General features: G+C 35.4%; 3 protein-coding genes across 6 annotated transcripts; 2 read left to right on the top strand and 1 right to left on the bottom strand.

Moving 5' to 3' along the window:
• The first annotated feature begins 286 nt into the window (after nucleotides 1-286).
• LOC134741388 (MORN repeat-containing protein 4 homolog) lies at nucleotides 287-3,939 on the top strand. 2 transcript variants are annotated; one of them, XM_063674154.1, is made up of 4 exons: nucleotides 287-313; nucleotides 749-944; nucleotides 2,816-2,925; nucleotides 3,250-3,938. In XM_063674154.1, the coding sequence occupies exons 1-4, from the start codon at nucleotides 304-306 to the stop codon at nucleotides 3,402-3,404; spliced, it is 471 nt and encodes a 156-aa protein (XP_063530224.1). In that variant the 5' UTR covers nucleotides 287-303; the 3' UTR covers nucleotides 3,405-3,938. The 2 variants fall into 2 exon arrangements, with proteins under 2 accessions (XP_063530224.1, XP_063530223.1); XM_063674153.1 differs by lacking the exon at nucleotides 287-313 and having other exon boundaries at nucleotides 736-944; nucleotides 3,250-3,939.
• A 5,436-nt stretch (nucleotides 3,940-9,375) lies between these two features.
• LOC134741383 (very long chain fatty acid elongase 4-like) lies at nucleotides 9,376-107,793 on the bottom strand. Of its 3 annotated transcripts, none has more exons than XM_063674147.1 (7): nucleotides 107,289-107,793; nucleotides 27,202-27,296; nucleotides 20,319-20,587; nucleotides 13,907-14,078; nucleotides 12,037-12,164; nucleotides 11,115-11,264; nucleotides 9,376-9,592 (listed from the first exon to the last, which is right to left on the bottom strand). In XM_063674147.1, exons 2-7 carry the CDS (start codon nucleotides 27,281-27,283, stop codon nucleotides 9,509-9,511), a joined length of 885 nt encoding a protein of 294 aa, XP_063530217.1. In that variant the 5' UTR covers nucleotides 27,284-27,296; nucleotides 107,289-107,793; the 3' UTR covers nucleotides 9,376-9,508. The 3 variants fall into 3 exon arrangements, with proteins under 3 accessions (XP_063530217.1, XP_063530215.1, XP_063530216.1); XM_063674145.1 differs by lacking the exon at nucleotides 107,289-107,793 and adding an exon at nucleotides 101,720-101,851; XM_063674146.1 differs by lacking the exon at nucleotides 107,289-107,793 and adding an exon at nucleotides 37,541-37,654.
• LOC134741378 (proton-coupled amino acid transporter-like protein pathetic) lies at nucleotides 77,646-102,125 on the top strand. Its single transcript, XM_063674140.1, has 10 exons — nucleotides 77,646-77,675; nucleotides 82,914-82,964; nucleotides 87,280-87,396; nucleotides 88,480-88,630; nucleotides 95,268-95,389; nucleotides 96,369-96,453; nucleotides 96,911-97,155; nucleotides 99,025-99,237; nucleotides 99,815-99,984; nucleotides 101,807-102,125. Exons 2-10 carry the CDS (start codon nucleotides 82,927-82,929, stop codon nucleotides 102,085-102,087), a joined length of 1,422 nt encoding a protein of 473 aa, XP_063530210.1. The 5' UTR covers nucleotides 77,646-77,675; nucleotides 82,914-82,926; the 3' UTR covers nucleotides 102,088-102,125.
• Nucleotides 107,794-109,216: the final 1,423 nt, after the last annotated feature.

Below are 109,216 nucleotides of genomic sequence, written 5' to 3' on the forward strand. Positions count from 1 at the left end.
AATGTTAGTTTGAATTGCCCCCTTGATCGCAGTGTAACGCGCTATGTAGGCAAACAACACGTGAACGCGAAGCGAAACGATGCGGCGCGGAGTGAATCAATCCTTTGATACCTATAGAAGTGTCCTACGTGGGCGATCTCGTTGCGAACGCGAACGCCGTGGGCCCGCCGCGCTGCGCCGCTTCGCTATGCGCTCGCGAGTTGTTCGCTTACGTAAGACGCTGCGTAACAAGATTACCCGTAAACCCTATTAGTGGAAGGACTGAAGCCCGAAGTTCAGTATTCAGCTGTTGCTAACCACAGAATGGTCGACGGTGAGTTTTATTATTATAATTAGTGTGCATAACGTAATATTATTCATATATTTTTTTATAATTATCATTTTTGATCGTGTTGTCGCATTTACCAAAAACTTTATGGGATTCGTTCTCAAATGGATACCCCAGGCTCCTATAAGCCGTGGCAAAAAACCCGTGCAACGCTAGGAAGATATATTATATAGTGTGGAAAAAAATGGGCTCTGGAGAGAAAGTGCCTTAAAACCTTGAGCTCATTTTACTTAAAGGATACATTATTACATTTTTAAAAATAAACAAAACTACATTCACTTTTTTTTTAATTCGCTTGAATCGCCTGGGGATCGAGCAGACTAAAAATTAAAACACATCTGTGAAAAACAAATCTACGGTCTCCGAGAAAAAACCAATGTTTGCACTAAAATGGGTCCACTAATACCATGTGTAATTTAGTCGTAGATCCCGGTGTGGTGAAGACAGGCGCTTACAAGTATGAAGACGGGACACGGTACGTCGGAGAGTGGAACTTGAAGGGCCAGAAGCATGGCATGGGCCACTTAGTGCTACCAGATGGTACGCGGTACGATGGCGCGCTGAGCGGTGGGCTCTGCTCTGGGCTGGGACTAATGGCCTTTCCTGATGGTGCCAAGTAAGTTACAAGATTTGTGCGGTAAGTATGAATTGTACACTATGCCATTGAGCAAAATTCGATTTTGAGTGAGACAAAACATCATTAAAGTGATATTAATATTTACATTCAAATGTCATGTCAACATGCGGAGCCAAATACAAATTAGAAATAAGTACTTGAATTTCATCTGCACTGTCTCTTTCACGTCGTTAAGTAAAAAGAAAAATAAAAACCGTACATTGAAAGTTCATAATAATAACTTGTAGTGTGGAATACTGCATGGCCATATATTTAAGTTTTATTTGTACTAACAACAATAATCTCAGTTGGTAAAAAATAAAATAATAATAAAGACCGACAAAAGTCAGAACGCATCGTTCAGAAACTCGTACGAGTATGAATTCGTTATAATAATAAATAAATATTTTTTTATTAAACATTTAAAATTTTACGTTTAAGTACAAGACAAGATGTACAAACAACAATATAGCGAAATCCTTTAACGAAACAATTTGTATGGGTGTCTTAACTTACAAGTACTTAGAGGAATTATCAAGGGACTGAATCTTACGACACTGTAATTAAGAAAAGTAATTAACGCAGTTATGACCAAATTATACATTCTAAGAACTTATATAACACTTTAACTCTCGCGTTTTCGTGATATGACTAGGTATATCGCGATATAATTTCATTATTTTGACCTTATTTCCCATGTTTCAGCTGGGTTGCACCAGTTGTGGTCACGGATAACTCAAACTAAGTTCTACGAACTTTATAAATTTTCTTTGGAGCCTTTCAATCCTATCAATATGGACAGCATGAAATGGGTACCAAACCCTTATGTGTTTATTATTTATGTGATATGACTGATAATCCTGTTATAAAGTATTTAAAAAACTGGCCAAGTGCGAGTCGGACTCGCGTTCCAAGGGTTCCGTACATAACACAATTTAAACAATGTATTTTTTTATGTAAAAAATAATAAATTTTTAATTTTTAACTGTTTATTTTTCATAAGGAACAAGAATTACAATATTCATATTTCAATAATCTTATATTTTTAAGAATATATGGGCTAAGGGATATGGGGATGCAACCCCTGCTTACATTATTATATTTTAATTAAATATTTTACATGCTAGTGAGTCTTTATACACTTATGTTTATCAGCGCTTTTTTAACAATAGCCTTAATATTACTAGGTTTCTTAATTATATCTTCAATTACATCTCTGGGAAAGCTGTTAAGAGCTTTTGGCACGTATGAGGACCAAGTCCTATTACCATATACATTATTATTCTTAGTAGTCATGAAATGTGAAACGTGAGCGAAATGTCTTTAAAAAAACCCGTAGGGGGCGGATCAAAAACTAAGTAATTAGATCCGACTCACGCTTGACTGCACACTTCTAATAGGTTTTGCTGTGATCTGTAGGTAAAGAGCAATATTGTGGATTTTTTTCAAAATTTTAGACCCAGTAGTTTCAGACACGGAATGGGGACACGGAGACACGGGGGGAATGGTAATTTTTGCCTATTTTCTTGAATAACTTCTAAACTGTTTTTCCAAAAATTATAAAAAATATATATCTGACATTCTCATAATGAGCTCTTTCATTTGATATTTTAACACAATATAGTTTAAAACATTATTTTTTAATTTTCTCATTTATCCCCCATAAACGGCCCCCGTGTTTAAAATTTATGTGTTTACGTTACATGTCCGTCTTTGGGTCACAAACTTACATATGTATACCAGATTTCAACTTAATTGGTCCAGTAGTTTCGGAGAAAATACGCTGTGACAGGCGGACAGACAGACGCACGAGTCATCCTATAAGGGTTCCGTTTTTTAACTGGTGCCGCTAATGAATGTTATCTTTCTAGGTACGAAGGCGAGTTCATGCAAGGCTGGTTCCACGGACATGGCGTGTTTTGGCGCGCCGACGGCATGAAGTTTGAAGGGGAGTTCAGAGGTGGACGCGTTTGGGGTCTCGGTTAGTAAACAAGATTGTAAAAAGATTTTTGTTTGATACACGCTTTTGTTTCTTTCAAATGGTTGGTTGTTTTTGACGGGTTTTCAATCACGGTGTAATGTTTCAAACTTCTCAGTCCTTCAATTTGGGTAGGGTCTCCACAGGAGAGACGTGAACTTAATTGCTGTGTATGACTTCGTCGCTAAATAAAAGCCGAAACGGTCATTCCACAGGTTTCTGCAGCAAATGCCCGCGAAAAATTGGAAAATATAAAAAGCTGTTGAATGAAAGCTTAATAATCGCTTCGTCCGCTTCATAATATCATACACCTAACTTTGTTCGCAGGGTTAGTGACTTTCAGCGATGGCAGCAATGGCTTCCCTCGCAATGAGGGATTCTTCCAAGATTGTAGACTGGTGCGCCGCAAGCGCTGCCCCGAGGTCGTGCAACGCGCGCAGAAGGTCGCGTACATGGCCCGAGCACAGTGCCAACAGATGTAATACTTTGTTACCTTGTGGTTGTCCTAACCCAGGAGGCCGATTCTGCTTCGTCAATACGATAATTTTGATACGATTTTGACTATATCTCACGCTGATTGGTCCGAGCAAAATATACTGCGTGTAATTAGATATCTCCCTCGCGCTTTGTGCGCGTAAGATTCACTGTCATTCGCGTCAATACACTCATAAATCTAAAATCAAGTAGTGCGCCTGGCTGGGACAATGTATCAACGAAATTTCTTAAATACGTTGCCGAGGAAATAGTCCCTATCATAACTCACCTAGTGAACCTTTGCTTTAATTTAGGAACCTTCCCGAAATCGCTTAAAATGTCTATTATTACTCCCGTGTACAAGAGTGGAAAGAGGGACGACATCAGTAACTACAGACCTATCTCAGTTTTGCCAGTGATTTCGAAAATTCTAGAAAAAATACTAAACAACAGATTACTAAAATATTTAACCAAATTTAATCTCTTATCTAAGTCACAGTTTGGATTCAGACACGGAAAATCAACTGAGGATGCAGTAATATCACTTACCTCGTCAGTTGTAGAAAACCTTGATAAAAACAGCAAGTGCCTAGGTGTCTTCCTAGATCTGAAGAAAGCTTTTGATACAGTCTCTCTTTCCATTCTTTTACAAAAGTTGGAGAGAAAAGGTATCAGAGGAACGCCACTATTACTTTTTAAAGATTATTTATATGGCCGAAAGCAACGCCTTAAATTGGGCGAATGTGTCAGCGATGACGAGGATGTCAAATATGGCGTACCGCAGGGAAGCGTTCTGGGTCCGACTCTATTTTTAGTTTATATCAACGATCTCTGCGATATGACCATTGCTGGCGCAAAAATCTTCTCTTATGCTGACGACACTGCTATCATTTTAGTGGCAAATCATGGGAAGAGGTAAGGGTCGTAGCTGAACTCGGAATGTCATACATATCAAAGTGGTTAAGGATGAACCTTCTAACATTAAACACAAGTAAGACAAAATATGTTTGTTTCAGCATCTCACAGCCGACTTCTCCTCTAATAGATTTAAAAATTCACTCTTGTCAGCAATCTAATTTTTGTACATGTAACTGTCCAACTATTGAAAAAGTCTCTGAAACAAAATATTTGGGTGTACAACTAGATGAGCATTTAAATTGGTATTCTCACCTTGACCAAGTAATCGGTAGAGTCAGAAAATTGCTTTGGATCTTTAAGTCGCTAAGGCACATTGCACCAGGTAAAACAAATCTTACAAAGCCTCGCAACATCTTAAACGAAATCTATATCTCCCTGGTACAATCTGTCTTATTGTACTGCATATCGGTCTGGGGTGGTGCAGCGAAAAGTCGCTTCATCTATCTGGAAAGAGCTCAACGTGCACTCATAAAAGTGATGTACTTCAAAAAAATATTATATCCTACTGAACTACTTTATCAAACCAGCGATCTTCTATCGGTAAGAAAATTATATGTTCTGCAAACAATATTAAAAAAACACAAATTGATACCCTACAACCCTAATTATAAAACCAAAAGAAAAATGATAAATGTAACTGCTTCTTTACGTACGAGAACTTACTTTGCAAGATCTCAGTTTAATTCAAAGTCGTCCTACCTTTATAATAAAATTAACAGAGAATTAGATATCCATTCAAAAACATATCACGAATGTAAATTATATCTCACTAAATGGCTTAAAGCTAAAACCTACGAAGAAACAGAGAAGCTGCTAAAATCAGAGTACTAGAATACACTCAATCTCTCTCTCTCACTCACACACACACACACACACACACGCACGCACACACACACACACACACACACACACACACACACACACACACCCGTCCCAGTTGATATTCACACCCCTGTCGTACACAAGCCTGTGTTATAATGCCTGTCCTAGAATTAAGTTAAAAGCCTATTAACTAGAAATTTTGTAAAAAAAAAAAAAAACTCGGATGTATAATCACCACTATTTCTTAGTTATTAGTTATGGTACCATTGGTACCTCAAGCTTATAAAAACTGTAAAAAAAAAAAATGTATTATTTATAAACCTAGGGAAGAGCGGTGCCTCCCAACACAAGCATTGTTTTGCTTACCGGGCGGCTCCATCCCCTGTATCACAAAAATGTAAATTATTATAAAATAAAGAATTTTGTATTTGTATTTGTATTTTGTAATACGGTATCATAACAAAATTAAAACCATAACAAAATGTTAAATCACAATCGGCCCGGTTTATTACACGACTGCCCAAAAGAAGGAGTGTATTGTATCAGGGTTCATGTTTGTATGTGAGTTTCTTTATTCCACCATAACTTCTAAATGCCTTAGCCGATTTAGGTGTATTATCCTCACTAGAATCCTTACGTCATCCCGGGTGACATAGGCTGTATGACGTCATAATAAAATCAACATGGCGGACGTAATACACAATACGCGCGACATTTGGAAAAAAAAAATTGCAATTTTATCGAATGTGGTATCAAAATGAAGAGCTTTGAGAGACGATTAAAATTCAGCAGTCGTGTTTTTAATTTATATTATTAACTTATCTAGTTAAATTGTTACAAAACTCCATCAATTTTTAGATTAAATCCGACGACAATGTCCATTTCTGATCAGACTGAGGATTGTTTCGGGTGTAAATAAACTAGGTTCATTAACGTTTCGGTTGTGGTACGATTTAACTGATGGTACAACGATGGTAACGGGTGGTATATGGATTATAGCAGACTTTCCACTAAGTCATTTCTATTGTATAGTTTTGGGGATGTTTATTAGAAATTATAAATTTAATATGTCCTTCTAGTCAAACATTTTACATAGGTATGCTCATTTGTCGACTTCGTTGACTTTTTTTAAAAAATTTATAAAAATAAAAATCATTTATTTTAACCGCTGTGGTTGTTTTTCTCCATTTTGTCTTCGGCATACGATTTGTAGGGCCAGCACCATACAAAAACAAGTCATTCTTCGTCGCGACCGTCGCGAGGAATTCATTTTTGAAAACCTGGAAATGAAAAACATAATGGATTTTTTACATCTGAACCCTTAAGGTAATTAAACGACTGGACTAATATTGAGACCCAAGTATAATTTTTAGGGTTCCGTACCCAAAGGGTAAAAACGGGACCCTATTACTAAGACTCCGCTGTCCGTCTGTCCGTCTGTCCGGCTGTCTGTCTGTCACCAGGCTGTATCTCATGAACCGTGATAGCTATACAGTTGAAATTTTCACAGTTGATGTATTTCTGTTGCCGCTATAACAACAAATACTAAAAAGTACGGAACCCTCGGTGCGCGAGACGCGATGACGTCAATCACAAAACACGCTTGAATCCATATTTTTAACACAGTACCTAGAAGAACTTACCTTAGTCATTAACACTCAACACTTTTCCAAAAACAACAACTTTTCACAGGTACACATAAAAGTTTGAAGAGCTCCGACACGTACAGTCGAAGGCAAAAATATCGATCCAGACAAATGGCTCAAAAATATGTGAACACGCCTTTATTGTCTAAGGTGTAAGAGCGTACATATATTTTTGAAACTTTGGGAATGTACATAATATATATTTATGCCCTTGACTGTACAAACACATTAACCACCTTTACCGCGATGTAATTTGCAACATGGCGTCGCAACTGTCCTGTTTCTTAGTCAAACTTGAACGTAATTGTCTATCAAAACACGTAAACGTTTTGTCCCCAGATAGAGTTAAGTTAAGAATAACTCATGATTAACTTTCTGTAGGTAATTGGATCATAGTTGCCCCTTAGGATTATAGTTGGGAGGTTTTACTTCCAGCGGACCTATTTTTCAATTATAGGGGTCGCAGAAATAATAAATAACTAACATGTATTTAAGGAATTTAATTTTCTACCTACTTAAGGTTTAATATCGTACAGCAAACTGTCACCATAAGACCTCTCTAGCTCACGTGCCTGTCCTTTTCGCTAACGCTTAAGACAGATGAAGTGTGCGAAAGGGAAGCCATCACGTAGGTCGTAGATGAACATCCCATTAGTGCGAAAGAGACAGACTACAAATGAGAAAACGTGACGTGAAGATGCACATGTTTAGCGATAAATTTGAACTACGTGCTTGATTTTTTTCCTGGGAAGTAGGAACCCACGTAAAGTCAGGATCAAATAGATAGTGGCATCCAAAGTGGCCAAATATATCGAGGCACAATTTTTTATGGTAACAAAGGTGTGTTAAAATATATTTTTCACTTTTCATGCTCGTAAAGTTCTCCTTTGTGCTAGATGTAGGCTGCACAAAATTCTATTTTTATGCTCTAGTGCACAAAGTAATTTTTTTTAAAGACAGTCAATCAAATTACTGCCATAGTAAACAATAAAACATAATCGGGTAATATTGTTATTCCACTTAATTTGGCCCGTTTTTTTAATAATCCGTGTTTTATATATTACTAAATCATTAAAATCTTACAATACAGCATAGTTATTATAGAAACAAACTACAAAATGTAGTTATAATTTGTCAGTATGAATAAAGACTTAAAGCCCCTCCACACGAATTGCGGCGCGAAGCCGTGAACGCGAGTGTGGACAGTTCGCTAATCAGCGAAATCGACACCACACTCGCGTTTGCAGCTTTGCGCCGTGATTCGCGCACGAGTGTGCAGTGGGCTTAAGGTAAATATGACGTGTTAAAAATTAAAAAAAAGAAAAACATTTTTTTTATTTGTTTGCCATTGTTTTATTTTACTCACAATCGAAGTGAAAAGCAGTGTGTATAACTCAGGCACAAACGCCTATTTTTATCCTCGTATGGGAATGAATCGCTTTGTGCCCTTGTTGTACAATCTACTATATCCACTTTGATCCTGACTGTACCCTCGATTATAAGTTTCATTATTTACTTATTTCCGTCCGCTCTAAAGGAAAATTAAAAAAGGCGCTAATAGGGTCCAATAATACTTGTATAACATTTTTATTTAAAATATTTAGATCAGTACGGTTTCACTCACTATTATTTTTAGTCGCTAGCAGTTAGTGAAACCGTACTGATCTAAATATTTTGAAATATGTCTCATGATAGGTTAATTTCCAACATTTTTATTTAGATAAAATAACGACATTTCAAAAAGTAGTCGATGAAGCAGTCAAACAACAAAAGATTATTAATATGTTGTAACATGACATTACTAGTTTTGATCGTGAATAGACAATTTACGCACACACTTGCATTTCACTTTTGAAGTTTGACAGTCGTTCTTGTTCATAAATAAATAATAAATAAATAAATATTATATGACATTCTTACACAGATTGACTAAGTCCCACGGTAAGACCAAGAAGGCTTGTGTTGTGGGTACTCAGACAACGATTATATAATTTATAAATACTTAAATACATAGAAAACACCTATGACTCAGAAACAAATATCTGTGCTCATCACACAAATAAATGCCCTTACCGGGATTCGAACCCAGGACCATCGGCTTCACAGGCAGGATCACTACCCACTATAGGCCAGACCGGTCGTCAAAACCTATCATCGTATCATCCTCTTTCTATGCTCTAGCTCTTGCATGACGTTACTTTCACATGGCACAATTTTCGACCTTAACGCATTGCGAATGTCTAACAACATTTCAGCGAAATGGGTAGGAAATGAAATTTCATGATTTAAGTGAGTCACATTACACAATAGTTTGGGAACCAGGGTCTCGAATGAAGATATGAAAAATGAACACATCATTAAGTCCAATTTATTCTGATTAAACAATTTTGATTTATGATAAGTAAATGCGGGCGAGATGCCTAATGACACGACTCCTCAGGGCATTTCGCGCGTACTAATCACCGCGAGCGATAATCAATGTGGTATCATAACAAGATCCAGACCTTAGCAAACTATTAAACAAGATACCTCCTACTCCTCCTAGCCCTCCTAGGGCAGCCCCAACAAGGGATATGGCTATAAATAAATAAAATGTAACAAACAAATTTATTTATATGTAATAAATTACCCTTAATATAACAATAACATAAAATAGTTTACGACCGCCAGAGAGCTATAATTTGTACCTATCTCGTAGATTAAGGATTTTGAATATATTATATTTTTTAATTTTGTTTAAGTTTCCTCTTTGCGATTGTTTCTTCATCGTCCAGGCACTCGCCATACCTCACCTCCATACATTTGCTTCCCTGTAAAGAATTAAAATAATAAATAATAATTATATTCACATTATTTACTTTGACATTTTAAAGGTAAACCAGTCTATACAAACTTTGGTTTAATTATTCCTTCTAATAATATTATAATGCGAAAGTTACTCTGTGTGCCTGTTACCTCTTAGCGCTTAAACTGCTCACTCGATTAAAATGAAATTTAGTTTAGAGATAGAACCGAAACACTTATATTGTTAATAACGGGTCACTCACGTATTTTAAGTCAAATAACGCTCGACATGTAAATACGTGAGTGACCCGTTATTAATATATTTATTATGTCTGTGTCTCACGGAAGTTTTGTTATTAAGATATTAGAACAAAATAAATTTATATGAACCGAAATAAATACAAATAATTGATAATTTTAAAGAAAATAACTTACATTTAAGGTATAATTTAACGCTAACAAAATTAATGGACAGAACCTATTTTAGAATTGAATGATAATATGTTTTCAGTGAAATGAAAAGGTAAACCTCTAAATTGCTTGTATTCAATAATATTCCCCAAGTCTCCCAATTCCCAAGGTCGTCCGTTTAAAATTAATACTCAGCCTGCAAATGCCCTATTGACAAATTAAAGAAATAGAATAGAAAGGACAAACCGTATTTCAAACAAAAACTATTTTAATCTTGCCCCAAAACATTACATAAAATTGAAAAGTCAATTGCGCAAGCGCGTTGTTCTTGCGTCACTTATGTAACTATAATTTCTTTTAAATTGACCACGAATAAATTGACCAACTTGAAATGTGAGTAAAAGTGCATTGAGAAACGAAAGTTCCGTTGTGAATCAACCAAGAATCAAGGTTATCGGTATGCTGCGTCGAGATCTAACGAATGCGCCGCAAGTTAGCGCGCACGAACCTATGTTTGCGTTTAGGTTGCGCTTCTAATTAGCGTAACTCATGCAAGACTCGCATAAAGCATGCAATCTATAGTAAAGTAATGTGGGCACTCATAAATCAAAACTTCGTTATAGTAAAACGCTTTTAAAAGTTGATATGGCAAATGGACAAGGGTTATATTAGCCTAGTAATTACTATTTTCTATATTTATTTCAAGTGACAGAGGTGGCAAACAGACTAACAACTGGAATTATTAAAAAAAATGGAATTAGCCTGTCAAACCTAGGACGTTTACATGTTTTCCGTAATACATGATTCACACGATAATGTGAAAGTACGATCCAAGATCCACTGAGATATTGTAGGCACACGTCTAGCAATTTACATAATAGGTACGTATATTATTATGCATTGTTTCCTATTAAGTAAATCCGTTTCGATTTTACAAGGAAATTGCTGTGACAAGTGTTATCAACTTATCAATTTGATACTAATTATGTAAATTTAAAGGTAACCTGCGGCATTAAGAGAACTATTTTATTCAAAAAATTCGCCATAGAAGTAGCTACTAAACCGTTGCAAAGGATTTCATTAAAGTCCTAACATTAAGTAAGGTAAAAGTAAAAAAATAGTAAATGTGAAAATTACCTTTGCTAGATAGGCTTTTATGTAGAAGTTTCCAAAGAGAACGATGAAGGAGATCATGTAGATGATAAGGACGTAGTGCATCCAAAGGGGGAACTCGCAGCCCATGCGGATGCCGTTAATACCTAAGACTAGCGCAGCTGTGAATTGGATCTGTAAAGTAAAAAATTACTTTAGTAATATTACATTAAATATACAATTACACACGCAAATATTTATATTTTGTAATATTAATTACAAACCACCACCGTACGTACCAGAGTACGTAGTGGGCAATTTATCGACTTGGTAAAAATAGAATGATTCGTCTTAATTTTTTTCTATACTTGAAATTTATTTCTTCCACAATAAATATATTTATGATGGCGGGGTCGAAAACAGATAGACTGTAGCAAACCTGTTGTATGATGTTTAGTAAAATTATGAGGAAGTATTATCTTCACCACAGGTGCATATTTGTATATTGCCCAGCAAAATTATAGTGAGTTATATTAAATGGAACTGAAAATATTTGGCCATTTTTCAGCCCATAGTATTCTTAGTCGTGCCTGAGGAAGGATTCCCAAAGAATCAGAAACATGTCGCCAAAAGCGACTAAAAATAATAGTGAGTAAAAACCGTACTGATAAATATTTTGAAATATGTCTCACGATAGTTTAAGTGCGATCATAGTAACTTCGATTAGAATGAATACCTCCTTACAGAAAACCGCAGCCAAATAACACTAGACCCGACTCGTAGTGTTGTCTTCCTGCCGGTGAGTACGGTTGCCAGAGCTCAACGAGGGTGAGGACTGTTAGGGTCGGTAACGTGCATAATACCTCTGGAGTTGCAGGCGTCCATAGACTACGGAGACTGCTTACCATCAGGCGGACCGTACGGTTGTTTGCCACCGATGTAGTATAAATAAAATATATTTCGTTACCAGTTGAAGGATTGTGAGATATTTCTTCCACCAAAGAAACTTGCTGACGGCGGGGCCGAACACCGAGAGTCCATAGTAGGTGTACATGAGAACGTGGATAGCGCTGTTCACCATGGCTGGCAGGAATGCTGGAATGAAGATGGATCATCATTTATTCAATATTATTTCACACGGTCACTCTACACTGCGCGATGTCATGAAACTTTATATAAAAAATTTCATAATTCCAATATTGTTATTGTTCGTAAGTTCGTATTATGTTGTCTTTCACCTTTTAGTGATTGTTCTTTTCGCATTTGTTCAAAGGTTAGCTGGAAGAGATCCCTTTGGTTCGCCTTTGTAGGTAAATATAATATTTTTTTTACTTTATTTTCTCTTTTTTGTTTACTTACACTTGTTAATGTGCAGTAAAGTGACATACATACATGAAATAAATATTAAAAGCAATATTTAGTAATAATGACGATGGTTTATTACGTAAACATAACGGTACTTTGTAACAAATACTAAACAGACTTATTGACTTAGGGCCACTTGCACCATTTACTAATCCGGGGTTAACCGGTTAAACCTGGAGTTACTATGGTTACCAGTACAATTTGACACTGGGTTAACGGTTAACCCCGGTTTAGTGGGATGGTGTAAGTGGTGCTTAATGCTTAAGTACGTCTAGGTTTTTGTTGAATAGACTTAATATATCCAAGCAACCCAACCAAAACCTTATATCTCATAAATGGGATCTGGATTAATCAAGTATTTTTTTATATTGTATATCGTTAGGCAATGAATGAAGTTACCGAAATCAATCGTTCATTTACAGAACAACATAATTATCATGTAGAATACATAACTAAGTAGGTACCTAATCACTAATATTTTTAGATTTATTTAATAATCATTTTCAAGTTATAATAAAATTACGGGAATGAAATTCAATCTCAAGTTTTTCCAATGTATACCTATGCTATAAACCTGCTAAATTATTGCAAGTGTCGAATTAAGAAAAGTTTTTAGTTTTTTTAGCAAAAAAGCCGTAGATATTTTTTTCATTAACAGCTGAAACATTGCCTGCATACTAATTTTGAGAACAACTGCCATAAAAACCTAGTTTCAAGTCTCAAACGCTAAAAATTCTCGGTTCCAATAAAAGGTTATTTGCGGCTTGAATATATAGTTTGTCAAAGGACTGTCTCATTTCAAACATAGACAGAGAGAATCATACTATCTTTGTCTTACACCAGTACTAGCAACAAGAAAAGGATGAGTATAGTTTTTTTGTTCTTATTTACTTCCAATTTGGTTTGACCAACTTATATATACGGCTATCGACGAAAACACGAGACCCAACGGTTTACTCGTACTTGGTAAGCCATTTAAAAATGAAGTAGGGGGCCGATTTTGCTTTATAAATTTGCTATGGTTTTCACCTTATTTTGATACGACCTATACGGCCACCACCAGTTTGACACTGACATTATTCGCTAGCGTGTGCGTAACTTACTTTCTATGCATTTCGCTCGTACGAGATGTATAGAAAGTAATAAGTTGATGCCCGATACGGCGCGGGTAAAATCAATCCTTTGATACCTATAGAAGTATCCTACGTGGGCGATCTCGTTGCGAACGCGAACGCCGTGGGCCCGCCGCGCCGCTTCGCTTTGCGTTCGCGAGTTGTTCGCTTAGGTACGCTACCTAGCTGCCAGTCGTCTGCACTGAGGCCCCGAAACCTGGCCCCGCTCAAACGGTTCACCAGGCTAGGGGTGGGATAACGGTCGGCAGGAATGCGGTCGAGACCCCTCACACCCTTGCAAAAGGGTGTCGAACGATCTACAAGCAAGTGTCAAGTTATTTGTTGTCCTTTTCAACTTACTTGATCCACTTGGCACCCACTTGATGCCGATCCACCAGAAGCTGAACATAGTGGAGTGATGGTAAACATGCAAGAAGGTGAGCTGCTCGTCCTTCTTCCGCAGAATGAAGAAGAATGTATCGCAGAATTCTAGAAGCTTCGAGAAGTAGTACCACCACACTGCATCTGCTATCTGAAAAAGTTAATTTGGTTTTATATCCAAATCCACAAGAAATTTTCGACCCCTTGCTGTTCCTAATGCTTCGCGTAACTACAGACAGAACAGTTTTTTGATACGTGCTAGTAAATGCCTAAATAAACATACGAGGGAGCAGGACATTGATATTTTCAACAGCAACATCCAAACTGTGCGGCGTATCCTGACGGAGGAGTTCTTTGGGTGAGCATGCCTTATTGAATTTTCATTGTGCTGTATTTTTTCTTTTTCTTTGTGTATCTTCTTCAGTTAATTTCGAATTATGAGTTTACTGTAGCTTTGGCGTGTAAATGTAGGAATCGTGCAATAGTGCTAACCACCAATTGTTTTTGTTAATATGTAGCTACTGGTGAGAAGCTGTAATTGGCTTTTTGTATCATATTTATAAAACCTATAGACATGTTAACAGCTGTTGGATCTCCGAATAATAATAAATAAATAAATAAATAAATATATTAGTCAAACGTTATTTATTTAAAATTAATAGTGATTAGTGAGTACAGTTTCCAACAGGTGGATGCTTAAAAATATCTGAACACGCACTCTAACGCCTTGACAGTAGACGCGTGTGCAGATATTTTTGAGCACCTTGGCCGCTCCGATATATTTGGTCACCAGAAGTGTGTGAGCACCAGTAGTAAGTGAAATATCGAGTTTACAATATTCTCACCCCCGGAGTTACACACAATGATTTTCATCACCCTTGCGAAGAAAAAACTTAATTTTAACCTCGTAAGGCCAAAGTCCTATTTTTAGGACAAAAATATTTAGTCATAACGCCCAAAAATCTGGTTTTTAAGGAAAATTTGACCTTACTTTTGAAATTGAGTTTAAAATAAATGTCCCATTTTTAGGACACTGGCTCCTTATTTCACTTGTCCTAAAATAGAATGGGCCTTAAATACGAGATTAAGCGTAACAATTCATAAATAAGGGACATTTCATACATTCGTCCGCCGTGTCGTCATTATTTGACAGGTGTGCATCGAAGGCACAGACCCATTACAGCATTCAGCCGCGATTGAAAATGGTGTAAAAATATTTTAAACCGCTATACAATTAATCTAATTAAATATTTTAAAACATAAAGAAAAATAAATAAATTATAAACGTCAGTCTTTTTTTTTCGAAATTCATAATACTCCCGTGGGAACAATATAGGCAAAAGACAAAGGTCCTTCAGTAGGTACACCCGCATAAAATAAGATTTTTTTCGAGCAAGTGTGATGAAATATTTAAATAGTAGATTGTGTCACAAGGGAGCAAAATGACATATTTACGGTGAGGGCGTAAAAAAAGCCCTAGGAACGGCTAGAACAGAAGAGTGCTACTTTGGTCCCTCCTAGCAGGGAAGAAAAGTGCCACAGTGATATGAAAATATAATTTTATGTCATAATATTCATAATTCTATTGTCGCATACATCTGCATGGAAAACAAACGCCAAGGAAAACAAAGAATCCTTTTTCCTTAAAGGTATTTTTTTAATATTCACATACCTTATTTATTTGCGTCCTGCAGTCTTTACAAAAGACATTCCATCCTTTGAATGATTCAGTGGGAGAGACAAAAAAATTCTAATATTAGTAACATCCAACAAATTTAAGAAAAGTGAGAAAATTGATTCTTTAATAACGCCCAAATGGGGTTGAATTTATTCGCCCCGCTGTACTTAACCCATGCACTTGTGCATGAAATAAACAAATATCTGTTTAAATTTGAATTTTAATAGCTGTCAATAGAGTTGAATATTATATACCTACGATATATGGCATTGTATGCGGTAATGTGTACGGGTTAAATGTGGTAATGGCGCTCAATAACGAGTAATCCATCACATCCTTCAGAAATGCTTACTAAAAGCCTTCTACGAAAACCTAGAGAACTTTGCCGGTGTTGATTGATACTAGGTTGATATACTGTATTGTATTGTATTTATTTATTGCATTTCACATGTACATTACAGGTTTTACAAGTACTTAAGAGTATAGGTAGGTACACAAATGACACATGAAACCCTGATGGGCGCAGCAATGTAGATAGAGAGCTAAACAATATTAATCGTTTCATTATACAATTAGGTACATTGTTATTATCGAACCGAGACACAGGTACACAAACAAATATGAGCAGATAAACTGGATGAGCTATATTTAGTATTTACTTACAAGTAGGTATTTAATTTAGTTGAAAATATACCTCTTGTGTGTGTTTAAAACCTGAAACCGATGGGAAAATATATTGTTGTATATTGTGTTGATAATATTATAATTGTGTTTCTGTTTATTTAACTGAGACACAAATGTTTATGGGGTTTCTAAGCCAGTATAAATAGCTAATGCTATGAGTAATAGCACATTATTGCAAGCCGGGAAAGGGCAATTCGTGGATGTTTCGATTTTGTCTGACGACGCGAAGCGGAGTCGACAAAGAAGACGAATCCATGAATTTATTCCTGCCGAGGCATATTATAAGTGCTTTTCACCAAATATGCGAGGAAATAAGGTAAAATAATAATTAAGCATCACTATTAAAATCGAACCTTCACATCAAGAAAGTCTAAAATATATATTTACCTAAGAAATTTTCTTTTAAATTATTTTTTTTATTTCTTAAAATATATATTATAACAAATCTAAAATTATTTCCCTCTAATTATTTTTTAAAAGTTAAAGGCCGAACTTGTTCTGCCATTCAGTACCATTTAATATTTGTTCATTCAATATTATTGTATAGTATAAAATCATAATTGGGCAATATAAGCTGTATGTGCACGCATGAGGTAATAACATATACTAATCTATGCGCAAGAGATCCTTAAAAAATATAAGCTATATAGTAGTCTTTGATTTTATTAAGCAGTCACACGATCATACACGACGGTCTTGTAAGAACGAGACAATATGAGTCTATCCTATAGCTTGAAATGATAGCTGACCGGGTCGTGTAGACGCAGCCCGCGGCTATAAAAGCCATAACACTACCGCAGCGCACCGAGACCTAAGAAATAGATATTTCTTTCTCGCTCACACTTATGGATGAACGTACCGTGACCTTGGTGCGGTGCGGTAGTGTGATACACACTTAATAATTGGCTGTTTGCATTTTTCTTGATTTAAAAAAATAAATAAAAAACAATACAGTAATGAACACTTCCCGTCCGCTAAAATAGGACCATTATTGAATTTTTTAAATTTAAGTTTGACCATAACGAAGAACTTCGCATACTATTTTTGATACAATAATGTGAACATTTCCGAGCATATTGGAGAAAATTACATTATTCCTTACACGAATTAATAAACTAGTGGATGTGAAATGACTCCTATTTAGTATGAAAACCAGTGTCGCTAAACTCACACATTCATAGCCACGTTAAAATACGTCACACACTTACAAAATTGCTCTGATTCGTAGCAACTTTCCATACCAAAAGGTTATTACCGGTGGACATTTCTCGAACGAATATCAACTTAGGCTACATGAGTGACGGTTTAAAATATAATGTCAAAGCTATATGACATACGACTCTTTCATTATCTCATTCATCTCACAAAAGCTCGCTCAACGTTCACCTAATACAACTACTCAACACCAGATGGCGTTATTTTATATAATTTTAAAATCATTTACTTATTACAGGCGAGAAAAGGGCTAAAAAACCAGTATAAGTAAGGTCTAATTACGCATGGTTTGTTACGGATCTCACGGTCACGTTACACTGGTGTTTTCGAGATCTCTACACGCCTGCGAGTAGCTAACCGTTGGAACTTCTTTCCATTCGACGATATAGGGAGGGGACAGTGTAATCGGAGTGTTTTATCGATATTTGTGTGTTCAGTTAGGTATTGATATTTAATTACCGTATGTTTTAACACATTTAGATGAAACTTTATTTATGATTATAATATAGGTAGTGATAATCGTGATTGTATGAAAAATAATATGTAGTACAGTACAACAAATGTCTAACTAGAAATTTGTTTCTTATTAATTGACCAACTAGGTTGTTAATGTGAACATTTAATATATCTTAAAGTCAAACAGATAAAATCATAGTTCTTTAAAGGTCTATTAACTCGGTATTGCTGTTATTTTGTAATCACAAATCTGTAATTACTTACTTAGGTAAGTATTCGTCTTTAACAATATATTTACTTGTAGCAGCATTTAAGGCCAATCTAGACGGGACAACCTGATTAAATTGTCAAATTAATTGTATGGTGTGAAAGCATACATGAAACTGGCTCATCGATCCCACTTGATTTGATTGTAAGATTGTGACCTATCAAATCAGGAAGGGGGGCGGCAAAATTCCAATATTTGACGCTAGTTTGCGTGGTACGGAACACTTTTTATTAATTTAGTGAGCCCGAATGTCACTAATAATTACTAAATTAGTAACTAAGTTTTAGGCGTGTGGACGCTAGATGAGATGTATGGCAAGTTTATCCCCAGAAATCTTTCTCTAAGAAATGCTCCTAGCAAACGGTGCTATATTTTTGCGGAAACTAATTTTCTTGCCGAGTAGCATTGATCCATTTATTTTTAATATCGGCATCTTGTAGTAACCTACAATAATTGATAATAAAGAAATAGAAAATATAAAACGTTTATTCATGGCACATTGCATGCATTGTACGCATAAGTGCATTAAGTACCTAGTCTAATTATATTAACGATGAAAATATGATGGGTGTAAAAAACAAAAACGTATGTAAAGGAATACGAAGGTTTGAAAGGTTGCCATGAAATGACCCCGACTTAACTTAGTGCTTGATGACCAGAGCTGCCATATTTACTAAGACATTGATTATCCCAAATAATAATTAGAAACGTGTCTAAAATAATAATTTATTACCGAACCAAACATCAACCTTGAAATATCGTAACTTTAACTTTATCGATATAAATATCGACATTGCGCAGCATCTGAGTAGCGAAGTTATTTGACATTTAGGATAGCGAATATTCCAGATAAACGTAAAGAATAGTGACAAAGGATTGTGAACTCTAAGTTCTAACTGATAAAATATAGATTTACTTAACGAACATTCGTAAATAATGCAGAATAAACAGATTTTTCGTATTTATCGGATTATATTTAAATAAATAACCACCGATGATAGGAAATACCTCCACGTGAAAGATTTTTTAAACCGCTGTGATTTCTGCAGCTTAATACTGCACAATACGGCATTTTAAATTTAATTATCAATTTTTGTTAGACGAGCGTACGTACGACGTGAATGTCATTCGAGCATGAAGTTTACACAACAACTGAGCATAGTCTGTGCATAAAGTGAGACGGTCGCTACTAACTGTCGGATAGACGGGAACGCCCACTTGCCATCTCCATCCTACTCCGTGATTCCTTAGTTCCTTACTCAATGTAATACAAATCAGCTTTATGAAGTTAAGCCTTCAATCAGTCCGTGGACTCCGTGGCTGACCATAGCAACTTCATCAACCGCCTTAGTTGAACGGTAGACCTATAGGTATGTAATACCTATTTAACGTTGAGAACACCTGCCCGTAATACAATACCATCATCAATCATCTCAACGCTAGTATTATGTAGACAATACATATGTGTAAGCCAAGTATGATAATAATATTTTCATATTATTTATTTGTATTGATCATACATTGTCATAGAATAGATGCGTAATTTATATATGTCAGAAATATATAATTAAAATTAGGTAGGTATCATTGTAAAAATTGGAATAATAACAGACGGTAAACTGTAATGGATGCGTGGGCCTATAATTTCTAAGAATTTACCTGTTTTTGCAAGTCTGTGCAGGTATTACTAGTACCTGCGTTCGTCTTGACGATTCACGCGTAGTAGAGGTGGAAAATGTTTCCTGCTCCGCCGGATTAGTTTTCCTGCCTCGAATATAAACGAGGGAACCGTTAGGAAAAAACGTAATTTAATAAAAAGATCTCTTGCCGGTCTCGTCGGGCGGTACTCGGACTCGGCACATAGACCGGACAACTTTTTTATTAATTATAAAAGGGCGATCACGGTCTACAGCAAAACCCCAAAGATCGATTCCATAGGAAAGATGGGAGTGAAAATAAGCGTAGTAGGCGGCTACCAGATTATTTTGGGACAGGAGCCTTTGAGTTTACTGCATAATAGACAGAGTTTAACCTAGCACAGAGGGAATCAATATGTTATATGCCCCTGCCACTGCAGTCTAGATACTTACTTGTAATTCATCAGGGTCATATTTTTGCCGGCATGGCTCGCATACATAACTATATCTTAATCGAAAAGATGCCGTGAGTAACCTTACGGCTATGTAAGCATTCAGACCAGCCATAGCCAGATTATAAGGCACTAATAACCAAGTCAATTGGAACGGTTGACGGTTCTTCATGAGTTTGGGTCCTGACCATACGATGAACAGATACAACATTGTGTAAAATACTGTTGGAGCTGGGGAGTCGACTAGCGGCCATCCTTTTGTTCTGTTATCTGAAACAAATGAAAAAAAAATCAGCAAGTAAAAAAGTGCTAATGGTAGATTAGATGCTTGTTTTGGTGGAGACTCCTGTCTTTTAAGTCCCGAGTCCAGTCCTTATAAATAAAGACTACGTCAACAGTTTTATAGGTTTAAGGATGACTCACGTTAGACCGGGCCGTGACCGGGCCGGAGCTTCCGGCGCTTCGTTTTCTATGGAAAGCATCACGTGATCACCTGTCATGTCATAGAAAAGTAAGCGCCGGAAGCTCCGGCCCGGTCACGGCCCGGTCTAACGTGAGTCATCCTTTAATCTAAATAACAGTAAAGAAAATAGACGATATTGTATGATTATTGTATCTTACACGTCAATGTTACATGAAGACCATTGCATTTTGAATTTTAGTTGTCAATAAATTGAGTTATTTGAAAGTTTCAACAAAAGATTCGCTTCTCTAATAAATTAAAAAGGACTCGAGCTTCGACTTCATTCAAGGGTCTGAGAAACTAAGTAGCTAGGTAATCTGAAAACAGAGGACTCAAATGACTAAAGTCTGAACTAACACTACTATGCCCATTCACGATGAAAAATTCAATCTCAATATTATTTTTTACTAGTCAGGTCAGGTACTTACACCGAAAACTTTATTGTTTAATATTACAAATACAAATCGGTCGTTCGCGTGAAGGTGACAGAAACTTTCATAAAAATAACAGAAATAAATAATGTAGTAAAAATATACGTCGGCCTGTATTTACTAAAAATAGATTTAACAAAGATAGTTTTCTATAACGAATATAGGGTTAAACTAAAAAAATATAACATAGAGCGATGAAGAAGTGACACTAGTTTTTAAAGTAGGTAATAAATTTTATGTATAATGCGAAGTCATACTTATTCATTAATTAATGTTAGGGAGAACCAGCAGCTTTAAACTTACAATAGGACAACAAAATTAAAACAGAAAGCCAATTACAGGAATACAAGGTATTCTTAATTAAACTAATGCTAGCACTTACGCCCACACATGCGTACAAAAAGAGAGAAGGAAAAAAGCATAATTGAAAACGAAAATAGAAGCCTTACAATAGAACCTAATTTTCGCCACATTAGACAAAAAACCGGCCAAGTGCGAGTCGGAGTCGCCCACCGAGGGTTCCGTACATATTTAATTTTTAGTATTTGTTGTTCTAGCGGCAACTACATCATCTGTGAACATTTCAACTGTCTAGCTATCACGGTTCATGAGATACAGCCTGGTGACAGACAGATGGACAGTAGTTTTAGAAATAGACGAGAGATTGGGTACGAAACCCTAAAAAACTATACCTCTATTGACACAAAACTTTAAAACAGAAAGTGGCATATGAACGTTAAAATTCTGTTTCAATTTGATATTAAATAGTGCGCCAATTTATAAATATAAATGCGCCTAAGATGCTGTGTACACAAAGTTCAGACTTTGAAAGTCAAAGCTCCAAGGTCGTAAAATCCGTCAAAGAAGTTAAAGCGAGTAAACATAAATAAAGCTTATAAATAAATGATCTTAACCGTCTGTTAAAAAATAAAGCTTAACTAGTTAGAAATAAATGAAATGTAGAAAAATTCACTGGTATTAAATCACATTTAGAAACGGGTCTATCGCGAAAGTTTTAAATGTTAAATTCACTGGTCTCGGGCGAGACTCGAACTCGCGACTGGATCGCTAGCTCATCGCAATATTTCCACCATATCATTCATATGCGCCTTAGGGAGGCGCCTGGTGACAATGGTGATAATACATCCACCGTACTTTACCTCTTTACCTAGCACTTAACCTTTCATAAACGGCTACCTAATACAAAATAAAATAGTATATTATTATATTAAGAATTCACCAGTAACGATGCGCCAACCCATACTAAATTAATTTTGTATTAAGCAAACTCAGAAATAAGCTTTGGGGTATCGTCTGCAGACGCTTCTGCTAAATACAAAATTAATTTATAACTTAAATGGTTTTCAATATTTTGGATTATTTATAAATCAAACTTTATTCTATAAGTTTGGCTGGAGCCTATTTTGTACAGATGTATTTCATACATTTATTTGAGCGTCCTCGGCTTGTAACTGAGCTGAAATTAAGGCACAGTCTAATGAGCGAGAAATAAAATGCATCAACCGATTAATCGCAATAATTGAAATCGCAAAAAGATGTGAACCATGTTTTTTTCGCGAATTGCCATATTGCTAATTAATTTATGTGAACAATTTATGAAATTAAATTAATTCGCTACCGCCACTTGGAAACAGTTAACTAAGTAGTTATGTAAGTTAAATATATTAAACTGGGTCACCCGCATTACGAGTATGTACGTTATGTTAGTTTTCGAGTAGGACTAAATAATAATTTCCTGAGGATGTGTCGGTGACTTCTGAAAACATTAAAGGTCCTACGGCCTGATTCGAACTTTAAGATACGTCAAATACTTCCTAAAGATACGACATGGATCGGATATGTCAGTGACAAAAGTGACGTTACGTTTCTTCAAACAAAACCGTCACTTTTGACACTGACATTTCCGATCCATATCGTATATTTAGCAATTTTTTTAACGTATCAAAGGAGTCTTCCGGTTCGAACGCCATCTTGATAGTAGCCTTGTGATTAATTCCTTTGTTTTTTGCTCATTAATATTGTTGAAAGTGTAATATCAATAGCTTTATTATACAGTAATCTAATGTGATAGTGTGCAGTGAATGGAGAACTAATCTCAAAGCGTGTTTAACCACCATTTTGGAGTCAACGGCCGGTAGTCCACGTGCTTCTCGTAAAATCCAGCTATCGGTTTTACGAGACAACTACAACAACCACCGAACAACGTCATGCTCTAAGAGCATTTGGTATTTCTACCTTTAACCCTGTTTGGTTAGAGCCCTAGAGGCCCATAATTTTATTGTTTACCGTACACTGGCTGAAGTTTTAATCAAGAACAAGAAACATTAATTCGATCCCACGTGGATCTCACGTTGACGTTGGCGAAATCATCGACAGTATCGATGGAGCCATACTACCTAAAGATTGATTGATTGAACGTATCAAAGTTAGTTAGTTACCTAATTTATTATCATCTTGTTGGAGTCGTAACTTCCGAGGACTGAATCTATCAAACTTTATTCCGGTTGCAAATGGGACTTAAGTCGATTTATATTCTAATTAATCATTTCAGGGCCAGATAGTTATGGTTTACAAATATACCTATATTCATTTTTTAACAGATTTAAAAAAGAAAATATTGTTTTTTCTTGCTTACATACAAAACCTGCATTCTCATTGTAAAAGCTTTATTAACTGTAGAATACAGTAGATAGATAATAGATAGTATGTTTCAAGGACAAATCGTGCCATAAGCTCCCTAGCCTATACCTATACCTCCTCCTCCTATGCCTCCGGCTCCCATACAAAAAACTGCCCTTTGAAATTTGAAATCAATAGTGAACGAAATATAGTTGAATTACTTTTTTTATATTGAACGAAACAAAAGAAAGGCACCTCTATTCCAATTGAAAATAGTTTAAAATTTCATTGAAGTAATAATAGGGATGGTGACAATTTTTTAGAACTGTTTTCATTTTATAGATAGACACGTAATTATTGCAAAAAATATTATTTATTCATTAATTATTAATAAAAAATCAACTTTAATTAATTTTTTTTTTATCCTTGGTACAATGCCTCAAGGGCCTATTTTAGATTTAAGCTAGTTATTAATTTCGTTTACGTAGTACCACTGTATATATCTTGTATGTAAATAAATGTTTTTTTGATATGGCAAAAAAAAAAATTAATTTAGTGTTTAAATTTCACGCAAAAATGCTGAAATCTGTCACGTGATCTTGATGACGTAACGATGTGATAAACAAACTGCTGTCAGTGCCAGAGGACCAGCAGGTTTGACAACTTGTCTGTGTCTGTGCGTGTTTCTCACACCGTGACGTCACGCGCTCCGATTTGCGTTTGCGGTCACGTGATGCTGGGCATTATTTTAAATACTTTTAATTAATTTATTACGCATATTTACACTTACAAAATATGATTTTCAGCATTCTAATATTCCCTGTTATGGTAAAAACATAACATTTTATATATTCGCGATTCGTGTCAACATCCCTATTATTAGATTACTACGGATAGGACCGTGGGTCTTACGAGGCTAAGTAATTTTTCATCACATTTGGTCGAAAAAATCTTATTTCATGCAGGTATACTGAAGGGTAAAGGCCTATATTGTCTCCGCGGGAGTAATGGATATGAAAAAAAAAGTTAGGTATAACTCCCTCGGGACCTCCCTACAAACCAAGTAGGTTGTAAGTAAAATACTTTGCTTAAAGTCAAGGTATAGGAGTTTTACTTTTAAAATACTGACGTTTATAATTTAATATTAATATTATTATTTAATATTTTTGTTTTTGTTTGTGTTAGCCGTAAATAGATGTCATATATTAAAGAAAAAGTGTCAATAAATGATAATATGGCGGACGAATGTTTGAAATGGCACCGTATTTATTAATAATTTTCTCTTAAAATTTAGTTTTTTCTTCCCAAGTGTGATAATTGTGTGTAACTCCGGGAGTAAGAATATTGTAAACTCGAGTCCTTAATTACAGACTTCATTGCAATATCTCGCTTAGCTCCCTCGTTGCACAATGTATTATAATGTACTACCGTAAAATGGGGTGAGTGGGTTTCGCGGGCAGAGTTGGGTTATGAATGGGGAGAGAAGGTTTGAAAGGGGGGTGAGATGGGTTTTTAGGGCTACTGCTACAAAAATAATGTATTCCAATTTAAATGGAGCTATAGTAATCCTTATAATAAAAAAAACGATCCAACAATCTTCCAAAATCACCTTTGTATGAAAAACCATCTCACCCCAATTACGAGGGACTACGGCGTGAGGTGGTTTTTCCTGTTTATCGTCAAAGTTAATGGAACTACCCAAAATAAAATAAAAACTAAAATACAACCGTCCGGAACACTTATTATATACACCATTCAGTTTGCATATGTAAAAATAAAATGCTATCGAGGTTTGAATGTCAGTTTAGCTCCTACTCACCCCATTTTACGGTACATATTATTTTAAACTACTAATACGCGCACTAAGCGCAGTTATGTCACATGAATTGGTTTAGTCATACATTTATATTACCTGGGCAAACGAATAACGCTGCGTAATACGCAGGCGAACACGCGTGGCGCGTGGTGAATCAATCCTTTGATACTTATAGAAGTGTCCTACGTGGGCGATCTCGCTGCAAACGCGAACGCCGTGGGCCCGCCGCTTCGCGCCGCGCCGATTCACGTTCGCGAGTTGTTCGCTTACGTAAGACGCAGCGTAAGTACTTACCACCAGTAACCAGTGTAGTGTGAAAAATCACAGCAAATAACTATAAATAAAATTTCCATTATCTCAATCGCACGTCAATTTGTTACGAGATGCAATTTTTTTATCCGGTCAATAGACCGTTTACATAAAAACGCAAATGTCAAAAACCGCAGACCATCAAGCGAGTTATATAAGACATCTTACTAAGATTCTACTATCAGAAGGGTGCTAAGTGCGCTTGTATTTCGTAATAATACGTCATTTTGGGTTTGCGGTTGCCAAGTGAAAGTGGTCATTAGACGCAGCTTCCGTTTGACGTAACAATCTCGAGAACTGGATATTCCCATCACAAAACATTATTTATGGATGTATCAAAATAATTATTATGTCAGAGTTTTGGTACATAGTTGCAGCGGTTCTCGAGGTCACCCGTTAACTAGTACCTGGGCGAATCAACTTTAAGACCGACATTTTTCACGTCGCTGGCGTTACCAAAAATGTCCCTGGAGTTACCAAGAAATCACGTTTCCAACTTAATATTTGTTGAAATTTTAGGCCTATTAGAGCAAATCGCTTGTTTTAACTTAAGTAATGTAGTTATAATGTATATGGGAAATTTTCGATTGAAGTTTAAAATAATGTCGTGGACAAATTAGTGTCGACCAGACAGGAACTGCTATAAGAAGCAATGTTATACAATAATTTGTCAATGTCGTAGGTTTTTTAAGGTTTTTTGATCATTAATGCTACTACTAGTAAGTATGATAGAGAAATAAGTATATAAGCTTATTAGAGTCACTCCATAAATAGGTAAAATATTATGTTTTAAGCGAGTTTTGCGAAAACTTATTTTTAATAAGATTTTAAGATTAATAAAGTATTATGTTTTAAACCATTTTAAAACTCATTGATAACAATATCTAGCATACCTCCCATACTACTTATTATATAGCCATGTACGGAGTGAGTATAAGGGACAGTCGCTTTTTGATAAAATTATTCAAAAAGTTTTATTGGGATATTTTACTTTTAACTATAAAATACAAAAAGTTGGTTCTATTTTCTGGTGCTACCTATCACGACCATACAAATGAGAGCATTTTGAAAGTTAATTATAAGAGAAAATATTTTTTTCTAATGATTTACCTATGGTACTTAAATTATTTTTACGGTAAATTTAATACCTACAGTTTATTTTTTACAGCAATGTTTAGCCATCGGATATGTGTATTTAAATAATGAATTAACTTACGAAACTTACCCGACAATGATAGTGTCCATAGGTAGTAATCGTAGGAGTCTTTCAAAACACTCTGCGTCGAATTTAATATTTGCGTCGTCATTTTGAAATGTGATCTGTAACAAACACAAAAAAAAATATTAAAAATAATAAAATAAAATTATACAATAAAACTATTTTCAAGCAATGATATACGCGAAAAAGCTACGCCGATGAAAAAATTGTTGTATTGTTTAACTAGCCTTTATGAACCGATTTTGCATGTACAACCCAGCCTTAAACTTTATACTTTATTATGGTACATTATTTTTGTATGTGGGTATTTTGGCACATTGTAGCCTTTTTTTCTTCATTCACTCGTTGACCACGAAGGCTGTAAAGGGTTCGAAAAGTCGGGATGTAGTATAAATTCAATATACCTACGCGATATAATCCGTTTACATAGTTTTATTTCATGAGTAACTATCGCGGTAACCGAAGACAGTATTCTTAAAAATAATATTTACTCGTCTTTAATCAACGGGAAAATACAGAATACAAGAAAATTACTTTCAGCGTTTTTAAAAATTCATCCCCCAAGGTGGTGAAAAAGGGGTTAAAAGGTTGTATGGAGATCAAAGTTTTTTGTGAGTGCGAGACTTGAATCTTTGTATATTATTAGAATACAAGAAAATTAATTTCAGCGTTTTTAAAAAATCATCCCTTAAAGGGGTAAAAAAGGGGTTGAAAGTTTGTATAGGGTTCTAATCTTATTTTAAGGTAGGAATTTAAAACTTCGTAAAAAGGTATTTCATTAAAAGGAAAGAAAACTAATTTCAGCGTTTTTGAAAATTCATCCCTTAAGGTGGTAAAAAAAGGAGGTGAAAGTTTGTATGGAGGTCAAACATTTTTTTGAGTGCAGAACTTGAATCTTTATATAATTATAATCGTTGTGCCTACGATGACTGGTCACCACAAAAGTACCCAATACCCTACTCAGAAGCCGAAGGGCTTCTCGCTGCAGAGGAAATACTGGGGCCGCCTCAACATAATCCGCTCAGGTCATGGCAGGTGCAATTATATGCGACACAAATGGCTATGGATAGAGAGCCCATTGTGACTGCTGCCTTGAAGAGCAAACTACCCAGCACATTGTTGAACGATGCCAAAAGAGACGTTTCCAAGGCAGCCCGGAGGACCTCTATATACCTACCAATCTGACACGACGCTATCGGTTGGCTGCGTTGGATGTCGACTTATAATAAGTTATAATATTAGCATATATACTGCCTACAATATTACGCCATACGCTTAAATAATTAAATATAAAGGCATATTATTAGAATAGTAGAAAAGTAATTTCAGCGTTTTTAAAAATTCATCCCCTAAAGTGGTTAAGGAAAAAAGGGGGAAAGGTGGGTTGAAAGTTTGTAGGGGTCCTAATTTCATTTTAAGCTAGGTACTTGAAACTTTGTAAAAATATATTTAATTGAAAGACAATAAAACTAATTTCAGTATTTTTGAAAATTCATCCCCCGGGTGGTAGGGTTAAAGTTTGTATGGAGATCTAACATTTTTATGGCATTTGTATGCTAGGAACTTGAAAATGAAAATGAAAAAAATGTAAAAGGGCATTACCTATATTAAAATAGACGATACTGATTTCCTCGTTTTTGAAAAGTTTGTATTAATAAAGTTTGCATCGGAAGCGAACATTTTTAGGGTTCCGTACCCGAAGGGTAAAAACGGGACCCTATTACTAAGACTCCGCTGTCCGTCTGTCCGTCTTTGATATTCGTCTGTGACGTCGAATGACATTGTAAAGATTGCTTCACAATGGTTACCTACCAGAACTCCAGTACCGATCATATAGGCTTTATCACTTTAAGGTGTTAAATAAACTAAATGTGAAACTTCTGTGCCGAAAGTAGGACACTACAATTGATATAAGTAGGTAGTTATATGCGCGTATTAGTTGCCTTCGTGAAGCAAGTTGCCGAAACTTCTTCTCCAAACAGGTTTTTATGTAATCTTTGATTAACTACTCATCCACAATGGATTGAAACGGCAAACATTGAAAAATCCAAGTTTGTCTACAGTCAGCATCAGAAGTTGCTAAGCGGGTCAGGTGTTCAAAATGATTTTGACGCGACTTTATTGTTACGAGAATAAGAGCGTGTCAAGGTAATTTTGAACACCTCACCCGCTTAGCAAGTTCTGCTGCTGACTGTACATTTCTATAGCTCTTGTTACGTTAAAATAATAGAGGTATAAATAATAATTAATCAACGAACTAGAAGAAGTCTGACTAGAGTTCAAAAACCGACCAAGTGCAAGTCGGACTCGCGCACGAAGGGGAACCCATTACGCAATAACGGCAAAAAAATCACGTTTGTTTTATGGGAGGCCCACTTAAATATTTATTTTATTTAGTATTTGCTGTTAAGCGGCAACAAAAATACACCATCTGCGAATATTTCAACTGTCTAGCTATTACGGTGACAGAGAGACAGACAGACGGACAGACGGACAGACGGACAGACGGACAGTGGAGTCTTAGTAATAGGGTCCGGTCCCGTGCTAACAGCGTTCTTAGGCGTACAGCGCACAGTTTGACAACGCCAATTATTGATATGTTTTTGTCAATAGTGAGAAATTGTGTATTCAAATCAGTGGACAAGGTATTTATGGAGAAGGGATAACTGACAGTGATATCTGTCAGATAAGTGTCAGTCATACGCGCCGTTTATCGAAGTCAAAAAATTATCGAGTTTCATCTATACAAAATTATATGGATCCCGTTGTTTGACATAATTATTGAAAGTCATAATGTAGCGATTGTCAGATTATCATTAATCATAATTCTGAAACCGTTAACATTTAAGGATTTTCGTAAGGTTCTCCTATTTTATGGTAATCCTGAAAAGTTACGCGTTTCTGAGATAACCAAAATTATAACTAACGAAAATTCGGACAACATACATTATGACTTAAAACTTTATGGGAAACAATAGAGACCCAATATTATATTCCGTCGCTGGATGTTGCGGATTGAAAATCGAAGTTAGGCCTGATGGGTTGCTAGAAATATCGAAATTTGAAAATTGTTTAACTGTGTCCCGTCACGTCAGTCGAATGATGCAAGTGGAAGACACGGTGTTTTTTATAAACTCCGTTAATTTCGGGGTATGGCTAAATACATTTAACAAAACTAAATGGCTTAGTTAATTTTCAATTTCTGGAGTTTAAAATATTATTTGCCTCCGACGCCTTAAATACCATCAACACTATTATGTTTAATATAAAACGGTCATCTATTGTACCGGCACTTCGTCTCTCGATGGTCATTCACAGAAGTGAAAGTGACAGCGAGACGAAAAATACATAGATACGTTTGTGTGAAAGAGAAAGCTTCTGTCCTATAACACGTACCGTTTCTTTGAGAAGAGTTTCCGTATTGAGCGTAAGCGTAGCCTTTCTGTAGCGTCAGCATTAAAATATTCTCATAAATTGTACATAGTCTTTTTTCTATGCTAGCTATATTTACTGGGTCGGTTTTTTTGTCTAGAAGTCTTCTAGAAATCGATTTATGACGACTATTATCCACACAAATATATGAGATAACAAGCGCGAAAGTGGTGGGGGTAGTTGCTGTGACGTCATAAAGTCGGCAGTATAAAGTTTTTTACTTTTTTCTTTTAAACACACCATGTGGGGTACCAAATGAAAGGGCTTTGTGAGTAGATCACAAATATATAACATACTGTAACAGTTTCACTACTTGGTCTAATAAATCATTAGCAAACCTTCAAAAATTTCACAATCCACAGTTGACTTTGAACTGCTCTAACTCGTTTAAAGTCATCTCATATATTTGTATTCAGGACAAGAATATGAATGTACTGATATCAAATATACCCATGTCCGAGACGGCATAAGCGAAAAGTAACCTAAGAAAGCCTATTCGGCCACCCTACTAATTTTGGGAGGTGAATGTATAGGTCATACTGAGCAACTTTTAATATAGTACCAACCCCGAAATCGCAAAATTAAATTTGGCTTATATTTATAAAGTTAAGATGTCGGTTTTCTATATTAGAAGAGCCAATATTTTTTTCGTATAATATACGATTACATTGGAAGCATAATTTACCCACACTGTGCTGTTTCAGTGGAATACCCTATTTGCTCCGGTTGTGGAATGCTTCCCTAGCTGTCTAGAGTGTCTAGGTTTCATTAATATAACATCTATATTATAGGGTTTCTCGGAACATGAACGTGCAGGTTTTCCAAAAGTTGGAAACGGCTGTGTTGGAAACTACTATAATAGCAAGGCCCATAGACGTCAGAAGAAGAGTTATTAGTCACCTACGCGGTATAAAAAACAATGCGCTTTTATCCGGAAATTTTATTTTTCTCTTTTTATCTCTCTTTGTGGGTTAGCACAACTGTAAAGAATGTGTAGGTAGGCATCTGCTTTCTCTCCAGTTCAATCAAACTAGGAAAAAGGTACTTTTTATGTTTAATTACTAAACGCAATAAAAATTAAACAAAATCCTAGATAAAATATTGGCCCAAGAAAATCTTACATATAAATATTTTTTTGCATACTGTACAATGATTTAACAGATATAGAAAGCAAAGAGTGACTTAAAATTGCATGCCTATATTGAATAAACCGTTATGTTTTTTGTGATCTCAACAGAACTATTCAAATGTGGCACAAATTTTAGAAACCAATTGTACCGTCACCCAAATCTAAAGTCAAAGGGCACTCAAAGACACACAAAGCCAACATGGAGCCACGAGCATATCAATTGACCAGTTTATCGAGCCTAACCCCCAACCCCCACCCTCTGTCCCCCACCCCGATCCCCCCACTTTACTTATCTTCATCCAACATTTACCGACCTCATATCCATTTAAATCCTGTAATTCCGACTGAAAATTATCCATTGACAGGCATGAGTAAACGTAAACGCTCTTACAAAATGGCAACACATCGTGACGTCACTGTGTCACTTTGCTTAAAAGCCGTTTCGATGTATGGAAAACAAGGAAATTGCGATTATGTCGTTGAAATGTTGCGTTTATGTATATTGTTGCAGTACAAAATATTTTTAAATAAAATGTAAGGAATCGAATGGTACCGTTATTTTTTTCCTATTTAAAATTAAAATTCGAAACAGGTTTGCATTTGTTTTATTATTCCCATATATTTTTTAAGTTCAATTTATTGTGATAAATTTGCTCATTTTCTATCTACTTAACTATATAGATTTAGTTATAAAATTCCCCCCTATTAGCTATGAATGGTTTGTCTTTATCTGTCATTTTGACTTATGTATTTGTATGAAAGGGATAAAACATAATTTTTAACTAATTCGGGCTCGTAAAGTTTTATGAATAGGGGGGTAATTGTGTTGGAAATGTTGCGTGTCTGCGAAAAGTACCATAGATAGTTTATTGATGATCAGCTCATGATTACCTTAAAAACAGGGGCCGAATATTCCCCGAATGGTTTTGAGAAAAGGCAGGCATTTTTTTTTTGTTTTGTTACTTTTGTTCGGCTGCCGTGCCCCCAGACAAGAAGTTATTAATGGAATCCATTACAATCTAATTATGTATGTACAATCTAGTTATGTATGTATATATCAGATGTTTCGCAGACTCATATTCTAGCTCCTCCCTCATCTACTTCAAAATTTTATAATAGCTCTTTTACCTTCCGGGCTCTTCGGCTGTGGAATGCTTTACCAGTAAAATTAAGATTAGCTAAATCTCTCCCCATTTAAAAATTGAAACTATCCTTTCTATCTCTGCCTTATGTTGCCATTTTATATATTTTATATATGTAAGTATAAATATATATTATATATATCTATATGTATTGTTTATTTATTTGTGTGTTAGGTTTTGTTTTAATACTTATATGTATAAGTAGTAATTGTAGTATGTGTGTTTGTGTTTAATAGTCTCCATATTAACCTCCTTGCACTACCTGTTGACTTCTGTATGAGTTCTACATTTCCTGCTACCCAAAGATTGTCTGGAAAAGATCGTGTTTTAGCCATAAGACCGCCTGATATTACCTGGTTCTATTTTTCTTTAAAAATTCTTTGTAGTTTTACATGTATGTAAATATTTTCATAACAATTTATATTTAATATGTATGTAAAATGTATAACTTTGGTGTAATAAAGAATATTTATGTAAACACTTTATTGTACATAGATAGATTACAAACACAATAAAAACAAAAATGAACCTAAAATGTACAAAGGCGAAAGGTCAATTATTTAGGGAATAATAGGTATTTATTTTTTGGGGAATCGTAAGATTTCAGCGGATTTTTTTATAGAGCTGTAATGAGATCCACTCTAGTCCTTTTGTCAATAATATTCTAGTAGTCTAGACTTTTGATATAGGCAATGATATTCATTAACAGATGAAAGAAACAAAAAGTACCTAATATTAGGACGGTTTTGTAAAAAACATTTATTGTACATTAAAATATATGTATTATATTTAAATATATATATATGTATTTGCGACTTAATGTCCACGTAATGTCTTCACTTTATTATACAGGGTGAAAATTTAAAATGGGGCACTGACGTTTTTTGATTCCAATTGCTTCCATTTCTATTCAGGATCAAAAACTTCTTAGAGACCAACCTAGGTTAGTATACTAAACAAGCCAGAACGTAAAAAATTATATTTTATATTAAAAATAAATAAATAAACTTTTCATCGCATTTATTCGTGATAAACTATAACATACAAAACTTAACTATAACATACTATAACATACAAACTTTTTTACTCCAGTTAGTCCAATGGTTGACTGGCAGATAATGCTTTAAGACATCAAGTCCGTCATTACTTTTCTTTTTTGTTAAATTGTGCAATAAAGTTCAAATAGATAAAAAAGATCTAAGTTAGCAGTAGTAAGAAATTAGGTTCGACAAAGTCGGTTTTGCGATGTTCTAAACACGTCTAATCTGAAAAATCTGCTCGATGCGTACACATCATGTCGCAGCAATATAATATATATGAGCTTTCGTCTTGTGATAAAAGTGAGTTTTATGACCCGCGTTGTTACGCGGTGTTGTGATCTTACAGCTAATTGGTAAGCACACAATATTTGAAAGAGTGTTACGTAGGTACAGATTAAGGTTTTAAACAAAATAAAATTCAGATTTATTACGCATATTATCTAATATCTCATATATCAGAAGCTAATTATAATAGACATCGGCATCACACGGCAAAGTGAAAGTTTATAAATTATTATTTTGATCACGGTTGTTCTTAAATGTTGCGAAATTAAGTAGAAAGTTTAGAAATTAATATTTTGATCACGGTTGTCCTTAAAAGTTCCGAGATTACGGAGTGTTATAAAGATAGATCATCATTCGCTTGCCCTTGTCCCATTCACTTGGAGTCGGCGCAGCATGTCTTTTTCTTCCATACATCTCTGTCACCCGTCATCTCATCATTCACTTGCGTTAGTTTCATATCATCTTTCACACAGTCCATCCACCTTTTCCTCGGTTTTCCTCTCCTCGTACTTCCCTCCACATTCATTCTTAATACCTTTCTCGTCACATGACTTTCATCCCTCCGCATCACATGCCCGTACCATGCTAGGCGATTTGCCCTTACTTTTTCTGTTATGGGTGCAACTTTCAGGCTTCAGGCTCAACCTTAACATTCTCATCTCCGCTACATGCAATCTCTTTTCATCCTTCACCTTTAGGGCCCAACACTGATCCATACATGACGATAAAGATAGATAATTTTAAGAAAAAAAACCGACTTCAATGGGGGATGCCGCTGAAAGTTCACTTATTGTTGATGGTGCACTCTTAGATTCCAGACAATGAAATAAAAAATACACCATATTTTGCCTAATTAATTAGAAAAGGAGGTAAAACCCACTTTTCTAGTAGCATTTCGTTTTTGTAAGGGTCGCAGTTCTAACCTAACCTACTTTTCTGATAGCATTTCTTTTCTGTAAGGGTCACAGCTCTAACCTAACCTACTTTTCTGATAGCAGTTCTGTTCTGAGAGAATCGCAGTTCAAAAAAACCTAACCCACTTTTCTAGTAGCATTTCCGGGTCCGACTCTGGGTCCGGATCCGAGTCCGGGTCCATGTTCGGCTGTCCGGGTCCAAGTTTGGGTCTGGGTCCATAAGGAAGAGAACAAATCGCCAAACGTGAACTATGTGTCATTGAAGAGTTCCATTCTGATCATCATCAGCAGTTCTACTTCATCAAATGTCATTTTTTTAATGTAAATGCTGGATTTGTTGATGAAAATACAAAAATCACTATATGTATGCCTTTCACATTTGAGGAGTTCCCTCGGTTCCTCGTGGGTCTCATCATCAGAACTGCTTTTTGACAAAAACGGGACCAATCTGTATGTACCTATATATACTTACAATCAAAAAAAGGAGTTTCAAGATCGGTCCAGAAATGACGGAGTTATGGAGTAACAAACATTAAAAAAAAACATGCAACCGAATTGAGAACCTCCTCCTTTGAAATCTTGAAATCGGTTAAAAATAGATCCTATTTTATAAAATTATCAATAATATCGTCGATTCTCCATATCTCCTAAGTAACATATCACTTAAGTGCTCCGGCCTACGTACTCGCTCCAAAAACACTCTCAATAATTTTTCAAAAATCGCTTTGTCATAAGAGCTTCTTCCACCCATAATATTATAATTATATTTTATAGCCATACTGACTGAATTTTCGTAGTGGTTAAATATGTAAATAAAGTTTCATTACTTCTATTTCATTTTGTGCATATTTTTACTCATAAGTCTTGGTATATTACTGGAAACTTCACTGGCTTATGATCCACATTGTAACCTTATGTATAAATAATGCTGTATGTTTTCCTTAATAATGAAAACAAAAAAAAAAAAAAAAGTCTATTGATAATAAACATAATGAAAATAAATTTGAATTTTGTATATTGGGCGTTGCTATAACTTTAAACAGTGAAAAAGTTGTTATGATTATGACTTAGGTCTTCTCAGACTTATATTGACCGGGATATAGACCGTGATTACCTTTTGTATTATTTGTGAGCTCCCGATATTTAATATAAGTCTAGTGAAACTAACCGTGAATCATTCAAAACTATAGGTCTTCTCAGTGACATACATGGGTCACCACCTACGGATGATCACTGACAAGGGCGACATGCATCGCAAATACCCTGTACTACCAAGGGCACGAGCCCTCCCTGAAAACGGACTACAGAGTCAGCATGTCCCAGGGATAATTGAGCTGTATTTTGGTTTAGTTATTTACATTGGTTCTGTCGCATAAACAAAATAAATTGATACGCGTAGCTAAAAAAAATATAGCCATAAAAATAATACTATGCGCATAAATAATAAAAAAATTCAGTGTTACCCGCTTATATACGAGAACCCTAAAAAATCGGCCAAGTGTGAGTCGGACTCACGTTCCAAGGGTTCCGTACATTACACAATTTAAACAATGTATGCTTTATGTGAAACATGAGTGAAATGTCTTTAAAAAACCCGTAGGGGTCAGATCAAAAACTAAGTAATTAAGTCCTATTTTAGACTTTTAGACCCATGTGTGGTCATTTTTTGCCTATTTTCTTGAATAACTTTTAAATTATTTATCCTAAAATTATAAAAAAAAAATATATTTGAGATTCACACAATGAGTTCTTTCATTTAATATATAACACGATATAGTTTGAAAAACTTTATTTTTTAATTTTCTCATTTACCCCCCCAAAAGTGGCCCCCATGTTTAAAATTCATTTGTTTACGTTACATGTCCGTCTTTGGGTCACAAACTTACATATGTATACCAAATTTTAACTTAATTGGTCCAGTAGTTTCAGAGAAAATAGGCTGTGACAGACGGACAGACAGACAGACAGACAGACGCACGAGTGATCTTACAAGGGTTCCGTTTTTTCCTTTTGAGGTACGGAACCCTAAAAAGTAAAGCCTTACACACAAATGTGACGTTTTCAACCAACAGGTACGACATTGTCACAAATTATATTAATTTGTGCTTTGGTCTAGCTAGTCTGTTTTTGCACTGATTAGTACTACCCACGATTTCTAGTATTTGCAAATATGTAAGCAAACCCATAAATCGTTTAGTCATATGGTTGATTAGTATAGAAGTCCGTTAATTATTCTGTTTTTATTTTGTTAAATAAATAAATAAAAGGTTTCAATCGACTGGGTGTTAATCACTCCATCGATAAACCGATCGAATTAGTGATTTCCAAAATTAAATATTAAAAGCACAAAAATACCTCTACACGCATTAAATACAATTTAAATATTACTATTCCGGAACTTACCTTAAAGTTTAATAACCGAAACACTCACTTCACTGTTCGAATTCAAATTTGGAACACGATTGGCGCAGCGTCCGCGCCGCTACAAGTTCCTCCCACAGACTGCGCGAACGCACGCCTTACCGCGAAAAATCTAAACTTGCTGCCAGCATCTTTTACTTCCCGAAATTCGTAGGCATCAATTATGTAGGTTTATTTGTGCAAAAAATATCTCTCTTCTCTAGCGCAGCAGGACTACTATTATAACTTTTTAAATTAACTCTTCAAAAGTAGGCCGTTATAAAATCACTCGCATGCATTACGGAAGTTCATCAATCCATCATTATAAACCCACACAAATTGTATAAAGCGATTGAAAATAATTACCTAGTGGTAAATTTTGCATGATACAATTTGTGTAGGTAGTTTGTAAGAAATTATCAGGTAAAATTAGGTACATAACATTCCCGGTTTTCATCCCTATTCACCCTGGTAGACAGTATCAGCTTTTGTCATGATGTAAATTGTGAGAAAAAACCCGACTCCACCATGATAAGATTTATTATCGTGTGCTTAATAATATCATAATCATAATCATTTGTTTTTGCATGTTGTCACTTCTAACATCGGGAAATGAATCAAATATCATAACACAGTGGAACCTCGATAAGGCGAAATCCTCGTTAACACGAAATAAAGCCCTTCCCTTCCCTTGAAAGCCCAAAACCTGCATAACTCGAAATATTTAACCTCATTAAGACGAAGTAACCTACAATTCCCTTCACTCTGCCGTGTCACGCGCAACTCATGTAACTTTAAAAGTTGAGTTTCGGGATAATTACGTTTAAAATTTTAATGATTCAAATGCTGTTATCGTTGACGGTTCATCGTAATTTATTTTCTATTTTTATAACTTATGTACATGTCGGAAATATGGCCACAGAATAGGGGCTTTATTTTTTTTTCGCATAATTGAATAGTTTTCATTTTATTCGAGTTAAAGAGTTCCACATGACCAACTCTTCTATACTATACTGGTCACAGGAAGTCATGTAAGTCAAGTTACATGACATACGCGTGATCAGACATGGCACGTATTACTTTACCAGATAAGTTTCCTGACTTATTTTCTCTGCATTTGAAAATACTATTGTACCTGAATCTTGTACAGACACACTTAAACGTTTTTACGACATTTGTAGGTTTTTAAAGTTATTTGGCACGATTCATGTTAGTATGTAAAACAAAATGTAAGATTAAAATTGCTTATTGACTCATTAATTTGTTATTTAACATGTAAATTCTCTTAGATAGTTTCAGTTGGCTTGGCTGTATGACAAGGAAAGAATAAAACGGACAGACTTGACCTTGATCTTGACTATTGGCAGTTTTAGAACAAAAAGGTCGAAAAGAGGTAGGGGGCGAAGTGCGCCTGCCGTGTAAGTGCGCCTACCTTTAAAATCTATAGAAATAAATTGCATCATTAGTTTAAAAGAAAACAGTCCAGTAATTACATATTTTATTTTTATTTAAATCCGTTTCAAGTATGTAAAAAAAAACTGGCCAAGTGCGAGTCGGACTCGCGTTCCAAGGGTTCCGTATATTACACAATTTAAACAATGTATTTTTTATGTGAAACGTGAGTGAAATGTCTTTAAAAAAACCCGTAGGGGTCGGATCAAAAACTAAGTAATTAAGTCCGACTCACGCTTGAATGCAATTTCTAATAGGTTTTCCTGTAATCTATAGGTAAAGATCTATTTTGCTAATGTTTTTAAAATTTTAGACCCAGTAGTTTCGGAGATAAAAGGGTCTAATAGTCATTTTTTGCCTATTTTCTTGAATAACTTCTAAATTGTTTATCTTAAAATTATGAAAAATATATATTAAAGTTTCTCACAATGAGCTCTTTCATTTGATATATAACACGATATAGTTTGAAAAACTTTATTTTTTAATTTTTTCATTTACCCCCCAAGAGTGGCCCCCATGTTTAAAATTCATTTGTTTGCGTTACATGTCCGTCTTTGGGTCACAAACTTACATATGTATACCAAATTTCAACTTAATTGGTCCAGTAGTTTCGGAGAAAATAGGCTGTGACAGACGGACAGACAGACAGACAGACTATACTGACGTAATTTTCATTTACAACAGTTGTTATTTCAAGTTTGACAATACTAAAGTTTCAGTAATTTAGAGTTGTATATGTATAACGTTATTAATGTATGTGATAGTTAGCTTCAGGCCCGCCCAAATTAAGTGGAAGTAACTTAACATAGCAAAAATTTGTTTTCTTAATTTAATTATAAAGTTTTGTTTTATTGATGAAATAATGGCATGTAAGGGTAAAAGATGTGCAATTTAATATTAAAATAATATAAATCTTTTTTTAAATTAAATTTCAAAGGGCATAGTCGATATCCAGGTCGACTCTCACCTCACCTCACCTCAGGTGAGGTATACTCTCATTCGATATGTAATAACTACTTGAAGAGTAATAAGGATAGACATATACAATACAATAATCTTAGTAAGATAGCGCCTCGTCAATAAAAAAACACTTCCAAGATGTTTCAATTATCAAGTCCTGACATCTGACATGTATTAAGGCAGCATACTCGTACTAGTATCTGTTGAAATTCAACCACAATTTGTTTTATGATTTGATTAGACAGACATATCGAAGACTACCTACATTGCTAATCTTCCTAATAATTATTTTGTCGCTATGTCACAAGACTCACAATTATCATAAACAACATATTATAGTTATATTTATGTAGTTAGGTACCTATTTTATTTTTCCGCTCAGTGTTCGGCGTGTTTCTTTTGTTTGTACTTTCCTGTCTTAAAGTAAATGTTTGCCCAAATGTTCGAAAACACTACCAATACGAAGTTAAGAAAGGTTAGGTGTTAGTCACGAGGTTTCCCGTATAAACATAAAGTTACTCAACCTCAAGTCTTCATTATATTACGTTAGGTAACTACAGAGTCTAAGACATATTAACGTAACGTAACGTAGCAACGTAAAATCCGATTTTCCTGTACCCGTACACTCAAAACTAATATGTTAGTACGAGCGAGCATTCACCCGTGCGTATAAGTCAGTGCCTAGCTGATGGTAGCCGTACTGGCCGATGTCATATTCACAAAAGTAAAATTACTTAAAGTATATGAATAGTTATTTTCATTTCTCATGCTCTGAAAGAGGGTCGTTGTTGTTCTAAAAGGTGTGCAGAAAATGATACGTGTCTGCACTAGAGCATTTTACGTTCGTAGTACGATTTTTTAATTTTTTTTAGGATAAGCAATTGAAATTTTAGTTTAAATGGATTTGTTATACATTTTCCATTCTGATATTAGACTGTCCATTCCATAAATAACGATACTTTTGCATAAATTGTTAACTGAAAGTACCCTTAAAAAAACCACCACCATACCATACCATACCATAAAAATGTATGTCATGTCTTAAAGAAAACACAATTCGAAATGAAAAGTAGAGTGTTTAACTCGGGTGAAAGGCATCATTTCAGCCTCGGACTATTGGCGCTCTCACTGCGTTCGAGCGCCAAAATACCTCGGCAAAAATGAGTGCCTTTCATCCCTTGGTTAACAATCTACTATTACGATACAAGTGCGGAAAAGAGGAAATTCGAAACGAGTGGCGATAAATTAAAACACGACCGCAGGGAGTATTTAAATCGACACGAGTTGCGAATTACCTATTCGCACGTGTATCGTACAACGTTTTACAGTACATATGGCCCTTTAAACTTTCGACATATGCACGAAAAGTGCTATTTGACGCACTAGTGCGAGAAAGTAGCACTATATGTACTGTAATAGTACATCTCGATGCTAGTGCGGAAAGTATGTAATGACATTTCCGCACGTGTATCGAACGACGTTTTTTAATACAGTTGCGAAAAAATAAAAAAAGCAACAAGGAAGGAATAGAATTCGGAACTTTTATATTATTAATTATGTGACATCATTGAGGTGTTTTTCTTCTAGCTTTTATTCGACTAGAATAGATTTTGTTATTATTATTGAACCCACTTCAATGAAAGTTTTTTTTTCAAATGCTTGTTCTATAAAACAGAAATAATTGTAAATATTAAAACATTGTACTATTATTACCTAAATATCGTTATTTACGATTATTAGTGTATCGTATATTTATAAAAACAATATCTAATGTTGCCTTTGGAAACTTAAAACATTATTGCAGTAAGAAAATACGCCTCTTCTTTGATAGGCGTTCCGTTCCATTCAGACAATTTATTATCGCCAAACGTGAACTATGTGTCATTGAAGAGTTCCATTCTGATCATCATCAGCAGTTCTACTTCATCAAATGTCATTTTTTTAATGTAAATGCTGGATTTGTTGATGAAAATACAAAAATCACTATATGTATGCCTTTCACATTTGAGGAGTTCCCTCGGTTCCTCGTGGGTCTCATCATCAGAACTGCTTTTTGACAAAAACGGGACCAATCTGTATGTACCTATATATACTTACAATCAAAAAAAGGAGTTTCAAGATCGGTCCAGAAATGACGGAGTTATGGAGTAACAAACATTAAAAAAAAACATGCAACCGAATTGAGAACCTCCTCCTTTGAAATCTTGAAATCGGTTAAAAATAGATCCTATTTTATAAAATTATCAATAATATCGTCGATTCTCCATATCTCCTAAGTAACATATCACTTAAGTGCTCCGGCCTACGTACTCGCTCCAAAAACACTCTCAATAATTTTTCAAAAATCGCTTTGTCATAAGAGCTTCTTCCACCCATAATATTATAATTATATTTTATAGCCATACTGACTGAATTTTCGTAGTGGTTAAATATGTAAATAAAGTTTCATTACTTCTATTTCATTTTGTGCATATTTTTACTCATAAGTCTTGGTATATTACTGGAAACTTCACTGGCTTATGATCCACATTGTAACCTTATGTATAAATAATGCTGTATGTTTTCCTTAATAATGAAAACAAAAAAAAAAAAAAAGTCTATTGATAATAAACATAATGAAAATAAATTTGAATTTTGTATATTGGGCGTTGCTATAACTTTAAACAGTGAAAAAGTTGTTATGATTATGACTTAGGTCTTCTCAGACTTATATTGACCGGGATATAGACCGTGATTACTTTTTGTATTATTTGTGAGCTCCCGATATTTAATATAAGTCTAGTGAAACTAACCGTGAATCATTCAAAACTATAGGTCTTCTCAGTGACATACATGGGTCACCACCTACGGATGATCACTGACAAGGGCGACATGCATCGCAAATACCCTGTACTACCAAGGGCACGAGCCCTCCCTGAAAACGGACTACAGAGTCAGCATGTCCCAGGGATAATTGAGCTGTATTTTGGTTTAGTTATTTACATTGGTTCTGTCGCATAAACAAAATAAATTGATACGCGTAGCTAAAAAAAATATAGCCATAAAAATAATACTATGCGCATAAATAATAAAAAAATTCAGTGTTACCCGCTTATATACGAGAACCCTAAAAAATCGGCCAAGTGTGAGTCGGACTCACGTTCCAAGGGTTCCGTACATTACACAATTTAAACAATGTATGCTTTATGTGAAACATGAGTGAAATGTCTTTAAAAAACCCGTAGGGGTCAGATCAAAAACTAAGTAATTAAGTCCTATTTTAGACTTTTAGACCCATGTGTGGTCATTTTTTGCCTATTTTCTTGAATAACTTTTAAATTATTTATCCTAAAATTATAAAAAAAAAATATATTTGAGATTCACACAATGAGTTCTTTCATTTAATATATAACACGATATAGTTTGAAAAACTTTATTTTTTAATTTTCTCATTTACCCCCCCAAAAGTGGCCCCCATGTTTAAAATTCATTTGTTTACGTTACATGTCCGTCTTTGGGTCACAAACTTACATATGTATACCAAATTTTAACTTAATTGGTCCAGTAGTTTCAGAGAAAATAGGCTGTGACAGACGGACAGACAGACAGACAGACAGACGCACGAGTGATCTTACAAGGGTTCCGTTTTTTCCTTTTGAGGTACGGAACCCTAAAAAGTAAAGCCTTACACACAAATGTGACGTTTTCAACCAACAGGTACGACATTGTCACAAATTATATTAATTTGTGCTTTGGTCTAGCTAGTCTGTTTTTGCACTGATTAGTACTACCCACGATTTCTAGTATTTGCAAATATGTAAGCAAACCCATAAATCGTTTAGTCATATGGTTGATTAGTATAGAAGTCCGTTAATTATTCTGTTTTTATTTTGTTAAATAAATAAATAAAAGGTTTCAATCGACTGGGTGTTAATCACTCCATCGATAAACCGATCGAATTAGTGATTTCCAAAATTAAATATTAAAAGCACAAAAATACCTCTACACGCATTAAATACAATTTAAATATTACTATTCCGGAACTTACCTTAAAGTTTAATAACCGAAACACTCACTTCACTGTTCGAATTCAAATTTGGAACACGATTGGCGCAGCGTCCGCGCCGCTACAAGTTCCTCCCACAGACTGCGCGAACGCACGCCTTACCGCGAAAAATCTAAACTTGCTGCCAGCATCTTTTACTTCCCGAAATTCGTAGGCATCAATTATGTAGGTTTATTTGTGCAAAAAATATCTCTCTTCTCTAGCGCAGCAGGACTACTATTATAACTTTTTAAATTAACTCTTCAAAAGTAGGCCGTTATAAAATCACTCGCATGCATTACGGAAGTTCATCAATCCATCATTATAAACCCACACAAATTGTATAAAGCGATTGAAAATAATTACCTAGTGGTAAATTTTGCATGATACAATTTGTGTAGGTAGTTTGTAAGAAATTATCAGGTAAAATTAGGTACATAACATTCCCGGTTTTCATCCCTATTCACCCTGGTAGACAGTATCAGCTTTTGTCATGATGTAAATTGTGAGAAAAAACCCGACTCCACCATGATAAGATTTATTATCGTGTGCTTAATAATATCATAATCATAATCATTTGTTTTTGCATGTTGTCACTTCTAACATCGGGAAATGAATCAAATATCATAACACAGTGGAACCTCGATAAGGCGAAATCCTCGTTAACACGAAATAAAGCCCTTCCCTTCCCTTGAAAGCCCAAAACCTGCATAACTCGAAATATTTAACCTCATTAAGACGAAGTAACCTACAATTCCCTTCACTCTGCCGTGTCACGCGCAACTCATGTAACTTTAAAAGTTGAGTTTCGGGATAATTACGTTTAAAATTTTAATGATTCAAATGCTGTTATCGTTGACGGTTCATCGTAATTTATTTTCTATTTTTATAACTTATGTACATGTCGGAAATATGGCCACAGAATAGGGGCTTTATTTTTTTTTCGCATAATTGAATAGTTTTCATTTTATTCGAGTTAAAGAGTTCCACATGACCAACTCTTCTATACTATACTGGTCACAGGAAGTCATGTAAGTCAAGTTACATGACATACGCGTGATCAGACATGGCACGTATTACTTTACCAGATAAGTTTCCTGACTTATTTTCTCTGCATTTGAAAATACTATTGTACCTGAATCTTGTACAGACACACTTAAACGTTTTTACGACATTTGTAGGTTTTTAAAGTTATTTGGCACGATTCATGTTAGTATGTAAAACAAAATGTAAGATTAAAATTGCTTATTGACTCATTAATTTGTTATTTAACATGTAAATTCTCTTAGATAGTTTCAGTTGGCTTGGCTGTATGACAAGGAAAGAATAAAACGGACAGACTTGACCTTGATCTTGACTATTGGCAGTTTTAGAACAAAAAGGTCGAAAAGAGGTAGGGGGCGAAGTGCGCCTGCCGTGTAAGTGCGCCTACCTTTAAAATCTATAGAAATAAATTGCATCATTAGTTTAAAAGAAAACAGTCCAGTAATTACATATTTTATTTTTATTTAAATCCGTTTCAAGTATGTAAAAAAAAACTGGCCAAGTGCGAGTCGGACTCGCGTTCCAAGGGTTCCGTATATTACACAATTTAAACAATGTATTTTTTATGTGAAACGTGAGTGAAATGTCTTTAAAAAAACCCGTAGGGGTCGGATCAAAAACTAAGTAATTAAGTCCGACTCACGCTTGAATGCAATTTCTAATAGGTTTTCCTGTAATCTATAGGTAAAGATCTATTTTGCTAATGTTTTTAAAATTTTAGACCCAGTAGTTTCGGAGATAAAAGGGTCTAATAGTCATTTTTTGCCTATTTTCTTGAATAACTTCTAAATTGTTTATCTTAAAATTATGAAAAATATATATTAAAGTTTCTCACAATGAGCTCTTTCATTTGATATATAACACGATATAGTTTGAAAAACTTTATTTTTTAATTTTTTCATTTACCCCCCAAGAGTGGCCCCCATGTTTAAAATTCATTTGTTTGCGTTACATGTCCGTCTTTGGGTCACAAACTTACATATGTATACCAAATTTCAACTTAATTGGTCCAGTAGTTTCGGAGAAAATAGGCTGTGACAGACGGACAGACAGACAGACAGACTATACTGACGTAATTTTCATTTACAACAGTTGTTATTTCAAGTTTGACAATACTAAAGTTTCAGTAATTTAGAGTTGTATATGTATAACGTTATTAATGTATGTGATAGTTAGCTTCAGGCCCGCCCAAATTAAGTGGAAGTAACTTAACATAGCAAAAATTTGTTTTCTTAATTTAATTATAAAGTTTTGTTTTATTGATGAAATAATGGCATGTAAGGGTAAAAGATGTGCAATTTAATATTAAAATAATATAAATCTTTTTTTAAATTAAATTTCAAAGGGCATAGTCGATATCCAGGTCGACTCTCACCTCACCTCACCTCAGGTGAGGTATACTCTCATTCGATATGTAATAACTACTTGAAGAGTAATAAGGATAGACATATACAATACAATAATCTTAGTAAGATAGCGCCTCGTCAATAAAAAAACACTTCCAAGATGTTTCAATTATCAAGTCCTGACATCTGACATGTATTAAGGCAGCATACTCGTACTAGTATCTGTTGAAATTCAACCACAATTTGTTTTATGATTTGATTAGACAGACATATCGAAGACTACCTACATTGCTAATCTTCCTAATAATTATTTTGTCGCTATGTCACAAGACTCACAATTATCATAAACAACATATTATAGTTATATTTATGTAGTTAGGTACCTATTTTATTTTTCCGCTCAGTGTTCGGCGTGTTTCTTTTGTTTGTACTTTCCTGTCTTAAAGTAAATGTTTGCCCAAATGTTCGAAAACACTACCAATACGAAGTTAAGAAAGGTTAGGTGTTAGTCACGAGGTTTCCCGTATAAACATAAAGTTACTCAACCTCAAGTCTTCATTATATTACGTTAGGTAACTACAGAGTCTAAGACATATTAACGTAACGTAACGTAGCAACGTAAAATCCGATTTTCCTGTACCCGTACACTCAAAACTAATATGTTAGTACGAGCGAGCATTCACCCGTGCGTATAAGTCAGTGCCTAGCTGATGGTAGCCGTACTGGCCGATGTCATATTCACAAAAGTAAAATTACTTAAAGTATATGAATAGTTATTTTCATTTCTCATGCTCTGAAAGAGGGTCGTTGTTGTTCTAAAAGGTGTGCAGAAAATGATACGTGTCTGCACTAGAGCATTTTACGTTCGTAGTACGATTTTTTAATTTTTTTTAGGATAAGCAATTGAAATTTTAGTTTAAATGGATTTGTTATACATTTTCCATTCTGATATTAGACTGTCCATTCCATAAATAACGATACTTTTGCATAAATTGTTAACTGAAAGTACCCTTAAAAAAACCACCACCATACCATACCATACCATAAAAATGTATGTCATGTCTTAAAGAAAACACAATTCGAAATGAAAAGTAGAGTGTTTAACTCGGGTGAAAGGCATCATTTCAGCCTCGGACTATTGGCGCTCTCACTGCGTTCGAGCGCCAAAATACCTCGGCAAAAATGAGTGCCTTTCATCCCTTGGTTAACAATCTACTATTACGATACAAGTGCGGAAAAGAGGAAATTCGAAACGAGTGGCGATAAATTAAAACACGACCGCAGGGAGTATTTAAATCGACACGAGTTGCGAATTACCTATTCGCACGTGTATCGTACAACGTTTTACAGTACATATGGCCCTTTAAACTTTCGACATATGCACGAAAAGTGCTATTTGACGCACTAGTGCGAGAAAGTAGCACTATATGTACTGTAATAGTACATCTCGATGCTAGTGCGGAAAGTATGTAATGACATTTCCGCACGTGTATCGAACGACGTTTTTTAATACAGTTGCGAAAAAATAAAAAAAGCAACAAGGAAGGAATAGAATTCGGAACTTTTATATTATTAATTATGTGACATCATTGAGGTGTTTTTCTTCTAGCTTTTATTCGACTAGAATAGATTTTGTTATTATTATTGAACCCACTTCAATGAAAGTTTTTTTTTCAAATGCTTGTTCTATAAAACAGAAATAATTGTAAATATTAAAACATTGTACTATTATTACCTAAATATCGTTATTTACGATTATTAGTGTATCGTATATTTATAAAAACAATATCTAATGTTGCCTTTGGAAACTTAAAACATTATTGCAGTAAGAAAATACGCCTCTTCTTTGATAGGCGTTCCGTTCCATTCAGACAATTTATTAAGAACGGTTTTTCAACATTAAAAAATAAACGTGTTATAATACTTATAATGATGAAGAGGTAAGTAATAAAATATGAAATATGCATATTTTTCGTATTCTTACATTAACAGTAGGTTTTTATGTTGATTACGACGTTTAAAGGAAACTAATATTAACACTCATCAATAAGTAGTCATGAATTGGAACAAGTAAAAATTTAAAAAAATTGGAAAAGTAAAAAGCATTAGTTCGCGAAAACCAACTTTCCGCACGCTAAACAGCCACGAAAAGTAGCGCTTTTTGAGCAACTGTATTAAAAAAGTATTTTTCAACACACTTGCTCAAAACGACATTTTTATTCCACCGATTTTTGGCTCATAATCCTAGATATTAAACGCGTGCTTTTTCAGTATATCATAATACTCGTGTTTAATTATATTATCCGACTGAGTTAAGAAGGTAACTGATTGCTAATAATATGCATGGAAACGGAGCCTTCTTTAATTGGTCGGACTGGCGGGCATCGGCGCGCTCGACCGCCTGCCGCGTCCCGGCCGGCCCGCCCGCGGCCGGGGCGAGGGGCGGCCGGCAGTATGACAGATTTTAGACTTTTACTAAATAACTAAAGTTTCTTTTTTTTTTCTTGCAAGTGTGTTGAAAAACGTCGTGCCGTGACGTGTGGTGAAACGCGTGTGCGTTGGTCATTACACACATCGGCTTTCTTATTGCGCGCTCACTTACAGCTCGCGCGCACAATATCGCCTCATGTGTAATAACACTAATAACCAACTTAGCACACTTGTATCACAATGTACTATTACTTACGCAGATTCTTATTTAATGGCGTCATGTAGTTTTAAGATTTTTAAACCATTTCTAAAGGGGCCCACTGACTATCAGTCCGCCGGACGATATCGGCCTGTCAGTTAGAACAAAAATTTGACAGTTCCGAACAACTGACCGGCCGATATCGTCCGGCGGACTGCTAGTCAGTGGGCCCCTTTAGGTATCAAAATACTTAATCTACTTTTGTGACTGTAACTGAGGCCAATCAAATATTTTACTTTTTGAAAATATAAAATAGCCGTTGGACGACAGTTTTCATACGCAAATAACTAAAATGTAAAAATAATAATAAATGTCATCTACAACATTGACAATTCTCGTGGTGTTGTATTGGGGACATAGACATAGTATATATAAGTAGTTATAGACAAGAAACCGAGCTACCAGGGGTAAGAGAAAGACATATTCATGTATTGACAGTTTCATGTATGGCAACATAATCCTTTTCACATCACCTATTCGAAAAAGGGCTTTTTCTTCCCCGCTAGGAGGGATCAAAGTGGCACTTTTCTTCCCTGCTAGGGGGGATCAAAGTGGCACTTTTCTGTTCTAGGGCATGATTTTATTTCTTTTTTGTACACATTTTTTCAGGTTAAATAACATTTTGGAACATAACAATTTCCTCATAGGTGATGGAAAAACAGTATGTGTCACATGGTAGCAAAATTATTTCCACCTTAGGCGTTAACCACGCGTTAACACTTGATTCTATTTTAGAATCCCTCGCTACGCTCAGGATTCAATTATAGAATCCTTCGCTTCGTTCAGGATTCAATGTACGCCCTCGCCGTAAATATGTATTTTTGCTCCCTTGTGACACAATCTACTATTTTCTCTTTCACTTATAAATTTCGGTATTTCGCCAAAGCCTCCTTGCTATGATGCCATAACCCGACCATGAAAAATGCCCGGTCGGTGATAAAGACAAAGCATGGCACTATTTTCTCTTTCCTCATATAGGAATCGCAATAAGACTATCTTTTTCTATCAAAAAGTGCCAGGCCCTCGATTGGGGATGACTATTTATTATAATATCGCGTATATTGAATTTACAATACATCCCGACGTTTCGAACCCTTTACAGCGTTCGTAGTCAACGGGTGACTGAGGAAAAACTACAATGTGCAAAAGTACCCACATACAAAAATAATGAAACATAATAAACTATAAACTTTAAGGCTGGTTATACATGCAATATCGGTTCATAAGGCTGGTTATACATTACAACTATTTTCAAGTAAAGATATACGCGATAAATTATTCATTATGTATTTAATGCTATTAGTTTTGTATGTGGGTACCTATTTTTGTACATTGTAGTATTTCCTCAATTACCCGTTAACCACGAACGCTGTAAAGGGTTTGAAACGTCGGAATGTATTGTATAAATTCAATATACGCGATATAATCCGACTTCATAGTTTTATTTCATATTTAATTTGATTAATTACAATTTTCAATCGTGGCTGAATGCCGGATAGGTCTGTTCTTTCGATGCCTAACCTGTCAACGAAGGACAATATGGCGGACGAATGTTTGAAATGTCAGCGTATTTAAGAATTATTTCGCTAAAAATTTAGTTTTTTCTTCGCAAGTATAATGCTGATGAAAAATATTGTGTATAACTCCGGGGATAAGAATATTGCAAACTGGAGTTTTGAATCTAAAGACCTCGTTTGCAAAATTTCACTTAGGTACCCCCCTCGTTACACAATGTACTATTGTTGTGCAAATTTAAGAAACGCGATCATTTAGAATGTATTTACTTTCACTATTTTTTCATTATTGTCTGTAAGATTAAAACGCACAAATTTACCACCGTGCCACTTTTTGTATTTCCGGTGGTTTTAATATACCTATTGCTATCATTATCTATTCAGATTTCAGACTAAGTAACTTTGATTGTATTTTGGCAGTGGTATTTACTCGGTATACACTAACTCACGACTGCTCCGGGCATTCATTAAAGACAAAGCAATCATTAAAGACACAGCCTAGCGAACGAGAAACAGCGCCATCGGCAGTGGCGTAGCTAGGCGTGGGCGAGGGGGCCTCGCGGAAGCTGACCCTTATTATTATCTTGGGAATACACATTGAAAGAAAAGGGCCTCGCAGATGCGGCTTCGCCTACGGCTAGATTAGTTTACGCTACGCCACTGGCCATCGGCGCCATTTTTAAGAGATGAACAATGCAATTCTTGATCTTTCGTTGTCAAACCTGTAGGTGCCTATTTTGTTACACAGTGAGAACTATAGGTAGGTATTCTGTATGTATTATAGGTAAACTAGCGTCCCGCCCCGGCTTCGCACGGGTTACCTTTAACAAATTAAACACCTAAACCTTCCTCAAGAATCACTCTATTGATACCTATGCGGTTTTCAAAACCGCATAATAATTAATTCAGTCGTTTTTGAGTTTATCGCGAACATACAGACATACAGACAGACGCGGCAGGTGTTCATTTTGTAATTATTTATTTAATTAAAACACAGAGTTAAATATAACACAGCCTTTAATCGACGCCATGTCTAGTTGTTGTTTATGTTGCCACAGATCTTAAAATACAGCTAAAGGATACGTTCATGTAGTTCCATAAACATCCCCCCTCTTTTATTAATATTAAAAAATAACAATTTAATGTTTTATCTTATAAACTACTACTATAACTTACAGATCTAATTTCTCAGGCACCTTGACTATCCTGCCACTTCTAGTTTTTAATGCTTGAGGAGCATTTATAACAGGAACATTACCAGAAGCAGAAGGGCCAGCCAAATTATCGTTATTTAACAAAACTTCACCATTATCAGGAGTATCACTCAAAGTTTCATTATCATTATTAGGGGAAGTGCCTGTTACATTGTTATTTTGTAAATTCCTATCACTACTACAGCTAACAGCTGGTGCTAAGGTGCCTGTTGTAATATCTAAATCTAAATCATCAAACATATTACCATCATTTGTAATTTTAGGCTTATCATTAACATATTTTCTATTTCTACGAAAGAGTCTACCACTATCATCCACCAACAAATATGAGCGAAGCTCATCACAACGTTTAAGGACCCTGCCTGGAACCCATGGAGAATCAATACTTTTTTTAAACATAACATTTTGGTTAGGGTTAAGGTTTGACAGAGACTTGGTATTCTTATTATAATATTGTTTTACAGAGTCATGATATTGCTCATATTTTTGTTTATCAATAGTTACTACTTTAGGTTTAAGACCGTTCAGAGATACAGGTATAAGTGAGTTTAAATTTCTTGAGTACATTAACTGAGCCGGTGAGGGCTGATATGGCTTTTCTGTATTTCTATAATTTAACAGACCAAGGTAAGGGTCTGAGCCATCTTCCTTACATTTTTTTATAATAGATTTAAATATTTTAACTCCACTTTCACTCATTCCGTTTGATTGTGAGTGCTTGGGACTTGACTCAATGTGAGTATATTTATAATCTAAAGCAAATTGCTTAAATCTATCAGATGTAAACTGAGTTCCACAATCTGTTACAATGTGGGATGGGATACCATGCCTTGCAAATATTGACTTACAATGAGTAATTACACAATCACTAGTCAAATTATCTAATTTACACACTTCAATAAATTTAGAGTAATAATCTATCATTACTAAGTAATTCTTTTCATCAAAATTACAAATATCCATACCTATTTTATACCATGGTAAAAACTCAATGTCATGGTTCATCAAGGGTTCTTTCTGATTGTTAGGCATAAACTTGGCACATGGTATACAGCTGGTTACATAACAATCTAAGTCTTTGTTAATTTCTGGCCAAAAGACACAAGAACGTGCCCTAGTTTTACATGTACTTAAACCTACATGTCCTTCATGTATTTTTTGCATCATGTATTGCTTTAAAGTGCTCGGGATAACTACAAGATTGCTTTTTAAGATTATACCATCCAAAATTGCTAGTTCATCCCGAAACGTCCAGTACTGTTTTACATTTGCATTTAGATTATGACAATTTTTTGGCCATCCATTCTCAATAAACGATTTAACAATACATAACACACTATCATTTTTTGTTTCCTCTTGTATTTTCTTTAGCCAGACATTTGAGATTGGCAAACTTTCTCGAAGTAATTTTACATGCATTACAATATTGTTATTAAGTTCCTGGAATTTACTTTCAGTTTCCTTTTTATTACAACTTCGAGAAAGTGTGTCGGCAATATACATTTCACGACCTGGTTTGTATTTTACATCTAAGTTATAGCCTTGAACTGCTAGCATCATACGCTGTAACCTGGCAGGGACTTTGTATAAAGGTTTCCTAAAGAGTGATTCCAGGGGTTTGTGGTCAGTTTCAACAAATACTTTACGTCCATATACATACTGATGCATTTTAACACACCCATAGACCACAGCTAACATTTCCTTTTCCAGTTGACAATAATTTTGTTCTGTTGAAGTTAGGCTTCGAGACCCAAATGCCACAGGTTTTTCATTTTGTAAAATGACAGCTCCAAGGGCTGTAGATGAGCTGTCAACTGACAAAGTTATGTTTTGGTTTGTATTAAAGTAGGTTAAACATGGACTATTACATATAGCATGTTTCAACTTATTAAAAGAATTATCTTGGTTGCTCTCCCAACGGAACACATTGTCCTCTTTCATTAATTCTCTTAGAGGTTGATTAATGTCAGAGTACCTCGGTATGAATCTTGATAGGTAATTACACATACCAAGAAACCTTTCAAGATCTTTCTTGCATTTTGGAGTTTCCATTTTCATAACTGCCTCCACCTTAGATGGGTCTGGGGTTACACCTTGTGGTGTAAATTTATGCCCTATATACAATAGTTCTTCAACAAAAAACTTGCATTTACTTTCATTGAATTTGATACCATTATCTGATGCTATTTTAAGAACTTTATTTATTCTCTCATTTAATTATTCAATACTAGAAGCCCATACACAAATATCATCAATGTACGTACTAACTCCCTCTATATTTTCAAACATTTGTGCAATTGTTCTACCAAACTCCTCAGGCGCAGCAGAAATTCCAAATGGCATTCTTAAATATTTGTATCGGCCAAATGGTGTTTGGAATGTACATAAATCTGAACTCACCTCATCCAATTTTTGCATCCAAAAACCATTTGATGCATCTAACACCGCAAATACTTTAGCACCTTGCATTTTGCTTTTGATTTCATCTAATGTATGCAATTGAAATTTAGGCTGAATAATAAATTTATTTAATGATCTTGGATCGAGGCAAATGCGCAATTTATTATTTGGTTTTCTTACTACGACTAAGCTATTGACCCATTTAGTTGGCTTGGTTACTATTGTATCTTGGATTAAAACTACTTAATTTTGTAGATTTATTTTATTGGAGCGTAGCAATACACAACACCCGACACTGCAGAAGAGAGCGTTCCGTTTTACACATACTACACTCTCCCGGACTAATCCTAAAACTAATCTAGTTTTACTTAAGTCTAATTACATGGCAGAGGATTATTTATTAATCCTAGTGTAGTCCTAAATGAACTACATCAGTCATAGTGTGCTTTGAACCACTCTACATAGCTTGGATAATGAGTTGTTCAAAACAAGTACATATCTTGGCATCATTTATAAATAAATACAAGTTAAACTTGGCCTACGATACAAAACTTAACGCTAATTACTATCGACATCATCATTACAATACACCATTTGATCAATATGACGTTTCCACATCATACCTTGAACCTCAATTATATAAGTTAAATCTGGAACAGATTCTGACACAATTTTTCCTACACACCAAGGTTTATGGCCTTTTCTATAGTCTCTTACCATCACTTTTTGCCCTGTTACAAATTTAACTTTTCTTTTACATGCTTCTCTCCCCTCCCTTTCAGATAAACTTTCAATTATAGGTGGAGGTTTAAGGCAACTAAATCTATTCCTTAATTCCCTCCCCAGCAACAAACGAGCCGGCGTTTCACCTGTAGTCCTTTGAGGTGTGGTTCTATAATCAAACAAAAATAAATTGATTGCCGAGTTGATACTGCATCCACTCTCTCTTATTTTGGTAACGGCTGATTTGAAAGTTTGTACAAATCGCTCTGCGGCTCCGTTGGTCGCTGGGTGGTAAGGTGGCGCAAATGTTTGTTTAATGTTATTCTCTTTACAATAGTTATTAAATTCCGTACATGTGAACGTAGTCTGATTATCTGTGACTAGTTGGTTCGGATATCCAAACCGGCTGAATAATTTATCTAGTACATCAATTGTTTTAGCGGCTGTCATGTTTGACATTTCAAAGGCCTCGGGCCATTTACTGTAGCTGTCTATAATTACTAAATACATTTTATTATAATATGGCCCCAAAAAGTCCGCATGAAGTCGATACCACGCTGTAGGTGGCGTTGGCCATGTTTGCGGGGATTTTATGGGATTTTTAAGATTTGATAAACAGATTATACATGACTTTCCAATATTTTCTATTTCTGAATTTAAATTAGGCCACCAAAAATATGACCGTGCTATTTCTTTCATGCGAATAATGCCAAAATGTGTTTTATGCAAACTTTTTAACACTGCTTTTTGATTTATTTCTGGAATTATTACTCTATGTCCCCAAAGTAAACAGCCCTGATCCACACTTATTTCATTTTTCCTATTATAAAATGGTAAAAATTCAGCCTTAATATGATTTTTATTGGGCCAACCTGTTCTACCATATTCAATTATTTGACTCAAAAGTAGATCCTTTTCTGTATTTTCTTGTATTATTTTGAAATTCAAATAGTCTATTTCAGAGCTGTTTGTATATATTACATGCATAAAATTATCTACATTATATATTGAATGGGCATGTTGGCTGGTACATTCTTTATTGTCAGGATTTCTGGACAAATAATCTGCTGGATTATTGTTAGTTTTTATGTGTTTAATTTTGTAGTTAAAAGCTGAGAGGAATATAGCATAGTGTTGTAGCCGCTTTGCAGCCATTTTTGGTATACCTTTAGTTGGTCCAAAAATCCTGACTAGTGCAGAACTGTCCGTTTCCAATTCAAATTGTCGGCCATAAATATAGTTGTAGAACTTGGTGACCGCAAACACTATTCCCATGGCTTCTCTGTCTATGGCAGCATATTTTTGTTCAGTATTGTTTAATTTTTTGCTTGCATATGCTATGGGCTTAACTATACCATTTTGGTCCCGGTTAGATAGAACGGCTGCTAGTCCATAGTTTGAGGCATCACAAGTTACTATTATTGGGAGGTCCGGGTTGAAATGTCTTAAATTGTCTGCGGAGGCTAATTTATTTTTTATTGTGTCAAAAGACTTTTGACAGTCCGCTGTCCAGTTAAATCTATTTATTTTAGTACATTCATATAATGGACTAAGAATCTTGGCCATGTCCTTTAGGAACCGGGAGTAATAATTAACTTTACCTAAAAATGATTTTAACATTGTCAGATTAGTTGGTGCAGGAACATTTAACAATGGCTCAATATTTGATTTTATGAGACTCATTCCCTCTTTATTTATGCGAAAACCAAACACATCTATGTGGCTAGTGAAGAGCTTACATTTTTCTGGTTTTAATTTAAAATTACATTCTTGTAGTCGTTTAAGCACTTTGACCAGGGTTTCATAAGTTTCTTGCAAACTTTTCCCTGCCACGTAGATGTTATCAATAAACACAATTGTGTTTGGTATACCTATCAGTTTTTTACACATTAGTCTTTGAAAAGACCCAGGCCCAGTATTAACTCCATAGGGTAAGTATTTGTACTTATATGTTCCAAATTCTGTTACAATGGTGGTTAGCAATTGGCTCTCCTCAGTCAAAGCAGCTTGTAAGTAAGCTTCCCGAAGATCGAGCTCGCAGTAGTATTCTCCCTGTTTTAAAGTTTCAAAAATGTCCTCCACATGTGGGAGGGGGTAATGGTCTATTTCCAAATTTGGATTTAAAGTGACTTTATAGTCCCCACAAAGTCTTACAGAGCCGTCTGGTTTTATAATTGGTACTACCGGCGTACCCCATTGACTCTGTTCGACTGGCACTATGCGACCATTTTGCTGTAATCTAACAATTTCATGTTTTACCTTATCTCGCAGTGCATACGGCACACGACGAACAGGCAGAAACTTGGGTACGGCATCTTTTTTTAATTTTAATGAAATCGCTTCACCTCTGAATGTACCCCACCCAGGGCTGAATACTGTTGCGAACTCCTGATCAATTAGTTGTTTGGCATCTGAAACATTTTTTACCAATATATTAGGATGACAATAAGCTACATTTTTAAAAGTTGGAGGCCACATATTTAATTGACTTAACCAATCCCGACCCATTAAACAAGGTGTTGAGTCATGCGACACATATATATTTAATTTTTTGTATTTATTATTATACTGCACTGGTACATTACAAATAATGCCCAGAGGCTGGGATTCTGATTGGTCGAAATTTCGAAATATGGCTTTTGATTTTTCCATAGTATATTCTTTTAAATATTTTTTGTGGAATTTAAGAGGCATCACTGACACTTCGGAACCAGTGTCCACTTCAAACTGTACTTTCTGTCCATGACCTATGGTCAGCTCTATAAAATGTGGTGGTATCCTACTTACTCTGTCAAAGGTATAAGTTGGATATTCTTCGTATAAGTTTTTTATGTCTTCCAATCCTTGGTCCTCCGTTTTTTCTTCATTTGTTACCTCCAACATATTTGTCTGTCGATACTTCTTTGGGCACATTTTATATATGTGACCTTGTTGACCACATTCCGAGCAAAACTTTGTCTTCAGTGTACAATCTTTTTTCATGTGATTATCTTTTCCGCAGCAGAAACACTTACTTTTCGTGTTATTATTATTATTCTTCTTTGAGGGTGCATACCTCTGTCTTGGCATTTTGGAATTAGGTTTGACATATGAAATATTGCTAGTTTCTTCTTCTCCATTGGCTTGCTTATATGCAGACTCTACTGTTTTTGCTAATTTTATAAGGTCTTCTAATTTAGCCTCGGCACTTTGTTTCATCAATTCAAATTTAATTAGCTTAGAGTACACTCCGTCAACAAGTTTTTCTTTAATCTGGTCCTCTTCATCTTTGAATTGGCATTTCCGAGATAATTTTCGGAGATTTAACACATAGTCATCCACTGACTCCGTAGGGAGTTGGTTGCGTCGTCTAAACTCGGCCCTGTCTAATAGTGGGGTCTTAGTGTGTTTATATTTTTCTCTTAGCGTGTCGCATAACTCTTTGTAAGTTAATGTTATTGGTTTTTTTGTCTTACATAGAATTTGTAGTGTTTCAAACACATTTGAGGTTATTTTAGTAATAAGCAATGCCACTTTTTTTTCTTCTGGTACATCATTTAAGAGTATTAAAGATTCTAACTGTTGCTCGAAGACCTCCCAATTGTCTCCGTTAAATGGTTTTATTTCGTAGTTTGTCATGATTTTGTGTTTTAAAATTTTAGGTTGGCTTTGCACAGTTTGCACTTGATTTTGGTAGTAATCACTTAACAATTTCCTTAACGCGTCCACAGTTGGATTTTCCGGGCACTGTAAACCTTCTTCACTTATTATTCTTATTAAAATGTCTTTTCCACACCGGTAAATGTAACTCCTTTTTCCTTGTTTTACCAAAGATATTAGAACATCGGCGTCTTCTGCTTCTGCCAAACTATTATCATTTTTATTCTTACCCTCAGTGACACCTGTCATAATAACGTTTCATTACACGTTCAGTCGGTCCATGAATGTTAGTAACAACGATTTATCAAGGTACCTTTTAATTTGTAGATAACCTCAAAGTGCGTTTGCCACCGCCATTATCATCACATATTTTGAAGTAATTTATTTCTTACTTGTGACCGATTTTATGTTCTTCTGGTTAATTTAGTCGTTGCACCGTGCTGTCCGAGTGTCCTCGTCGCCAATATTGTATCTTGGATTAAAACTACTTAATTTTGTAGATTTATTTTATTGGAGCGTAGCAATACACAACACCCGACACTGCAGAAGAGAGCGTTCCGTTTTACACATACTACAGTTACCTTCTGTATTACTCCCATCTGCTCCATTCTTCCCAGTTCTTCTTTTAGCTCAGACAGTAATGAAAATGGAACTCTCCGTGCAGCCTGCACCACAGGCACTGCATCCTCACACAGTTTCAGTTCTACTGTGTTGGGAAGGCATCCAAGACCACCATCAAACAGCTCACTGAAATTATTTTTTAAGTTTTTTATTAGCTTAGGAATTTTATTATCAATTTCAACACTATGAACATTGACCAGTTCCTCATTAGCAATAATGAAACCATATTTTAAACATGTTTTACATCCTAGCAAAGTAGGGTAGTCACCCTCAAGAATTACAAATTCCACCATGTAAGTGTTTTTGTTAGGATGTCTAATCATTAATTTACACTCACCATGAACACTCACCCTTTTCTTGTCCAACTGTACTATTTTCTTTTACTCGTTTTAATTAGTTCTTTGGGGATTAATAGCTTTTTACATACCTCTGTACCCATAATATTGCATCCCGCACCGGTGTCCAGCTTCATAAGACTTGGTTGTCCGTTAACAAAAAATGTTTGGGTGATTTCCTCTCCCGAATAATCTACGTTGGCCACTCCGATAAAAAAGTGGTCGCTCATGTCAGAAACCTCTTCTACATTATCTGACTCCTCTTGTACAATATGCACTTTCCTTTTCATGCACATAGTTGTGAAGTGATTGATTTTATTACAATTATAGCATGTCTTTCCATAAGCAGGACACTTGTTGATACCGTGAGATTTACCACAGTTTCTACAATTTTTTATAGTTTTACTTGAAGACTGTTGATTGTTGCTAGGCTTACGAACAAACAGAACCTCCGCCTCCGGTTCCTTATTTAAATTTTGTTGTTGTACATGTAATCTTGAAGCTTCAGCATTTTTTAGGTACGTAGTTACGTATTCCAATGTCAGTTTGGTGTCCTCTTGCGAAATTAATTTTGTTTTTAGCATGTCGTATTGCCTGTCAAGTCCGGAAATGATTTTACTTGGAATCAGTTTATCTTCCAACACCCCCAGCTCACATTGTCGTCCAAGATTAATTACTTATAGTCTTCCAACCTCTCACCACCATTTTGTTTTATAACAAAGAATTCATGACGTAAAATTGTCAAATTTTTTCTTGGACTGAAATGGTTTTTGAATTTCTCGAGTACTTTATCAAACGTATCATCTTCCTCTTTTGAAAACGTATTGTAGATATCGATGCCTTTTGTTCCAATTAAATTAAGCAATATTGCAATTTTGCGTTTCTCCTCGACCTTGTCCAATTCGTTGGCTTCCATATGAATTTTTAGCCTCTGGCTCCATATTTTGAAATTTTCGGCCAGATTTCCTTCATAGGTCATGGGTGGCACTACGCCTGACCCAGCACCTGACACCATGTTCATTTTGTAATTATTTATTTAATTAAAACACAGAGTTAAATATAACACAGCCTTTAATCGACGCCATGTCTAGTTGTTGTTTGTGTTGCCACAGATCTTAAAATACAGCTAAAGGATACGTTCATGTAGTTCCATAAACAGCGGGGGACTTTGTTTTATATGATGTATATATAGATAGATAAGTATATAGTTTATTGTAGGTAGGTATTCTGTGATTTTGAAGGCAAGATACGGTACAAGGTCACTACGGTTTCATATCTGCACACTCAGCAGGATGGAATTCACCAATATAATTGAAGCCAATTCTAGCAGGCCAATCCTACCTGACATCCAAATAACACTGTAGGCAGCTCTTCGAACCATCTTGAACCTTCGCCCCTTGCCATAAGAGCGGGTTTCAGGGCGCGGCGCGGCGTGGAGCCTTTCCACTTGAGAATTCGCCTGATAACCGATAATCAGTTATCTATCATTCGCGCGTTCATTTCGCTCGGAGTTGTCCGTACACTCCGCCGAGCCGCCCGCGCGAACTGATGTGATTCCAATATCACTCAAATATCGGTTTGATGTCAGGTGCACGTTCGAATTGGTCTGCAGGTTTAAATGACAAATTTATTTCTGGAAATATTCGCTACTAAGAATTATTGCTGTGACCAATGGGTCAAAAGGCAATGGCCTTACACTATTATTTTTTGTTTATTAATGATCCTACTTTCACGTTATGGAAAGTGACGACAGAGCCTAACGACCCCATTCGAACTTTAAGATACGTGAATTATTAGATCTAGAAACATATGGATTAGTTATGTCAGTGTCAAAAGTGACGTTTTTTTTCAAACAAAACTACTAACTATTTATGGTGAACACTCAAATAAGTGCCCTTACCAGGACCCCCGTCCCTGGACCTCCTGCTACATATCCAGGGTCACTACCGTCTGAGCTAAGAGGCGATTAATAATCCTAATCCCTAACATCCTAGAACACTGAAAAAAATAATTAGCCGAACTCGTTGTTATTTAGAAAATAACTAAACATAAGTAATAAAGAAATTAATTTTCATCAATATCTTACAATTGATTTCGTTGTAACAAACCGACCTGTTGGTTGGTGTAACACATAGTTCGCAAGTCCCAATTGTTGGATAAGTAGTAACAAAATATTTTTCACCTCAGCAGCTCGAACAAGCCTACTTTCGTCACTCCCTGGAGTGAGGAAAGTGCTACTTTCCTCACTCCAGGGAGTGAAACAATGTAGCTTTTTAATTTAGTGAAGGCCATGAACTTCATTTTTTTATTACATTTTTTTTATGGTATGGTATGGTATCGGTGTTATCGTATCGTACATATTATATTACTTTTTTTTCTGTTTATTCTGTGTAATTCTAAATACATTTTAACCTTTAATATGTTCTCACTACTGAGGTGAAATATTATGTGTGCAACACGAGAGCAAAGTTATTTTACATCTCGTGTTTATGAGTCCCTCGCTGCGCTCAAGATTCTACCTTAGAATCACTCGCTTCGCTCGTGATTCAATTATAGAATCTTTCGCTTTCTCGGGACTCAAAATAAACACTCGCAAGAAAAACCAACTTTCCTCTCTTGTTGCACAAATAACTATTGTTACTGTTATGCAATCATTTATTTTAGTGAACATTAATGGTCGTACACTGCGCGTTTTTAAGTAATAGAATGATCTATATATCTACCAAGGTTTTTTCGGAGACTATAATCAGGTATTCTTTAAAAAAGAGTGTAGGTACTGTACAGGGTTTCAAAGAGCAACACGCACATAACAACTTTACCATTGCAGGTGTGACAATCTACGGAAACCAAAATGTATTATCAAAAGGCGGATCGTATACTTGTTTGCTATCGACGTGGTATAAAAAAACCGGCCAAGTGCGAGTCGGACTCGCGTTCCAAAGGTTCCGTACATCACACAATTTTTAACAATGTATTTTTTATCCCACGCACGCATCGGCCCCCGCAGTCGCCAAACCCGCTGTCTAAACAGCAATGCATAAATCGTCAGCAATAGACGCAAAGGCCTGTGATGATGATGATTTTTTTTGTGTGAAACGTGAGTGAAATGTCTTTAAGAAACTCGTAGGGGTCGGATCAAAATTAAGTAATTAAGTCCGACTCACGCTTCACTGCACATTTCTAATAGGTTTTCCTGTCATCTATAGGTAAAAAACTATTTTGTGTATTTTTTTCAAAACTAGACCCAGTAGTTTTTACTTATTTTCTTTAATAACTTCCAATCTATTTATTTTAAAATTACAAAAAAATATATTTGAGATTCTTAAAATAAGGTCTTCCATTTGATATGTAATACGATATAGTTTGAAAAACTTTATTTTTCAATTTTCTCATTTACCCCCCAAAAGTGGCCCCCATGTTTAAAATTAATTTGTTTACGTTACATGTCCGCCTTTGGGTCACAAATTTACATATGTGTACCAAATTTCAACTTAATTGGTCCAGTAGTTATGGAGCAAATGGGCTGTGACAGACAGACAGACTGACGCACGAGTGATCCTATAAGGGTTCCGTTTTTTCCTTTTGAGGTACGGAACCCAAAAAACTATGTTAGCAAATTTAAGAGCCAAAAATGACTGTTAAGAACAGACGCATCATCTAACAGCAGTCCGGGCCAGTCAACTCGAAAGCAACTTTCTCCGTTCATTCCAAACCTTTGTCCGCATAGCAAGTGTCGATAGTCTGCACACAAGGTGATCCGTGTCGCACGGCACGCTCAATTGCTGTAAAGTATGTCATAACAGTCATTATGATGCGTGGAGATGTGTTCTGGGATTGTAGACCTAGCTATTGGAAATGTTTTTTTTTTTTCCTTTAAGAATTCAATTCCTGTGAGACTCAAACATATTTAAATACTAGTTTATTATTACAGGCAACTTAAGCAAATCTTGAATAAGGTTAAATTTACCGTAGTGCACGATAAAGTACAGCAAAAAAAAAACATTTATTTCAGACCTTGGTCGATACATACATGTTATTATTATTATAAAATTAAAGTTAAATTAAATATTCTAGTGTTTGACAGGAGCCAGGCACATACACCAGTGATAAGTACATACACTCATGTATACCTATGTAGCTACCACTACTGAGTGTACCCTGCCTACCCTGGTCTAGTGCACAAGAAGCTGACTATCAAGCCTGTCAGCTATAACTGCCAGGAGACTGTTGCGGCTGTCCCGCAGGCAACAAAACAAAAAATAAATCAAAACAATTCAACCAAAATGACAATTAGGTACGTGAGTTGCCCGTTATGACTTATTAACTTTTGTTCCCATGGTAAATCGATTGGCTCAAGGATGACTCACGCTAAAACGTTTGTTTCTATAACCGATGATCAGTTTTAACGTGATGTTTTCTACCTCGTCTGTTCATAAGTTTTGGGACGAATGTAAACTCAGAAGACAATATGGGGCATTTTCTATGAAAAGGGACCTTATTGTCGATGGCGCTTACGCCGCACAGCGTCGCGCGGAATTGTATTTATATCGGAGCATCGTTAATAATGGCGTAAGCGCCATCGACAATAAGGTCTCTTTTTATAGAAAATACCACATTTTAACTACACCAGTGGGCATGGCTAGAGACGACGGCAAGCGTCCCGACGGAGCCACGTTGGTGCCGTGGAAATTAGGAAGAGCCCTGGTGTGGGACGCGACGTGCGTTGACGCCCTTGCACAGTCCCACATCGGGGCTACCCGCATCCAGGCTGGCGCTGCGGCTGACCAGGCCCAGATTCTCAAGCGCCGCAAATACTCGACCTTAGTTAACGGCTATGAGTTTGCGGCGCTCGCAATAGGTCCTTGGTCATCCGACATGAAGAAATTTATGAGAGCTTTGTCGACACGGCTGGTCGATTCCACAGGGGACCGTAGGGCCGGTGCGTACCTCTCTCAGCGTATCGCCCTAGCGGTACAGAGAGGTAACGCCGCCGGCGTAATGGGGTCCATGCCGCAGGCCGACCTGTTGGACGGGGCATTTTTTTTATGATTGGGTTTTATGTTTTAGGTTAGTTTAATTTTTATACTCTATGTTTAGGTAGTTATTTATTTAATTTTAAATTGATGGAATATAAAAAGGTTTCATATTTATTGAAAAAAAAAACTACACTTTAATTAATTAGAATAAATTGAGTTTATTTTATATAGCCTTCTGTGTTTTTAATTAAAGTCATTTAATAATCGAACATTTCAGTAATCGAACTATTTGAGTTTACATTCGTCTCAAAACTTATGATTATCATAGAGTAACTTATACTAGAGCGGTACTGTCATAGTAAATTTTGTAACCCCAGTAAATTCACTGCCATCTGTCATAAAAATACGATAAAATGTATTTAAATATAGATAAATGATTTTTTTTAAATGCATTAATTATTTTTATGATTTTGACCCATGTTCTTTCACTGATATGCGTTAAAATTGTTAAATAACAAACGAAACAGTCAACGCCATCTATACGACAGTGGGCCAAAACTAGTGGCGCCCTCTGAACGAGAATAAAATTTTCTTGATTTTCGAGGCACGTTTTTTCCTTAGACTGTAAACATCTATTACGGAGTTATATCTATCTTTGTGATTATGAACAGACGTGGTATAGAAAACTGAAGTGTCGCAATTGTTTATGGTCCAGCGGGAATATTAGTACCTAATCACAAACATTCCTACTAGACGGAGAGCTGGTGGAAATTTGGAGTAGGTCCTTGAGGCAAGCTGAAAATTTGCCTGATGCTTCTCCTATCTTACCCTACCTCAGCACTACAAGTCTGGCTGCAGGGTAGCGGGTCTAAACCAACCTATAAATTTTTAAAGAATTTTTTTTTTGGTGCCCAAAAAAGGTTCTTGAGGCAATCTGTAATTTCTACAAGTGAAAATTGAATATCTAAATAGTCATAAAAAAAATATGCCAGACGATTTGGCCGGGTCTTTAACCTTGCCAGACGCGTGCAAAATATTTTTTCAAAAAATTCAAAAAAGGTTCTTGAGGCAATCTGTAATTTTTACAGGTTAAAGTTAAGTATCTAAATAGTCATAAAAAAAATAAGCCAGACGATTTGGTCGGGGCCTTCTACCTGCCAGACGATCTAGAAAGTTACGTATGGCACTTACTCGCACGCAAAATTAAGTTTGTTATCCTGTATAAATGTATGCTAATACAAAGTTAATTTTGTAGTGCAGAAAATTAAAGATAGAAAAGTACAAATTTGGATGTACGATGTGATTGTGAGTATATATTTATGATAATTATGGGTATGAATAGGGTGTGGGCATAGTACATATGAAATTAGCGACAATATGTCCAGCTGTATCTCTATTGTAGATACATGGGTAGTTCATTAGTTATGACGAAGGCCTAGGCCGGGAAATATTTTTATTTTATTTTAATGTAAACATGGCGTGCATGGCTGTGTTCATGATTTTTTTTTCATCTTTCATATATCATATAATATAATTAAATAATAAATAATTTATTAAATAATTAATTAATTATTTTAGGGGTTTAATATAATTTTAGTCTAATTTAATTTTAATTTTAATCTTAACTGTAATATAATAATTTTATGTAATGTTATAATGTAATGTATTATGATCCTAAGTTGATTGAAATAAATGAATAAATGAAATAAAATTAATTACATCACACGTTTAGGGGGGGAGGGGGTCAAGAAAATGTGACATGTTGTGAGGGAGTCACAAACTTTGTGACGTCACTATAAGTTATTTAAATTATTTTATTCGCTGTACAGTTAAATAACAAGTTTTTGGAACGATAATCGTTTTTAATCGTTTAATTTTCTTGACATGCAATGAAATATCGTCCTCATGTGCGTCAAAACAGCCTTCAAAGTATCACGTTTCGGGCGGAGCAACTCGAGAGAACTGTAAAGCGAGGTTTAGACTAGCAAGAACTTGCATGCAATTTACGTTACATTACCGACTACTAAGGTAAACTGCATTCGAAATGTTTATCAGATACCGCAATGTAATGAAAATTGCATGCAAGTTATTGCTAGTCTAAACCTCGCTTAAAGGAATTTCATACGAAATTGAGTATTTTTTTTTATTTTAATGTAAACATGGCATCTGTGTTCATGCGAACGGGCTAAACAGCTGAAATTTGTTTTAGTCGGAGCGCAAAAATAATCAAATTTTCTTTCCCGCGTAAGCAACCCTTAATTTATATTTAAAATAAACGCAAAAAAAAAACAAAATCTTTATAGGGCTGTATCTGCTAAAGCATGCGTCGTAGCGCAAAAATAATAAAATTCTCGCCCCCTTTTACCCCACACACTGAATAACCTATGAGTACATGAAACAATCACCATCATCATCATATTTGTATTATTATTTGTATTATTCAAGCATTAATAATAAAATAACAAATTCACACATTATAATAATTACAACACATTACTATTCTGTATTTAAATTGTACATGTATTTATTAAAATTACAATACATTCTTATAAATTCGGTCATATTACATTTACTATATCCCTACTAATACTCAGTGTACATAATTATCATAAATATACAAATATTCATAATCACAATCACATCGTACATCCTAATTTGTACCTTTTACCTTTAATTTACTGCACTACAAAAATAACTTTGTATTAGCATACATTTATACAGGATAACAAACTTAATTTTGCGTGCGAGTAAGTGCCATACGTAACTTTCTAGATCGTCTGGCAGGTAGAAGGCCCCGACCAAATCGTCTGGCTTATTTTTTTTATGACTATTTAGATACTTAACTTTAACCTGTAAAAATTACAGATTGCCTCAAGAACCTTTTTTGAATTTAAAAAAAAAATATTTTGCACGCGTTTGGCAAGGTTAAAGACCCGGCCAAATCGTCTGGCATAATTTTTTTATGACTATTTAGATATTCAATTTTCACTTGTAGAAATTACAGATTGCCTCAAGAACCTTTTTCGGGCACCAAAAAAAAAATTCTTTTAAAATTTATAGGTTGGTTTAGACCCGCTACCCTGCAGCCAGACTTGTAGTGCTGAGGTAGGGTAAGATAGGAGAAGCATCAAGTAAATTTTCAGCTTGCCTCAAGGACCTACTCCAAATTTCCACCAGCTCTCGGACCATACTAGTGTTGTTAAAAGACTAGTCTTTAAGACTTTTGAACCTTAACGACTCGCGAACCTTTAAGGCTCAAGCTTTGAAAGCTAGAGCGTTAAAGGTTTGCTCACAAAGCGGTTTAGAACCATAACGACTCAAACTTTTTATGACTTGTCAAAATTAAGTCTTTAATGAAGTTTTTTTTTTTTTAAGACTCGGGCCTCATAGCTCTCTAGCTTTCTTAAGCTCAAGCCCCCGAACCTTTAAAGCTTGTGTCAAGCTTAGAGCTCATACGTTGAGCTCTCTTTGCAGAAATTATTTTGGTGTAGAGAATTTACGAATATTATAATAAAAACCTTACAGACTTAAACCTTCAAAGCTTAGGAGGCTTTAAAGCTTGAGGCCAAAAGACTTGAGGTTTCTTTGCTTGTAAGCAGCAACACGAATTCTTAGTTCGAGTCGTTAAGGTTCCGAGGCTTTAAGGTTCGAGGCTTCAAGGCTCAGCAGTCGCGACTCAAGTCTTGTAGTTTACGCCTCAAAGCTTAAATCCACAACACTAATTCCTACCCATGAAGTTAGTTACTGTCAACATCTCAAGCATTAGGTAAGACTATGGGTTAAAGCATTCTCCAACAGCTCTCCAAAAATAAACAGTGTATGAGACACCTTTTGAACACGAACTGGTCGAGATATATTATACCTTTATTTGCTACTATAGCTGTGCCCGCGGCTCCGCCCGCGTGGAATTCGGTCTATGTCAGTAAGCGGCTAATTCAACCCTAATTTCTCTTCCTCTCCCCTGGAGGCGGAACTTGAAGTAAAGTTGACAGATGGATACACTGGAGGACTGTAGTCCAGATAATAGTACATTTCGATGCTAGTGCGGAAAGTATGTCATTACTTCACGAGTACCGAGATATTTTGCCACGAGCCGTACGTTTTTTAATACAGTTGCGAAAAAATAAGAAAAGCAACAAGTAAGGAACGGAAATCGAAACTTTTATATTATTAATTCTGTGACATCATTGACATTGACATTATGAAGAAGTGTTTTTCTAGCATTTATTCGACTAGAATAGATTTTGTTATTATTATTAAACCCACTTCAATGAAAGTTTTTTTTTCGAATGCATGTTCTATAAGGCAGAAACAAAAAATTGTAAATATTAAAACATTGTACTATTATTACCTAAATATCGTTATTTATGATTATTTGTGTATCGTATATTTATAAAAACAATATCGAATGTTGCCTTTGGAAACTTAAAACATTCTTGCAGTAAGTAAATACGCCTCTTCTTTGACAGGCGTTCCGTTCCATTCAGACAACTTATTAAGAACGGTTTTTCAACATTAAAAAATAAACGTGTTATAATACTTATAATGATGAAGAGGTAAGTAATAAAATATGAAATATGCATATTTTTCGTATTCTTACATTAACAGTAGGTTTTTATGTTGATTACGACGTTTAAATGAAACTAATATTAACACTCATCAATAAGTTGTCATGAATTGGAACAAGTAAAAATTTAAATAAATTGGAAAAGTAAAAATTTAAATAAATTGGAAAAGTAAAAAGCACTAGTTCGCAAAAAACCAACTTTCCGCACGCTAAACAGCCACGAAAAGTAGCACTTTTCTAGCAACTGTATTAAAAAATATTTTACAATTAGGTAGGTACCACTAAATAAAACTGCACTCCAAAATCAATAGTTTTTTTCGCCCTTATTCAAATTTTTGACGTGATTTAAAGTAGTAGGTGAATATCGGACGATACAGTACCACTTTTGTATTGTCTTTGGGATCGCAACCGAAACTTGCGCTGGCTTGCCGTTTCAGCCGAGAGCGAAGCGGCCTGCCTGGCTAGAGCGCCACTCAGCCTTACCTTCGGCTTACTTCGTCAGGTGGCTACAAATGCAAATCAGCAACATGCTTCGTCTCAAACATACCAATGATGATATCCGCAACAGGCTTCGTAATGTTTAGGGTTCCGTACCCAAAGGATTAAAACGGGACCCTATTACTAAGACCCCACGGTCCGTCTGTAGACAGTTGAAATTTTCACAGATGATGTATTTCTATTGCCGCTATAACAACAAATACTTAAAAAGTACAGAACCCTCGGTGGGCGAGTCCGACTCGCACTTGTCCGGTTTTTTTAAGTGTTTCGTTGACGTCACCATGTAACGTCGCTATATTGCTTAGAAGCCGTTTCGATGTATGTAAAACAAGGAAATTGCGATTTTGTCGGTGAAATATGTTATGACGATTATGTATATTGTTCCTGTACAATATATTTTTTAATAAAATGTAAGGAATCGAATGGTACCATTATTTTTTTCCTATTTGGAAGTAAAAAAATAAATAGTTAAACGAGGTCTTGTATTTTTTTTTCATATAATTTTTAAGCTTCCAATTTGTTGTGATAAATTGCTCATTTTCTATCAATTTAAATAGATTTAGTTATAGAATTCAACATGTGTCAACAACCCTATTATACAGCCAGCGTTACTGCAACAGCTGCTGCCGCGTTGCTGGTGCAGCGTCATATGTCATTAACTCGTCAGATTTTATTGTCAATTTCCTTGATACATTACGTTGGACCTGTCATCGTTGCCGCATTGCGATCGCCATAAGAATGTTCGATGGGTGACAGATCGAACGTTCTTATTGCTAATTTGGCAATATTGCTGCAGTCTCAATAAGAACGTAACCTTTAGTCGTTGTGTTTTTTTTCTTACTTTATGGTGCACAGTAAAGAATATTTACTTACTTACTTACTAAAGAGCACGGCAAACTAATAGAACTTGAAACTACCGGAATCGTCAATCGGGTAAAACGCCTGAACGTAGTAAATCCTATTCTAAACTTTTACCATCTTTTACTGTTGCTGTTCAATGTTGCTCTGAATTTAATAACAGGCGCTAAGAAGGTAGTTAATGTTGTTTTACATCATGATGTCTACGACTGTGAAAATGAACAAAGGGTCCGCCTGGTGGTAAGTAGACTTCGCAGTTTGTGGACGCGTTCTTTCTTTCTTATGGGAAGGGGGTTGTACAACGGGATTTAATTTATTTATTTGTGAATTTGCTTACGTTTCATTTGCTTGTTATACATTTTTTTTACATTTTTCTTATTTATAGCTTAGACGACACCCTTCGGCCAGAAGAACTATGTTTCTTCTATTTAAAACCACTTGATGCCTGCACCTATGAAGTCTACGTTAATCGCTTACTATTAGGCGGGCCGAACGGTTATTAGCCACCGACGTATTGTTATGTATTGGTCCAAACATAGTCATAAAAATATGTCCCTAGGTAATAAATTTTGCTTGTTTGCGGGAAAACAACATTTTTATGTTATGTGACAAACTTGACTATCACTCGTCATTCAACAGGTTTTTTTTACGACAGCTTGTAACATTGCGGAATTAGTAATGTGGATGTCCCAAGTACCTACCTACATCACATAAGGCTATAGCTACCTAATAATTAAAAAAAAGTATGCATTTATTCGTATTTAATCACGTTATCAGAGACACCTACTTAAAAATCGGGTGCGCCAAAGTTCACATAAAATTGCGACTTCGATTATTGGAAGTCCGAAAATGTTTGTTATATAATTTTATATCATAATGATCATTACTTATAACTTGTCTTTGCGCATAACTATCGTAACACCGAATCATTCATGTTAATAATGCCAATCATAATAAATATCTGTAATACTAATGTTAATTTTCATATATTCTTTTAATATAACGATTTTAAATAATAAAATTTTATATCATATTTATTTTTTAACATAACGATTTTAAGTAATAAAATCTTATATAATATTTATTTTAAACTTTACCTGGTTTTATTTATAAACTGTCAGGTATCTTGCATCTACACCACATTCAACTTGCTATCAAAAAAGAAATACAGTCCCAGAGTCGGGATAGGTACGACGACGAGCGAAGCGAGGAGGAGTGTTAGGTTTCTTGTGTTCCTCAGAGCGGAAAAAGGAGCCCCGCGAAGCGGGGCTTCGTCGACTCCTTGGCGGGTCGAAATAGCTTAATAGGCTAGGTACATGAAAAATAAAAAAGTTGCTAAAGTTAAAATGTTATGCTTTCAAATACTTATACAATTTAAGTTTATAATTAATAAGTTTATTATAAAAACCATTATGAGTCGTGACGAATAGTTGGAAATGACATTATGTTGTTAAAAAAATCTGCCTACAGATAATTATGAGCAATGATTTTTGTAATACAAACTTATATACAACAAATTTGTACGCAAAAAAATTATGACAAATGATTATTATGATCAAAAAGCGTTATTATGAAAAATAATATGACAAGTAATGTTATGTGAGCCAATATGGACCCTTAAAAATCAGCATAAATACCCGAGATTGCGATACCTCCAAACCTAATAAGGAGCTGCATGTGTATGTCTAAATCATTTGTAAAACGCAGCAAGTTACAAAACCCATGTAAAAACCTAGTAAAGATAAGTAAAGATCTGAGACATACTTTGTGGTGGTAAATAGTATACAATAGTACAATAGTATAGAAATTCGTATACATATTTTTGAGCACTTTGCCCGTATATATGTTTTTGACCACTTTGCCCGTCAACATATATTTTTATTCAAAATATGATAATTTTTACGTATTGAAAAGTTCAAAGTGTTTTTATTTGTGAGTATATGTCAAACTGATTGCAGTGGTAAATACACATTTGTTTTACATAAAGCACCTTGCGCATATTCTGTTTTGGCAAAATCATCTCGAAGTTACAATTTCGAATCTTATACTGGCATAATGTTAATGCTTCGCTCGTCGCGGACACAGCCATCGAAATTTTTCGAAAGTCCTGGTTACCCTTTCGTACACCCGGTTTTTTTTTTTGCAGTTGTTACTAGTGGTAAAAAGTGGGAAAAAAATTATTCTGCAATATGCTCGGAAATGTTCGCCTTATTGCATAAAAACTAGTACGGGAAGATGTTCATTGTGTCAAAATCAAATTAAAAAAAATTACAGTACTGTACAGTTTCAGCGGACGGGAAGTTATTACTGTATTGTTTTTGACCTTTTAAAGACATGTATAGACTAAGAAATCAATGTATACCTACAGCCAATATAACGTGTAAAAAAGGATAACGCAAGGCGTTTTTCGAAGTGTCTTAAATAACTGGCGTTGCGGCATCCTCGGCCGAAAGCCTCAAACGCCGCAAATATAAAGTAGCTACATATTTGCAGCGTTTGGCGTTGAAATCTTAGGGCCATGGGGGCCAAGTGCGCGTCGGCTGTATAAAGATTTGGCGACGCGCCTAATAGAGGCCTCGGGCGACCAGAGGGCTGGCCACTATTTCGCACAGCGTGTTAGTATCGCTATACAGCGAGGAAATACGGCCAGCCTTCTGGGCCCCTGGCCCGTTGAAGGCGATTTAGGCCAATTTTTTTACCTTAAATAACTTAGTTGTTTTTTAAAGTGACTTTTAGTCCCCTCCACACTCGTGCGAGAATCGCGGTGCAAAGCCGAAAACGTGAGTGTGGTGTCGATTTCGCAGATCTGGGAACTCGAATAAACAATCTTATTAGTTTAAAATTATTAAAGAATTGTTTATACGTTTGGTATTTTCATTAATGTTTAACAAATGAATACGATATTTTAATAAAATTGGCATTTTAAACAAGATCATAAACTTATAATAAAATAATTAAAACATTAAAAAACACGACTGCTTCAGACAGATGGGTGCAATAATCGATTTAAACTCACCTGTTTAAGCAAGGCAACCGCATAATAGTGACCGGAAAAACATAGGCAACCTAATTTATTCATGTTGTACAAGTTGTATACTTTCCATTGGAACTTATTTCGTTCGTCAGACAAATCGGTGAAATTTGAAGAAAAAATATATTTTCAAAAATGTATTAAAAATAGCCTTGACCATATTTCTTTAGGCAACCCTATTTATTTATGTTCAGGAACATATTTTCTTTCATAAAATATAAGTTTCATCCGTCAGACGTATCGGTGAAGGTCGACCATATATAACGTATCTCCTACTAATACAATCAATGGTTAGTAATCAACCCATTTACGTACATTATTCATTTTAATAAAATTGAGGCAGACACATTTTATGTTTTTACGCTCTCGTGTAAACTTTGATCTGAAGTCCTTACTTGGTTTTGATATAGGGCAGCCACAAGCATGCTTATTGAAGATGCGTGAACCGTGTACAGCCGATAGCGACTATGGCTTGTTAAGGTTACATTCCATTTGCGAAAGCATTGCTGCGAAGCATTGCAGGAAACTATGCAGCGGAAAACAAGCGAGGTCATTGTCGGTCTCGGACACACACTTTATTTAAACTTATCATAAATAAATAATAAATAATGCAGAACAACTGTCTGTTACCATGAACACAAGTAGAAGGTTACAAAATAGGGAAAATGAGTATTTTATCGTACAGTCGAGTTCATAAATATGTATACATTTTTTCACCTTATTGCAATGGATTAAGGTGAAGAAATGTATACATATTTATGAACTCGACTGGACCTACTACCTACCTTGTGACTGAGCAATCGCCTCGGTTGGGGTCTAGCAAAGGGTACCCATGACTTGAAAAAAAAATCGTCGGTATGATGTCAAATTGACACTATTTTTTTATGATTGTATAATATCTTACAGAATAGGTACGTCAAAACAAGCACGTTTTATTTAAAAAACTTTTTTCTAAAATTGAAAAATACCGAGATATTGCACTCGCACATTTGAAGATTTTGAAGGACAGTTTTTTTTTCAACATAACACCAACTTTTTATTACTTCATCACGTAAGAAATATTATTTTTGTCATGTATCATTTTTCTCTAAGATCAACCATTATGGAGATAGGCGGGGTAGTAATGACAATTTTTAAAAGCGTTAGGAACAGAAAATTTAAGAAAGAGAGACAAGATAGGTGCGACGACGAGCGAAGCGATGAGGAGTCAACCGATCAAAGGACCGATCCGATCGAGGAGTCAATCGCAGTCAACCGATCAAACAGTACCGACTTATGTTCTTGTACTATTGACGGTTACATTACAACCTCACTTATCTCCATATTCATTATTGATCCTAGAGAAAAATGTTACATGACAAAATATACTTAATTTGACATTTCTTACACAACAAAATAGTAAAAAGTTGTGTTCGGAAATTTGTACTTTTCGTCGAAAAATGTTCTCTTTTTCCTTGTGGTAAAAAAGGAAAAAATAATACAAAAAAACAAACGCGCAAGTCACAATAGTGGTCAGCACGCTGCGTGCGGGTGTGTTGGCTTTTGACCTTTGTACCTATTTTTACCTAAATTATATCACAAGATAAACCTAGTTTGTAGCATTTAATATTTACTAAAAAAATACTCTCAATGCTTAATTATGTAACTATAAGTTTGTTGAACATTTTGCAAACACTTACCTACCTTAAATTTAAATTATATACGAAAATAATGTTACTTACGTTTTGCGTCCTCCTTTCCCGTGGCCATTCTAACTTCTAACAAGTTTTTTACTCCTTGCAATCAAACACTCAAAATCTTCGGACAATTAAATAATAATAAATATTATAGGGACATTCTTACACAAATTGGCTAAGTCCCACGGTAAGCTCAAGAAGGCTTGTGTTGTGAGTACTCAGACAACGATATATATAATACCTATACAAATACTTAAATACATAGAAAACATCCATGACTCAGGAACAAATATCTGTGTTCATCACACAAATAAATGCCCTTACCGGGATTCAAACCCAGGACCATCGGCTTCACAGGCAGGGTCACTATCCACTAGGCCAGACCGGTCGTCAATTACGTAAACATCAACGGAGACATCGACGCGTGAGTCGCAGTTAGTCATAGATAACTAGGGCTCGTATAGTAGCTGGTACACGCACTTAGTTGGTTTTGCCTGTAGGCATGCTAAATCAATTAAGTCGATTTACCATTTTATGGTAGTATGATATTTCATTTATAAACTCAAATATCTTCTGATAAAATAGATATTATAGCCTGCCGAATAATAGATAGTTTAGTAGATACTCTTGTGTGCAAATACCAATTAAGTATATTTAGAACTTATTTTTAGACGAAAAAATGCTTATATTACATAAACTGAGTATGCGAAAAAAAAACACTATACGCCAGTAACTCCTACTTGGAGGTGAAAACTTTAAACACTACCTACGTTATTATACATCTACCATATTCTGCCTGTGTATAGTGCCACGGAATTATTAATAAGAACTTTATGCCGTGCCGGAGGCTATCTTTTAAACGCGGGATCATAATATCATAAAATGGGTTTTGCCAGATCGTAGTGCTTGATAAAATTAATCTTAAGGTCTAAGAAACACGATTTTGTCCAAACATCACTTAATCTTACATATTTTTTTAATTTTACAGGAAAGAGAAAAATCGCCGTTTCAGACATGAACGTCGTCCAAGGCGTGTAAACAAAAATGGAAGTAATTAGAAAGCTTTCTACCCTTTAGGCCAGGAAAAAGCCAGGAAATGAATGCTCAAAAAAAGTTATAGAGGGAAATGGTTGGAACACAATTTTTGACTTAGTTACTTTGTTTGGACTAGTTAGGAGGTGAACAGTTGAAATTTGGTTGGACTTTTGATATGTTCAACATATCAAAAGTCCAACCAAATTTCAACTAAATCGGTTCAGCGGTTTAAGCATGAAGAGGAGCTTAAAAAAAGGTATTGGTTTACGTAGCAAATTTAATCAATTTTCGGTTTGTCTAATAAGCAGCCGCTAAGATGCAGTTTCCAAGATATAAGTAAGTGAAAAACCGAAAAATGGTACCTTCCCCCCCCCCTCTCCCCCCTAGCTCAAGCCTACGGCCGGGGACTTTTGATATATTCACCTCTAACAGGAGTTAGAGGTGAACATACTACTACTACTAGTTAGAAAACTAGTCCAAAAAAGTTACGTAGTAAAAAATTGTGTTCAAAGCATTTCCCTCTAATACCTTCTTATTGCTTGGCCTACCTTCGATTTCGCAAGTTGTGCGCCTACGTAAGACGCAGCCTTAGGGAGGCCTAAGTACGGTACTAAAGAGGGACACGTTCAGACACTTCAGACAGGCTTCGGTAGCTTAGAGCGATCGGGGCAGTGATGATTTGGACATTTTTATGTTATTGTTTAACAGAATCTGTCCATCCTAATACGAGTACGAGAAAAAAAGTGTTCCAAGGGTTTTATATCTACTCCGTTACCATTTTTCATAGACTTTGTATGATGGTAACGAAATGGTAGGATCGAAAAATGTATGGGAGTTTTTGGACACTTTTTTTTCCTATTAGGATCGAAATGTAACAAAACTAATAATAGTAGCTAGCTATTAATTTTAGTTACTATTAGGAGTTACTGATTCTATGTTATAATAACATAAAAAATCCCAAATTTGAAAAAATTTAGTGTACAACAAACATAAGCGAACGAGTATTATACATGAAACGGTGGTCTTTAAAGGGTAACTACAAGCGTAAACACAATTACTTAAGGAGCATTACCATTATGTTCGTGTTTCTTATTTAGCACAAAATAATTGGTAATGAAAGAAACGTTGACTATAAAAAATGTACGTCCTTGATGATAAGATGTCTTCATTTAAAATTGAGACACATCTCTCATTATTAAGGTATAAAATGGTTTGGTGTTTTTCTGTGTGACAAATGGCCAGCTCTTAGCTAGTGAACAGGCTTGTATCACTGTAACCTTAGTACTGTTACGCTCTTATTGCAGTTGAGGCCAACAACTCTTCGAGTTGCAATCAAAGAGTCGGACTTTTTATTTATTTCGAGGTTAGTTTCCCTTCGGCTGTACTCGAATCCGCACTTCGTTGATGCGCAAGCGTGTTTTGATTCAAGTGAAATAGTTCATTTTTTATACTACCAAGTCTACCTATGAATGTTCTTTGCGATTGTGGTGGGTACCTATAATTTGACTGTGTATCGAGTTGTGAGTTCGACCCCTGGTAAAAGACAAGTAGTTTATTTTAATGGTAACTCGTGACATTGCCGACTTCTGGGCGAAGGGGCGTCCTGTTTCGGAGATTCCGGGGCAAACTACACAAGAGCAGAGAGCAGACGATTCAACGGAGTCACGCCTTTCTGAGGGCCTACCGCGAACCACGTTTCCCTCCCTGTCACACTTATGTACGAATTTACAAGTGCGACAGTGCCTGTCGAACGTGGTTCGCGGTAGGCCCCCCTGTCGCCGAAATAGTGTTTAGTTTTTATGAAATTTATATGTATGTTAGTATATAAGGTATTTATTATGTATATTATGTATAAGGCTATGTTGTCTGAATTAAATTTTAAAATAAAATAAAATAAATAAATAAATTACAACTACGGCCATTTTCTGGTAGGTAGTAATGATGTTATCAACAAACAGCTACATTTTACTATTTAAGATCTAAACCAATGTAACACTTTAATGTTTAAAGTTTAAAGTGTTACCAATGTAAAAAAAATGGCCAAGCTCGAGTCACGACTCCGGTGGTAAGTGCTCCGTACTATCGTATGCATCTTTAACTATAAAACTCCCGTGAGACTCAAACATATTAAATACGACAACGTGACGACGTGACGGGGTTAGATGCTCCGTGAAGACGATCCTCGTAAATTGGATCGAAACATGTCGAGCTATTCGACTTAATAATACGTGAGTGACCAGTTATAAAATCATTTAATATACTCGTATCGTATGCATCTTTATAACGGGGTAAATTTTAGACATTTGCTTGGCAAGAGGTAGGTAGCTGCCCAAAAATCTAAACTTGCAAAGACAAATGCAATAGGTCCTCGAGCAACACCGGCTTCCGACACGTCGGAAGCCCAAGCGATATCTTACCGTACAAATCGTTCTGCCATTTTTTGCGGGGGGGAAACGTGCACACAGTCGCACTTCTCACTCACTAGGATACAAAATCCAATCTGTAATGGCGACACAAATACGTAGAAAATGACACACGTCAAAGACAAATCTTGCACACCTTGATCTCTGTTTGTGTATGATGAGTCACAAGTCACTACACGCACCGCGCTATGCCCAGTTGGGCATGTGCAGAGGGGAAATGGTGCGAATGCCGACTACCTTCCCGATTTTACTCGAAGCAATAATAAAGAATCAAAACATAATGAAATTTTCAAAAAGATGTCCGGCTCGCAGCGGAGGCCAAACGCCAGTACATGGAAAGAACATTTTATACACAAGACGAGTAAAACACAACAAAACAAACAATTCATGAATCATAAATGTGACGTGTGACAAAAACATTCAAATATTGGGATATTTTTGAGCACAAAAGACACAACATCATTAAATAGGTCAGCATCCTGGACCGAGCCAACTAAACCGTTTAGAAGTTTATAATTATATTAGACCTTTGGGCCATATTATGTAGAAGTTATACATACATAGAGGAGAGAGAGAGAGAGGAGATAAGGCATTAAGACCGCCTTTTGTACTTTTTTGAAGTGCAATAAAGTTAAAAATAAGTAAATAAATGAAAGTTTCTTAGTCTGATGAGTCTCGTCGTTATTTATATATATAGTATATATGTATATTATATTTGTATATATGTTATTATATGTTATTTTAATTTTATTTTTGCTGTTGTATTTGTAGCACCGCCCACAATCTCTCTGCTTAGCCTTAAGGTTGACTGGTAGAAAATGGTAGAAAGTCCGCCTTTTGTACTGTAAGGTGTTTCTTTTGTGCAATAAAGATTAAATAAATAAATAAATAAATAAGGGGAAAAAAAAACATTGCTGAAAAGTATTTCGAACTAGACGAAAAAAAAAACAGTGCAAAGTGTAAAAACTTTGGCCCCTCACCTGCGTAGTGCGCCGTGCGCCTACCTTTAATACATATTTATATATATGTATAGGGTTAGGCGGTAGGCGCACTTACAGGGCTGGGGTGCGTAGCCAACGTACAATCGTTAACGTTCCGTAGCGAACGAAACGCAACTGTCACTGTCGCACTAGTGTGGACGAGTGATAGAGAGATGACTACGATACGCTATTGGCACGTTAGCTACGGGGCCAGGCACACTTCGCCCACTTTACCTCATACCTACGTTTTGTCGCGTGTGACAGATATGTTTTTACAAGATTTTATTTTTATTTGTTAGTGTGGGTCAAATATTGGGAGCTTTTGACCCATTTCCCGATTTCCGATTGAGCTGAAATTTAGCATACTTACATAATATATATGACAATGCAATATTATGACGACATAAAGCTGATCTGCTGGTGGGGACAGGAAGCGGCTATGGGAACTCTGTAATAAAACAACGCAAACTAATGGTTTAGGGTTGATAGAATTATCTCGATGAGTTAAGTTGCCTGTGAAAAGAAAAGTACAGATTTTTGTAAAAATACAAATCAGATAAAACACAATAAAATACAGTTTCTCGTAATCCACTTAGCGCAAGAAAGTATATAGTGAAAATGTTAAAACGCTCCGGGATACGGTGAAAGTGACTCAAAATGGTGATACAAAACGGGGACCGTAAATATCAGTAAAAAACTAAACTGTGAACAAAAACGAATAAACTCAATACAGGCTTAAATTAAAACAGTGATTTACTAAGCCAAATCAAGATTGCAGGGCGCCATGGACATTACACAAATAGAGAAACTATTGAAAGATCTGAGAGCTGATATCAAAAAAGATTCAGAGGAGTCATTGCAAGTCGAAGTAAAATGAAGTATATACGAACGTTCCGCTTTTATAATAGGTAGGTGCCTTAGTATGTACAAGTGTAACTTTCGGAATAGGTTAATTACAGTTAAAGAAAAATTAAGGCTTTCAGGAATAATTTACCCGTAGCAAAGATAGATATAACTCCGTAATGGAGGGATACAGTCTAAGGAAAAAACGTGCCTCGAAAATCAAGAAAATTTGATTCTCATTCAGAGGGCGCTACTAGCTTTGGCCTACTGTCGTATAGATGGCGTTGACGGTTTCGTTTGTTATTTAACAATTTTAACGCATATCAGTAAAAGAACATGGGTCAAAATCATAAAAATAATTAATGCCAATAAAAAAAATCATTTATCCATTTTATTTTATCGCATTTTTATAAATCTTCATTTTTAGTTTTAAAGTGTGTCGACAGATGGCAGTGAATTTACTGGGGTTACAAAATTTACTATGACAGTACCGCTCTAGTATAAGTTACTCTATGCCCGTAGCTTTCAGTCTAGTTTAATGTATTTTGTAACCGTGCAGTACCGAATATTTCACTGGTTCTGGTTTACTCCTTTTTGAGCGTTCATTGAACGGTTTTATATTATTTTTATTTTCTTCTGCATGCAATGTCGTGTTAGCGAATATTTTCTTTATTGGCATGTGTCATGTACACACTTCTTCTTTTTCCGCCTTTGCCATATATTTGAAAACCTGACAAGGAGGCAAGAATAGATAATAAAAAAAGGTTATTTTTATGTGGCGTAAACAGTATTGTTATATCGTTTTACCGCACAGCTGGACTGGCCTAACCACGGATGTAGATTTAATAAACCTACATCCACATTTAGGTATAACTTTATGGGCCTAACACAATAAATATGTGTACTCGGCATTAGAATTTATGGAATGGGGCACAGATTTAATATATACCCAATGGTAAATTTATTTCTGTGGAATGGAGAGTTAAATATCAGAATGAAAATTGTATAACAAATCCATTTAAACCGAGATTCCAATTGCTTATCATAAAAGATTTAAAAAAAATGTTCTCGTGCAGGAACGTATCATTTTCTGCACACCATGACAAAATCCTTGAAAATTGAGAAAAGCCTTCAAAGCTAATTATCAACACAAAAACTGTTCCTATGTCGCAAGGTTACTTATACAAATAGCGACATTATTCTTTGAAATATAATATATACATATAGAGGGAATAAAACTAATTGAGAGAGAATTCTGAAAATTAAGCCTTTTGAGAAAATGAGAAGTTGTTTAACGAATCTCGTGTGTATATATACACACTCTCGCTTTTTGTAGGTTGTTTTATTCTCTTTGTACCTATATATACTTCAAAGACAGGTAAAATAATGAAATTTGATCACGTTAGACGCGTTAATGACATTAATTATGAACCTCGTGTGGTAATTAAAATGTATTTTTCCTTGCAATGTTAATAACATTTACCGACTAAAAATATATTACTTAAATATATTATTAACTTAAGAAGTAAGTAAAGTTATCGTAAATAACGCCCATGATAATATATGACATAATATTGATTTTGATTAGAAACGAAATATAGCTACAGTTTCTATGGAACGAAAAAATCATATCTTGCACACCTTGCACACTGGTTTTGGTATGAAAAAGCTTACGGCGAGATAGGTACTGCGTTGACTTACGGCCTAATTCGAACTTTAAGATGCGTCAAATATTAAGTCTAGACACGATATGGATCGGATATGTCAGTGTCAAAAGTGACGTATTTGTTTGAAGAAACGTCACTTTTGACACTTTTGCAACTATGACAAGCGGCTGTATCGTGGTGGTTTTAATGTTCAAATCAAAACAGTACGACACAGATAATTTGAATAGGTAATTTAGATTTCAAAATTTCGTTACCATTGGTTATGTTTTGGAGAAGGAAACAGTCGAGTACGAAACATCTATTTTTGATATTTTTACTTAACGCAGGTTGCAGGTTTGTTATTTTTATTTCAGTTAATCCAAAATGTTTTATGTAAATCATGATAAAACTTGATAGTTTAAGTATAAAATAATTCAACGAATTTCATATTTATTGTAACAAGTGATTTTCGATACAAAGCTTTTAAGTTTGTACGTACGTATACACGTTGTCAGTTTTCACACAACCTGTATATAATACATATATATATATATATATAATGAGCTGCCGAGGTTTTCTCGAAGGACTACAGTATGGGTTTCTTCAAAAAGAAGTGTAGGTACAGGTTTTCAAAGGATCGGTAAAGCGCATATGTAACACCCTTGGAGTTGGAAGTGCCATAAGCTTCGGTGACCGCTTACCATTAGGCAGGCAGTATGGTTGTTTGCCACCGAGGTGGTATAAAAAACTGAGCCCACATACACGTGCAAGAACATATCGAATGCACAAAAATCATAGACAAAATGTATTATAAAATCGATTTATGTAGGTACCTATAAATAAAATTAAATTTTAAAACACGTCTTTATTTTTTTGTTTCAGATTAGTTAACAATATGGACAAAAAAGTTGAAGAAAACAACTTTAACTCAACGTAAGTTTTTTTTTTCAAAGGACGTGTTGCTGTGACTGTGACAATAATATATCATCGGCGCAGCACTATCAAATTTTCACAAGACACAATTTAAAAAACCTGCCGTCCATTGCCAAGGAGTTAATGAGTCCCAGAACCTAAAACTATACTGAGAAATGTTTGCAAGTATGTGATTTATGTGAACCTACACGATTTGTGTACATTTTATGTGGCCGGCGGCCGTGAGTGTTAAATGGTTGGGGAGCCCAAGAGGGGTTTTTTCTAGTTACTCGAGCGCGTCAGATTAAGATATGAGTGATATCTTGCTACCCCGTGGAATCTACCTTTACCACTTTTAGCCGTCTATGTTGAGCCGTTGGTTGGTGGGGGGTTCAACAAATCGTTAAGCAGATTGTGATTTTGGTCATTTTAGTCCAAATTAATGCTATAATTGTGCTGTTACTAAATCTGACAATTATTTGTATACGTATTTTCTTAATCTGACGGTTACAAATGTTACAATGTGAAAATCGGGCGTCGAACTTGTGGCCGTCAGATTAAGGAAATGCGTACAAATAAGTGTCATATTCAGTTATAGAAAAATAGTTATAGCATTAACTTGGACTAAAACGACCAAATCCACAATCTACTTAACGATTGTTTTAACCCTCCACCAACCCTCCGAAATTTAAAGAAATCTGTAGACGCTTTCCTGCTCGTTGTAAAAGAAAACTTTATAAATAATCTTTTTTTTTTTCTTATCATCTAATCTTTCGATTCCAAAGGTCTCTACGACGCTTGAGTAACTACACATTGAACACCGTTAATCAATATTGTGTCAAGTGTCAACCCCCATGATCACTATTTTGAGATGATAGCTTGTTATGCATAATGCTAAATAATAACAAACTACAGAAAAACCGTTTTCTTTCCACAAAATTTGCATATATATTGGTTGTTGTTTCAAAATTCGGAAACGTTAATATTGTGTGAAAATTTTTTTTCAAGTCCCTTGACTTGTATTTGCATATTAAGTGCAAATTATTAACCGCGCATTCTGCAATAACCAATTAAGTTCCAAGTCTTTTTAACATATAATAAACACCAGAAATATAATATAGCAATAACAAGTTATTTAAATCTTGTATCGCGTTTATAAACAACGCCAAAAGATATCCATAACAAGGTTAGGAAACCTTTAAGCTTCTTTGCAATTTGAGCTGTATTAACTTGGACCATGTTTATTATTTATGTTTAAAATTATTTTTCGTATTAACGGTGATCATAATATCTACACAGAAGAAATTAGTACATTTCGATGCTAGTGCGGAAAGTATGTCATTACCGCACGAGTACCGAGATATCTTGCCACGAGCCGTAGGCGAGTGGCAAGACACGGGACGAGTAAAGAATGACATATCCGCACGTGTATCGAACGACGTTTTTTAATACAGTTGCGAAAAAATAAGAAAAGCAACAAGTAAGGAATGGAATTCGAAACTTTAATATTATTAATTCTGTGACACTGACAGCATTGACATTGACTTTTTTTTTTGATAAGTTATGGGACATTGACATATGAAGAGGTGTTTTTCTAGCTTTTATTCGACTAGAATAGACTTTGTTATTATTATTGAACCCACGTCAATGAAAGTTTTTTTTTCAAATGCATGTTCTATAAGACAAAAACAATTGTAAATATTAAAACATTGTACTATTATTACCTAAATATCGTTATTTACGATTATTTGTGTATCGTATATTTATAAAAACAATATCGAATGTTGCCTTTGGAAACTTAAAACATCCTTGTAGTAAGAAAATACGCCTCTTCTTTGACAGGCGTTCCATTCCATTCAGACAACTTATTAAGAACGGTTTTTCAACATTAAAAAATAAACGTGTTATAATACTTATAATGATGAAGAGGTAAGTAATAAAATATGAAATACGCATATTTTTCGTATTCTTACATTAACAGTAGGTTTTTATGTTGATTACGACGTTTAAAGGAAAATAATATTAACACTCATCAATAAGTAGTCATGAATTGGAACAAGTAAAAATTTAAAAAAATTGGAAAAGTAAAAAGCACTAGTTCGCGAAAACCAACTTTCCGCACGCTAAACAGCCACGAAATAGTAGCACTTTTTGAGCAACTGTATTAAAAAGTGTATTTTCATGGTAAAACTTATTAAGGAATATTTGATCGGGATACGATTCTGAAGTGCACTGGTAATTTAGTTACTTAAGCCTTAAAAAGGAAAATTTCCAAACATTTTTTATTCTTCATAGTATTTCTTACTTGTGTTAAGTATACATACATATATACGATGAACTTTACTAAATTAGGTATATGAATATATGTTTCGTTTCCGTTAGCCTTTTTGTACAAGGATTAATTTCGTTAGCCCTAGTAATGGAATATCACTATAAAACCTACTCACTCGCAATGAAGGAATTCATGAATGAAAGAATGAATGAATGAATGAATGTGTATTTGCATAATGTCCACCATTAGGCGATTCGTTTGTTCGTTTGCCTTCTATATTGTAAAAAAAAGGAAAATAAAGTATTTAGTTATTTACTCTAATATGATACAACGCCGATATTTCTGAAGAAACTATTGCCATATGATATTTTTTTCTGACTATCCATATCATATCATATAATTGTAATCTTTAGGCATATCTATTTGACGCTGCAACGTAGCTTCATATGGTTGTAGGGGACATATATTTTTATAAATAGCCAAATTACGCAAATAAATAAATGTTACATAAGCAAAAAGAGCACAAAAGAAACCGTGTGAAATGAGATCCAAAACAAGCAATTTAGTCCAAAAAGAAAACTGTCTCTCTCGCGCCTAAAAATCTTATTATTCCTAACGATAATTGAACCTTTTTGTCGACGTAAATATACGTAAATCGAATAATTTTGCCTGAATACCTAGTGTAGAAAATGGTATTTTCTGAAATTATATCGAAGATATTTAAATAAGATAAAGTATATTAAATCACATTTAAAATCGGGTCTATCGCGATGGATGTGTGTGGATGTGGGTGTGGGAAAGTTTTAAATGTTATAAGATGAAGTATCTAAGACTTATCTTAAAACTTTTTCTATTCTGATAAAATAGTATTTTATACAATCGTGATATAATAGAGAGCTTTTCAGTCGAGTACCGTGTTGCTTAACTAAGGTACGAGATTGAAAAGCTTGATTATATCACTATTGTATACAATACTTTTTCTACGAGACAAAAAAAATATACTTTCAACTAGTAGAATCATACCACCAATGACCAAACCAAAACCAAAAGTATACAGCTAAGATACGCGAGCTGCCGCGACCCGTGATAACTTCATACTTGTGCGCGCCCCGGCCGCGGCCGCCGGGCCCGGCGCCCCTGGCGGGTTGGTCAACGACACCTAGTAACTCATGAGGCCCTGGTACCTGCTCCGCGCTAAATTCAATTTTAAGACAGTTTTTTTCTCGATTTTGGCTACCGTAGCCTATGGAGACTAACAAGCAACGCTAAGCGGTTTTCGTAGGGTATGGATGTTGCTATATGAAGGGTGTCACATGCGCGTTTCTGACTTATGAAGCAATTGTTTCTACTACAACATAAAATAAAATGTTTTTGTTGGCCAACCAATCACATAGCAGGTGCGACGCAGCAGCGTGTTTAAGTAGGCTAATTTGCATTGAATCGAGTCTCCTTAAACAAGAAATATTTTATCGAAATGTATGAAGTTCTATTTTCAAAATTTTTATCATTGACTAAACCGTATCGATACAATTCTTATGCTTGAGTCGGAAGTGCCATAGACTATCCAACGTTGAAAAGAGTAAGGTTGTAGTGTTGCATGTGAAGTTGTAATACACAGATTATACTCGACGAGTAGAAAAACATAATTTTAATTATTAGACTTTCTTACATGACGTCGTCTGGTTCCAGTATTGAATTAACCAATATACTAAAATTACCGACTAAATTTAATTACCTAGACTAAACTAAACTAAAGAAACATTATTCGTTTTAATTCAATGGTAATTTGGCCAATATATAAAAATAATTGACGCCCCGAAGTCTTTATTTAATTAGAAACCCAGTATTTAGTGAGAAATAAAATAGCACTCACCGCAAAGATTCACCTATGTTAAAATCAGACTAAGATGAGATTTTTAAAATTGGAGTTTTTTTTATACCAAGGTACGGGTAGTACCTATAGTGTAAAAATGTCTGACTGTTCTCGATCTGGACCTTTAGTGCAACGCCGTGCTTTATCATGGCAGTTACTTATTGTAATTAAGTCTATTTGTTTCGTTTCAGAGCCAATTTAAAAGACAACCAAGGTTTCGAATCATCTTTGAGCATAGCGACGTGTGATGAAAAGAATGAGAAGCCATACGACCCGTTCGAACACCGTGAACTCCAGCACCCTAACTCGTAAGTGCTTGAAAGTTGTTTAAAATAAAGTATATACCTAGGATCTTTTACTTTACGTTGAGCTCGGCCCTTGGTCTACAGTCTCACCGGGTGCGGCTGCGGATGCGGCTGAGCGAAGAAAAAGGGCCATGTACAGCTGTATCGGCCAAGAATATAGTTTTACCAAAGATAGATATAACTCCGTAATAGATGGATACAGTCTAAGGAAAAAACGTGCCTCGAAAATCAAGAAAATTTGATTCTCGTTCAGAGGGCGCTACTAGCTTTGGCCTACTGTCGTATAGATGGCGTTGACGGTTTCGTTTGTTATTTAACAATTTTAACACATATCAGTGAAAGAACATGGGTCAAAATCATAAAAATAATTAATGCAAATAAAAAAAATCATTTATCCATATTTAAATACATTTTATCGTATTTTTATAAATTTTCATTTTTAGTTTTAAAGTGTGTCGACAGATGGCAGTGAATTTACTGGGGTTACAAAATTTACTATGACAGTACCGCTCTAGTATAAGTTACTCTATGGTTTTACCCCTTTTGGTGTGGAAACACTCGGCCCGTGGGGTCCCGGTGCCCTGAAAATTTTCGGAGCCTTATCAAAGAGGCTGGTGGATGTGACTGTGGAGACCGTAGGGCTGGCAGCTTCCTCGCACAGCGCATTAGTATTGCAATTCAGTGGGGTAATGCTGCCAGCATCTACGGCACCTTGCCAAGGGGTGAATTTTATTCTAGTTTAAATTTAGGGGTGTCTTATTATCATTAATTTAGGATACTATAATTTAGTTACGGTTAGTTTATAAGTTTTGATATATTTGTATTTATGAATTTAATAAATTAAAATTTGACGTGATCTTTCTTAACCTCTACCTTTACATTAGGTATGTTTTCACTTTCCTAGGTCTTAAGCTACTGTTTTAAATAAATAAATAACGTTTAATTCGTACAATCTCTCATTTTTGTCGGTCCTTCATTACTGAGGATCGTGACCACTTGGTTTTGCAACTTCTGTGATTTGTCTCCATCGGTCTCGATCTCCTGTAGCCCTCAATTCGTACAATAAAACTTGTCTTCTTTTTTCAGTACAATTGGCTCAATGCTTCACCTGCTAAAGGCATGCCTAGGTTCTGGCATTCTGGCGATGCCAGCAGCTTTCAAGAACTCTGGAATCGTAGCTGGTTCTATAGGGACTTTACTGGCCGGATATGTCTGCACACACACTATATCTGTGTTGGTAAGACCTCTATACTTATTTGCAACTATAAACAAGATGTAACAAATAAACAAAAGACCAAGATCAAATACCATCAATACAATTGTATCACGAAAGTATCAACCCGACTTCGAAACATTCCGCCTGAACCTCACAAAGTGTGGCAAAAATCAGACGTCATTATTGTAAAACGAAATCATGAAATCGACGGACCATGTTAAATAACATTTTATAAGGATTTAAAAAATCTCTTTGGGTTTTTGATATTTTTTTATTTTGTATCACCATTTAAAATGTATAACAAATATTAGTTAGCAACCATTCTCTCTTAACTTAAGGGGCCTACTGACTATCAGTCCACCGAAAGATATCGGCCTGTCAGTTGTTCGGAACTGTCAAATTTTTGTTCTAAAGGGGCCCACTGACTATCAGTTCGCCGGACGATATCGGCCTGTCAGTTAGAACAAAAATTTGACAGTTCGGAACAACTGACAGGCCGATATCGTCCGGCGGACTGATATTCAGTGGGCCCCTTTAACTTTTCCTATTCAATATGTTGCGCTGCACGCTGTACGGTTTTTTTTTTAATTTATAATTTGTCGTTTTGCGTTGGCAAATGGTTTAATTTTCCTGGCTAATAAAGGGCCTTTATTATTAGCCATTTATTATAATTATTTTCCTCATTATTTATTTTCTTTTGAAAGTTAAAGAAATTGTTGAGTGTTTTTAGGGTTCCGTACCCAAAGGGTAAAAACGGGACCCTATTACTAAGACTCCTCTGTCCGTCTGTCTGTCTGTCACCAGGCTGTATGTCATGAATCGTGATAGCTAACCGTGACAGTTGAAATTTTCACAGGTGTAATTATTTCTGTTGCCGCTATAACAACACATACTACTGAAACCTCTGTGGGTGAGTCCGACTCGCACTTGTCCCGTTTTTTTATTTTATTAAACTACATAATATTAACTATATAAACTGCACTGTGCCGCATTACAAAAATAACTGTTGTTAAATTTATTTGGGTCTTATGTATATTTTTACAAATTGTCATTAAAAAAACTTGACAGTAGGTACTGATTACGATATTTATTAGTTAGGATTGAATGATGATGAGAATAATGTTTTATAAAGTATTAGAATGTATATTAAAGATTCTCTAGCACTTATTTTAATTATAAATACATTTTCATCGCGTTTTATTTATGAGTATATTCCATAAATTAAACGGGCATATTCCTGTCATAAATATGTGCCATTTTCAACCAAAATGGTACTTATTGTCGCTTGTCAGTAAGGCGCTATTTCCATATAGCTTCAATTAGAAATCAACCTTATCAACAAGCGACAATGTGGTACCTTTTGATTGAACGTCACATATTCCATGGAACATTTTCTGCACACTCGCCGGATTCAAATTATTAATATTGTACGTACTCCCAAGTAAAAGCTTCTAAATTACCGTTAGTTTCAAGGGGTCATTACTAATTATTCTAATTAAATACCGGTCATCTAACGGGTCGCTTGGTTCTCAGAAAGGATTGTAGATTATCCTTGTTGTTCAAGGGCTGGATTTAAGGTTAAACCTGCCTCGTGCTCGGCGTGATTTACAGCTCACATTTATCATCATCATCATCACTTAAGAGCTTTGCTCTTGTCGGTGGAGTAATTGCCAGTCCTTTCTTTCCTGAGCCAGTCTTTTGATTTGCTCTTACGATGCATTCTCTTTTACTTGGCTCAGATATGTGATTCTAGGCTTTCCACTGCCTCTCGTCTTTTCAATTTTTCCTCACATTTATAGCGGGCCAATTCGAACAATGATCTAGATATCAACTAGATATCCACTGGATATGAAACAGAAACGATAACGAGATATTTAAGAAAGTCATGTCAAATTTGATTTGAATGTCCTCTTGAACGATCTCTAAGATTTGCTTAAGATATTAATATAACTTAAACATCCAATAGATATCTAATGGATATCCCAAAACGTCACAATAATTGTAGCGTGAAATGACAATTGGTTTCTCGAATCGAACTGCAAAAGATAACTAGTTGAGAACTATAGCGTATCTCGTATTGTTCTCTTATTTAGTAATTATCACGTTGTTCGAATTGACTGGTAAGACATCTGTTGATGACAAGACGTTTGCCGAAAATAAATAATATTGGATAGGTACCTAGGCTTTTAGCCCAGTATGTAGTCCATTTGGGATTCACTGATTATACTTTCGCGATTTTTACACATTAGTCCCGCACTACTTTGTAAAAACTCGCGAGGCTAGAAGATTTTGATGTCAACTTTACCCAGTCTCTCCTAGACTACGAGAATAATGTCCAGGCAAATTTGGACGTGCACCTGACATCAAACCGATATTAGAATAATATTGGAGTCACATCAGTTAGTTAGCTGTCAATCGCGCTGGCGTCTCGCTCGCACTAATACGTGTGCGGACAAGTCTGAGCAAAATATTACAATATTATTCTAATATCGGTTTTATGTCAGGTGCACGTTCGAATTAGCATGGTCGTCTTCGAAAAGGTAAATGTAAATCTTTAGTTTAGGCGATTAAACCTCATTAAATTTGAGATTTAATCGACTCTTAATCTTAACATTCATTACATCTTGCCGAGTACTACTGCCTTTGCGTGCGTCCCATGACCCGTGCCGTGACACGGGCATACGGGCAAGGGCAGCACCCGCTTGTTGAACACATTCGGTATTTACATTTCATTAAATTGTCAAAGAGGCCTTTATTTGTTCAGTCAGCTTCAAACGTAGCTTATGAGATTACTTATACGTCAAAATTATCTACCTTTTTCTGATCGCTCAGCAAACAGAGATGTATGTTTTTTGTTCGGGATAAAGACTTAATTAAATTAAAGATGACTTCTTTTTTATTCTCAGAAATCAAAATACCGGGTGTGGGTGAATACTAGCAAAAAATTTAACTGTATTAGGCTGTACTCCTCATACTGACCAACTTTTTTTTTGCCAACATTTGTTTTTCAGCTACTTTTAAAAATCAATTGTGTTTTAAATTGTAATACACTTTAAAGTTAAGTAATTCTAAGATGCAATGTATTGTCAATTTTGTTATGTTTAAACGAGCCCACTGACTATCAGTCCGCCGGACGATATCGGCCTGTCAGTTGTTCGGAACTGTCAAATTTTTGTTCTAACTGACAGGTCGATATCGTCCGGCGGACTGATAGTCAGTGGGCCCCTTAAGGCGTGACAAGCAACATCAATATTTTGTATGAAAAATAGGAATTCTAAAGACTTCATAATTTTTAAAAGTTATTGAACAAAAGTGTCACCGTTTAAGGGGTACAATCTATGTTTTAATTATTTGCTCGTGTTGCAGGCAACACCCGGGTCACCCGGTCTACCGTCGCGACGGTATAAGCAACTTTACTTATTTTATTAATATTTCTAATGCTGCTAATAACACTTATAATTATTGTACAATAGTATTCAAAATGACACAAGAGTAAATTGATATAATTTGTGGGCGTGTACAATGCTCAGTTATTTTAATGATTTAATAATTGACCGAAGCGTAGCGAAGGTCTACGTTTTGACTCGGGCCTTTTGCTTTCGTACCTATGTCCGGATATTCTCCTCTACAGGTCGCAAGCTCAACCGATTTTCGTGAAATTGTGTTACCAGATTCTATGACTAAATAAAATAAAATAATAATCAGGTTTTTGGAAAATTTTCAAAATGGCGGAGTCGTGATAGCATGCGCCTAAACAAATAGTCGTATCGATATCATTAGTCTTTTTCTTTTTGAGATTAATTTACTGGTTTGATATATTTGGTAAAATTTGTATTGCTGGTTTAGGCAGTATTTAGAGTATAGAGTATTTTACTCTAGAATACGTAGCCAAATTTCGTAAGCCTAAAGTCTGTGTTTTTATTCCGTAGACTGAAATGACATTTCAGTGATGTGTTGTGCTACAACCGGTTCTAACAGACAATAAACTATTGGAATTGGGAGGTACTTATATTTGATGCTGAAGACGAGAGAAAACGCACTGAATACATCCGAGGGCCTACCGCGAACCATCTTCTACGTGTTGCCTCTCTGTCGCACTTGTAAATTCGTACGTAAGCGTGACAGGGAGGCAACACGTCGAAAGTGGTTCGCGGTAGGCCCTCCGATCATACGAGTAATGTAACGAATGTCGAATACGTAAACCAAGAATACCAAAATGGCGTGGCGTCAGGTTGACTATAATATGTCAATGTCATTTTTTTAATGTTTGAGTAGATTATTAGTGACTAGATTTTATTTATTGTTCATTTCCTATCATGTAAGCGAGCGAAAGGATTTCACTTATTGTTTATTCTGAATCTAAAATTAATTTGATATTTATCGGTTATTCACAAACCGAGATCAGCACTGTTTGTTTTAAGCTGGTCACATTATTTCTACGTTTGACATTTGTAGTTGTCATTTTAATCTACGGAATAAAAAAAACAGACTATATGCGATTAAATTTCATTATTTTACCTTTTCAATTAACATTATATCTCAATTGACATTTTGCTGGGACGTCAAGTCTTCCGTGGCCACAGCTAGTGCAACCCAGTTGAAACGTCGGAAAAAAGGTAAAATAATGAAATTTAATCGCGTTAGACCCGGTAATATATAGGTAGTTTGCAAACATTTGCTTTTTGTGGCTTTGATTGAAGTAGGAAGGTCCCTGGTTCGATCCCCAGCAATTGTACGCTGGGACAAAACATTTTGTATTTTTTTACACTTCAATTTCGTATTGTTTATTTTTATTTCAATTTTTTTTAATGAAATATTTCGTATTGTTAATATATCAAGCGCGGGCTTAGTGTATTTGTTTAATTTTTACAAGGTTTTACTTAACTAACCCTAAAAAAATTGTTTTAATTTTCCAAATTAGTCTAAACGGCTGAGCCATACATTTATTCATATAGGTAAGATTTAATTTGTTTCGTTTGATGACATTGCAACGTAATTAAATTCTTCTTTTAATTAATCACACGTTAAATGCTTTTTGCCTCTCCTGTGAAATTTGTTAAGCTTTCAAGTAAAATAGTCATAGTCATTTATTTTATAAAGCTAATTTACAAGTCAGTTGCTAAATAACATCAAATTACTATCAAGTAAAATTAATCGATTTAGTTACATCGTATTAAAATAACAATAAAATTACTTACATTAAAAATTACAATAATTCGTTAAGTACATAAATAGTAAAGTCACAAATTCATTGAAATTATTATAACATCTAATAATAGCAATATACAAATAATAAAATTCTGCATAATTAATATATAGGTATAATTATATGTACCTAATTGGAAGCGTAAAAGGACTAGCTGCCCTTATACATTAAAAATTCATTGTAATTATAGAACGGGCGCTCAATAAGCCGGTGTTTTAGACGGCGTTTAAGTAAAGCTATCCACGTGTAGCCTCAGTGACAATGCTTGGTATCTTGTTGTAGAATGTAGACCGTGGGGCCCTTCACGTGAGTTAGCTTGGACGACTTTACAAGTTTGCGGCCAATACCCACGAGCTTGTGTGCGTTTCGCGTATTGTACTCGTGTACCATTGCGTTCGTTTTATAGGACGTAAGGTGTTCACGCACGTACACAGCCACTTGCGTAATTACTACTGCGGGTAATGTGAGAATGCCCAGTTTTTTGAACAGTAGCTTCGCCGGAGTATCCAGCGGCACTCGTGAGATGATGCGTATGGCACGTTTCTGGAGGCGAAAACCTCTCTCCCACTCAGCGCAGCGCCCCCAGAGCTCCGCCCCGTACTGTATTAGAGAGTGGACTGTGTGGACCTCCGGAGTCACAGACCTGACGACTTGACTTAGGGCGAAGCACGCGCTACCTACTTTGCCGCACAGTTTGTCAACATGACGATCCCACCGCAAGCCCAGGAAAGTTGTGCTAGTAGTTTGATCAAGTCGTAGCGTTTCTTAGATTCTTATAGCCAGCGGCGCTGCCTGACGACCTGATAAATCAAATTGCATGAAATGTATCTTCCGTAGGTTAAGAGAGAAGCCATTGGTTCTAAACCAATGGGCAAGCTGCGCCGCTGCTTCGTTCAACGCCTTCTCGACGCCATCGACATTTAGAGCAGTAACAATTGCAGCAACGTCGTCAGCATACGTGAACACCTCGCCGGTTTTTATAGCGTCTGGCAAGTCCTTTAAGAGCAGCGAAAAAAGCAAATTTGAAACTGACGATCCTTGCGCAACCCCAACGCATCTGTCAACATTTGTACTTAAATACCTTTTAATGACAACAATTTCGCGATAGCTGTAGAAGTGGCAATTAATTTTAACGAGCTGTAAACAAAATTTTAGGAATTCAAAACTTATTTATATAAAGAAATTAATAATTTTCACTGAACACATCAACAGTCTTCTCTCTCATCTTCATGAGTAACTAGAGTTAGACCAAGAAAAGTCTGCAGCGATTTTGATAGCATACGCAGTGCAAGTGACTTATTTTAAAAGTCAAACGTCTAATGAAATGATGACGTATAAATAACACTTGCACTGCGTGTGCTATCAAAATCGCTGCAGACTTTTCTTGGTCTAACTCTATCGCGGTAACCGAAGACAATATTAAAACAAATTAATTTGTAATTTTTAATTTAGGTTAAAATATCACAAGAAGTGTGCGTGGATGCCAAGAAGCCATCTATGAGCTTCTCTGAGACGTGTGCCGCGGCCTTCGAGTACGGCCCTAAAAAACTGAGGCCGTGGAGCAGCTTCTTCAAGTTAGTATCTTAAGTACCCTCACCATTACCACGAGTCACTGACAGTGTCAACACTGACATATATGCTAACGCTAAGATCGGAATGGCGTTCTAGTGTTCATAGGAATGTAGACCAATTTGAGCAGCAGCGACTGGAAGACCTAGATGCTAAGCGTCATATCCGCAAGACATGACCTAAGCCCTCCTACACGTATATCCGCAACACGACTGGACAACTCCGTTGCGCATCCTGTGACCGCATCTTCAAGACAAAGTTTGGTTTGGCGAGCCACATTAGGGCATTTCATAATCCAGATAAGAATTGTTAATGGAGTCGCCATTGCCGGATGCGGCAAGGACGAAGAGAGAGAGAGAGATACGCTAAAATCTACGTAACTTACTTTCTATGCATCTCGCTCGTAGTGACATATTAGTGCGAATAAGACAAGAAAACCGACAACGTCTATACACACTCGGATTCCGGGTCTTACCATCTTGTTCGGCGCTTAGAACTCTGGTCAAAATGACCTAACTTCGGTTCAATAGATGGCGCTGAATATTGGAGAAATGCGACTGTATAGACACTATCAGTCTTCTTGTTTTATCCGTCCATAATACACAGACGTATTTATATTTATTTTGTATTGTGTAGGTACCCAATAATTAATAACATTGGTGATATTTAAATTTTGGTCTAATCCAAATTGGAGGCGCTTCCAATTTTGATAATATTTGATAGTGACCGATTTTTGGCAGTATAATTATTACAAGCAGAAATTGATCTTTATGTTATACTGCTTATTTAAAATACTTTTAGGTGTATGGTGTAGGTATAGCATGATTAGAATTAACGACGTGGCATGTTACTTAAATTGTAATAATTTAATTTGAGAGCTTCAACGCTAGATTCTTGAAAATATCCTTGCTATCTATGTAGACTGTTTACAAAATGTCTTGTATAAAATGTACATAATATGAGACACGTTTCTTTCTTTTTTAGAGTGGTGGTGGATTTCTCACTGCTACTTACGTATATAAGTGTCCTGTGTGTGTACGTTGTATTCATTGGTTCATCTATTAAAGAGGTTTGTATTGTATTCAATTGCATTTAGTGCATAGTGACGCACATGTGAGTTGTTAGACCTTTTAATATTTTTGTATGTGGATTGCCATCTTTATATAAAAAATGTCCCAAAAGTTACCTTTGTAATTACGATTCAATATATAAACTAAAATTATACGTTACACCCTCTTAATTCATTGCACTGTGTAATGTAATTCGTTACCTATTGGAAAACTTGTCCAAAACCGACTTTATTCACCTCGCGAAATATGGCTAACAGGCTAACGCAGCGTACAAAGTAGGCGAACAACACGCAAACGCGAAGCGAAGCGATGCGGCGCGGGGTGAATCAATCCTTTGATACCTATAGAAGTGTCCTACGTTCGCGAGTTGTTCGCTTACATAAGACGCAGCGTTAGGGTTAAAAAACCGTCCTGTATAACTGCTTATATAAAAATGATTAAATTATATAATTTCAGGTAACAGATGTGCTATTACCGGAATCGCAACTATCTATTCAGACGTATTGCGTACTTACCCTAGTACCACTAGTACTGCTATGTCAAATTAGGAACTTGAAGTACTTGGTCCCAGTTTCTGGTCTGGCGAACGCACTCATCGTCATCGTGTTTGGCACCACCATGTACTATATTTTCTCAGACTTGCCACCGGTCAGTGAGAGGGAGATGGTTGCTAAAGTTTCGCAGTGGCCTCTCTTCGTCAGGTAAGGTTTCTGCTAATTGTCCGCCGTCGCAATATGGTTTCACAAACTGCTAGCGATCCGCTAGGCGGGTTCTCTGTTCGTAGGTGCTTATCGCTACAAAGCAAAAAAACATGTATCAGCTACGAAAGTAGCGCAGAGCTTGCGCTGGCATTAAGTAAGCAGGCAGTAAGGTTAGGGAAAACTCGCATTTTTAATGGGACGCGGGCCTTCACGGCTTCACGGCTTCGGCGGCTTTGCAGTGAGGCCCATTTAAAAGGCCCTAATTCACTAGCTTTCCTGGGTGTCATGCTTCAAAACTTGTATCACCGAATTAGGCGTGTCACCAAATAATGCGAGTTTACCCTACATTCGGATTCAGGCTACACCATTTCTCGACTCATTACTGCAGGAAACGTCAAATTTTATATTATTTAAATATCCTTAAAAATATCTTTTGACGTTGTCAATGTCAAAATCTATGTTGTTGCCCCATAGACATAGTATATTATTATACAAGTATCGTATTGTAGCAAATTTAGTCTACTTTAATAAAATCTTTTAGAGAATATCAAAAACTTTAGGGTTATAATCGCCCAAATCTTTAAAAAAACCGTAATTTTCGCGGTTTATTTTTATTTTTGACGAAATTGCGCTCGGCGCTCGAGGTCTACGAGAACTACCAGATTTGACGCAAACGAACCCCATTACAAAAGGCGACAAAGTTACTGGATTAACATCGGAGAAAATCAAATTTTCGCAAAGAAATTTATCCTAATCTTATTCACTTGAATTTGTAATAAGATCGGGCTTTACGATAAAGACTGAAGAAATTGGTATTATGTTTTCATCGCCGTGGATATTGAATTAAAAATACTTTGGCTTCCGCGTAACAAATCGATGGAGGGAGCGACTAAAATGTATGTTTTATTTCAATCGCTGAGTTAGGTTAGTATATTAATAATTATGAAGCTGCAACATTTACAGCTCTTGTTAAAAAACTTTTAGATGCTCTAACATAAATAAATACATTAAAAAACTGTTTAAGTAACGTAAATTTGAAGGTCATTGTCATTTATTAACCTTTTAGGTATTGTCAATTTCACTCAGTTTAAAAAACCGGGATTCCACCGGTGTGCGGCACTGTGCGACACAAGCTTATTAAGATGTTTATTATTTACATTAACCTCGTACTGCATTAAAATTATTTGATTTATTTTTTAACTTTAATAGCGGTCAATAGAGTTGAATATTATATCCGCCATAAATGACTTCGTATGCGGTAAAGGGTTAGAAAAATACCTGTATAATTTTAGTCTATGTAAGTACAATTAACCTAATTTATTAGTAGCTGAGTAAGAAATATGGACTGTATTGTCTTAATAAAGAAATTATTTATTTATTATTATTAAGTACAAAAATGCGCCGCGCAGAGCCGCTCACTTACTGCACTAGTGGAGTCCCGCCTTAACCTTTTCGACCCCAATGACGGATGTATCCGCACCGTAGGTCCAACGCCAGACGGATTAATCCGTCACAGACCACAGAGCAACATAGACTTACGTGCATATATGCATAAAGTACAATTTCAGTTTTGACACTTCGGTGACGTGGCGACTGAGTGACAGCTTTTGTGTTTGACACGGCGTCGAAAAGGTTAATCAGGTTTGACACTTCGGTGACGTGGCGACTGAGTGACAGCTTTTGTGTTTGACACAGCGTCGAAAAGGTTAATCAGGTTTGACACTTCGGTGACGTGGCGACTGAGTGACAGCTTTTGTGTTTGACACGGCGTCGAAAAGGTTAATGCGTTTTGCTCGACTGAGTAACAAACAATTGAAGAATGAAAATATTTAGATTCAAATTTTAAGAGCAACTTTTATTTTATTTTAGCACCGTTATATTCGCTATGGAGGGAATCGGAATCGTCATGCCTGTAGAGAACGAGATGAAAAAACCGCAGCACTTCCTCGGATGTCCTGGAGTTTTAAATGTTTCTATGGTTATTGTTATAGTACTGTACGCTCTATTTGGATTCTTCGGATACGTCCAGTACGGGGAAGTAGTAAAGGGAAGCATTACTTTAAATTTACCAGAGAATGACAAGTAAGTCTATACAATGTTATTCATGTAATATACATACAAAATAATTATTTTTCAATACATGGAAAATACCCTTGACTCGATAACGTAACATATAAATTTATACTTATTCATTACACACATCAATGTCTCTCTTGCACCAATCCTTTACCAGGATTTTTACCATCCATTCCCATTCTTTTTCTTGGTTTATTACTCACTGTGTCTCTCTTGCACCAATCCAATATACTAATACAATCAGGACGCCCTAAGATTGCTACGAAATAGCTATCATATTTGCTAAACCTAAAAAAAAATAGGCTGTGACAGACGGACAGACAGACAGACAGACGCACGAGTGATCCTATAAGGGTTCCGTTTTTTCATTTTGAGGTACGGAACCCTAAAAAACTGCAAGTAGACTCAATACACGGAAATTAACTAAGTACTAGAAGTAAAGTAGAATTTTACTAATGCTGTAATATGACATGCTAAAGACGGACGAAAAAATTTGAGACGATAGAATAAAAGTTTCACTTTAATGCAAATATTTTTTTACCCCTTGAATTGATGATAATTCAATAAACCTTTTTTCTTTCAGGCTCGCGCAAGCAACGAAGTTGTTAATGGCTATCGTAATTTACTTCTCGTTTCCTTTACAATTATACGTGTCCATGGAAATAATAACGAGGATGACGAAAAACCGCCTATCCAGCAAATTTGAGAACGTCTTCCAAATTACCATCAGGACTCTCATCGTAACATTAACAGGTGAAAATCTTATTTGGGTAAAAAATATCGATAAAATATTATAACGAAGTAAAAAGGTAGATAGTTGTTAATCGATGACATGGTTTTTTTTATTATATTCTACGAGTATACAAAAGATTTTTTATTTGAGCGAGTAATAATGAATTTTAAGTAATTAATAGACTGAGAAGCATAAATTTAATATTGTCTCCGGTTACCGCGATAGTTACCTACCCGAAGCGCAAAACAATAGTGATATGACTGTTTGGCCAGACAGGAATGAGTCTTGCAGAATGCTGTGTCACTTATAACAAAAACTTCAAACTGAAATGGAAAAATAAAAGTAACTAAAAAAATCGATTTCAATCTGCATGAAATAAAATATTATCCCTTTTACATATGCTAGCAACTTATCCTATGTTTGAAATCGGTGCCAATGCTGGTCAATAATACCCCCAAACAACTAAATAAATAAAAAGCTTATTTTCCTTCTTATCGAACCGCACGTCGCACCAGGGTCGGACATGTCGTTCAGTTCAACAGTGTGTTGACGCTCTTAAGATTTAGCTTGGCATCGACTTCAAACATATGTATCTGTTAGTTGCTAACGCATATAAAAGGGATACTATTTTATTTTATGCTTTTTCAAGTAGATTTTTTTCTTTTTTTAAGTTAATTTTACTAAGCAGTAAAAACAGTATCGACAAACATGTAGATGTATTATTGTTTTGTTTATTTGGCTGTTTGTCAAATAAGTTCAGGTCTTAGCGCGTATCAATAAAAACATCAGGCCATCTAGACTCCCTACCACGGTAAAGTTTACACTGGCATTAGCAATACGTATACAAGGTGTCTAGTAAATAATAAACAACCTTCTAACCACCTTAGGTTGCCCAAAAAAATTGACTTACACATGGGTTTAGTAAAAGTTTCGTTGTTAAAAAAGGTTAAAAAAGTTACTTTATCTCAAAAACCACAAAATTATAACTAAACATTCCTAAAAAAACCACAAAATTTTAATCTAAACTTTCCATTTTCTGGACCAGCCTAAAGCGCCCTGTCAGTAGTCAAAGATTGACCATTATTTACTGCACACCCGCTTTATCCTATAAGAGCACCATACTTGAAATTGGCTTGAAAACTTAGGGTGGTCGGACTCTGACATCCTTAGTAATAATTAATAATATTAATGTATGTAAATATGAAAGTAACTGTCTGTTTGTTACCACTTCACGCTTAAAACACTGAAGCAATGTAGATTAAATTTAGTTTGGAGATAATTTGAGTCCCGGAGGAAGATATAGGATAGTTTCTATTACGGAATCATAATTCTACGCAGACGCGGGCAGAAGCTAGACATTTAATATATAATTTATAATAAATAAAATAAATGAATAAATAGGTATTGGACATTATTTCTAGTAAGCTGAAGAAAGCTTGTGTTGTGGGGACTCAGACAACGAAATAATTATATATACATAGCTATTTCTATTCGAGCGATAGGAGTTCGCTGTAGGAACCCTGAGCGCTAACGGACATATTTCGGGCATATTGGAAAATGGAAATGTTAACTGAGTCGCTTTTAGTTGGTGCACCAAATAGGTACCGATTCCAACATTCCAATGAATTGACATCGTCCATTTCCTGACACTGGCATATCCGATTCATATAGTATCTTAAGCAAATTGTTGACGTATCTTATAGGTAGTATCAGGTCGATAGTCTTACCGCGGATGAATAGAACAGGAATACTCACAATGTCTTCTTGTATACGTCATCCATGGTCCTACGAAATGTAGAAAGGTATGTGGTAGGTCTATATGAAAGATATCTTTGTTCACAGTTGGTATCGCCGCTGCCTTCCCGAACTTGGAGTTGGTGATCAGCTTCGTAGGTGCCGTCTTCTTGTCCACTCTGGGTCTCCTCTTTCCTGCCATCATCGAAATCGTTTACCGCTGGGAGCGAGATACTGGTCGATTCAACTACATTATTTACAAGGACATCATTATAGCAATCGTGTCCATCATAGCCCTTGTGTCTGGAGCTTATGTGTCTGTGGTAGGGCTGATTGAAGAATTTATCATTGGAAAAGGCCCAGCAGTACATAATGACACCTTGACATGATTGTAAACCCGCTCGATGAAACGAAACGTATACGATTGTTGAACCGATTTTTTAATTTTGTGACGGATGTAACGGATGTATTGTCTCCCAACTCATCTACAATATATTTCTCACCTCGGCAGCTCGAACAAGCCTACTTTCGTCACTCCCTGGAGTGAGGAAAGTGCGACTTTCCTCATATCACTCCAGGGAGTGAAACAAAGTAGCTTTTTAATTTAGTGAAGGCCATGAACTGCCACTTCAAACTTCTATTACAAATTCTTTTTTTTTGTTTCTCTGTATTATTCTGTGTAATTCGAAATACATTTAAACCTTTAATATGTTCTCACTACTGAGGTGAAAAATTATATGTGCAACACGAGAGCAAACTTTTTTTACATCTCGTGTTTTTGAGTCACTCGCTACGCTCAAGTTTCTAACTTAGAATCACTCGCTTCGCTCGTGATTCAATTATAGAGTCTTTCGCTTTCTCGGGACTCAAAATAAACAATCGCAAGAAAAACCAACTTTCCTCTCTTGTTGCACAAATAACTATTTTTGTTAAAAAATAAATAATTTATTATTGTTTATATCTAAGTAACATGCATGTTCCATAGAATAGATATAAACAATAATAAATACAGTATGTTCTTTATAAAAGAGACCCTCTTCTCCAAAACATTGAAATTTAAAAATTATAACAAAATTAAGTACATATATTTATAGGTTTTCTTTTCTATTTTATTTTTCCTTACAGTTTTAACATACTTAGTTTTATTTAGTTTAATTTTAAGTACCCAGTTGTATTTAATGTTAATTTAGTTTTTACTTGGTTATTTCTGTACTTTTATATCCTTATTTGTATTTAATAAAATCACTTACACAAAAGTAATATATGTAGATATGAAAAATATACACAATATTAGGTCTTAAAATCTATTGTGGGAAGTCTAGGCTACGCTTAGATTTGTAATTTAGTATAACTAAGATTATTATAACGCGGTAATTTTATTACATTTTAACTAAGAATATCGGCACTTTGGATAATTATTAATTATGTGTGTTTTGGCTTGAGCATAATTTGTAAGAATAATAGATGCAGAATATAATGTATTGTGAATAATGATATTATTAATTAAGAGTAATTTTAAATGATTATTTTTATATATTTTTGTATAGTATATTATGACCAGCATTTATAAGATTTAGAATTAAGACATTTTTTTAAACTAATTATGAGCCTTGAAACTTGATTTTTTTATATATAATTGGACAGCCATTATGAAATAAACCATCAAGCGACAATCAGTTAAAACCCAGAAAATGAGCTGGAAAGATTTGAAATTTGAATGGGTTGTTAGCAAGTTAATATTTAAAGTAAAAAGTTCAGATTTGTTACTGTGGACCTGTAAGTGTTTATAAATTGTATATCAGTAAAAAAAACTATACCTTTAACATTTTTGAAATTATTAGCGTTTTCCCGCTTAATTCTCTTTTTCACTAAATCTACGATGAGGGTAATTTATTTCGTAGTAACGTACTATGCGACATATTGTCGCTTATAAGGTGCGAAAGCGAAGTGCAATTTGAGATAATCTTATTGTCCGGGAATTGTGGGCATTTCAATATAATTCGATAGCTTAAGGAGAGCAGAAACGAAAAGCTGACTTCCAGAGCAAGATTTTACTAACAACTTACAAAACAAAATATAAAACAATATAATACAGTAAAAAACATAGACAAAAGGTATAAAAAATATAAACAGTATAAAACCTATTTACTAGTCCTCGTCACTTATAACGAATTAAATGACACACGTGGAGGCGGTTAAAGGATGACTCACGTTAGACCGGGCCGTGTCCGGCCTTCCCGGAGCTTCCGGCGCTTCGTTTTCTATGGAAAGCATCACGTGATCACCTGTCATGTCATAGAAAAGTAAGCGCCGGAAGCTCCGGCCCGGACACGGCCCGGTCTAACGTGAGTCATCCTTAAGTCGATAATGCGTTTATAAATCATTGAAACTAAAAGAATTAACGACAGATTTTAGGCGTTTAATTCGTTTTTGCAATTTTAAATGTATTGTTATTATAATTTGTAAAAGTACCTTTGGCGCTTAATTCTTTTTTACGTAACGAGTTAGTGCATAGGCCCTAACATATTTTCATGTGTCGCTTGATTCTTATAATAAGACCCCGTATAATAAGGCTATAAACATGATTTTTGATCACAGAAATAGTCGAGCATATATCTAGATTTTCATACCCAGATTTGGCCTGCATTATTAATTTTTTTTTTCGATGTTGTCGCTTAATTCTTATTCAGTCAGTATTCAGTATTCATCTTTATTTGCAAATATCGACATAAGCCATGCAAAAACAGTAATAACATGTTACTGTAACACTAATCATGAACATAATTAACAATAAAATCATGAAGCATCTTATGTCTTACTTCTGGAGAGAGTGCAAAAAGTATTCTTACGGTTCCTCTATTAAAAAATGTATGGGTACTATCCGTTTTTATACCCAACCAAATTTTTGCTAGGCATACTGGGTTTCAACACGCTGGAGGTAAGGCGTAACTTTGCACTTCTCACTACTGCTTGCAGTATCCTGCGCGGGGAGTCGAACTGTATCGAACTGGCGGAGCAATTGGTACGTCTGTACGTTCCCTCGCGGACCAGAATCGATTTCAGACCTCGTGACCGTTGTCTCCTGGCAGTTCCGGCTTTGCGTACTGTATCGCGTAGGAATTCCCCTCTGGTTCGTTCCTTGCTCCTTTTGAATGCGCTCCTTGCATCAGCCTCTCAGTGTGATTTGTTTGCAGGCAGACAGGTGGTTGTGCGTGATGAATGTTTGAGGTTTTGTGAGAAGATGAATGCACGTCCTTCAACTGTTAAAATGTGTTAATTATTTATTTTTAAATGTTAGTGTTGTAATTTGTGATTATTTGTATATTGTTTCTTTTTCTTTTTGTATTTTCTGTGTAAGTTAGCAGTGGTTTAGTATTTTACTGTCATACTGTTTAACTTGTTTGATAAAAAAAAAAAATTAAAAAAAAAAAAAAACAGACAAACAAACAAAAAAGAGTCCTAGAAGTAACACATTACAGACAATTAAAAAATAAATGAGATTGCTAAGATTAATTGTACAAAAAAAAACAAATGTCAATTTAGTTGTAAGATGTCAATTAAGTCCAGAATTTAATACTAGTATATTGTTCAATGTCAATAAAAGTATACATTATTTTGGCGTTGGTAGAGCTAGTTGCATTCTGCGCCTTAATGGGTAATTTGTTCCTTGGCTTGTAAGTTGAAACGAGTCAATGTTTTTATACACATGAATACAAATGTGATATTTATGTACAGAGCTATTACTGTGAGGATTCCATGCTCGACAAAAAGGTCTCTGTGCGTCTCTGGAAAATATCCAACAATAAGTCTCAGGATTTTTTTTTGTAATAATAAAATTTCATTTATTTGTGTGCTATTTCCCCAGACTTCTATGCCGTATCTAGCGATGCTTTCAAAATAGGCGTGATAAACTGACTTTAATGTTTTTGCGTCGGTAAGTTTTGAAAGAGATTTTATTGAGAAGCATGCACTTGCAAGTTTCTTACGTAAAATATTTATATGCTGATGCCACCTTAGATAGGGATCCAATTCGATTCCAAGGAACCGTACACTATCAGATTTGGTAATTGGCAGATCAATGAAATAATCGGGTGTATGTACTGCTCGTCTGAAAGTGATGTAATTACTTTTATTTAAATTTAATTGCAGACCATTAGCCTTAAACCAATTGTCTATATTATCCCAACACATATATTATTCAATAACGCAGTCCAATTTATTGTCTTATACAAAGATATTTTCAATGTCAAGGCTGCAAATCCGATACTTTTTTTACTAGCATATCTGGGGTAAAAATGTAAACATTTTGTTTCTTTTACTATAAGGCGTTAAATAAAATGGGATCTTAATTTTTTTTTTCAATATTCTAGTACGTGATGTTTTCTAAAGTAACCCCATTTAAGGTACCTACGTCAATCTTTATTTAATTGTATATGTGGGCTATCTAATGAAGCGAAATTGTTACGTTCTTACAGAGTTTGTGTTTCTTCTACTTTTGTAACAACAAGTAGGTACTACATTTATGTACAGCACTTGTATAAGTTCGGCGTTTTTTGTAACTACGCAGACATATGAATTTTTGACCATAATAATAATAATAATCGCACTTAAACTATCGTGAAACATATTTCAAAATATTTATCAGTACGGTTTTTACTCACTATTATTTTTGGCAGTGCACGACGTACAACCGCCGCGGACACTCGTGCCTGAGGATGGATTCCCAAAAAATCCGAAACATGTCGCCAAGAGCGACTAAAAATAATAGTGAGTAAAAACCGTACTGATAAATATTTTGAATAATAATAATACCTTAATTTATTTCGGCCAACTTTGGATGAAACATAATATTAAATTATTATTTAAATTAAATAATAATTATCATACTAGCTAACCTAACTTAAACAATACCGAGATTTTGTAATATATTATTATTTGCATGCACTTTTGGGACTTTTGGGAGGCGTGCGTTGGGCCGAAGCCAACAGCGCAGAGCCCCTTAAGGATAAAATAATCTAAAATCACAATATGATACATCAGCAGGTGGTCCCCGGCAAGTGCAAAGACTATTGCACTACTTGTGATATTTTATCATAGGTGCGTATCTTATCAATAAAATATTGACGGAATACAACCAAGATTTTTATGAAAAGGGATTTCATCAGCAGTAGCGATCTGCATTTGTTATCACTGATGTATAAGAATATTAGATAAAATGTTGAAGTACCTAAATATCTTAACCCACTTAATAATATTTAGGGATACATACTGGAAAATATAGTAGAAAGTAGAACCAACGGTAATATAGGGTCGCTGCGTTAGATTACGTCCAAAGATTCTTAAAGTACACTTACTTAAATGTAATATATGTTTGTATTGCTCATATTGTCTATTTTAGGTTAACATTACTTGACCATAAAATAATATTTATGGTCAAGTCTTAAAGTACACTTACTTAAATGTATTATAATATGTGTTTGGTTTGCTCATATTGTCTATTTTAGGTTAATATTACTTGACCATAAAGTAATATTTACGTTTTATTTTATAAAAAACAAAAAAAAACTTTTTGTTAACCTTGACAACTTACTTTTATGCCTCTTCCGTGCCGTGCGTCATTACATCCAAACACGTCCATAAATCCCCATCCAGATGGTTAGGTACTTATTTCCAAATGCAGTGAACACAATTCCACACGGACAAAAGCTATCTTACGTCGGTAGTCAGAAATAATTGTCGCTAGAAATTTTTCATTCGTCACTCTAAAGAGTTTAAAGAATTACTTAGTCCCGAATACACTTTACTGGTTTTATTCGAGCAAAATTCGGTATCACTTCGTTGTCCCGGCACTGCACCACATAATTTAAACCACACTCGAGTTTGCTACGTTTTGTTCTAAACCGCGAAAACGATTGCACTTTATTTTGCCATATTTCCCCGTAAAGATTAGCAATTTCCGTGAGACACTGACATATTAAATATATTAAACCGGGTCACTCACGTTTATAAAGTCCATGATTGCTCGATATGTTTCGCTCCGTAACGAGAAGCATTTTCATAGAGCGCACGCGTTGGTGGTCAGACGCAGACTGCGGGCTGAAACCCGATTACTCGGCGCGGGCGACGGCGACGGCATGGAGACGAGAAACTACCCTCGTTTTCGGCATTATTGTCAAAAGATTGGTTAGCCACAACACTTACTACGTCATTCGCTAAAAGTTCGTCCACACTGGCCACCGGCGTAGTACGTAACACAGTTTTCCAGCTAGGAGGCACTGACCAACCACAGTCACGGTTAAAATTCGGACGACGACTAATTTCAATAGCCTCCCGTACTTTCCGCTGAATCACGAATTTTTCTCTAACAAGTACGGATATAATGAGTCGAATCCGAGTCCAATACGTGTTCCGTCACCGCAGAGCCCCGGCTGTACCTGTTCTTCATACTACATATATGCTCGGATAATCTGGTGGCAATGTTACGGCCGGTCTCTCCAAGCTTTTCCCACAGGAGCAGGGTATCATATACACGCCTGGATTGTTTAAGGGCCCCTTATCCTTCGGTGAACGCAACAACTGTCCTAGCTTCACAATATATGAGGACGGAAAATCGTCTTGATGCAGTACCTCCGGCGTAACAAGTGTCCGATTTTATACGTCACGCCCTTAAAGGGGCCCACTGACTATCAGTCCGCCGGACGATCCGGCCTGTCAGTTAGAACAAAAATTTGACAGTTCCGAACAACTGACAGTCCGATATCGTCCGGCGGACTGATAGTCAGTGGGCCCCTTAATGAATTTATGAATGAATTATTAAATTACCTAATGATTGGAAACCACTGCCCTGTGGCTTATTACATTATAGTAATTTTAATTTTATCTACATATGGAAACCTTCAAATATTACTTACCTCGAAATTTTATTGTAAATTATTATTAACATCTCTTACACTGTAAGTATCTGTGGCAACTGTGGCAAGATATATTTAACCGACTTCCAAATCTCACAAGGAGGAGGTTATCAATTCGGTTGTATGTTTTTGTTGTTTTTTTTTATGTTTATATCTCCATCATTTCTGAAACGATTATAAAAAATATTTTTTTGATTGTATATATATATATACATACAGATTAATCCCTTTTTTGTCAAAACGCAGTTCTGATGATGGGATCCCTGAGGAATTGAGGGAACTCCTCAAATATTAAAGGCATACATATAGTGATTTTAGTATTTTCATCAACAAATCAAGCATTTACAGTTAAAAAAGTGACATTTGATGAAGTGGAACTGCTGATGATGATCAGAATGAAACCCTTCAACGACGCATAGTTCACGTTTGGCGATTTGTCCTCTTCGTTATGTTTGTTAAGCAACTTAGGTTTTCAAGACACATTTTTGTCAAGCTCTAGTTCTGATTATGGGATCCATGAGAAATCGAGGGAACTCCTCAAATGTGAAAGGCATACATATAGTGATTTTTGTGTTTTCGTCAACAAATCCAGCATTTTCATTTAAAA

The sequence above is a fragment of the Cydia strobilella genome, chromosome 5 (genome assembly GCF_947568885.1).
Source record: "Cydia strobilella chromosome 5, ilCydStro3.1, whole genome shotgun sequence".
Classification (NCBI taxonomy): domain Eukaryota; kingdom Metazoa; phylum Arthropoda; class Insecta; order Lepidoptera; family Tortricidae; genus Cydia; species Cydia strobilella.

Excerpts from the sequence above, each read along its gene's own strand:
- LOC134741388 (XM_063674153.1), top strand. The coding sequence starts at position 736 with ATGTGTAATTTAGTCGTAGATCCCGGTGTGGTGAAGACAGGCGCTTAC. Across the intron at positions 945-2,815 it reads GCCTTTCCTGATGGTGCCAA|GTACGAAGGCGAGTTCATGC; the intron begins GTAAGTTACAAG and ends TTATCTTTCTAG. Across the intron at positions 2,926-3,249 it reads TGGACGCGTTTGGGGTCTCG|GGTTAGTGACTTTCAGCGAT; the intron begins GTTAGTAAACAA and ends CTTTGTTCGCAG.
- LOC134741378 (XM_063674140.1), top strand. The coding sequence starts at position 82,927 with ATGGACAAAAAAGTTGAAGAAAACAACTTTAACTCAAC. Across the intron at positions 82,965-87,279 it reads GAAAACAACTTTAACTCAAC|AGCCAATTTAAAAGACAACC; the intron begins GTAAGTTTTTTT and ends GTTTCGTTTCAG. Across the intron at positions 88,631-95,267 it reads CACACACTATATCTGTGTTG|GTTAAAATATCACAAGAAGT; the intron begins GTAAGACCTCTA and ends TTTTTAATTTAG.
- LOC134741383 (XM_063674145.1), bottom strand. The coding sequence starts at position 101,745 with ATGGATGACGTATACAAGAAGACATT. Across the intron at positions 20,588-27,201 it reads ATGGACACTATCATTGTCGG|ATAACAGAACAAAAGGATGG; the intron begins GTAAGTTTCGTA and ends CATTTGTTTCAG. Across the intron at positions 11,265-12,036 it reads ATCTCACAATCCTTCAACTG|ATCCAATTCACAGCTGCGCT; the intron begins GTAACGAAATAT and ends TTTACTTTACAG.